Raw genomic sequence first — 124,649 nt, forward strand, 5'->3', positions numbered from 1 at the left:
GAGAAGGTCGCTACCGTGGAATAGCAGCACGACAGAGAGAATCTTTAGACCCCGACGCGGAGCGGAGGGCTCTTGTTCTCTCTGAAGTGCTGCTATTCCACAAAGCGACCGACTCGCCGAATGTTAACCCGCTTATTATATGGATATACTTAAATGATTCACACATGGTGGGGACATTTCTTTATTTAATGTTACGTTTATTATCATTTTTCATGTCAAAAGATTGTTGCTGCGCAAAACAAAACAGTGCCGTTGTGGAACACCGCTAGGCAACAGGTACCCAGGACAACAGGTGTTGTCTTTTACAGCAGCTGATTAGAGTCTTGTTGAAAAGTCGCTTTAGCAGTGAAAAGTCTTGTTGCCATTGACAGCGGTCTGATATAGACCAACCCATCCGTTATCTCAAATATCAGACGTGCGAACGTTGGGGAGCCCCATTGAAATGCATGGAGCATTCGACCGATGACGTCACAACATATAATAAACATAGGTAATGCTTTTATCACAAAACAGAATAAGTGACGTATATTGGTTACTATCTCCACAGCAATACATGGGCTCCAAATTTTGTTTATAACCACGAAACCTGCACGAAACTATCTGCGCACAACTCAACCTCTGATTGTTGCAAACCGCTGTCGGTCAAGGAAATAGCGCATGAGGTTGGTTGCCAGTGTCTTGCCCTTCATAACATTGTGTTTACAAACATTCAGAACCCATTTATTGGAACACCGAAGTCCTGACACAAGGTGGTGAAAGGCACAGTATTTGAACCAAAGGCCTTTTACATTGAAGTCCCATATCTGTTGTACCACACGTATTCATTCTCATGACCATGGAATATCAGTAGCCATGACGTTATCTCGCCAGAAATTCCATTTTCAAAGATGAATGGGATGGAATGGTCTTTATATCAGGTGCAATCAGGTCTGTAGGGGAAACCTGACACTGCAGTGTATGCAACTGGAAAACTTAATCGGTTAAGGACCACATGCTCTAGGCACACATTCAAACAACTTTTGAATACAGATTCAACTGTGGCAGTGCCATTGCAATTAAATAAAACCAATCGGCTCATTGACAAGACACATTTAATTCAGAATATTCATGTCATAACATCAAAGTTCAATGTAAACGTGATGGAACAATTTACCACAGTATTATTCCGGAATTAAATATATCTTGTAAACGTGGCCATTCTCAATAAAACCGTTGCCATTAAAGGCCCATCTCACAATGCCAATGTGTTCCCTCATTAATGTCTACTACACCTGGTATCATGGGGGGCACATCATCAATTACCATCAATCTATCAAGCAGTTATTAGGCCATGCCAGGTGTCTAATGATAACGATGGCATACAGCTGCTAATTGACTGTGATGTCATGCTCTATGAATGTTGTGCCACAATGTGAGGCCACTAAACGTGAAAAACCAAAGAAGAAGTAGAAGAAGAAGAACCCACTGGCTGAACCCAATTAGCCTGACGAGTCAGACGTTGGAAAGAAGTATTAAAGTCTGGCTTCTCGCCAGGCTAGAACCCAATGGCTGCGAGACAAAGAATTCTGTTCTTAAATCACCTGGGGCAACGGCAGCACCGCCGCCGCCGTTCTGCCATCACCTACATGAATGCGTTCATCCGCCAAACTTTCGATCCCCTTGACATATTTCCTGATGAAGTCATCATTAGGAAATACCGTCTTAGTCGAGGACAGATTATGGAGCTGCTGAATGCTGTGCGCTCTCATTTGGTAAGACCCACAGGGCGCAGCTTTGCCCTCACACCAGCAGTACAGTTACTGGCAGCGCTTCGCTTCTATGCCACGGGCAGTTGTTTTGAAGTCCTGGGTGAGGGACTGGGCCTCAGTAAGGCATCCTTAAAGGGGCATTCCACCGGTGGAGACATGAATATGTATTGAAAGTGGGTCATGTGTATATAGTAGAATAGTAGCATCAATTTCTAATTTGGTGCCTTCTTGGCCGGGAAAAGGCAGAAAATTACTTTTTCGTGCTTGCGGATTTCTGACAACAATCCCCATATTGCACTGCAATGTTCAAGTTCCACAGGCCACACCTAAGCAGCTATGCCAGTGAGAATTGGGACTCTACGCATCATCCCTCACTCAGCTTACAGGTGCATCACAGTGGGACAGACCTCACTGGAAAGGAGAATCAGGAGCACACTGCAGCTTAGCTTTCAAGACTTATTTGGTGCACACACGGGACCAACGTTTCGGTGTTGCTACACCTTCTTCAGTGTCAAATGATGGCAAGAGAGAGACACACATTTCAAGACTTGACATTCACAGGTGATCCCACTTGGTTTGGCTAAATTGGTCTCATCTCATTGCAGGTAATTGACTCCACCCCCCAACACCAGGACAAGATTATAGACAATTAGACAGCTTACCAACTTCCTAAAATCAAACAAAAAAGTTAGAAAAAAGTGAAAAAACAATACACAAAGAACATTGTCAATAAAATCACACCTACAATTATTACAAGACCACAGCCATGATGCTGGAGCAATTTGTTACAGAAAGCAAGACATATTGAGTTCCTCATTTATGCCCTGAGGCTCCACTGAATTTAGAGTATGAAAGTAGTATGAAAGTCAAGTGGGTTTTATTGTCAATTTCTTTACATGCACTGGTCATACAAAGAATTTGAAATTACATTTCAAATCTTGTCCTGGTGTTGGGGGGGTGGGGTCAATTACCTGCTATGAAATGAGACCAATTTAGCCAAACCAAGTGGGATCACCTGTGAATGTCAAGGCAGTGTGCTCCAGAGAAAAAGAGAATTTGTGTGTAAAGAAGTTTTATTCTGTACAGTGTGATATATGTTAAAAAGAGAAGCAGTGTGCGGAGAAGGTTTATTCTGTACAGTCAATGATATATGTTAAAAGTGTGTGGAGAAGTTCTGTTATGTACAGTGTTGACTAAAATGACAAAAATGACAAAAAATTGACTGAGACTAAAATTGATTTTCGTCATTTAGACTAAGACTAAGACTAAATTGGCAAGGCAATGACTAAAATATGACTAAGACTAAAATTGATTTTCGTCATTGTGACTAAGACTACGACGAAATCAAAAAAGGCTGACAAAATTAACACTGATCGACAGCAACAAAGTCGTATGTGCCTAATGGCATAGCTGGAAAGGAGAAGCTGGAGCCAGTGTTAATTTCGTCAACCATGACTATGACTAAAATATTTCGTCAATGCCCTTTTTTGATTTTCGTCATTTAGACTAAGACTAAGACTAAATTGGGAAAGCAATGACTAAAATATGACTAAGACTAAAATTGATTTTTGTCATTGTGACAAAGACTAAGACTAAATTTTAAAAAGCTGACAAAATTAACACTGCTGTCGATCAACATTGACGAAGGGCGTGAGCGAGAACTTGTTGTCACGATATGGGTGTTATTAAATACAGCGGATTTACAGTCGTCCACAAATATGAACTAGACGATGAGCTCGCACCGGTTTGCTCTACTAACACACCACGTGTGACATGTCACCTCGTCAACGCAACATCAACAAAATTTCGAAGCTTGACAGGAAATCTAACCGTCATGCACCATTTTCATCCAGGGTGCATTGCTGTCTAAATGCGCATACATGCGTTGACGACAAACTGCACTAAATTCCGCCCAAAATCACCAAATTACATTGGCTTCTATGGGCACAAAACGGCTGAAAAAAACGCCAAATGTCCAATTTTTACCGTTTTTACCCGCAGACGCTCATCCCAAGTAGCCCAATTGGGCGGGCAGCCGCCCAATCTGGCAACACTGAATGCCAGTGATTTCAAATGCATTGGGACACTGATCTGTGATAGGTCCGTTAGAGCATTAGGTTCAACCCCCTATGGGCGGGGTTGAAAGGGTGGGGGAAAAGGCTTGTAGTCTCAACAGTAAGGCTGTAACGATACACCCAACCCACGATTCGGTTTGTATCACGATATATGACCCACGGTTCGATACGCCCCACGATTTTATTTTTTTAAGGGAAAAAAATAAGAAGAAAATAAATTATGGGCTATATTTATATATAGGCCTATGTTTTCTTTTTGCATTTACCTGCCTACATTATTTTTTTGGGTCTACTAAATGGTGTTGCAGATATAGGCCTACCACTGCAACCTGTTCCCCAGGTGTTGACATCAAAGCACAACACAGAGAAATAAGGGATATTATTTCACCAAGGAAAAATAGGCTTATTACTAATAGGCTTAGATCATATCATGCTGAGATGCTGACCATGTGTGAGAGACAGAGATGGAGAGAGAACGGTCAGGGTTCCAGCAAAAATACTGGATAAGAGAAAGATAACGCAAACCACGCCCACTCAATGCAAAAGCGTGGGCTCAAGTTGGGTCTCCTAAGGGGGCGTTGTCCCCTCCTTCTTCTATTTTTGAGGTGTTTGCTCAAGACGTGCGCTACCGCCATCTACAGCGCTAAGGGGGCTTGATTTATTCTCAACCTCAGGACTCCGAAGGTCTCCTAACCGAAGGTCTCCTAACCGAAGGTCTCCTAAGGGGGCGTTCACCCGACATAAAGTGGATACCGGAAAAGAAACAAAATGACGCTTCTTCTTATATCCACTTTCTTTGGTTCCAGTATTAGCCTATAACAACTGTCTCACATTATCAAACATTATCCAATTAATATCCAAACATTAACTGAAAACAGCACTGGTCATATTTCGTCAGGAAACATGTTGTATTAAGTTACTTACAGAAATGCAACACTTAATTTTGATGTTTAATATTTTTGTAACTGTTTTGATCGTGCAGCAGCGCGCACACGCTTATACAAACAAAACTCGAAATGAACCTCAGTTATGTTCTCAGTATGCAACACGCACATTGTCGTTTGTTGGGTTTTGTGATTTGACATTTTGAAATTGAGCATGTTTTCGTTAGGCAGGCTTTCAATGTGGGGAGGATATAATGCTGCCTAATATCCACATCGACCTCAACGTTCACCCGACTTCAGACACTCTCTTATGAGCGTATAGAGCTCTTTCAAAGCTCTTTCAAATTTGGGCAGGCGGAGCATCTCGCTCTCTCGCACTCTTTCTCTCTCTCTCCGCTCAACGTCTATCTCCACTCAACATACATCGGCGCATGCATGAATCAATAAAATCTTCACACGTTTGATAAAGCCTTCTTGGTCTGTTGTTCATTTATGTGCTTTACCTTCCGACGTTTGCCCAAGTTTTTGTCTCGCGGTCGCGGAGGTTGCTCAGGCAATGAATAACAACCAATGCACGTGCTGGTTGGACGGAACATTTTTCAGGAGAGAGGGGTGAATGGGTGAAAGTGGTGAAAGGGTGAAAGTGTTACTCGCTCATGTGCGCCCCATTTCTAATGGTCTTTGAGCGCATATATAAGCATTAAGCACATATGCAAGCATTTACCTGTATCCTGCTGTTTTCTAGACTGAGGGGTAACAACTTTAAAAGGGCGCATCGCGATTCTGCGAGGAAAGTTCGCGACAGGGGTTCGTGGGTCTGCGTACCGCGATCCCTCGGTTCGAATATCGTTACAGCCTTACTCAACAGAAATCCACCGTCGGGTTAATCAGGGGTTTTATAACATCGCTTGGCTGCCAAGGGTCATAGGCCTCGGTGCCATCGATAGGACCAGAGCATGTGAACGGAGCGAGGAGCGAGTGGGGGAGCGGAGCGGGAGAAATATGGTTAGAGCACCGAGCGGTTATAAATTCAAAGACTTGAGCGATGATTTCCCTCCGCTCCAGTTCGCTCCGATGAAAAATAACATTTATTTGATTAAGTGTGCTGTTTTAGCCTTTTTTTTAAATTGAAAACGATTTGCAGGCCAACAGCTTTTAGTCCTTAAAAAATAGGCAACGTAAAGCCAGCCACTGACCCCAGCGCTTTCGCGTCATGTGTGCCCCGCGAGGCAAGGTCTGAAGATGGAGTTTGTGAAATACTTCTAATTGCAAGGTGATAGGTCGTATGAAAGCAAAATTCAGGTCAAAAATCTACAGGAAGATGTCGAGCGCGAGGAAGAATGTGAGTGACATAGTCACTGTGAGCAAATACTCTTATTTTAACCTGGGTATGAGAAAGCACGACAATGCTCCGCAAACACCAGGAGGATGGAACAAAACATTTTGGGGACAGCAGCTCTTCTCGAAGACCTTTTAGTTTTGACTTCTCAATAACCCAACAATTTCCCTTAGACTAGGCCTATTTCTTTGGAGTTAAATTTTTTAATTAAATAGAACACGTTGACAGTAGGCTGCCCGTCGGATTTTCCAACTGCTTTCACTCTTTCAGTAGGCCTAGACGCCCTACATAATTGTTATCAATCATTAATGATTTACTAATATTTTCGTTCAAAACCTTGTCAATGAGATGGCCGTTTCTGCGCGATATGGGCCAGTACATGCAAACGAAAGCATAAATACATATCATGAGTCTTCAGGTGCACGCAAACTGTGTATGAATGCATGGCCGAAAAAGCACAAAGATTAACAAAACGTATGTGGGGTTTACGCCCTGTATGGTCCTTGCAATATCCCTCTGGAACATACGCCATGTGCTTGTAATTAGACTTTTTCCAGGACGACTGACCGACTCTATAGCCTACATGTCCACTCTGCGGTTACAAGTTGTCACTTCAACCAGTCCATAAAACACTCTGCAATATAGGCTAAACAAACCAAAATTATCAGTCCATTAGCAGTAGGCCTAGATGGCTGAGCTGTAGTCTTATCTGTGCATATAGCCCAATCTGCTGTAGCCCATATTTCAACTTTATCACGGAATCACCGAGACGCGTAGCAGACATACAGTCTGACCACCAAAAACCTCAAAAACAACAAAGCTACTCTCGATTTTGTCCCATTTTAAAAGAGGTGAATATGATCCTTTAGACGCTCGTGTGACCAAAAATAGAAAATGTAACACAGACCAAGGTTGAAGTTTGAAAATGTTCAATGTTTAATTTGTAGTTCATTTATGTTACAAATACAAATCAGAGAAGGCCCCTTGCCATTCCACAAAATCTTAAAGGATGTCTGTAGCCTAAATAGCCTATATGTTCTGTGTAACAGCATGAACAGCAAGGTCAAAAGTGTTGCTCTCCCTGCGAAAGTGTTGCGGCCTTTGACCTGTAGGGGACAGACTCACCAAGTGAAAAAAAAACAACAATAGCCCAAATAAAGTAATGGGTGCATCAGGTTTCCTAAATCAACAAGGATAACAGCCCCTGCAATCAGCAGAAACAAACTACTAAAAATCCTCAGACCTTGTCTGTGTTTCACAGCAAAAACTATAGGGCTCACAAAGACATTTGCCAACAGCCTCAATGTGACTATACTAAAAAAGGATAATAAAAAATAGAAACAATACATTACTAAAGAATAAAATATCAATACTACATAATAAATACTAACAAAGAATCCAAATGAATCAAAATGAGGCCTACAAATATGTTCACACAAACTGTGCAGGAATAAACACTGTGTGCTGACGGATGGCCAACACAGCTGCTGTGGAACCATCTTCCACTGTCCTCACATCCAATCTGTAACAAAAAAAAACAGAACAGTCAGAACTATACACTGTTAACAAAGAAAAAATAGATAGCCCACATTAAAAGTAACGGCAAGTTGAAATCAGTGTTACCAGATTGGGCTGCTTCCCGCCCAATTGGGCTGCTTAGGATGGCCTTGTGCGGGTAAAAATGGCATGTAACAGAAAAACCAGCCCAATTTTTGCCATAGAAATCAATAGAATTGGGCGGGATTTGGTGCTTCTAGGCGGGTGTTGAGCATTTTTTGCCTCATCTGGCAACCCTGGTTGAAATGGTCTTAATCATTGCTTGTGTATTTACCCAGGGAATCTCGGTCATATTCAAGCCATCTGTGGGATCCAGCTCCCCACAAAAATGGTAGAGGGAGCTCAAGTCGTCTGGGGACAATTGAAAAAACAAATGTGTTATTGTAGCCATCCACACCCAGCAGGCCACTACTGGTGAAAACACAACGACACAATACATGTTTGATACAGTGTATGTCATACCAGATTCAGACAGCAACATTTCCGATATTGCCATCCTGTAGCAATCAATATCCTCGTTCTTGCTTGGAAAATCAATCTCCTCACAGTGAGGGTTGGCAATTATGGATTCTGCAAACTGTGATATCACAAGGTTAAACATTATGCATTCATGTTAATGCTAAATCACAAGTAAAACAAGAATACTTCACACACCTTCATAGCAAAAATGCTGCAGGGTGTGTAGTCTCGTTGCAGAGGGTGGGGAATTGTGTCGCACCTCCACCTGGTGACATTGTGTGCATCCCAATATGTGACCTTGCCTCCTCCACTTGTGCTTGTCTCCTCGTCCCGCCTCCTGGCCCCTCCTCCGTGGAGAAAACGATAAAGTTTCGCAGCTGTCAGCCTCGCCACAACAACTTTTGAGGGACTGTTTTTCATTCACCATCCCAATTGCAAATGAGAAAAAGACTTAACAATTGAGCATTTGCAAGATATTGAAATATAATGCTGTTGTCAGTGATGTCATCATGACGAGAAGCAAGTGGAGGAGGCAAGGTCACATATTGGGATGCAATCATTTAGTCCCTTCTTGCTCATCAGGGCTCTAGAGAAGACATATTTTTGAGGCTTCCCAAAAAGCACATAGCACACATGTCCAGTGTTGCTAGTGTTGTAATTAAAACACACCTTGTGGTTTGAAGGCACTGTTTGATGGAGGCCTCCCTCTCTCCAAGGGGGTCCATCAGAAGGGTCCTTTTTTGGGCTGGAAAGATTGCCTATGGATTAAACAGATATACGTATATGACCCATGTTGTATGTACAGGTATAACAATATTTTGCCATATGGTTTGTCTTTAACACACACTCACCAAAGTGAACCAGTGGTGGTGTTCATTAACAATCCCCACAATGACATCGTATATAGTGATGATGAAGAAGTATATGAGAAAGGTCTTGCATTACTTCACTGTATTTTATCAGAAAAAGCTATACAGTTACCAGGTTATCCCAACTAATGCTGGGCTTACACTGTGCGACTTTTGCCCCGATTTGGCACTCGCACGTTTTTTTGAGAGTCGGGCCGATTTCTTGCTCAATCGCAGGTCAATGGTGAGTCTCGCATCGTGCAGTGCACATGGGGTAACGACAAGCGATTTCGCCTCACGATCATGCAATTGCAGGGTCACAAGAAAATCTAAATGGTTTGAAATTCTGGTCGTGGCGCGTGCGCAAATCGCACAGTTAAAGCAGTGCTACGACCCGATTTGACACTTCACTTGCACAAATTAATAGGGCCGTGCGATTCGCTGTTGAGCGTGAGCTCATCTCCACCTCAGGTGCGCATGTTCCCTCCTCTGCAGACCGGGGAAACATGCCTGTCGCGTCGTACGGTGGAAGCATTTCGCTCGCATCCGACTGTCGGCTCGTGTAGTGTGAGGACGTGAGTAGTGAGTTGTGAACTTTTAAACAGTGAAATTCCATTGTGCAGTGTGATCAGAAGCTTAAGACCCACGAGTGAAAATATCGCACAGTGTATGACTGGCTTAAATTAGATGAAGCATACTTTCAGGCGCTGGGCTTTCCCCCGCCATATATTGGTCATGGCAAAGCTGTCAATGTGGCACACTTTTGCCCCGGAGTTTTTCATCTTGGCCACCATCAGGGCTAGGTAGGCATTGATGCTCTGCAAGAACATTAAGGGAAAGGTCAATACCTCAGGGCAGATAAGCATGTATGCCTGGGACAGAACATGTATTCAAAAGAATGTGAAGGAAACCATTACCTCACTCTCCACCTCCTGGCCAGGACCAAGCTGGAAGATGTCCTTCTGAAAAAGCTTGTATGGCCCGACCTTGGCGAGGAGGACATGGGTGGTCTGGCCACTCCACGCAGCCTGCACACCTACATTAAATAAAGGAAGCCAGTACGGATCTCAAATACTGCAAACACATCATTGGTCATTGACATCCAATATCTCACATACTTACATCTATGGACTTGGTCCAGTCGGGGTGTATAAGTGTTGGGATCCATTGGGGGTGTGGACACCTCTGGATCCGGTGGGGCTATGGGGGCGATGGGATCCAGTGGGGGTGTGGATGTGATGGGATGCGGTAAGGGTGTGGACCTGGTGGAATCTGTTGGGGTTGTGGAGCTGGTGGGATACACATGAGGGAAGGGGATAGGATGCGCTGGTGGGGAGGGGGTGGTATGCAATGGACGAGGGGAGAGGAATGGATCCAGTGCAGGGCTGATGGATTCTGGTGGGCTTGTGGAGATGGTAGGGTGGTAGCCAAGGGACAAATCAAGGGGTATATCCATGGGGACTGGGGGGGTGATGCACATTCAACGGTTGAGGGATGGGTTGGCGTGGTGGGAGTTTGTGGGGGACACGTGGTGCCTCGACTTTAAAGGGCTTCAGGTGCTCCCTGTTGATACTCGGGATGACCATACCATTCTCATCCTGGAGGTCCACACTTTGTCCCTACTGGCCACTATGATATATGGACCCAGACAGCTGGCGTCCAACTTCACAACCTTCCGCTTCTCACTCCTAATGTTCTTTCTTAGCACAGTTTGTCCTACATGGAAGTCAGAAGGCTTGCCACTTTTCCGCCTCGCCTGTTTTCCCTCCACATTTATTATTACTATGGACTTCAAGCTGTCCCTCAAGGCGATGCCCTGAGAGACGACTTCCTTTGCAAGGTTGTCCTCCACTGTGCTGTCCACCTTTAGATAGTAGGCCAAAAATGAATGATTAATGAAATGTTTATGTAGAATGAGTGTATCACAATAGTAAGAGGAGGGAAAAGAACCTACATCAAACACCTCTGGCACCTCACAAGGGTATCGTGCCTCACGCCCAAACATAAGGAAATAAGGGCTGAAGTTGGTGGTGATTTGTTTTTTTGTCCTCAGGCCGAACATCACCTTTTCCAAGTACTCATCCCATGTGTCCGGTCTGGTCTTTACCAGCTTTCACAATTCCCTACAGTGACAACAAAGCACTTCTCTGAGAAAGGTGCATGTGTATGTGTGTGGTCCCAACAATCTGTACGGTCTTCAACAAACTTGATATACACCAGTCAATCCGGAAAGTATTCACAGCGCTTTTTTTTTTTTTTTTTTTTTAAACATTTTCAAAACTGTCAAGACAACTTGTTTTTCACATGGTCAAAATGTGTAGGATTTTGACAACAGAGATTCATTTGTAGCATTTGGAATAAGGCCAGTGTTTCCCATACATTGAGGAAACTATGGCGGCCCGCCATAGTTTAAATATGGCCGCCATAGTTTCCGAAAATGTAAAAAAATATATATATATATTTTTATTTTTATTTTATTTTTTTTACGATTTCCGTTTTTGTTAAAAACGATTTGAATTACGATTTCCTTCGCATTTTCCTCCTGGAGTAAATACATCCTATAGACCAGTGTTTCCCAACCAGGGGTACGTGTACCACTAGGGGTACATAGGCTCACTACAGGGGGTACGTAGGGAAAGTGCAATGATAACAAATGTATGGGAAATACAGTCACATTGGGATAGAGGATATAGAGTATGAGTTAGGGGGTACTTACTGTATGACAAAAAGGCTCAGGGGGTACGCAATACAGGAAAAGTTGGGAGACACTGCTATAGACCACAAGTGCTTGAAAGACAGGCATCAAAGGCCTAGTCAAGTTGTAGTTAACTTGGATTTGGGAGCAATAAAAAAAAAAACCTTCAGAGAAGGGACAGTTGGGATGAGTTTACTAACACTTTAAACTTAGGCTTTGTTTTACAGTTGGAGGAATTTTGGGAGGAATTTTGAAAAACTGGCCCTGTGACCAGCACCCCTCATGTAGAATGTGTACGCCTATGTGTGTGGGGAAAAGGCATAGCCTACCCTCTTAGACCCTTTTTGTTTATGCGTTAACAATTTCACAGTAGTCTTGAATTCTTATCTCTGCTCCTATTTTGTTTTATTATTTTTTTCATTATGTAGACCCCTGCATGTGTATTATGTAGCCTTATTTCTCAAAATATAAATGGCTGAAATGTAGGCCTAGGCCTATAGCTTCTCCATGCGCCAATGTGTCATACTGTACTCATTGTTTTGCCATTTTGCATTTACACTGCATGAATACAACCCCCCCCAAAAAAAGCCCGCTTGAAAAGACGCCCCCCCCCCCCCCCCAAAAAAAAAACCCGGCTGCCCCCATAGTTTCCAAAATTTCTGTGGGAAACACTGAAGGCTGTAAGATAATAACATGTGAAACAAGTGAAGCGCTGTGAATACTTTCTGAATTGACTGTAGATCACTTGTCCTTACCTTTGGATTGTTCCATTTAACCTTTCCACCAGCCCATTGGTTTGAGGGTGGTAGGGTGCACATAGACTGCGTTGGACACCAAGATACTCACAGAGTTTCTGGTTCAACTGTAGCAAATGGCAGACAATGCATGTTGACAACCCACAGAAACATACCATTGATATGAGTATATTGATATTACAATATACATTGATAAAACAAGGCAGGCCTCTGACCTCATTCACAAACTCCGTGCCGTTGTCCGTCAAAATTCGGTCGGGTGCGCCAAACTTATAAAAAAAAAACTTGAGGATACAATCTGCCACCACATCTGCCCGCTTGTTGGGAATGGGGAAGGCCTCCGCCCACTTCGTGTAATAGTCAACTATCACACAGATGTAATTATTTCCAGACTTTGTGGGGCTGACCTTACCCACAAGGTCCATCCCCAGGAGCTCCAGGGGTTCATTCACCTGGGGGTGAGGTGGGGGGAGGCGGGACATGTTATGCTACTGCACTTTCAAGAAGCAATAAATGAGTGTGAGAAATATCCCAATGGGAAATTATTTTCCTCCACCTACTGTAATGGGCATGTATGACGGCTGGGGCTTTATAGTGGGCCTGCTTTTCTGGCAGCCAGTGCAGTCTGACACCTAGGCCCAATTCGAAACAGGGAAGGCAGCTGTCCTTCCAGTGAGCTAACTGGACATTGAGTCATGAAGTGTGGATCGAAACGAAAAATTGCTTTATTTCCTCTCTCGGCAGTTGACTGCATTTGTGGGCGTAACGAGGATATTTCGAGGATACATCAGATGCTGACTTCGCTGCCTTGGTACCCAACATGCTGTGCGCCACCTCCCTCTCAACCGGAAACCTGAAAAACAAACATGGCTACTACCCAAGCTACTACCTTATCATACTCTTTATTCTGACACTTATGTATGTAGATATTGAAAATCGAATGCATAAATCAACATTGTAGTATCTAAATATGCTGTCGCTAGATCTATTTATAGCCTATTTTACGATTCCGCCGTCTGACGATCATTCACTGTTCAAATGGCATGCGTAAGCTAAGCACTAACGTCATGTACGTAACTCCCGCCATAGAATTGCCGTAACATCAAATGCGCAAGGCGGCGCACTCGTTAGTGCCGTTCGTAACGGCTGCCTCATCAGCTAACTTGACCTATCTGATCAGTGACATGTTTATGTAGGAGGAGAGTCATCGAGTCACTACCTCCCGTTTAGAATTGGGACCTATTGTTGGAAAACAACCAACATTTGAAGATGTGGACAATGAAAGCATTCAGGGGCTTAGCTTGTTGTCACCTGAGATAGTGGAATTAAGTGTTGCTATCCAACATGACTTACACTTATTTTCAATCCAATATAAAATAACAATGAAACCAGAGGGTAGGCCTATACAACCCCAAGTTACTGAAATGACTAATGCAATGTACTGCAAGTACTTATACAATAAGCAACTGTGGAAATCACAAAGTGTTATCTCAAAGAAAGCATTAAATGTGCCTGGAAATAATTGATTATATTTACCCATTTCTCGATATCCACTCCCATGGAGGGCCAGTAAAACCTGCCCATTATGGCAGTTCTTGTCTTATCCCTGCCACAATGGGCACCAATGGGGCTGTCGTGGAACTCTTTAAATATTTGACCTGCCTCCCTGGCGGACAGCACCACTTTTCTGCTGGTCTTCCCCTTTATATAATACAGTTGTCCCGCTGCAAACAGCGCCATTGTTAGGTCAAAGGAGCGCTAATCAAGGTGTTGTGACATTATTTTTGAGTTAGGTGTGAACATATTATATTCAGTAATAATATTAAAATGTATGATTAGTGTTCATATAACAGGAGGATACTGAAGGTGCTTCTAGGCAGATGTGTGGTGGGAGTTGTATGTTTTGTGTTAGTGCACTCACCACTGAGCTGGAATTTCTTTGCTCGTGCTCTGATCACATTCTTTTGCAGTCTCGATGACCCAACCTCTTTATCTTTTATCTTTTTCAAACCAGAATATTTGTTACAGATAAAGAATTATTGCCACATGTGCAATTCTTCAATTCAATTCAATTCAATTCATGTGCAATTCCACATTGCCACAATTACCACAAAACACAACAAATATTCTGGTTCGAAAAAGATAACCATGGCCACCAAACTCTTCAATTGAACCACCAGACCCCAACGAAGGATCCATCTCAAAATATCAAACAGTATATTACGACAGCGCCTCTCTCTCTTCCTTCTGTATAATAACTGGATGAGCGAATGTGCGTTCCTTCCAGGAGTCATGTGACACCGTGACGTCACTAAACTGCGTTCAGTGACAGAGATTGAGAAGTGAATCTGCGAGACAATAACAACACAGGGCATGGAAACGTGTGAATATGTTTCTTGTGGCTCGTCTTTGGTGGACAAAAATAAAATGGATTACTATGAAGTATCACTTTGGCGAACCATTTTGCGGACGTAGTTGGAAGGCGGAAGCTGAGAGAGGTAGGTGCGCCACTTTTGAAAACTCCTGTTGTATCGTACCTGTGCAACCTAATGGAACTGTGAACCACTAGATCGACTTGTATGGACCCACACACCACGGCCAAAGCGTTCAAAAGGGTTTTAATGCACGCTAGGAGCTTTAAAACAGGTCAAATACCTGCCCGACGGGCCAGGGTTTAACCGAAAACAGCGCAATTGAACAACTTTGCGCAGCACGCATGAAAATTTCTCGTGGTTTCCCCTTTCATCCTTTTCCCTGGGTCCACCCAAGATGGGATATGAATCCAAACTGGCCGGAATTGCCCTTTAATTAATGTAGGCCCCTAAACCAAATAGCCTCGGCTATTGATTATAAATGAATAGAGGAAAGAGAAAGAGTTGGCGTGGAACGTTGGTAAACCTCCCTCCGATAGCTTCATACAGTCTCGTGCCGTTGGGCCGATAGACTAGTCTCTCGGCCCAGTGGTATCGTACTGTGTCTCCCATTGCCAGACCGTTGTAGTTGACGAGATCGCACGTTCGATCCCTGAGGGGGGTGAACAGGTGCAAGATGACCTCCGTCACACAAACAAACAAACGGAGACTGTCTGTCACTCCACGACAACACAGCTTTCAGCACCAACTTGCGCTCACGACACAATGCTACACACAGACACGCGGCCCTCTCTCTGTCACACAGTCACCATCATCCATAGCCTACATACTGTAACATAGGCTACCAGTAGTGGGAAAACAACCATTACAAAGCGATAACTCAATTTCCCCAAACAGTGTAAGCGCAGTGCGAACAAGTGAACAGTGCAAGTAAACGTGAATATAATGTCAGCTGGGGAACGGGGGGATCCGAAGCGCAAGCAAGCAGACGGCTCTGAAGCATCCCATTTGACGTGCTAACTGGAGCCATTCACAAGCCTACACAACACAACTTCTCGTTCAAGCCTTGATGACAATCTCGGCAGAAAACTGCACCGAAAGCCATCTAGTCATGCCTTGAACTAGCACTTCATCTCTGCAGTCCAGCGACGACTCAGTTAAACCCGACCAGCAAACTAACAAACTATTATGTTACAAATAAACTGGCTAAGAACTGCTCATTGGGATCAATCTCGAGGAAGTCACAGTGAACTTGTGAAACACAATGGCTGAGAAGAAGGGAAAAAGAAAACTAACACAAATGAGCCATATGACCTGAATCTGCGATTGTTATGGCAGCAGGCAGGCTAGATAGCTAGCGAGCTGCTAGCACATTAATAGACAGTGAACTGAGTTGTTGAGCGTGTCACTCACTTGTTTCTTGTCTTCATTTCTGAAAGTATTTCCATATGGGGGCAGCAATAGTCCAACTGATGTGATGAAAACAAGACTAGCCAGCTTATTTTATTACTGGCTTGGATTTTGAACACGGTCACTGTTTGTTTATCATTCTTCTCATGAGAAGCGCTAGCTGTCAGCTGTCAAGAATCTGAAACTCGGCTATTTTGATTGGTCGACAGGAATCACATTTTTCTTATTCTCCCTTAGCAGCAAAGCCATGATTGGCTGTTTATCAACATTTCGAGGACGTAGCTGTGTGCGCTCAAGAAGAGAAAATAGATTTTAGATAGACGGGATTAGGCTATTATGAATTTTAAACTGACACTTTGACCGGTGAGATTTTTTTTTCCGGACATTCAAATTATTTTCCGGCCAATGACAGGTAATTACCGGACAACGGAATGTCTGAGTAGCAAGTCCTCTGCTGCCATTTATTCAGTGCATCTACTGTACCCTAGGGGTTTATACGAGGCTTTTATATTACTGTACATGGCACACAAAGTGCAATTGTGCTTGGCTGCAGAGGTTATCAGATGTGAGAGTTAACAGAGTTGCTTAAAGGTGGGTAGGAAACCACCATAATATGGACAATAACACCATGATTATAGGAATAGTTCTGAAGACAGGCTATCACATTTTATATGTTAACATATTCTATCTCTCTCTGTATCTCTCTGTATCGCTCTCTCTCACTCTCTCTCTCTCTCTCTCTCTCTCTCTCTCTCTCTCTTTCTCTCTCTAACACTACACACACACTCTATCCCACACACGCACACACACACACACACACACACACACACACACACACACACACACACACACACACAGGCTACAGTATATACTGTACACGTATTGCTGGCAGGCTGGAATTGATGTCGGATCACCACAATTATGGGGCTCATGCTTTGGGGCATTTAATTGGTATTCACCATCAGAGTAGAGTAGAGTAGAGTAGAGTAGAGTAGAGTAGAATAGAGCACAGTAGAGAAGTATAGTAAGTATAGTAAGTATCATGCTTTGGTGCATTTGTCTTGGTATTCACCACTCCAGTAGAGTATAGAGTAGAGTAGAGTAGTAGAGTAAAGTATCATGCTTTGGGGCATTTAATTGGTATTCACCATCATGTTGAAGCGGAAAAGGACAATCATGCGATAGACAAGTGTTCCAGCGTCAACATCGGCCAATCAAGGGCCTATCTGGCTGGAAAACATTCTTTAATTACAATTCCAGATCCATTTCAAATAGCTCCAGTGTCACAGAGCCTAGGGAGCAATGTGAAATAGGCAGGGAAAGTAGAGATGGAACATATTAAATGTCTGACTTCGGGGGTTATTCCCATCTTCATGCCATTTCATTTTTGTACATGCATGAGGGACAAAAATCTGTGGGATATGGGAGACCAACACTTCTCTTCTATTCATAAGATTCTCGCTCTGAAGTCAAACGCATAAACAGTGCTGTAAAACACTCAGATATTTAATCAATGTGCAGGCATCTGCAGTTATTCCCATCCAAAGTAGAAAGGAATAAGCTGCTGTGGTTACATGACGTGATTAAAAATTGGACACGCTCCAGATTATGAATATGAGATGAACTCCTGCAATCTCAGGCAAACAGGCAGAGTCATGGCAAGGTAGCTGGAAATATTGAGTGCTTGGGATAGAAAAGACCCAATGCAGAGCTGTCTGGAAAGTAAGGGTGAGTGTCAGCTACCAGGGGTGCTCAACTAGAAACTGAAAAGGTCCACTCGCCAAATTTCGTATGTTTCCAGGGTCCAAAAAAGCAGATGCAGAAAATAGCCTCACTCGCTGGCCGCACTGGCCTCTTGCTCACTCACTGAGTTGTCATAGTGATGATACTTTCATTTGTCATAAGACTGGCGAAATACACCTATAGATCGCATGGCAGCGAAATCTCATGTATAATTTATACATATTAAATACAGATGGATTTTGTCTTGGTCCGGATGACATCGCGTTTGGGTCCGCATCCGGACCTGGATCCGCCAGTTGATCATCTCTGGCCTATACTCTCAGGGTCGTTGATTTTTGTTTTGGAAAGACACACTTTCCAATGGCTTTAGTTGGTATATTTTCCTTCATATGATTTTACAGCTATTATATACAGTCCCAGGAAAAAGTTTGTACACCCTTTGAAATTTCTTACATTTTTGTCAAAATTGATCATAAAACATGGTCGGATCTTCCCGGAAATCTCAAGATGGAACAATCAGAGTCTGCTTTAATTAATTCCACTCAAACATTTACATGTTATCATATTTTTATTGGTCATAAGGCCATAATATTCACAGGAGAGCAGGGCATAAGTAAGTACACCCTTGCATTAAGTAGGGTTTAACCCTCAGTTAGTTACAATATCATCGACCAGACTTGTCCTGTAGTTGCAGATCAAATTAACAAAACAATCTATTTGTATCTTGTCTCCCTCTTCTTTAGAGAACTGCCTCTCGTCAGCAAGGTTTGTGGGATGTCTGGAGTGCATAGCTTTCTTGACTTCATGCCCTTTAATCTCAATTGTTTTTTGTCAGAGCTTTGGCTGGGCTATTTCAGAATGTGTATTTCATTATTATGAAGCCATTCTAAAGTCGATTTGCTTCTAAAGTATGGGTTGTTGTCACATTTCAGGACCCATACTCTTGTGTGCTTCAACTGTGTGACAGACTTCCTCACGTTTTTTCTGTAAAATATCACAATAAACTTGAGTTCATTGTTCCACTGATAATAGCAAACTGTCAAGGGCCTGAGGCAGCAATGTAGCTGCATATAATGATGCTCCCGCTACCATACTCAGAAGAGGAGATGTAACCAAGAATAGCTAAAAAGGGGATTCATTCTGCCAATCTAAAATTAATGGGGTTTCTGTCTAAAAAAATATTGCTGCACCTTTGAGGTTTGCGAAAAAGCATTTATATGCTTCATAGAATTACTGCAAAATATTCTGTAGACTAACGTTGAAACCAAAGTTGAATTGTTCAGGGGAACACACAATGTCATGTTTGGAGGAGAACTGGAGAACCACACCTTGACCAAAACATCATCTCTGCCTTTGAGTATGGTGGCGGGAGCATCATTATATGCGGCTACCTTGCTGCCTCAGGCCCTTTTCAGTTTGCTATCATCAGTGGAACAATGAACTCAGAAGTTTATCAAGATATTTTACAGAAAAAAAGTGAGGTAGTCTGTCACACAGTTGAAGCAAACAAGAGGATGGGTGCTGAAATGTGACAACAACCCATACTTTAGAAGCAAATCGACTTCAGAATGGCTTCATAATAATGAAATACACATTCTGGAATAGCCACGTCAAAGCCCTGACAAATAAACAATTGAGATTATCAGGCATGAAGTCAAGAAAGCTATGCACTCCAGACATCCCACAAACCTTGCTGACGAGAGGCAGTTTTCTAAAGAAGAGGGAGACCAGATACATCCAGATTGTTTTGTTAATCTGATCTGCAACTACAGGAAGCATCTGGTTGAGGTTATTGCGACTAACTTAGGGTTAAAACCTATTGAATGCAAGGGTGTACTTACTTATGCCTTGCTGTCCTGTGAATGTTTACATCTTATGGCAAATGAAAATATGAAAACTTGTAAATGTTTGGGTTGAATTAATTAAAGCAGACTCTGGTTGTTCCTTCTTGCGATTTCCGGGAAGATCAGACCATGTTTTATGACCAATTTTGACAGAAAGGTAAGAAATTTCAAAGGGTGTACAAACTTTTTCCTGGGACTGTATATAAAGGCACACAACACAACTGTCAGTCAGCATACCACTTTGTAGCGGATAAGCACACAGGAACACAGCAAGGATTGACCTTGTTCAATAGTGGTTTACACAACTGCAACTGCCAACTGCCACCATACTGAATGGGTGGGGAACCTTTTTCATTCAAGGGGCCACTTTAAATTGTATAAAGTCCACCAAGAGCCATACTATGAACATAAAGGATTTCCACCTGCAATGTAGGCCTATATTGAAGGTGATCACCTTCACAACAAACCCCACCTTCATCCCCTGAAAATATATTTTAATTGTATTTCAAATGTAATTTCTAAGGTACACTGTGCAGGAAATGGTCAAAAAAGGTACTGCAACTATACTGCTCATTGAAACTGGGCTGCCTATTGCCAAATTTGATATTTATATGAACGTTTACTAAGTAATAAACAAATATTTTCTAGTATGGTCCAAGTAGTCATTTTTGCAGCTAAAAGTGGCTATTTTGGGAAATTCAAAATAGCGGACCATGGAGAAGAAAGGTAGCATTAGTGAATGGGCAGCATGAATTCTGGAAATGAACAACTAAAAATCTCACACAGTGTCCCTTTAAGGTTTCTTTACAAAACGTGATATTTCATGTGAAACTGCATAACATTAAAATTATATCGGAGTCTGGATAAGACGGTCCCCGGGCCATAGGTTCCCCACCCCTAATCTACTGTACTGTATATGAACATTCCAACAGGTTCTAGGGATGGTATACCAATGATGTATACGTCAGTGTGGTATACTACTTGTATATGAACACTCCAGTAGGTTCTAGAACACTCCAACAGGTTCCAGAATGCTCCAACAGGTTCCAGAATGCTCCAACAGGTTCCAGTGTAGGGATGCAGCCAGAGATTCTTTAAGTATATGAACACTCCAACAGGTTCCAGAACACTCCAGCAGGTTCAAGGACACTCCAACAGGTTCCAGAACACTCCAGCAGGTTCCAGTGTAGGCATGGCCACATAATGGCTAGACTGATGCTCAAATTGCTGCCAAGAGCTCTGCTCTTTTCAGAGTTGAATAAAAATGTCCAAGGTGCGGAATAATAACCCTGACTCTGAAGCATCATTTAAATGCAAATAGAGTTAAAACTGCATGCTGCCCGATAAAACCAACTCCAATATCTAACCCTGACATTTGAAAACTCTCCTTTTTTGCTGAATCAATTTGACCTTCATTTTTAAGAATTATATTGGAGACGAATGTAGAGTAGAATAAAGTGGATTTACCTGATCCCCAAGGTGATGACAAGGTGTCAAGAAGCTTCCACATAATAGGCCTAGTCTACAATAAACATTGCGATCCATAGGCTACAGTACGTATAGAGACAAGAGACTTTAGAACAAGTACAAGCCGAGGGAGGAAAGACACCACACATGAGGAGAGTTGAGTAGTTGACAAAAGAAGCAAGGCAATTTGGCATTGGCTAGTGCCCATGGCAGTAATTTTGACTCTTAAAACCTTTCGTTTACCCCCCCCCCCCCCCCCCCCTCTCTCTCTCTCTCTCTCTCCCCTCCGGGGCCCTGATGTGGACTCTGCTTTGCTACGCAGGTTTGGCGTAACATTTTCAGCGAACGGAGAACACAGCGCAGCATCCAGCCTGCCATAAGGAGGAGAGGTTGTGCACTTGAGCAGGTGGCGCGCACTTGGACCCACTCCGCTTTATTTAATACCGCACAGACAGCAAACAAGTTTGTTTTTGCCTCTGTCCGTGTGTATGGAGAGGTTGAGGAGAGCATATATTATCTTACATTTTCCACACCAGCGCGCGTTTCATCACAGGGTGGTGTTTGGCTTGGCTGCATGGATGAGGCTGTAATGCAACGCAATACTGTGGCAGGCAGTCAAACATACTTGGATGATACCCACTGAGGCTCTCCCGTGAACGCCACGGAGTTCGGAGAGACAGTTGCCTCCAGGTTTATAGCTTTGAATTTCTGTGTCCACGGATGGGGCTCTTTCGCTCGTCATACCAGTCCAGAAGATTGTAAAAAAACGCTTTTGGATATTCCTGAGGACTGGGGGTATTCGGACACTATTTTCATTTGGAATAAGGAATATCATACTTGCTGACAATGGACAACTAAGCATCAAAAGAGGCTATTTGTCCATAAAAGATTTGGGTAAGTTCATTCAATATTGCCCTTTTAATTACATTGGGGCATGATACCGTTTGTTTTTAGTCTAAGTTACAACCCGTACACCATTTGGAATGTTCGCTCAACATGGATGAAGTGGACATTGGGCATTGTTTGTAATCCGTTTTGTCATTACGCCTATGCTGTAGAGTAGATCAGAGCAAAGCAGAAGAGAACCAACTTCATTTACTAAGCATACCCCCAGAGGTGTAATATTGGACACATCCTAACAAAAACAAACAAACAATAAATGGTGACGCGCGCCAAGACCCTATACGCGAATTTGCCGTTTGCCGTTTTTGGTGTATATGCCAAAAGTATTCTTCTACAATTAAAAATATGCATTTGACTGACCATGAACATGCCACGCTTTAGTTGTTGTGTTGATACTTGCATATAGGCTACTTGGCTACTGCCGTGACACTAGAGTATTCTGAACTGTGAACTGCCAGTTGTTTGAAAGCCGTAAAAAAGAGGAGCTCCTTTTCTCGTCCGTGGTGTTTTCAACATGTTGAGTGTGCGCTACCATGGAGGGATGTGCGGGATTGTCTCGCTAGTAAATCCCCCCCCATAAGGCTCGGCAGACACCGTCGTGGGTACACAGTGAAAAGTGAAAGTGCGGTATTAATTTGACACTCGGAGAGTCCCAGCATAGTGTCTTATTGTTGACTTGACACTCCATTTGTGTATGATGTCGGATGTGTGTGATCTACATGTCGGTTGTATGTAGCTTATTATTACCTATTTGTATACTGTGTTGGTGGATATGTGTGCATGTATGTGTAGGGTGCAGCTTATTAATATAATGTTTTATACTGTGTTGGATGTGTGTGTGTATGTGTGCATGTGTGGGCAGGATGTAGCTTATTTTATTTGTATACTGTGTTGGATGTTTGTGTATATGTGTGTAGGGTGTAGCTTATTAATATAATATGTTACACTGTGTTGGATGTTTGTGTGTGTGTGTGTGTGTGTGTGTGTGTGTGTGTGTGTGTGTGTGTGTGTGTGTGTGTGTGTGTGTGTGTGTGTGGGATGTGTGTGTAGGATGTGTGTGTAGGATGTAGGGATGATCCCTGTTCGGCGCTTAAAGGGTCAGCAGCCGCAGCTGTGGCAGATACAGGCGGAGCCGCCTCCGTGGGTACCGGTATGGATGATCTGCGGTACCGGGGGCTCGGGACTGTGCCGCGTGCAGGGTGCTGCCACCGTCCCCGCGCCTCTGCTGCTCTCCACGCGCCCCCCTCCGCTGCAGCAGGGGCTCTCGAGCTGGCAGCTGTCCTCCTGTGATCCACTCTCGGTCCCTTTGATACGAATTCCTCCCGCGGCAGAGCCAGCCGTCAACCAGTTCCCACTCCCAAATGGCCAGGTAATTCTGCTGCTTTAAGTGTGAAATTTGTACTTACATGGTGAATAAGCCAATGTCCACAGTGCACTTACATGGTGAATAAGCCAATGTCCACAGTGCACTTGTCATAAGATTTTTTTTTGCATGTACAGATGTGCATCGTTTTACCATAGAACTACTACATAATCACTCACAATGTGGTCACTTAAATCAAAATGACAACACATTTACAATGGAATGAATGATTAAATTGTATAAAGTTTAAGTTAGTGCATTTGTTACTTGGAGAGGAGGTTGTCCTGTGTTTACATGAAACTTGACATCTTATGCTACACTTGAGCAGAGGTGATGTGGGAGAGAGGGGTGCTGGTGGGTGGGGGTTGTAGGGTCCTGGGGGGCTGGGGGTGGTGGGTGTAGGGCCCTGAGGGGCTGGGGGCTGGTGGGCCCCGGGGGGCTGTGGGTGGGTGGTGCTGGGCCCTGGGGGGCTGGGGGTGGTGGGTGTAGGGCCCTGGAGGTGGTGGGTGTAGGGCCCTGGGGGGTGTAGTAGGGCCCTGGAGGTGGTGGGTGTAGGGCAGTGGGTTTGCAGATTGATTTGTATTCACTGTGTGCTTACAGTGTCTTGCGAGGTCTACAAGACATGCACTTTTTCTCACCGAGAGCTGAGAAGCTCCAATTTCCATGCGAGCACTAGGGCATGGAGAGGGGGCTTGATCAGGACCTCACTGGCATATTGATAATGATGTAGACCTTGACTTTTCATTGCACTAAGCAACATTTACAGGCCTTGGATTTTAAATAACCTAAGTTACAATGCATTACAATGACCTGGAGTATGGCATGGCATATGTTGTACACTTGCATGATACAGTACTGTAGATGCCATGAATTATCTGAGTCCCCTCCATGAGATTACAGCTGTAAAGTGGAGGCTTCCAGAACACTGAAAGAAGAAAAATCCGCACTCACAAACTAAGTCTCATTATTTATTTATAGATTACCACCATGCAGGGCTCTAAATTAACTTTTTCCACCACCAGCCAATTTGGCTAGTGGACATTTTTTCTTACCAGCCAAACAGAAGTTCAACTAGCCATTTTTTTTTTATCTCGCCAAAATAAACTATGCGTTAGGCTAGTTATTTTTTTTTAATTATGGTAATTTTGTTCAACAATTTCTACAACACAGATACACATAGGACTGCATACTATAGGCCTATGCCTACATAATAAGCATAGGCCTATTAAAGGCTATATATTTTTTCATTATTTTTTAACTTCTGCTTTATTTTTTACTTTCATTACTTAGGCCTAATCAATTTGATTAGTTTTTGTTCAATTCCTCTGAAAACAGCTGAATCACATCACACAAGCCACTCACATAACAGACCTTTAACATACAGTAACCAAGCACACAGCCAAACTCTCCAAAACCTCACATACGCACACTCCAAGGAAGGAGAAGAGATGAGAGGAAAAGGAGAGGAGAGAGGAGGAGCTCTTCTCTTATCTACCATGCGCAACAAAATGACAAGAAGCCTGGTTTAACTAAAAGTAAATAATATCACGGGAATCTTCGCTTCCTTTGTTACTTCCACAGCTTCGTCGTTGGTTGTTTTTTTGTTATTTGTTTTCTTTCCGATGGCGTGGGCTTTCCAACTTAGTTGCGTCAGGACTCGGAACATTTCAGAAGACAACTGAACTGACAGCTACGCTCATATTACTCTGACAGTCAGCTCTCCTCCTCTGCCCTTGTCGCTATTTCGTTCCACAACCACTCCTTTTTTAACGTCACTATTATTACGGTTACAATTACTACTAGCATTCACCAACACACAGAACCTTGCTCTAACCCCCGCCACATTATCATCACTCGCACAAAACATAGGCATAATCTGCGTTAGTCATTTATTGAAATGGTCAGGGCCTCGCTGCTTCAAAAAGGCAGCCTGTTACAGCAAGGTTCAGCCTAGTAATAATAGCAGTAGTGACGTTAAAAAGGTTGTAGCGAAATCGACGAGAGCATAGGAGGAGAGCTGCCTGTCAGAATAGTGTGAGCGTAGCTGACAGAAGGCTGGTCGTCTGAAATGTTTTCAATGCTGGCGCGCGCAACAGCATGGAGTTGCCGCTTGCTGCACTGGAAAGCCCACGGTGGGAGGCTACCTCGTGACGCTAGTGTCCATGGGTAATGTAGGAAATCTCGCCTTAAGGGCTCTGCATACTTAACGTGCGCACGTTCGTCATAGCAGCGGTTTACCGTTCATAATTTACTGTACTCGGGCGCTACTGGCCAAATTGGCGGGTAGGTATTTTTTTCTACTAGCCAAAATGAATTTTCACCCGTGTTTGGCGGGTTGGCGTGTGTTAATTTAGAGCCCTGCCACCATGTCCAAAAGCAAACGCGTTTCGGCTATCAAGCCTTCATCAGTGCGTGGTACGCGCACCCAAAGACATTCATTTTTTCCAAGAAGTTGAGCGCGCGTTCTTTGACAACTTGAAGGCTTCCAGAACACTAAACACACATATGGCTGAAAGGTCTTAGAAGCAGCTGATGTGTGGAAGCAACTTAAACCAAAAAAACTCTTTTTATCTGCATTATCTGAACAAATTGTTATTTTAATTTCCCCAGTCATCCCTAGTTATACAAGGTTAAATATGCACTGTTTATTTTTGTTGTTGTTGTTGTTTACACTGGGTATTTCTGTTTTTGTGCCATTGTAGCTTGATCTGCCATCAAGGCCACATGTGTTGGGATTTCAGCCGTCTGCGAGTGTGGAGCTGGTGCCTGTGTTTCCTCGGGTGTACCGCACGGTCCTCCACCCGCACCTCAGGAAGGGCTGGCTCGAGAAGAGGAGGCTACCAGAATACAAGGTGAACCCTCACATCAGGAAGGGCTGGCTCGAGAAGAGAAGACTCCCAGACTACAAGGTGAACCCGCACCTCAAGAAGGGCTGGCTCGAGAAGAGGAGGCTCCCAGAGTACAAGGTGAACCCTCTGAAGGTTGGATGTGGCTGCAAACATCTTCTAGTTGGCTAGAGTAAAATACATCAAGCCTGCATTGTTCCTGGATCCATGTGACGTCAGGTGAACGCCTCTTTAGGAGATCTTATGGTGCATTCCAGTCCCAAATCATCCTAGTAGGAGATCGCATTTATCCAACCTCCTACTACGAAAAACGCTCTGGAACGCCAGTCGAAGTGGGAGCTCCAACTATCGAGGTCGGAGTGACTCGCACTACTCCCACCTCAACAAATTGAAGTCGGATAATAATGGCGGCCCCCATGGAGCCGTTATTTAAAATGTCAATAAATAGTGAAACTCCATTTCTCTTTTGTGCAGCTGTTCTAAACACAGCAATTTTTACTCAGCATAAACTTCGTGTTATTACAAGATATTGTGTCAACATAAATGTAACATATGACAGAGTAATAATTATTGTGGCTTTTTTGGCTCGTATCAAAACACCTCGCTAAAGTCAGCTGAACGGCGGCGGTTGCCATGGATGTAGAACTTCCAATTCAACTGTCAGGAACGGCAGCTGAAATATCCAGGTAGGATAAGTGTGATCTCCTACTAGGATGATTTGGGACTGGAATGCACCATTAGGTTAGGACACCTTTGGGGACTGAAGGTTGAGAATAAATGGAGTTCCCTTAGTGCTGTAGATGGCGGTAGCACACATCTTATGCAAGCCACCACCAAACACCACAGAAAGAGAAGGAGGAGGGGACAACGCCCCCTTAGGAGACCGAACTAAAGCGCACTCCTTTGCATTGGGTAGCCGTGGTTTGGGGGATCTTACTCTACTAGAAGATGTGGTCTGTGGTATCTTAGTCAAAGTTTTAGCTGCAAGCCTTTTGAAGCTTGAAAAATGACGTCTTAACTTCTGAAGTTGTATTTTTTGAAGTGGGATTCAGAGGCTATTAACTTGTGTGGAGTGGGCCTTTAGGCCTGCTAGATCATCTGATTCCCACTTCAGAAGAAATATTATCTCAGATGAAGATACTAAACATTTCCAAGCTCCAAACAGATGGCCAGTTGCCTCTAAGACTGAAAGTCTTTTGACTAAGACTGGACATGTGTACATGCTGCTGTTGTTGGACTATAGCAGGGGTGGGGAACCTTTGGACTATAGCAGGGGTGGGGAACCTTTGGCCTACAGCAGGGGGGAACCTTTGGACTATAGCAGAGGGGGAACCTTTGGACTATAGCAGGAATGGGGAACCTTTGGACTATAGCAGGAATGGGGAACCTTTGGACTATAGCAGGAATGGGGAACCTTTGGACTATAGCAGGAATGGGGAACCTTTGGACTATAGCAGGAATGGGGAACCTTTGGACTATAGCAGGAATGGGGAACCTTTGGACTATAGCAGAGGAGGGAACCTATGACCTAGAGGAGGGGGTGGGAACCTTTGGACTACAGCAGGGGAGGGGAACCTTTGGACTACAGCAGGGGAGGGGAACCTTTGGACTACAGCAGGGGAGGGGAACCTTTGGACTATAGCCGGGGTGGGGAACCTTTGGACTATAGCAGGGGGGGAACCTAAGGCTCGGCCAGGGAACGTTTGCGGCCTCTGAGGCTGTCTTATCCGCCACCCCGATGCCATTTTACTATTATGCAGCTTCACATGAAATATGACAAGTTTTGTTAAGAAATCTTAGAAATCACATTACAATGAAATTATAATTGTCGGGGACCTAGTGAAGGCGAGGTTTATTGTAAAGGTGACCGACCTCAATAAAGCCCTAAAATGCAGGGGGAAATCCTGGTTTGTGTGCACAGTATGGCCCTTGGAGGACTTTATGAAATTTGAAAATTTGAAGTGGCCCCTCGAATGAGAAACGTTCCCGTACAGTGTTGCCAGATTTTCTACGACAAATAAGCGGAAAATAAGCCCAAAAGAAGCGACTGACGGGGCCCAAAAGAAGCGACTGACGGGGCCCAAAAGAAGCGACTGACGGGCGTTGAGAAACAAGCCCAAAAGAAGCGACTGACGGTTATTGGAAAATAAGCCCAAAATAAGCGACTGACGGGCGTCGTGAAAACAAGTGCAAAAGAAGCGACCAAAGGGGTGGGTCGTCAGTCGCGTGCCTATAGGGAAGACCTTGCTCTTTGCGGGGGTCTGCATGGCAGCTAAAATCACCACAGGTGACCACAGAAAAAAGTGGGAGTTAACAATGCTGTAGTAGGGTCACTTGTGAGGATGAGTGATTAAAAAACGAGTTGCCATTGAGAAACATATCCAAATCACCGGCAGAGCAGGAGAAAACAGCAAGCCCAACCCTGAAAAGAACAAGCCCAAAATAACCGCAACCCTCGACTTTACCAAATTTAAAGCAACTGCTCAAAAAAAGAAGGCCAAGGATGCTTATAATAAGCGGACTTGGCAACTCTGGTCCCGGAGGAGCAGAGTGTGTGGCATTTTCTTTATTTTCTTTCACATTTGCATCCAAAAGAAGCACCTCAGCACCTCAAGAGAGACTTCATTGGTGTGTGATACCTTTTTTTACAGGTCTACCTGAACAACACTCTGGCTCTGGAGACCACCTGGTTCGCTCCTGAAGAAATAGGAATTTTCCAGCGGCAAGAGAAGCCCGTGCTGGTGACAAATCAAATGGCCAGGAGGATATCTAGGCCAGCCGCTGCCTCCAGGAACCTCCACACTCTACTGGTGTCACCGCGACGCATAGCAGGTCTGTGTTGGGAATTTATCACCGCCCTTTTCAAACCCCACCACACACACACACACACACACACACACACACACACACGCATGTGCACGCGCACACACACACACACGCACGCACGCACGCATGTGCACGCGCACACACACACACACACGCACGCATGTGCACGCGCACACACACACACACACACACACACACACATGCACACACACGCACGTGCACGCGCACACACACACACACACTCTCTCTCTCTCTCTCTCTCTCTCTCTCTCTCTCTCTCTCTCTCTCTCTCTCTCTCTCTCTCTCTCTCTCACACACACACCCCAACACACACCAGCCACCACCCTCCTATTCGTATTAGCTCTCCACGGGCATCATGCATTTTTAAACAGGAGAGCTATTACACCCACAGACTGTCATCGCTATGAAACAGTAGGAAACGTTAGGAAACGACCGGCGAAACCCTTGGAAGCATTGGAAGTCCTGGTGTGATGATAGGTAGGTCGAGGTGGCGGTCAAGGGGTCACTTGCCACAGGCCCAGGGAGAGTGGGGGCCCAGAATTGGGATCCTCATTACATTGCATGTGTTGGGTGTGGGTGGCCCTTCACGTGACTTTGTTCCGGGCCCTGCCAAAGCGGCCCTGACCTTGTATCTTGAACGTAAGCCATCAGGAGCACACAGTGCAGGAGCAGAGGCGTGAGGGAGTGCGAACACACTGCGTGTTGCAGGTACTTATGCATTCATGGCCAATGAGGACACACGGAGATGCACAGAGAGCGGGCAAACTTTACGTACTTGTCTCTTTAATATTTCATCAAATGGAAATTTATTATGTTTTGCTCGTTGGTTCACAACGTGCAAACACACCACGACACACGGGAGCTGTTTTGTTGCCTGTCCATCTCGAAAATAGAAAATCACGCAACCGTTTTTTCGAAAAAACATGCTCTGGTGGAGCATTTCCCATTTCATTCCAACCTGCATCCATTTCCCTTTGCATGAGAAAATGTATCAGAAAATACTCCAGCTTATGTGAGTCACAGGAGACACAAGCAGCTGTAATTTTCCTTCCTGGGAACCAGGCGTGCATTCAAATCATGTGGAAGGTACTTTCTATCACATAAACATTAAAGGTATAAATATAGTAACAATTCGAGCATATCCTGATGTTCATGAAAAAGGGTCCTCTTTTGGTTGTTCCTGTACTATAGTATATCCGTGCAGTAGTCTTTTCAAGGGACACCTATGGATTTGAATGAACAGTCGAGTCCATTACATGTCTTTTAATGGCTTTGTGTTTTGGTCCTGTGTGGTTGGAGTGAGATTGTTTTATGACGCAGTGAAACCCATCGAGGCATCGACCCTCTGTTTCCCTTCAACCCAGCTACTTAAAAATGAGTTAATTAGATCAAAAACACAATTTATTGAATAGGTCTAACCTTTAATGAATAACAATAGTTAATAGTACGTAGGCCCACAGCAGGCTACTGCACTGAAACACTGAGCTGGGGCCTCATGTACGAAGCTCACTTACGGACAAAAAATCTACTTAAGTTGTTTTCCACGGTCACGGTCAGATGTACTAAAACAGACTAGGCGTGGAAAACTGCGGATCTCCACGCGAATTTCAGGGCTGCTGTGGAAGTTTCCGTAAGCATGGAAGTTGCCGTAAGTGGTGCATTGCGTCTTTTTGGCGGCACACAGAGGTATGCAGCGCAAGTACATGTGTTGTACGCGGTCGGAAATATTGCAGAGATGCAGCCAGTTAAACGTGGATTTTAATTTTGAGGTACGAACCTATTGTTGAGGCAGCTGGTTAAAATGAAGTGGACTCATGAAACTATCGTGGAATTAGGCTACAACGAAATTGGATGCCCATCAGCAGTATTATTTCAAGTAGGCCCTATTTGGCAGCTATTAAACATTGAATATTTTCTGGATCTGCGATGTGTCTTTCTCGCATGTGTTAGGAACGTCCTCACTGCAGTGCTTGTCTTTCTCTTTTAATAAGGCGACTGTAAAATTAGTCCATCAATTAACAGGTGATTTTATAGGCTAACTGAGTAGGCCTATTGGCTGCAAGTTATTCATACATGTGGCGTAGCCTATGTGTACATGTGTCATCTTTCATATTTATAGGCCTACCCGACATAGCCTAAATGTTTATTTCTCGGAAACCTTGGCGACTGCCTCATCGCAATGTGTTTTCATGTAATGCCTTGTAAATATCAATTGTTGGGAAACCTGCATTGTAGTACTGCAGTAGGCTATAATATGACAGTTTTTCTGCAGTCCTCACATTAAGTAGGCTATTACCAATGCCTGATTTTATACACACGCCAAAGTAATTTTGTTTGGCTTCTAAATTGGCTACCTCCGAAACTGCGCCTTCACCTTGCATCATGAAATGTATTTCCCGCGTTCCCCTTCCCGCGTTCCCTTTCCAATTCTTTCAACCAATGAATGCACACGAATGGGTCTGTTCATACTAATTAGAATATTCATATAGAATATTTAAGGGAGGAGACAAGGCGGAGACTTGGGCCCGCGTGTGCTCGTGCATGTGCGCAAGATTTCACGGCAAAACCTGGTTACGCACTTATTGATACATCCAGATTTTTTTGACCGTAAGTCACTTTCAGGATTTTCGCGTCCGCACTTTCTTGGTAGGAAATCCACACACTTCTTTGTACATGAGGCCCCTGGAATGAAAAGTCCCAATCTTAGAAATCTCAACACTGGACGAGTCCTAATGTTATATGCTGACTTTGAATTGTGCCTTTAGTGTATGTTTACTTATCTCTACCTGTATAGTACCCTCAATGTATACATTTAATGAAGTGCTGTGTAATCATCTATGGTAGATCAAGGTACCTCTTAAAAAATATCTGATGTCCGAATGGAACAATGTGGGTTGCATAAAGACAAAAATAATACATTGATCGATACAAATAGTTATCCTCTCCCATTGTTTTCTCATAATTAGATACAGTATACACTGGGCATCACTGCTCTTCAAATTCCATGGCACAGCAAGTGTCAAGGTGACTTCCTGGTGGTTTTGGAGGAAGAACATTATTGATCCTGTCTTTGCACTGTTGCTCCCTTTAGTTTATCATGGACGACAGCACCCCCACCCACTGTAATAATATGTAGCTGTTGCCTCCTTTAGTCAATCATGGACAACACCACCCCCACCACCCACTGTAATAACCTTCAGCTGTTGCCTCCTTTAGTTTATCATGGATGACACCACCACCCCCACCACCCACTGTAATAGTATGCAGCTATTGCTCCCTTTAGTTTATCATGGACGACACCACCACCACCACAGTAATAATGTGCAGCTGTTGCCTCCTTTAGTTTATCATGGACGACAGCACCACCCCCCCCCCCCCCCCTCACCATAATAACCTGCAATGTTTCACTCCAAATTAATCAGGTCCAGTCCCTGTCTGATCCATTCAGCGCGTGCCAGTCTGGCGTTTCATCACTATATTTTAGTAAACAAATATCTGTGTCTTGTGATGACTGCGTGGCCATTTCCAGCTCTGATGGACCATTTTCTCTCAAGGCGGGCCAGCTCATCTGAAATTGGACGCGTTTTAAAGCCATGCTATATCTCATCCACCACAGCGGGCGTGTGGTGGTGGCCTTTCACAAACAATGCTGTGCAAACAATGTGTCCCTCTGAGCAGGAGATAGGCAGTGTTTATTTCAGGCATTATTTCTGTATTTGTTTTTTTTGGTTTTTTTGTATTCCAGCTGATGTGATTGCCCAATGACTCCATGCATAAAGGATGTGTCTTACAAACACAATATGCTAGCAGCAATCAAACCCTATTGTAGTATAATGGAAATAGAACATTCGGCATATGAAAAAAGACTCTGACCACTATAATATAACTCATTATTTATGGATATGAAATTGTTCTTTTTCACACAAAGGCCTTGAATGGAGCTGGATCTGTGGCTAAGCTGTGGCCAAGCAGGAAAACCTGCCAATGGTGTAAAGATGTATAATTAACTTCTCAGTTGTACAAAACGAATGTTAGTCTCATGTAGTTGGAAAGGTCATATTCAGGAAGTGCTATATGCTGTTTGCTATCTGGGTTTCCTATTTCTTATTCCTATTTACTGCTTTAACACAACCAAGATGTTTTAAGTTGTCAGACCCTAAAGCTCTGTGCTGTTAGAAACTCAAAAATGATACTGTCTTCTAAAAGGGCCATCTTCCCACACATGACTACCCTCCAGAACTGTGTCCCCCCCCTCCCCCCACACACTCACCTTGAACCCCATATCTCTCAATGCACCACATTTTCAACCTCTGGATAGTGACGGCACCTAATGAAATGTGAAAAGTCACTTTGAACTGAACCCCCCCACCCTTGTCAAGAAATTGGAGGCAGGTGCTGGAAAATTGAGACGGGCGTTGATTGGTCGATTGGGAATGAACCAGTGAAGCGTTGTGGTACTTGCTGGAATGCCGCCGTGCTTCTCTCTCTCTCCTTAGGAGGCCTTAGGAGACTCTGAGGGCCCATCACCGGGAGCTGGCACTCTAAACGCCCTCTTATGAAGAGCGTTCATGGTCCAGGTCTCTCACTGTGAAAACCCAATATCCAAAATGGGAAAGAGATGGAAAACAGATTGATTGTGTCATGGTGAAAAGGATTCAATAACTGGGTTCAATTTCATTCACCTGTGAAAGAGAAACAAAAGACAAGACACACAGAGAGACATAAATGGGCAATTTCTTAGATGGAGGTTTCTACTATTGGAACGTAATGTTTTAGTAAACATTCTTTTCATGAATATTTACTAAATAATATAAACTAATATTTGCAAGAAGGACATTGAGAAGATCCACCTTTTCATGTATGACAAGACCTACTTTCCTAGTCATAATGAATACTTGATAGAATTTGATGGTGGTGATAAGTATTCATGAAACAGAACAGGTTCAGCATGAATTCTGGAAATATTATTACACAGTGACACCTTAAAAGTGGGATTTCTGCAGTGTATTGTACCATATGTGGGGTAGCACAACGTAACACTGAGCCCCCTCTCAGTCTGCACAACTTGCAGCATCATGAATATTTCTGTGTACTGCTGATCTGAGAATGTTAAGTAGAGCATGTCACCCGTAAGTGATTCTCTGCATCTCAACGAGGGTGTATCGCCTTGCATACAGTTTAGCGCCAGTTCAAAGCCCGTTAGTTTCCGAGCCCACAGAGAAGTGTTAATTAGCAGCTGCCCGGTTTTGAAGCCCATTGTGTGCGCTCATTGATCAGAAGACGTGAATGAGCTCTATTGCCCTACTCCGGAAAACCCATATTTCCTGCGTTGCCAGAGGAAGAGCTGTGTAGTGTGGAGTGGAGTGAGGAGTGTAGTGTAGCGTAGAGTGTGTAGTGTAGCATGTTATGGGTGTAGTTTAGTGTGGAGTGTAGTGTGTGTAGTTTAGTGTGGAGTGGTGTGTAGTGTAGTGTAGTGTAGTGTGTAGTGGTGTGTTTAGTGTGGAGTGTAGTGTGTGTAGTTTAGTGTGGAGTGGAGTGTGGAGGGTGTAGTGTAATGTGGAGTGGAGTGTGTAGTGTAGCATGGAGTGTGTGTAGTTTAGTGTGGAGTGTGTAGTGTGGAGTGTAGTGAGGAGTGGAGTGGAGTGTAGTGTAATGTGGAGTGTGCGTGTTGCAGTGCAAGAGTGTAGTGTGTGGTGGTGTGTAGTATGTAGACTGTACAGTATGTAGTTTGTAGTGTGTAGTGGAGTGTAGTGTGTAGTGTAGTTGTATGTAGTGTGTAGTGTGCAGTGTCTACTGTAGTGTGTAGTGTATAGTGGTGTGTAGTGGGCTGCTTGTGATGAATTGAGAGGAGGCTGTGTAATCTGCTCTCTCTTTGAGGTGGAGCAACTCCTCAACCCCACCACCACCACCCCACCCCAGCCCACCCCATGCCCCCCATGAACACCCCCTCAATACCCCCCACCCACCACCACCACCACCGCACTCCTCCCCTCCCCTCAAACCCCCACCTGTCCAACCTCTCCACCCCACCACCCCCACCCCACCCCTTTTACCTTCGTATCAGCCCCCCCACCCCACCTTTTCAGCCCCCCCACCCCTCCGACCTCTTCCCTTGACCCTCGTACCATCACCCCCACCCCACCTTGTCAGTATTCACCCCCTCAACCCTCTCATCATCAACCCCCAACCCAACCCTTCGACCTGCATATCAACACCCCCCCACCCCCCGCCCCACTTTGTCAGCCGGGGCTCTCAGCTCCTCATAGATTAGTGTGGAAAAACTCATCCAGGAATGGATTTGTGCTGATCCATTTTTTATTTGGTCTTACAGTGAACAAAGGGCCTTCAGTATTAGCATTCAGGCTTTGTTCAGGCAAACACTTTTCATTACTAGCCTGTGGAGGGAAGAGGGGTGGGTTGAGGAGGGGTGGGGGTGCTTTGCAGAGTTGTAAGTGAACATAAAGGTGCTGTGAAAAATAGAATTAAATACATTTTCCCTCGAAGACGACAACACAGCATAGATGCTTTTGCCAGTTCATTATAGGGACTAAAGAAAAGCAGCATGGATCCTTTTGCCAGTCCATTATAGGGACTACATCAACACATCCATCCATATGCTTTTGCCAGTTCATTATAGGGGCGATGCAAGGGGGACCTACCGAAGACACTGCAACAGCACAGAGAGCAGTCACTCTGATGGATATACAGTACAGGAGTATAGAGGGGGAGCAGAGGAAAGAGAGGCCAGCACAATGTATTTACAGTACAGGAGTATAGCTGGGGAGCAGAGGAAAGAGAGGCCAGCATCATGTTCTCATCTGCTTCTTTCAGCACCGTGTTTCAGCACCACACCCGCAATGGACAGCTCTCATTTGTTTCAGCACCACATCCATAATGGACAGCTCCCCTTTGTTACAGCTCCCCTGCATCTCAGCAGTACATACGTAATGGACAGCTCCCCTGCATCTCAGCACTACATACGTAATGGACAGCTCCACTATGTTTCAGTACCAAGTCCGTAATGGACAGCTGTATTTTAGCACCAGCTATGTTATGGACAGCTCTCCTGTATTTCAGCCCCAAATCCGTAATGGACAGCTGTATTTCAGCACTTCACCCGTAACGGACAGCTCCCCTTTGTTTCAGCACCACGCCTGCAATGTACAGCTGTATTTCAGAACCACCTACGGAATGGACAGCTCCCCTGCATTTCAGCACATTTCAGCACTACGTAGTGTAATGGATAGCTTTATTTCAGCACCACCTACGGAATGGACAGCTCCCCTCTGTTTCAGGGTGCTCTGCAGAAATACCAAACAACACAAAAAAGAACACTGAAGGCTACGAGCGGCTTCTGTTCAGACCCTTTTTTTTATTCCACTCTATGTCACAACTGCTTTTACTGATCTATCAGAGACTTTCTAGAGATCTGTTTTCGTTGCCTGACACGGGACCGGGGTACATATTGAGGAACGGTAATTGCAACCCTAGGGATGTAGAGGAAATGCAGAAGTTTCTCATCTCTTTGTAACTCTGAGTAATTTAAAAGGGAGACATGTGCATTGGTGTGGTTTACATGCCTTTTCTCTTTTTGTTGTGTGGCTCATTAATGTTTCACAAAACAAGACGACACATACAGTACACCCAGAAGTAATGAGAGAAAATGTTACAACCTAGAAAATCCTGTGGATTCCTGTGCAGATAAATGCCTGGAATACATTTAGTCTATTCATCTTAAATTATATACATTTAGTCTCTTCATTTTGTATACATTTAGCCTATTCATCTTAAATTGTAGTTAGAGGGTTTGAGTCTATTCATCTTAAATTGTAGCTAGAGGGTTTTAGTCTATTCATCTTAAATTGCACCTGGAGGGTTTTTTGTTTTAATCACACATTTGGAGTGAGGCCTAAACCAACACAACAGCTGTCCCATTTGGCTCTTCTGTCAAAAACATTTTGTTGTGAAATCAGAATTAACAGCATTTCACAGCCTCAGGTTTTGTGGATAGGTGGGTGTGAAACGGATACTATTTTGCTGAAATCTTTTTTTTTTTCAATACATTATTTTGGTCTGACCTGAAGTCTTTTAACACTTGGCAGTTGATTTTTATTGCAGTATATGTGTAGACTGATACCCTATGAGTCCCTATGCTACCTCTGTCTGTGTGGTGACAAGGTCCTCTACTATATCTCCCTCTTAAAACACATCTGTTTCTTAGCACTTGGCCAGGAGGGGTTCACACCACAGTTGAGATTTATAATACAGTATGTGTAGACTAATACCCCTTCAAGTCCCTGTTCTGCCTCTGTGTGTGTGGTATACAGTATGTGTAGACTAATACCCCTTCAAGTCCCTGTTCTGCCTCTGTGTGTGTGGTATACAGTATGTGTAGACTAACACCCTGTGAGTCCCCATTCTGCCTCTGTGTGTGTGGTATACAGTATGTGTAGACTAACACCCTGTGAGTCCCCATTCTGCCTCTGTGTGTGTGGTATACAGTATGTGTAGACTAATACCCTGTGAGTTCCTGTTCTGCCTCTGTGTGTGTGGTATACAGTATGTGTAGACTAATACCCTGTGAGTTCCTGTTCTGCCTCTGTGTGTGTGGTGACGGGGTCTTCTGCTATCTCTCTTAAAGCACCTCTTCTTGTGTCTCGCCTTGTCTTCTTCTTCTTCTTCTTCTTCTTCTTCTTCTTCTTCTTCTTCTTCTTCTTCTTCTTCTTCTTCTTCTTCTTCTTCTTCTTCTTCTTCTTCTTCTTCTTCTACCTCTTCGTCTTCTTCTTCTTCTTCTTCTTCTTCTTCTTCTTCTTCTTCTTCTTCTTCTTCTTCTTCTTCTTCTTCTTCTTCTTCTTCTTCTTCTTCTACATCCTCTTCTTCTTCTTCTTCTACCTCTTCTTCTTCTTCTACCTCTTCTTCTTCTTCTTCTTCTTCTTCTTCTACCTCATCTTCTTCTTCTTCTACCTCTTCTTCTTCTTCTTCTTCTTCTTCTTCTTCTTCTTCTTCTTCTTCTTCTTCTTCTTCTTCTTCTTCTTCTTCTTCTTCTTCTTCTATCACATCTGTCTTTGCAGCAGCTCTGCTCTGCAGTAGCTGTGGAGGCGCTTCTCTGCTCTGCTCCGCGCATCATGAGCTGCGTATCCCTGCCGGCCTCATTCTAGTGGCACGATCTTGCATACCAACCACACACACTCTCTCACATCTACCCCCTCGCCCGCATGCTAACCACACTCTCTCAGATCTACCCACTCGCCCCCATTAGATAAAGTGCTGTTCGTTTTGGGTGGCTGGCTGGCTGGCTGGCTGTGGCTAAGGGGGTAGTGGTGGTAGGGGTGTAGGGTGTTGGTGGTGGTAGGGGTTTAGGGGGTAGGTGCTGGTAGACTGTGTACAGGGTTAGTGTCTAGAAGCCACATTGTGATTGTAATTGTTTTAGGATGTTGTCACTACCACCACAACTCTGTCTCTGTCTCTGTCTCTGTCTCTGTCTCTGTCTCTCTCTCTCTCTCTCTCTCTCTCTCTCTCTCTCTCTCTCTCTCTCTTTCTTTCTTTTTCTCTGTCTGTCTGTCTGTCTCTCGCCCACTTTCTCTGTGTTAGTGTCTGTGTGTGTCTCTCTCTCTCCCCCACCCCCCTCTCTCTGTCTCTCCTTCTATCCCACTCAGTCTCCATCTCCTCCCTTTGTATCTGTTTCTCTCTCTCTCCCTCTCTCTCTCTTTCTCTCTCCCTCTCTCCCACTCCATCTCCATCTCCTCTCTTTGTATCTGTTTCTGTGTCTCTTCCAGAGTGTTTCTTTTCCTCTGGCAGTGGCAGGCATCAAGGGGAATGATTATGATGAGAAGCGCATTAGAGATCTCCCCTGTTTTTGCAGAGGATTTATGTTGCCCAGTCGGCATCAAAAGTCTATCCTTAGGACTAGACCCATTTTCATGGCAGTATGATATTATCCACAATACAGATGCAGCACTTTTTTGCTGCACTCGTTCTATATTTTGGAGATATTCTTTTCAAAGAAACTCTTTGTTTGAGGCTGGATTGTTTCAAAGTCAGTATTGTTGCAGTGAGGGAGTCTAAAAACATAAAGATTCTATTGTCATTTCTTCAGCATTAGCTGTGTGCCCCCAAACCCCCATAGAAGCCTCCAGTTCTTTACTGCTGCTGAAATGATCACAAATGAACTCTTGAGCTACATCCCAAATGTATGTATGAGAAAATGAGCTGTATGGGAAACAAATGTTGAATTGAATTGAAATTGTTTAATTTACAAAATAATTCACATAATCATGTGAATATATCAAGTGCGGTGGTGTCACATTCAGCTTGTCATTTTGGGCAGGGCGCATGTGCACATCCAAAGTCACTTGTTGCAGCTGCCAGACAAAAGCGTCAGACAGTTGAATAAGGTAGGTCTGCACTCTGCGGAATAAGCTCCAAAAATATAAACTTTATTAACCCATTGACGCCTAAAGGGGGATTCATACTTGTCGTGACTGGCGCTACCCTCCTTCATACCTCACTCGCGACCTCACTCGCGCCGTCACGTGACCCAAAATGACGTCACACGCCGTGGCGCGAGCTGCCGTGGCGCGACGTCGTGCACCCCACATTTTTTGTAACTTGTCGTGCGCCACCAGCGACCACGCAGGTAGGCAGACAAAGCAGGAGTTGCGAAGAGAGGCTACAACTACTGGAGGCTACTACAGAATGCATCCTGTATCATTTTGAGGATAATAAAATGTCCTAGAGAGTTATTTTATCTTCTCTCTTAAATGTTGTTCAGTGAAACAATTGTTTACTTTGTTCAGAAGCACGTTGTGTTCGGCGATCTATTTATAAATTCTGCCGCCAGAACAATGCTCTCACATGGTCTTGGAATGATCTGGCAATGTAGGCTACAACAAAAAATATATGTTTCAATGTGGTAAGTCACAAGTCAGACGTTCAGTAGCCCTACAGCAGCCGTGTTTGGCTTTCTATTTTATACATCCGTAGAACTCACGCTGCGAGTTGCGAAAAATACTGCCGTTTCTCTCATGAACAGCAGAGGGCACTTCCGACAATGCGAGCGAAAGCGCTTCTGAAGTATGAATAGTCTGTCGCAAGTGATGACGTCATTAATGGTTCTCGCGCCACTCGCGACAAAGTGCGCACGTGAAGTATGCAGAGCCCTTAAGGCACCTGCAAAAAAGGGTGCTAAATGCCTGAGGCCTTTTTAAGAAAAGCTGCCCGTAGCCTATAAAAACCTAAATATCTCAGTTTCTGAAGCTTATAAAAACATGCAATAAGAAGAGATTTTTAATAAAGTTGTCTCAAATCTAATGAGCCTAATGTTGCGTAATGCAGCTCCGGGTGCCAGGGTCAATGGTTGCACAATGCAGCATCAGGCATCAATGGGTTAAATTAAAGCAGCATTGTTTATGTTTCCGTTCCAATTTAATAAAGTGTATTTTTTGTAGCTTATTCCGTTATTAAGTGTGCACACCTACCTTCTTCAACTGGTACATTGAGCTTGCCCTTATCCACCATTAGTGTGCAGTCTCAACTCCCAGCTCCTGTGGTGAGGCTCTGCTCTGTGATAGATGACTTCACTCTAATAAACCCATCATTGAACTGAGGAAGGCAGATGAAATGGGAGGATACATTCTCTGCAAACCTTGTTGACAGCTATTTAATTGGGAAACAAAAAGGGAGGGGAACACAGGCACTGGAAAGGGAGAAAAAACAAAACAAAACACAAAAACGGTAATTTACAGCAGTTCTGATGATTAAAGGCCAGTTCTGTTTCATGTGATTCTCACGCAGTCACTGTAGCCACTTTCGTTTTTGTGGGCTGCCGATGTTTAAAACGCCTCTCTTTAAACTCGATCCAGTAGTGCCTGTTTGTTTGTTTGATATGCAGGTGCTGCTCGCTAGGCTGCTAGCTCACCCACTACTGATTCATTAGGCCGCGCCAGAGATACTTTAAGCTTATCTCTTATCGCCGTGCGGTGCCTTTTTCTTGTCCTCTTCTGTGCCGGGCTGCTTTTCCATGTGCCAGTGCCATTCCAACTCTTTGCCAAGTCCCGCATATCTCTCTCTCCCTCTCTCTCCCCCTCTCTCTCTCTCTCTCTCTCTCCCTTTCTCTCTCTCTCTCTCTCTCTCTCTCTCTCTCTCGCCACAGATTCTTTAAGTATAGGCCTATCTCTCTCTACTCTCTCTGGTCGCGCGGTGCCTTTTTCTTTTCCTCTTCTGTGCTTATTTTTGATTTTCCATGTGCCAGTGCCATTCCAACTCTTTGCCAAGTCCCACATCTCTCTCTCTCTCTCTCTCTCTCTCTCTCTCTCTCTCTCTCTCTCTCTCTCTCTCTCTCTCTCTCTCTCTCTCTGTCCCTCCTTATCGGCTGCTTTGGCTCCTGTCTTTAAAAGCCTCCTCATTACTGTTCCCCTATTACAGTCGTCCTCCATCAGAAGGACACGCGGTGGGGGTGGGGGTGGGGGTGGTGGGGGGACACTATGGTGCGGTGGAGTGGGGTAGGGTAGTGGAGGCTTTTGGTATGTGGCCGGGAGAGAGAGAGAGGAAGTGTATGTGTACGTGTGTGTGTGTGTGTATGTGTGTGCGTGCGTGCGTGCGTGCGTGCGTGCGTGCGTGTGTGTGTGTGTGTGTGTGCGTGTGCGTGTGCGTGTGCGTGTGCGTGTGTGTGTCTGCGTGTGCATGTGTGTGGGTGTGTGTGTGTGTGTGTGTGTGTCATGGTGGAGGGTACAGTGTTAATGGGAGGGCTGTCAGGCCTAATTGCTACTGAAGAGTTTGGGTTTTAAAAGCGTTTGCTGCAGCTGTGAGGACTGATGTCATTCCAAACTCTCTCCTCTCTTCTCTTCAGGGGCTGACATTGGTTGCTGCTCAGCCAATCATCTCCTCTCTTCTGTTCTCTTCTGCTCTGTTCTGTTCTGTTCTGCTCTGCTCTGCTGTGTTGTGTTGTGTTGTGTTGTGTTGTGTTGTGTTGTGTTGTGCTGTGTTGTGTTGTGTTGTGTTGTGTTGTGTTGTGTTGTGTTGTGTTGTGTTGTGTTGTGTTGTGTTGTGTTGTGTTGTGTTGTGTTCTGTTCTGTTCTGTTCTGTTCTGTTCTGTTCTATTTTGTTCTGCTCTGCTCAGCCAATCATCTCCTCTCTTCTCTTCAGAGTCTGGCTGGCTTTGACTGCTGCTCAGCCAATCATCTGTTCTCCTCTGTTCTGTTCTGTTCTGTTCTGTTCTATTCTATTCTGTTCTGTTCTGTTCTATTCTGTTCTGTTCTGTTCTCTCCCAGCCGTCTGTCCTGAAAGTCATCACCGCTTCCTGTTTGAATAACCCACTGACCGCATACTGCACAGCTACAGTGGTCAATCCCAATCTGGCCCCCCTGGAAGGCTGGGGCCCTTAGGCTGTAGCCATATCTAGCCTGTGGGCCCCCTGGCAGGTGGGGGCCCTTGGCTGCAGCCATATCTATCCTGTGGGGGGCCCTATGCTGCAGCCATATCTAGCATGTGTTTGCGTTGACTGCACAGCACAGCTTCGTGGAGCCACAGCCATGTAGCATAGTGCAGTCATGATTACATTAAAGTGGCTATTGATTCCCACGTCAGAGTGGTTAGCAAGACTGGGGCACCAATGAAACCTTTAATTCGCTCGAGGGCTACGGGTAGTCCAACATAGACATGCTTAATTTGACTGCACATGGGATCTGCTTATTCAAATGAAACTGACTGACGAGACATGCAAGTTGTTATACCCACCAGCGCACAGGTTTTTCTGAGTGATAGAGTGCAACAGCATCAAAAAGGTTAACGTTCGGCGCCGTCAGTAGCCCACATGGACATGGGAATGTAATTTCTACTTGTGAATTAAAAGACTTTCACATCCCCTAGGCACACTCACAGCAAAAAAATAATCCCAACTACCGGTCATTTTTTTTGCCATATACCCACAGAAACCCCCCACTGAATTTTCTATGTGTGTGTCTGTGTGTGTGTGTGTCTGTGTGTGTGTGTGTGTGTGTGTGTGTGTGTCTGTGTGTGTGTGTGTGTGTTTGTGTGTGTGTCTGTGTCTGTGTGTGTGTCTGCATCTCCTCGTGACAGGCTGTCCGGTGGCCATTAAGCGTATGCGGAGCAGCAACAAGAGGATGGCCCTGGCAGCGGCCATGATGGCCATGGACTCAGATGTGGCCCAGCGCCCCTCCGCCTCCTCCGCCCACCCCCTCCACCTCCTCTCAGCCTCCTCCGCCCTCCCCCTCCACTTCCCCTCCTCCTCCTCCGCCCTCCCCCTCCACCTCCTCTCCTCTCCTCTCAAGATCCCCCTCCTGACAGCTCACAGGCCAGGTAAGCACTTCCTCCATCTCCTCCTCCCTCCCCTCCCCATCTCCTCTCCTCCTCGATCCTCTTCTCTTCTCTTCTCTTCTCTTCTCTTCTCTTCTCTTCTCTTCTCTTCTCTTCTCTTCTCTTCTCTTCTCTTCTCTTCTCTTCTCTTCTCTTCTCCTTTCTTCTCTTCTCCTTTCTTCTCTTCTCTTCTCTTCTCTTCTCTTCTCTTCGATACTCTCCTCTTCTCTTCAACACTCTCCTCTCCTCTCCTCGCCTCCCCTCTGCTCCCCTGCCCTCCTCTCCTCTCCTCTCCTCTCCTCTCTTCTCCTGTCCTCTCTTCTCCTCTCCTCTCCTCCTCCTCCTCCTCTCCTCTCCTCTCCTCTCCTCTCCTCTCCTCTCCTCTCCTCTCCTCTCCTCTCCTCTCCTCTCCTCCTCATCTCTCCTCTCCTCTCCTCTCCTCTCCTCTCCTCTCCTGTCCTGTCCTCTCCTCTCCTCCTTCTCTCCTCTCCTCTCCTCTCCTCCTTGTTTGGATGCTACATTGTGACCTGATTGGAGAGATATTGCACCGTCTATTATTAGCATTGGCTTTGGCTTCTGTCTTGTTCTCCCTCACAGGAGAAAGAAAGGTTGTGATATTCTAATTGGTCGATTGTACTTGCAAATGCTTTTGGTTATGCAAATGATGCGCTGAGCCGCTGATGTTTGTCTTTCGTTTCCTTTCCTTCCTTCCTTTTTTTTGGATAGTGGTACAGCTACAGGTTTTTTTTTACCCCTCCAGGATTTACAGATTGAGCTCAGATACGGCAGTGGGAAGGTTTGATGAGAGCTATAGCATCTCCTCAGATATGGCAGTGGGAAGGTTTGATGAGAGCTATAGCATCTCCTGGTCAGCAGTGGGAAGGTTTGATGTGAGCTATAGCATCTCCTGGTCAGCAGTGGGAAGGTTTGATGTGAGCTATAGCATCTCCTCAGATACGGCAGTGGGAAGGTTTGATGTGAGCTATAGCATCTCCTGGTCAGCAGTGGGAAGGTTTGATGAGAGCTATAGCATCTCCTCAGATACGGCAGTGGGAAGGTTTGATGAGAGCTATAGCATCTCCTCAGATACGGCAGTGGGAAGGTTTGATGAGAGCTATAGCATCTCCTGGTCAGCAGTGGGAAGGTTTGATGAGAGCTATAGCATCTCCTGGTGACTACTACAAACTAGATCTGATCTCTGCACAAGGAAAAAATACATTGTTTCTGCCAGACCTCAGAATGAGCAAGCTTTCTCACGGCTTGTTGACTTGCTTTTTCTTGGCAGAACAACCAGACGTTACAGTACAAGTTGACTGAAGCAGGGTGTTTTGTGTGTAGCATTGGTGCCTCCAGGCGGCTGGACATTCTAACCCTGGTGCTTCTTCCGAGTTGAAGCACAAATAGTCATGGGTGAGCGGTTAGGGCGTCAGACTTGCATCCCAGAGGTTGTCGGTTCGACTACCGACCCGCCAGATTGGTGGGGGGAGTAATCAACCAGTGCTCTCCCCCATCTTCCTCCATGACTGAGGTACCCTGAGCATGGTACCGTCCCACCGCACTGCTCCCCATGGGGCGCCACTGAGGGCTGCCCCCTTGCACGGGTGAGGCATGAATGCAATTTCGTTGTGTGCAGTGTGCCGAGTTCACTTGTGTGCTGTGGAGTGCTGTGTCACAATGACAATGGGAGTTGGAGTTTCCCAATGGGCTTTCACTTTCACTTTCACAAGCGATTTTTTTCAGTTCAAGTGGGCATGTTTAAATCAAGGGTCAGTGCATGATAACTGAGTGAATTGACTGATTTTGAGTGGTGGTGTAGTTGCAAAAAGACAGTTCAGGTCATGTCAGGTCATGTCTTAGTGTCTCTCTCTTTTTGATCTTTGCTCCTTCCCTCCTTCCCATTTTACGTCTTCCTCTCGTGCATATGGACAGAAGTGATTTGTTTCTCTTTACTTTCCGACCTCAGCATGTTCCTCATTCACAGCACAAGCAAATGGGCACTGAGCTAAAACAGCAGACTGTACATCTGTGAGAGTAGAATAGAGTACAGTAGATGAAGGTTAGAGTGGCGATGGCAAAGAACGGGAGAGAGAGGATCAGACAGATGGAGAGAGAGCGAAAGAACGAAAGAATGAGCCTCTACGACGACGGCAGGAGATGTAATTACATTTTAGGCTGTTCCCCGTCATGAATCTCAATGGCGACATTGATTGCCCTAATGTTCCCTTGAGTATGGACAGAACGCTGACAAAGCTGCCTGCTCCCACATTATGGTGCCTCCACCTTTTCAGGTTTCTTTTTCTGTATGCAGTCAAAGTGTCAGTGAGGCTTCCCCTTCCTCGCCATCTCCTACAACAGTTTGTTTGAAAACCTAATTCAGGAGAAATGCATTTTCCATCATGTAAACCTGCCTGTTGTGTTATGTGCTGTAATTTATTCTAATTGTAGCGCGAGACGACACATTGCTTTTTGCTTTTCATGCCATCCACTACATTAACCCATTGTGTCCTGGAGACACACATACGGGTTTTTCAAGATTTTGAAATTTTAGCTGCTTTATTAACTATGCTACACATTACAATGCAAGGGGAGAGTCTTGGCTTTTTAATGTAACTCATTTCATGTTTGTATGTGCTTCGGAGGCTGAGAAATTTAGGATTTAATAGGAGGGGGGCACCCTTTCCCAAAAAGGGCTTAGGACAAAATGGGTTAAGCAAGGCTTGGAGAGGCAGGCCTGGCCAGGGCTGAACTGATAATCTGGCATACAGGGCATTTCCCCGCTGGGATGAACTTGTAATCTGGCATACAGGGCACTTTCCCGCTGGCCTGGTAATCTGGCATACAGGGCATTTCCCTGCCAGCCTGACAATCATCAGGGTCTGATGCTGCTCTTGTTTTTTGCTTTTGTTTGTGCGTTTGTTTCCTTAGAGATGGGCCCCCTATCTAGAAAAGTTTACCTTTAATATAGATAGTGGATTGAGCTAATTGCCAGTGTTGCAACTGTACACTGCGCCTAGATGTCTTGCTTATTATCCAATTTGCCTTGTTACCTTCCTATTATTTAATGTTGCTTCTATTACCTTGTGTTTGACAATGTTGTCAGTGTTGCAACTGTACACTGCACCTTGAGGTCTTTTGTTTACTTTTTTGCTACTTTTTAATGCATTGTCCTCTTCTTTACTCTTTGAAGGACAATGCTATCAGTGTTGCAACTGTACACTGTGCCTTACCCTGTTCTTGTTTAAATTGCTCCTTGTAAGTCGCTTTGAACAAAGGTGTCTGCTAAATACTAATGTAATGTAATGTAATGTCATAATATCAGAGAATAACAAGGGGCTGTTTGAGGGGCTGGTCTATGCCAAAATGCCCGGGCTGTTTTTCTGTCTGTTGCTGTGTTCCATTATTCACCCTCTGTACTGTGTACCTTGTTTGAGTGCAGTGAAGTACCCTTTCCACCCTCCGCAATTCACGAGGCGAGTACATTCCGATTCCCGTTCTGTCTGATACACTTAACGGAAATGACGGTTGGTCGCGTGACATTCGAATTACCAACCGCCAATATGCAATTCAACTCGGAAGGCACTGTTCCTTATGCTAACACTTTTTAAAGTTACCCCTGCCTCTAATACACATGGCGATTGTCTTTGGAATCAAAACTATGCTGTTATCACAGAGATTCAACCGTTTGACAGATCTGACACTCAACTACGTCACAAACATGGCGGCCGTTGAGTGCGAAAAGTGTACAGTAACACCACACTTCGAAAAATGGCCGTTTTGGGGGCGTTATCCGGGTAATTTACAGTACACTTTACCCTCGCGATTAGAAATGGAACGCCCTGCGTACCCAAACACAGTGCGGAAAGGGCGTTAAGTACGGGTAATGGAACACAGTGCCAGTCCATCCCTGGGCCTGGCCGACTCTGAGCTGCATTGCAATGCTGTCCAAGTGCCCTCTCGGGCACTGAACCGGGAACCCTTGGGTTGCCAACCCAGTGCTCTAACCACTGAGACACGGCTGTTCAGTACCTCCCTTACAGCCTCCCATGAACAAGTAGAGCCTGCTGAATAGTACATGGACATAGACATAGACATCCACCTGGAGGTGTACTGATTAATTGATGGTCTTGATTAATTGATGTTATTGCATCAGGGGAAGTCCAGTACCTCCCTTACAGCCTTGGAGAGGCAGGCAGGCCTGGCTGACTCTGAGCTGCAATGCAATACTCATGAACGGCGTGACGTTTTCCATGTGCGTTACGCCCATTTGTGGGGGAAAACAACCCATGCAAGTCAATTGGTGATGTTGGGGTTTAATAAACGAAAGATACGGACCCGTAGATAGCGTTGTTCACGCGCAACACACCGAAAACATGTTGTGTTGCCGGATGTTCAAATAATGTAGCCAAAAACAGCCGTGGCTGAAGCATGGAATGTGTTCATTTAGGCTAGCCGATGTAGAATGTAAGTCAATGAGACATTTGGTTTGTTTTCACCCATAAAGGGGCGTGATGCAAATTTAAGAGCAAAGTACCCAGATGGCCGTTCATGAGTATGCTTTCCAAGTGCCCTCTCCAGTACCTCCCTTACAGCCTCCCATGAACACGTAGATCCAGCTGAATAGTACATGGACATAGACATAGACATCCACCTGGAGGTGTACTGATTAATTGATGTTATTGCATCAGGGGAAGTCAATATTTTAAGGTGCCACTTCCATGCTTAGAGTATCAAGTAGAAGTTTGTCAAGAAACTGAAACAGAATAGTCGAGCAGTATTTCTCTATGCTGTGTGTACTCCCAGTCTTTCGGTGTCTTTTTACGCTTCTTTTGTGTTTGGATCTGTGCCGCCACAACAATTGGTGTGGGCTGGCACTTTGGGGTTTTTTTGCCTATCAGTCCCCGCTGACAGGGAGCTGTAAATATTCCATAAGCCCAGCGTGAGATCCTCAATCATGATGAATTTAGAAGTTTTGATGCAGGGCCTTGTAAAAGGATGTGTACACATTTCTGCTGTCATTGTGCAGTTCATCATAATGTCTCATTCCGTTTCATGTCTCCATTGTTCACCAGCGTGGGACTGTCTGCTAATGGTTGTTTTCGCCCGCTCTATATTTCTATGAAATTCTCTAGAAGGTTTTTTTGCCTTTGAAGAAAATAGAACTCATTTCAAACAGGGAGTTGCACTTGTTGATGTGATATGAAACTAACTTTGCAGAGAACTACTGAGGCTGCAGTATTGGAGAGAGAGCAGCTTGTTGAAGCGATCACACATTCCTCTTTTCCTAATCACCCAAAGTTATGATACTCACGGTAATACTTGTGTAATGAAACTCGCAGTGATGATACTCCTGGTTAAGACTTAAGACTTAAGACTTGTCAGACTGTGCAGGAAATGGTCAAAAAAGGTACTGCAACTATGCTGCTCAGTGCTCATTGAAACTGGGCTGCCTATTGCCAGATTTGATCTTTTCATGAAGGTAATTAACAAATATTTTCTAGTATGGTCCAAGTAGAGTCATTTTTGCAGCTAAAAATGGCTATTTTTGGAAATTCAAAATGGCGGACCATGGAGAAGAGCCCCCTTTTCATGTATGAAAAGTGCAAATTTTCCAATCATAATGAATACTTAGAATTTGACGGTGGTGGTAAGTATTCATGAAAAGGGTAGCATTAGTGAATGGGCAGCATCAATTCTGAAAATAAATAATTAAAAATCTCACACAGTGTCCCTTTAAAAAAGACAACTGATTTTGTTTTGCTCCTGTGAGTGAGGCAGTAGAGTAGTGATTAGTTTGGCTTCAATGCTGCAGTGGACTTTTGTCATCCTCAAACGTGGCAGTGAGCACATCCCTCTTTTCCTAATGACCCAAAGTTATGACACTTATGGTAATACTGTGTAATGAAACTGGCAGTGAGGACACTTGTGGTTGTGAAGTCTTGAAGGGGCATTCCACCGGTGGAGACATGAATATGTATTGAAAATAGTAGCAAAAATGTCTAATTTGGTGCCTTTTTGGCCGAGAAAAGGCAGAAAATTACTTTTTAGTGCTGTGGATTTGTGACAACGATTCCCATAATGCATTGCAATGCTCAAGTTCCACAGGCCACACCCAGTCAGCTCTGCCAGTGACTAAGTGCATTCGATTTCACATCAACGCATGCATGCGCATGAAGACAGCAATGCACCCTGGATAAAAATGCTGCATGACGGTTAGATTTCCTGTCAAACTTTGAAATTTCGTCGACGTTGCGTTGACGAGGTGACATGTCACATGGTGTAAAACTATCGCGGGATGAATGCGGCTGCAGTCAGATCTTGCAACCTCTGCAGTTGCTTATCCCCTTCAACGCTTGTCGGCGGACTGCCTCCGAGGTCACGCGCCCATGAACTGGTTGGTCAACAACTCACTCACGTGTGTATATGGGTCTTGTCTCACACCTCTACACAAGTTTGCGCAGGTCCCCACTTCAGCTCCTCCTCACTATCCCCCCACTCCTCACACGTGGTGTGTTAGTAGAGCAAACCGGTGCGAGCTCATCGTCCCGTTCATATTTGTGGCCGACTGCAAATGCGCTGTATTTCATAACACCCACATCGTGACAACAAGTTCTCGCTCACGCCCTTCGTCAATGTTGCTCTACAGCAACGAAGTCGTATGGGGCCAGTGACATACTGGAGCCTCAATGCCAGTGATTTCAAAAGCACTGGGACACTGATCTGTGATCAGTCTGTTAGAGCATTAGGGCCAACCCCCTAATGGCGGGGTTGAAAGGGTGAGGGAAAAAGGCATGTAGTCTCAACGGAAATCCACCTCCTACAATGATGCAAAATGACGATTTTTGCACCATTGTAGGAGGAAGTGTTAAGAAGTGAATACAGATTTCTCCTGTGTCAGGGATAATTGAGAGAGTGTTGCACGACCATTCAAAAGCATGACTGGGTGTCTAGCAATGGAATGCCTAAAGCTGGGCTTACACTGTGCGACTTTTGCCCCGATTTGGCACTTGCACGACTTTCTGAGAGTCGGGCCGATTTCTTGCTCAATCGCAGGTCAATCGTGAGTCTCGCATCGTGCAGTGTACATGGGGTAACGACAAGCGATTTCGCCTCACGATCGAGCAATCGCAGGGTCGCAGGAAAATCAAAACGGTTTGAAATTCTGGTCGTGGCTCGTGCGTAAATCGCACAGTTAAAGCAGCGCTACGTCCCGAATTGACACTTCACATGCACAAATTAACAGGGCCGTGCAATTCGCTGTTGAGCGCGACCTCATCTCCACCTCAGGTGCGCATGTTCCCTCCTCTGCAGATTGGGGAAACATGCCTGTCGCGTCGTACAGTGGAAGCATTTTGCTCGCATCCGACTGTCGGCTCGTGTAGTGTGAGGACGTGAGTCGTGAGCTGTGAACTTTTAAATAGTGAAATTCCATCGTGCAGTGTGAGCAGAAGCTTAAGACCCACAAGTGAAAATATCGCACAGTGTATGCCCGGCTTTAGGCAAATGGGTGGAGTGTCCCTTTAAGTCTTAAAAAAGACAACGGATTTCGTTTTTCTTCTATGAGTGGGGCAGCAGAGTAGTGATTAGTGTGGCTTCAATGCTGCGATGTGGTGCTTTTGTCAGCCTCAAACGTGCCATTATGTCTGAGCACAAGAGAGGCCTCTCTGATGTCTGGAGATGAGGTTTACGGAGGACAGACTCCCGCGGATGCCTTTGTAGTCTCCAGACGGTAGGGAAGAAAGGGGGCTCAAAATTGTGTCCGTATTACATTGTACGTATCGGGCAGGGGCCCCTTTCGGATGAATTTGTCCTGGGTCCAGCCAAAGCTGTCAGTGGCCCTGCTGCCGACACACAGATGATGATGCGGCCGTCCGAGGACGAGGAGATTGATGAAGCACGCCGGCCGCACTCATCACTTTGTCATTATATCGCCGTAATCACAGCTATGAGGATAGCTGTTTTCATATTGGATCAGGAGATGGAGTTTGACTTCCATTACCACTCAGCTCTGCATAGCTAACACCCACCCAAGACATGACGTGCACCCAGGGCCGGATTAAGAGGGCCCGGGGGCCCCTAGGCTACAGTTTGCTGCAGGCCCCCACGGAAGGCAAATGTCCTAATAAAACTACATAGACAGGGTCCTAATTCAAAACCAAGAGGAGTATTAATACGATTTAAAACACTACCTGACACGGCAGACTAAGTTATTAAAACTGCAAATAGTCACATTTCTGGCATTCCTGGCAGGTGGGGGCCCCCTCGGCTGCAGCCATATCTAGCCTATGGGGGGCCCTGGCAGGTGGGGCCCCCCTAGGCTGCAGCCATATCTAGCCTGTGGGGGGCCCTGGCAGGTGGGGGTCCCTAGGCTGCAGCCATATCTAGCCTCTAGGGGGCTCTGTCAGGTGGGGGCCCCTTGGCTGCAGCCATATCTAGCCTGTGGGGGGCCCTGGCAGGTGGGGGCCCCCTAGGTCGCAGCCATGTCTAGCCTGTACATTAATCGGGCCCTGCGTGCACCCTGCTTTACCTTTAGAGACGAGACGCTGTTATGAAGGCGCCCCCCTCCACAGAGAGAGAGATGCCCTTGACATTTCCCCAGGTGAGAAAAGAAGGGGGATGATGATGCCGAGTTTGTCATATAAGCGCCACGGCACATTTTTTTTCCTTCACACATACAAAAAATACATCCATGATTAAGTAGTTGAAAGACTAAGGGGAGGCAAGGTGCATTTTAAATGCAAATTAATTATGCATCGACTTTGGCCTTTTGCTGTCTGAGCTCAAACATTTTAATTAGTGTCTACTCAAGGATGTGCTGCATACGTACACTGGCAGGTGTGAAAACAAATCTGGTTCTCACTTCTCTTCAGTGCGCGGTTAAAATATGTAAATTATTGCACAGCACTGGGCAGATATCCTGTCCCACTGAATGAAATAAACAAATTAAAGTGGAAGGTTCCAAGGAAGAAGAAAAAAAATGACATGCAATGTTGTGTTTAGGTGCCTTTTGGTGGGTGGTTGTTCATTTAGTGGTGGTGTGGCGACACTGAGGCCCTGTCTGGAGGCCTGTGGAGGTCTGTCTGGAGGTCTGTGGAGGTCTGGAGGTGTGTGGGGAGGTGTGTGTGGAGGTATGTGTGGGGAGGTCTGTGTGGAGGTCTGTGTGGAGGTCTGTATGGGGAGGTCTGTGTGGAGGTCTGTGGAGGTCTGTGTCTGTGGAGGTCTGTGTGGAGGTCTGTGTGGAGGTCTGTGGAGGTCTGTGTCTGTGGAGGTCTGTATGGGGAGGTCTGGAGAGGTCTGTGTGGAGGTCTGTATGGGGAGGTCTGTGTGGAGGTCTGTGTGGAGGTCTGTATGGGGAGGTCTGCGTTGGGAGGTCTGTGTGGAGGTCTGTGTGGGGAGGTCTGTGTGGAGGTCTGTGTGGAGGTCTGTGTGGAGGTCTAAGGAAGTCTGGAGGTCTGTGTGGGGAGGTCTGTGTGGGGAGGTCTGTGTGGGGAGGTCTGTGGAGGTCTGTGTGGAGGTCTGTGTGGGGAGGTCTGTGTGGAGGTCTGTGTGGGGAGGTCTGTGTGGAGGTCTGTGTGGGGAGGTCTGTGTGGAGGTCTGGGTGTGGAGGTCTGTGTGGAAGTCTGTGTGGGTGTGTGGAGGTCTGTGTGTGGAGGTCTGGGGAGGTATGTGGAGGCCTGTGGGGGAGGTATGTGTGAAGGTCTGTGTGGAGGTCTGGGGAGGTCTGTGGGGAGGTCTGGGGAGGCCTGTCTGGAGGTCTGTGGGGAGATCTGTGTGGAGGCCTGTCTGTGGAGGTCTGGAGGTCTGAAAATATAAAAACTTCCCGGTTTTCATTTTCGTTCCTTGAACCGGTTCAAAGCCCTGGATAAAAACACAAAAACCTGATCAGTGGAGTCAGAGGATAATGAAATAACCCAGTCAGAAGAACCATGTGTTGCAGACTGGAGTGGAAGGAAATATTTCGGCGACATGAAGGCATCAAGCTCACTCACTCTCTCAAACATGACAATGGTGTTCAGCTCACACACTCTCTCAAACATGACGCAACGTCTCCTCCGCTCCGCTCTGCCACTTACCTTATCGCTGTGACGATGAGGGGGGCTGAGGCGGACCCACCAGAGGTAACCTGAGTGCTCCCCCATTTTGTGTTTCCTGCATATCATCCGATTATCATTAATCCACCTTTTCCACGCTTCGTTTTCTCAGAGGAGATGGTAACCCTGGTCGGTTATTCAGCTCTGGGACCCCCCCTCACCAACACCCCACCCACCCACTCTGGTGCCCCCCCACACACACACTCCCCTCACTCCCCACACTCCTCCAACAGCTGACACTTCCCCTTCGCATGTACACCCGAATCCGTACCAATTTTCAGAGGCGAGCGCAGTCAAGCACCAACTTCTGGAAAGGTCAAGAAGATGCTCTTTACACAAAGTACATCAGTAGGTATAGTGGGAGGAGGAGGAGAGGAAGACAATAATGACATAGAGGTGGAAGAGAAAAAGAGGAGAAATGGAAGGGAAAAAAAGATTGGATCTGAAATATGCCTCTGCCTTCCCTTCCCTATGCTGTTCCATTAATCAAGTAGAATTGAGTTTGGCTGTGACCCATCCGCTGGATCTGTGCAATCTGTCAGTGGTAGGACAGAGACCCAGTGTCAGTGGTAGAACTGAGGCCCAGACGCTGGTGGTGGTGGTAGGGCTGAGACCCAGACACTTGTAGTGGTGGTAGGGCTGAGATCCAGACGCTGGTGGTGGTAGGGCTGAGATCCAGACGTTGTTGGTGGTAGGGCTGAGACCCAGACGCTGCTGGTGGTGTTGTTTTCTGTCAGTGGTAGGGCTGAGATCCACATGCTGGTGGTGGTAGGGCTGAGGCCCAGATGCTGGTGGTGGTAGGGCTGAGGCCCAGACGCTGGTGGTGTTGTTTTCTGAAGAGGGGAGTGAGATGAGTTTGGGCAGCAGTGCTGCTATTGCAAAGTTCTGAGTTGCTTTGCCCTGCACGTATTGATCGCCACAAAAATAGTTTGACAGATGTTGATGCAGTGGGCCAGGATGCTTCCGTGCATGGCTATGCACCCTGACTTACACTATCTAGCTTGCTAAGATTCTCTCTTCCTTTGTCTTTCTCTCACAAACTCTCTCTCTCTCTGTCTCTCTCTCTCTGTCTCTCTAGCTCTCTGTGACAGATGTGCGCGCGCGCACACACACAAACACACACACACACACACACACACACACACACACACACACACACACACACACACACACACACACACACACACACACACACACACACACACACACACACACACACACACACACACACACACACACACAGCCAGTCAGTGAAGTCTGTGTTTCTGCATTGAAACTTGTGTACCGTTACTTCTCAGCATTGCTTTTTTTGTGCCTTTTATTATTCAGACAAATCAATGGCTCTGTGTGCTTTTCCATCTCGCCATCTTTTGATCACCCCTCTGGCATACAGGGCATCGATTAAGCCTGTGGCATGCTTTCACACTCAGGGTTGATGACTGATCTGCAAAGAGAAAAAAAATAGTTTGTTGCTACCCGTTTTTTACATGTTGGGTTCAGTGTGTGTGTGTGTGTGTGTGTGTGTGTGTGTTGTGTGCGTGTGTATGTGTGTTGTGTTTTTGTGTGGGTGTGTCAGTGTATGTTAAATGACACAGGAAGTGGTCTAGAGAAACGGTTGATCTGCCAAAAAAGGCAGACTCTTACAAGAGCAGAGCGAGGCGAAAAGCTCTTTGGAATTACTATATGGCATCAGGACCCAGAGCGTTGTTTTCAGAAAGAGTAAAAAGGAGCCTGACGGCACCCTAAAAGCCATTAAAGACTTTCTGGCAAACTATAGCTGCTGATTGTGACACCGTGACACGGTACCTTTTGAAATTTGTTCCTTCTTTTTTCCCTCTGTCAAGCTTCTTCTCATCTCTGCTAGCTACCTTTCCCTCATGTCATCGTGTTATCTTTCCTTACCTGACAGGGTCTTTATAACTGCTTGCTACTACTACTACTACTGCTACTGCGACTATTACTACTACTACTACTGCTACTGCTGCTACTACTGCTACTGCTACTATTACTACTACTGCTACTGCTACTACTACTACTGCTGCTGTTGCTGTGAGTGTGAATGGAAGCCATAATATGACCTCTATCTATGTCAGACTTCTAGCTCTAACAAACTCAACAAAGTGGTATGATGCCAAAAAACGAGGCCCAAAATAGCCCAACTGACCTCATTATCGTCATCAACTGACACTATATTATTTATGGAACGGTAATTATGCGGGAAATGTGAACTGCGGCGGCCGGCTTGTGTTGTGTGAGGAGTGAGTTGTTTTATTAAAAGTGAGAGGCAGCTAAGAAGTGTGTGCAGAGTAGGGATGCAAATGATTAATCGACTTTAGATTAGTTGTCGAGCAAGAGGTTGCTCGATCAAAATGTATTAATCGCGATTAATCGTTAGAGGGCGCTAGAGACGGTTGAGTGGTTCTAGTTCTAGTCCTATTCAAATCCATGGTGCGCAGATTTTATCTATTAAATCCTCATTGCAACTTCTAGAGTTCTTGTGGGTCTTTTGGAGATGTGTACTTGAATCTGTGATTACGCCAAGCCCAATGGTGTAAGTTGTTACTGTTTGAATTATGAGAAAAACGATCTTTCAAGACAGGCAAATGTCACTGTAAGCAGCATTTCACTGTAGGGTTAAGCCTGCTATGTTATGCTTAACGTGCTAACTAGCGAAATCACAAACGTAGTCATTTCAAATTGTGAGCTGCAATTTTAATCACTAACACCCTGTCAGACATCAAGACTACTATTAGCTGAACTGGGCATGGTATGACCATGCATGAAGAGGAGCACCATCTGTTCAATTTCAGGTGAATCCATGTTAGCTGTAAGTGTTAGCTCCATTCATTCTCAATGGAGCCTGTTAGCTTATTAGCTCCCATTACAGACACAGGAAATAGCTTTTTTTTGTTCAGAAACAAACTTTGTTGACATTACTATGCATTATGGACAACAACACACCACCCGAAAGATAGCATGTCTTTATTTTGAAGCGTATAATATTAAAATGCTTGTGGTTGATCATGCTGGCTGACACACCTATAGGCACCTGCAGACAAGTTCTCTGATGAGATCACGTTTCACTCAACGTTGTCAGTCATCATATCTCAGGCAACTGCAAGGCGACATAGAGGGGGCGTGGGGCTACTAGTTCACTCCTGGGTGAAACCAAGCAATGCCCCCCCAAAGATGGTGTGGAGATGCCATAGAAAACATGTCTGCTTTCTTTTCCTAATGCATAATTACTTGAGGCCTATACTTTTGAACTCAGTGTTTTAAATATTTAGCTGATATTTTAAAAGGCCCTATGAAATTCAGGTGAAAAAAACGCCGCTTATCAATTAATCGAAAGTCGATCGATAACACTATCAACTAATGATTAATGAATTAATCGATAATTTGCATCCCTAGTGCAAAGCATAATACTCATTGGACTCTTTACACACCATCTTTTCCTAATCTTACGACAGGCTTGGTGCCTGAGCATATGGAGACATAGGCTACTGCATTGGTTCCCAAACTTTTTTCCTTGCGCACCCCCTTGTACATGTCAATGTTGTTCGCGCACCCCCTAAGCGAATGTCTTGGTGTACTTATGGCCACTCAAATATGGCTTCACTGCACAAATCATTGCACATTATGCAGAGTCATTTAGGGAATCCTCATTTCCAATAGACTTGACGTTTCTTGAAGCATACAATTCTCCATACAATTAAAAGCTACTTGATTTCCATGAATGCTGTATAAAATTACATAATCTGCCATTGCTCAATTCAGCTTGCGCACCCCCTCTTGGCAGGCCACGCACCCCCAGGGGTGCACGCACCCCAGTTTGGGAAACCCTGGGCTACTGCATTGGTTCCCAAACTTTTTCAACTGGGACCCTGCTTTTGACCTAAGAATATTGTGGCGATCTCACCACCCCCATGTTTTTACAGTTTGTTTGCCCATTAACAGTTTGTCGACTATTATTGCTAGAAATTCACAGGAAAGCAAATACATCATGCAAGTGAATACTGTTACTAATCAATGTATAGATGTTAGGCGTTGTGCCTGAGTATATTGTGACATACGTAGGCTATTTTATGTGGCGAGTGTGTGGACAAGGACAGGACTCGCAGCAGTGGGCTTCTTTTTCGTAGCATTTCAGCATTTCAAAGTGCTTGCCTGTGGAGTGTTCTCCTGCCCTGAAGGTTACCTGTGGAGTGTTCTGCCCTGAAGGTCATCTGACCTGTGGAGTGTTCTGCTTCCCTGAAGTTTACCAGTGGAGTGTTCTGCCCTGAAGGTCACCTGACCTGTGGAGTGTTCTCCTGCCCTGAAGGTTACCTGACCTTTGACCTTTGTTTGCCCCTCGTCTTCATCGTGGTCTGCTGCTGCCTCATATTAATATTCTCTTTCAAATGTTAATCTTCAGAGGAGAACAGATATCCCAGGCCCCCGAACCACTGTCATATCAGATAACGCTGTGGCCCTTTCTGGTAAAATGTAGTTCTCTCTCTTCGATCTCTCTCTCTCTCTCTCTCTCTCTCTCTCTCTCTCTCTCTCTCTCTCCGAGGGTTCTTCTGAAATGCTAGTCCCTCTTTGTCTCTCTCTCTCTCTCTCTCTCTCTCTCTCTCTCTCTCTCTCTCTCTCTCTCTCTCTCTCTCTCTCTCTCTCTCTCTCTCTCTCTCTGTGTCGAGGCTGCCATAACAGTTTCTCTTTTGTCTTTTGTTCACATATTCTCTCTCACAGTAACGTGAGTCAACTTTTTGTGCCAAGCAGCAAACCTGAAAGACACATTTCAAGAGAAATATTGCTCGGATCTATATGTAAATTATTAGTTTAAATTTTTTTTCCATGTTAGGGCAATGTTCCTTAGTTGAATTATTGCTGTGGCTCGTATCACGTTATATGTATCTGAGAAGTCACAGCCACAGAAAACAAGGATTGATCTGGTGATTTTGCAGTTATAGCTAATGAAATATGCAAGCTCTCTACAGTAACTTACACCTTCACGTGTCTCCAACCACCAGCCAGTCTCTCGACGGCCTCTGTTCTCCAGCTTGCTTCCTGGGCATCCCTCTACAAATAGAGGAAGCTGACCCTGCACTGCCACTCAGTCTGATGTGTAATTTAGGGCCGAGTTTAAACTGCTGCCCTAGACGACTACACTACATTACAAACAGGAACTGTAGTATGTCTGGTGTGGGCAGGCAGTACTGTGGGGGATCGTGTGCTGGCACACTCCTAGAGATTTACTCTCGCAATAATGTCAGACTCAGTACAAAGCTGTTTCAGGAGCCAGAGTGATCACATTTGCACTCAGTACAAAGCTCTGTTTTAGGAGCCAGAGTGATCACATTTGCACTCAGTACAAGGCTGTTTCAGGAGCCAGAGTGATCACATTTGCACGTCTTCTCAAGATGTGTATTGGATTAAGGGTTCAGGTGAATTACATTTGCCCATCGTGCCAGAATGAATATTTACTGAGCTCTCATGGTACGCTATATACAGACTGGCTTGATGTTGAGAAATTATGTTTACTGAGCTCTCTTGGTACACTATATACAAACTGGCTTGATGTTGAGAAATGAATATTTACTGAGCGCTCTTGGTACACTATATACAAACTGGCTTGATGTTGAGAAATGAACATGGGTTAGAAGGAGGTTGTAGGCATTAATGGTCACCACACAAGCAGGAGGTAAAATAAATGGGGAGAAAAAAACACAGAGAGTAAACTCTTTGTGACATTTCCTTTCAAACTCCGAACAGAATCCCTTATCCCTTTTAGGGTATGAGCCAGAGGCCAATTTTTCACATATTGGTATGGGTGGCAAAGTCTATCAATGTTTTTTGTAATCCTCCATGCCTGAGTTACATTATTTGGTATGATAGCCCTCTGGAAGTGGTAGCTTTCTTATATTTTTACTCACTTTTATAATGACACCCAGTGCATTTCGCAATACATGCCTGTATATGGATGTAGGCGTATGCAAGTGTCTGTGATGATGGTATATGTTTTTATTGATGTTACATCACATGTAGACACCGTAGAGATTTAAAAAATATACAGGTTTGATGGATAATGTACTTTCCTATGAATTATATAAGTCAAGATGTATCCGGCGTAGACTTTTTCAGCAATATAATGCAAGGTTAGATTGATGCAGAAGCCTGTAGGAGGGTGGGTCAAATCCCAATGATTGCTATATCATATCTGTAGGGTGTGGGAATTCTGAAAATATATGGGTTTTGTGAATAAAATTACTATATCACCTTAACAATTTCACTGTATTACCTTATCAAATTGACCTGAAAGAACACACACAGAAACAGAGGTAGCATTTAAAATCTGCGAGCGACGATGGGTTATCTGCCCTTACAGATGGTACATTGAAAATGGCAGCCCACTCCACCCGAGACGTAGCCATGCTTTTATTTGGTCCTAGCAAACAAAAACTACGTCATCTTTCAAAGTTATCAATCTTCATGTCAACCTGGAAACATCTGGCTATCTGCCAGGACAATTGTAGGAAGAGTCCCCCTGACTTGGAAAGCAGGAAAGGCCAGCATCGCAGGGCCAGGAAACCCACAGACGCAGGGACAGACAGAAATACAGAGAGGAAAAGCAGACAAGACAGAAAACAACTTAAGTAATAGGACCTATATGTATAAATTCAAATGGATATATTTTCATAAAATGTATAAATGCAATGAATTTATTCACAGGTTTGCTAGTTTAATATAAATTATACACCTATTTAGGCCCAAAACCTATAACTGTCCGATGGATTTCAATGGAAATCAATGCATTTCAATGTAATGCAAAGCACATTACATAACTAAGGTATAGTGGAATGTAGGAAGTTGTGAGATGCCTCAATGCACATTATATCACATCTACAGTGTATAGACCTAAGAAAATATATGGATTGGATAGCTTATTAGAAATAACCCACTTATTTTAGACCCACAACTCATGGCCGTCCATTAAAAATCAATGCATTTAAAAGTATGAAATCTTTAGGACTTTACAGAGCTTATGTAGGGATAGAGGAAGTTGGGAGATGTTTCAATGCACATTATGAACCTTTGGAAAATATATGGATTAGATTGCTAAATGCACATAATTCAGGTACTTTAGATGCTGACCATTGAAATGCATTGCAAATGCAAGTTCTGCAATTACATTGTAGAACTAAGGTAGAGGAATGTAGGAAGTTGGGAGATATCACAACACAAATGTCACATCCAGTGGATCTTTAGAAAGCCTACATACATTATGTTAAATAATCTTTTTTCAGTCAGTGGGCCAGGACACATTTAGCCTATATTTCTAATAAATTAAAGTGATGGTAGGCATGTGCTGGAGATGCATGCTAAGATGTCCTAAAATGGGCCAGAGTGCTATCGATACAAACTTGATCACGCTTACTTCTTTTTCATGAAAAGAAATTTTCTTTTGGCAATTTTGTTTTGTTGAACCTCAAACCCATAAGCACTGGTAGTATTGAGTCACCCATGAAGTGAAAAAATGTTGCCTGGTCTCCTTTTATCATATAGCCTACTTGCAGTTATGGAAAAAGTTTCTGACACCCTGTGGATGATTAGTTGATGGGCATGTGGATGTTATTTTGATTGCTGGTTGCTGGCGCAACAAATTGGAGAATGATAGGGGTAAGTTTCACGAACAGTTTCAATTTCTGACTAATGAGTTGATTTCAGAACACATGACACTAAGCGCCTCTGGTTCAGTTCCTCTGGCTTTTGAGGATGTCTTTGAACTTCATACTGTAAACCCTTACTGGGAAGCAGGGACGTGCACAGGAATTTCAAAGGGCAGTTGCTCTAACCTGAAGAAAGGGCAACCCCCCCCCCCCAAAAAAAAAACCATCAACAATGAGCGGCCTTCAGAATTTTTAGGAAACTGCACCATGGGTATTATTATTTTTAGTAGTAGTAGGCCTAGTAGAAGTAGTATATTATTGTCATAATTATTAATATTTTTTATTGTATAGTATCCTGAATATGCGTACCATATGATATAACATGCTAGTTTTTAAACATGTAGGCCTACCTATTAATCATATCAGAGATGATCAGCCTTATGCCCACCTGCCCTAAATGTCTCCTGATCCACATTTCCTCATGTGTGGTATGTGGCTGCCCCTAAATTAAATGAAATTATGAGAAAAAGCCTTGATAGTTTTTAAACCTGTATCAGTCACAGAGATTATCAGTCTTATGCCTACCTGCCCTATGTGCAGAGGTCTGTGGCTCTGAGTCATCCTCATCTTAAATGAAATGAAATGATGAGTAAATTAATAGGCTAAATATGAGGATGCTTAATCAATTAACCCACTGTCATCTTTATAATCCTTGTAGCAGCCAAAGTAGACTTTAAGTTATAATAAATAGAAATAGTTAAAAATTGTTAAAAAGATCATTTAATTTGAATTTGAAATTTAGGCATATTCCATGATTAAAATGATGAATATTATATAGGAAAGCTAAAACAATAAGAATTCACAGGTTTAGGTCATTTGTTGGGTCTTTTGTAGCCTATATTAAAAATGTGTACTGTCGCTTTAAGAATGGACGAGCCGGCTTTCATTTCAGATCGCAAAGAACCGTGGCGTGGGAGCACCAGTTCTTATATGTTGCTCTGAAGCTCCGAGCATCTCGCAGAATTTATAACCTTTTATTTTCATTACAGATATTTTAGTTAGTTCATGCACATTTTGTAGGCCTATGTCTTGAGAAGAACAGTAGGCCTAAACGTCAGTTATCACGTGGAGTGGATTTATTTCAATTAGGCCTACATGGACATTGACAGTGGAAACAGTAGCCTATCTTTGGGTCGGAGAATAGGCTATATCAGCGTAAGAAAACGCACTTTCCTAGCGGTCTCACCAAGATCAAACCTCTACAATCCTGAAAAAGATTATCTGCCTCACCTGCACCTGTTCATTTTTTTCGCAGCCAACTCTGCAGAGATGTGCTTCCTTTAGCTAGCCTACCCCCTTAAGTTATCTCTTGCTTGATAAAACGACATGTCATCTGCATGTTTCTTAGTTGGGTTAGCCTTCCACAAAACAACCTGAGCCATGTAAAACGTTGACTGCAAGCAAGATAGCTGGCTGTCGTATTCCCCCAATATCTGAACGTGGCACACCCCGGCTGTCAGATTATTTAGGATCAAACGTCCTAAACTCGAGATCGGCTTTAAGAGACATTAATTGTGATCATGTAGTTTAATACTGTGTAGTCTGCTGTGTTTCCAGCTCACCTCAGGCCGTCAGGGCAGTCGCTCTACTCCCACGACATCTTCGACATATTTTGCGTCTCTGCCCTGGTCGCATGCTTGTTCCCCCCTCCCTCCCAAGTAGAGCTGCGCGTGCCCCCCGCATCGCGCATGCTGCCCCTCCCTTTGCCTATCTCTCGAGGTGCAGGTGAATCTGAATTTGAAAACTTAATTTAGGAAGCTTCAATCAAAAATACGAATTGCAAAGCAAATCAGTTGAAACATGAAATCTTAGCCAATTTTTCCGAGGCATATCTAGCCTACAGCTGGCTGTCGGTTTTTTTGCTACCTAAACGTGGCGCTGGCTGGCTGTCAGATGTATGATAGCCTAACTAAAAGTTCTAAACTCAACATTGTATCAGAGAGGTTGATTGTGAACATATTTTGTACCCTAATATGTAGACTGTGTGTAGGGCTCTAGCCGACACCCAGGCATCTTCAAAATCTTTCATGTGTCTTATAGAATCTCAAGCGCCTATCGCGTGCCTTCTCCCTCCCCACCGGAGTTGTTGCGTAGCCTACCTACCTCACATCGCTCGTGCCCATTCTCGACGGGTCTGATGAATTTGTATGACTGACTTAAGTCTTTATTGTACAAAACTTCAATCAAAATTATGAATTATAAAGAAATCAAATGATATTGAAATATGAAATTATAATTGCCATATTATTTTCCCCTCCCTTGGAAGGGCAATATCAGCCAATGTGGGCAAAAGGGCCGTTGCTCGGGCACCGTGGGCAACTATGCTCTGCACGTGCCTGCTGGGAAGTGACAGGGTGATCATACCTGTTTTGGTGGCTGTGAGACCCTTGCTTCCCACATCCCTCAGACGTTTTGGTGATGTATATTGCCACAAACCTTCTGCATCTAACCTCTTCAATGCAGACTTCAATTTCCCAGCTGCGATGTACCATTCCATGATATAAAAACAAATAATAAGCTGGTTGTCTGAGGGCATGTGGAGGCAATCTCCAAAGGAAATGGCTGTATGAATAGGAAACTGAAGGATACACCAATATCTCCAGCCTTCTTGGGAGCTGATGCTGCCTCATTCTCATTGCAGGTCTCCTCTTGCACTAAGTAACCACAAGTGATGCCTTTTCCCTTACCACTGATCTCTGGACTCACGATACAGTATGTCTGAATTTAGTGTCATCTGTAGTCATGCCTTGTTGCACTGCAAGTTGTGAGATTGGTAATGGGCATCTTGAAACTTCAAGCCACATCTTGATGTAAGCTGAAAGTCCTCTTTCCAGTTACTGTTCAAATGGGGACTTTCTTAAATGGGGGGCACATCACTGAGCTCATGGGGCATGGCGCCAAAGACATCAGCAAGATCCAGGAAGATTACATGGAGGTTCTTTGTCCCAGCTTTGCTGTTTGGGTAACACACAGTATGACCTGACACTAAATCCAGACATGCTGCCCTTTGAACAGTATCAATGTGCATGATTGGCCATCATTTGTGAAATAACACTGAAAAGGAGATTAATTTCCAAAATAGTAAGTGAGGAAATTGTGTTGAACTGGCAGATGTTCATTTGTATCCTTTTCCTTAGAGATCAGGACCCCACCTGCTCTACGCCCCACTTCACACTACACACTTCACATGCAGTCAATGATTTCAATTCACTTTGTGTGCTTCACTCTATTAGACTCAGAGGCAACAATCAATGCAAGGCACTAGTTTCCCTTGAATATCTTTTCTTCCTTGATGAATCATCAAATCCCTGTGAGATTCCTTCTTCCCTCCAGCATGTTTGTGGAGTTATATTCCCGCTGGTTGGTGTTCTCACAAGTCTGTAGTATAGTTATTGTTCATCATGTACTTACTCATTCTCCAACATCTCAGTCACAACACATATGAAATTAAACAGGACTCACCTGATGCCATTTCTGTCTGTATCATGATGTACCTAGTCTTATGTGTCTTTGACACTAGAGCAGTCAACACACCCAACATACCCAGCAAGTCAGATTGTACGGTATGTTTAAAAAAGACACATTTTCAGAAAAAGTAATGGTCTAGTTTAGTTCCAGACAAAATGAAAATACTGTTATGCAGGATCTCCATGTACTGTTCTTGAAACTGATGTGTGTGCAATTGCAATCGCATCTTCCAGTTTTCTCCGTTACACTTTAGACCTACCTTCATTCTGTAATATAGCCTAGTTTGATTTGATTTTCAATGGCTAGATGAGTTTTGAGTCTAAAATAACTGTACTGCATATCAAGCCCATTTGTTTTCCAAAGGTCTACAGTAGCTATATATTGTGCATTGAGAGATCTGTCATCTTACAATATACAATACCTTAGTTCTGTAATGCACTTTGCATTACCTGGAAATGCTTTGATTTTCAATGGACGGCTATGAGGTTTGGGTCTAAATAACTCTGTAATGTGTATCAAACTGTCTAATCCAGGGGTGCCCAACCTATTCCAACTCGGGGTCCCCTTGAAATGTTCATACTTCTTCAGGGCTCATCACTGACTGAAAAAATAAAACAAAACATACACTACAAACAAATGTGATTTTGATTTTTAGAAAATGATTTCAAGTCCCACTTGGAATACAGTAAGGGCCAACCAGTGGGCCCAGGCCTAAAGTTCGAGAATCATTGATCTAGTCCATATACTTTCTAAAGGTCTACATACTCTAGATGTGATATAATATGCATTGGGACAACTCCCAATTTCCTACATTCCTCTACAACACATTTCTGTAATATACTTTGCATTACATTGCATTACATTGCATTTTCATTCAAATCCATTGGACAATTATGAGTTCTAGGCCTAAAATAGCAACATACCTTATATTCGGCGATCAAACCCATGTATTTTCTGAAAGCACACACTCTCCAGATATGATATAGCAAAAGTTGCAATCCAACCTATCCCCCTGGGGTCTCCCAACTTCCTCTATCCGTACTTCTGTAAAGTACATTGTACTTTGAAATGCATTGATTTTTAATGGACGGCCATGAGGTGTGGGTATAAAATAACTGTGTAATTTCTATTAAGCTATCCAATCCATTTATTTTCCAAGGTCTACACACTCCAGGTGTGATATAATGTGCATTGTGACATCTCCCAACTTCCTACATTCCTCTATACCATAGTTATGTAATGTGTTTGGTATTACATAGCAATGCATTGATTTCCATTGAAATCCATTAGACAGTTATGGGTTTTTGGCCTAAATAGGTGTATAATTTATATTAAACTAGCAAACCCATATATTTTCTGAAAGCCCACACTCTACAGACATGATATAGCAAGTCTTAGGATTTGACCCACCCTCCTACAGGCTTCTGCATCAATCTAACCTGGCATTATATTGCTGAAAAAGTGTATGACGGATATATTTTGACCTATATAATTCATAGGAAAGTGCATTATCCATCAAAATTGTATATTTTTAAAATCCCTAAGGTGTCTACATGTGATGTAACATCAATAAAAATATATTCCATCATCACAGACACTTCCATACGCCTACATCCATATATAGGCATGTATTGCGAAATGCACTGGGTGTCATTATAAAAGTGAGTAAAAATATAAGAAAGCTACCACTTCCAGAGGGCTATCATACCAAATAATGTCCCTCAGGCATGGAGGATTACAAAAAACATTGATAGACTTTGCCACCCCAGGTGATACCAACTTCTGCTCCGGCCCATGGACTATTTGTGTAAACCTCCCTATCCACCCTGCAGGTCTTAACCGCTTGATGAAAATGAAAAAAAAAATCAAGCTGCATGAGCTCTTCTTTTTCTTTACCATAAGCACATGGTATCTAGAGCAGGGAGAATATGGCTGGCAGCCTGTTGTGACATTGTGGACGCGCAAGTGTGGGTGTTTGACATTGTGGACGGGCAAATGTGGGCGTTCGTAAGCTGTGGCATGGCATCCTGCCAAACTGTCAGCATGGTTGAGCTCGGAGGTACAGGGTTGCCAGGGTTGATCATTTACAGTCCAAAACTGCACAAAACCCGCCTGGAAACACTAAATCCCACCCAATTAAAACTAAATTCTAATGATTTCTATGGCCATAAATCTGCAGAAAAACCTGCCCAGATGCCCTTTTTACCTGTTTTCCCCATCAGACGACCATCCCAAACAGCCCAATTGGGCGGGAAACAGCCCCACCTGGCAACACTGCTGGGGTACAGTACGATTCCCCAGATCAGCTTACACCTCATCAGCTCTGCTGGCTGACTGCAACACATACGGATGGATTTCCCATTAAGCTTATTGTAGCGTCTCCATTTGAATGTCTTTTATCTTAATTCTCCATCCATTTACAGTAGGAATCCATCCATCATGATGTTGTTATTTTTTTTACCAGAAATAGCCCTTTAATGCGTGTCGTACCTCCTGTGGAACACTGTAATAGACATTGAAAGTTAACTACTATAGTAGTACACTACTATGACAGTGCATGGGGCCTTTAGTAATACATTATGACTTGGTCATTGCCATTCTGGTAACAGCTAATTTATAATGCCGTGTCTTAAGGGGTTAAGTGAAGCTCTATTTTACTGAGGAGAAAACCCAAAGGTCGATAAGTGATGCGATCATCATCCACTGCTAATTAGTGAAGCAGGTGCAAATGGTTTGATGTGAAACACTAATGGTTAGCTACTTTGTTGATTGCAATGCGATTTCCCATTGGCAACAACCTAAGTTGCTTACTGCTAACAACTACGCTTTACAGAAATGCACACCTGGATTGCCAATACTATAATGAAAACTATAGACATCAATAAAATTGCCCCAAATTTACTTAAAGGAAACAGAAACTGTCTTTTATTGTGCAAGAAAGTGTTTCTGCTGAGAGTTCATTGTGTGAGCCATATCTGATGGAAGGGTTACTCATGAGCCCTGTGTCATGAAAAGCATGCAAGCTGGCGTTTTGTGTATTATAAAGTGTTCTTCACTGTTCATTGCAAGGCAAGCTGGCGTTTTGTGCATTATAAAGTGTTCTTCACTGTTCATTGCAAGGCAAGCTGGCGTTTTGTGCATTATAAGGCTCCCTGGATGCTCCTATTGAATTATTAAAGGTCATGTAAAAATGTTTTCCGATGTCGTGCAACAACAATAGTGGAGTTTTAATAGCGCTGTAGAGCTCAGGGAGGCCATGTATTGCTCAGCATAATAATCCACACAGTGTTTGATTTTCAGATTAATTTTTAATCATACACAAGAGTCTTTTATCACCCCAGTTATGTTATGTGGGGTTCTGCGAGGGAGGCAGTGTGGACTTAGCCTGCTCTCTGGATCTTGTTGTGGAGTTAATCAGTCAATGTTTCCACATGATCTCCGAGTGGGTCGGGGTATTGAATAGGGATGAGGTGCGCTAGTGAGGCACACACACACACACACATGGTGGGACTAAATGATCTCTGAGGAGAGCGGCAGGAGGATGGGGCAGTAAAGGACCTCATGGAGCAGTAAAGGACCTCATGGGGCAGTAAAGGACCTCATGGGGCAGTAAAGGACCTCATGGGGCAGTAAAGGACCTCATGGGGCAGTAAAGGACCTCATGGGGCAGTAAAGGACCTCATGGGGCAGTAAAGGACCTCATGGGGCAGTAAAGGACCTCATGGGGCAGGAGGATGGGGCAGTAAAGGACGTAATTTTTCACCAAATGGTGATGCTCTAATAGATTGTCAAGACTCAGTGAAGTTGGCCATATTGTTTTTTTTGTTTGGTTGGCTTGAGAGGAAGCGAACGAGCCTTTTCACTCTTATTGTCACTCTCTGCTCAACGCATATCACGGCCGTTAACCAGCAGACTTTGACTGAACAACTATTGTGCACTCTGTTGGATAAAAAGTAAAGGGAAGAAAAGGCAACAGCCTGATTTGTTTCATGTCTGTCTGCTTTATTTATATTTGTGTTTTTTGCCTTCTTTCTCTCCTGATACCTATTAAAAATGACAGGATCTCTGCACAGAGCACTCAATCAAATTTCCAGGCTCAAAGACCACAACAAGCAGACCAGAAATAGACTTTGCCATCACAACATCTGATGTGTTTTGAATGTTAAAGCTGAGATGATAGCCAACAGATGTGGGTGTCAACAGCATGCATTGTCAGGTGCATATTTACTGCTTAGCACTAAGCCCTGCTCAGATGAGACATCAAAAGTACGCCATTTTGCCAAAGTATCGACATCGCTCTACCTCAGAAAAAGTGTGTGTGTGTGTGTGTGTGTGTGTGTGTGTGTGTGTGTGTGTGTGTGTGCGTGTGCGTGTGCGCGTGCGTGTGCGCGTGCGCGTGCGTGTGTAGGCAGGTGATGTGAGTTGAAGAAGTTATATAGCTCTATATCTGACTTCCCCTCTCAACTCCCATTACCCAGCAGAGCACAGATAAGCAGAAGACTTCAGATGACAAGCCCCCCCACTCTCCCTCTCCCTGCTGCCAAGACACAGAAAAAAATCCTTTAGGAAGTTAAAGGAATAGAGCGGTGGCTATGTATGAAGTCTATGGATGGATATGAATGATGTTCTAATGAACGCAGTGCTGGAAGTGGAAAGTGACTATAATCAGCACTTGACTAAAGGTATCAGACTATTGTGTCATGAAGACCAAAGCACCTGTCCCTCACCATTTGGTATTTCAATTGGGGTTGACTCTGCTAAAGCCCACATTGACACGGGCCAAATCAGAACTGATTTTTATTTCAATGGCACTTAAATGACATAGGATGGGCCCTCTTAGCCTCTTAAATGACATAGGATGGGGCCCTCTTATGACATAGGATGGGGACTTATTAGCCTCTTAAATGAGGATGGGGCCCTATTAGCCATTTGAATGACATAGGATGGGCCCCCATTAGCCTCTTAAATGACATAGGATGGGGCCTCTTAGCCATAGGATGGGGCCCTAAGCCATAGGATGGGGCCCTCTTAGCCATAGGATGGGGCCCTAAGCCATAGGATGGGGCCCTGTTAGCCTCTTCCTGCCACTGTCCTGTTCCAACCTCCACCGCAGATACTGTATCCTAGTCCCTAGTCAACCAATGGAGTGATTAGATGCCCCTAGTCAACCAATGGAGTGATTAGATGTATCCTTTTCACCCCTGATGGATTATGGCGGTCTCTGTTTATGTATATTCCTGCGGAGCTGCTTTTCAGATGGTAATTTTCAAAAGATCTTCAGTCACCTCTTCCTCTCTTTATCCCTGAGGAGTAACAAAAGCAAATCACTGACAAGTGAAGGAATTATAGCCTACAGTACCTGCAGCAAGACCAAAGAAATTATAGCCTACCAGCAGCAAGACCAAAGGAATATAGCCTACCAGCAGCAAGACCACCTGAACTCTGTCGCGGACCCCGAACCAGACTTTGAGAATCCCTGCTCTAAATGAGTTTTTCCCATTACCAGTCAAAATGGCTAATAGATGTCAATCTACCTAGCCAGATACACTCACTAATTGGTCAAAGTGGCTACTTGTAAGCTTCTTTTAAACTGGCCAAACTAAATTCTCGCCATGCAGCATTTGTCAGCTTGTGCTGATGTTAATGTAGAGCCCTGGCCACAGTATTATAGCCTGGCGACGCCATCCATGTACTCCACCCAAAGATTTTGGCTCCGCACATCGTCTGGCAAAAGCCTCGAGCTCGGTTCTCTCAGTGTTTCGCCAATCTGCAAACAGTTGAGAGTGGTGACGTAGAACTCACCCGCGAGCTCCGTTAAAAAAATTTTTTTTTTCCCAAAAAATTTTTGGGGGGGTTTTTTTTTTAAAAAAAAGGGGGCCCCCCCCAAAAAAATTTTTCTTAAAAAGGGTTTTGGGGGTTTTTTTTAAAAAAAAATTTTTTTAAAAAAAATTTTTTTTTTAAAAGGGGGGGGGAACCTTTTGGGGGTTGGGCCCCCCGGGGGGGGCCCCCGGGGGGGGGCCCTCCCGCCCCGGGGCCCCCAAAAATTTTTTGCCCTTTCCCCCCTGGGTTTAACCCCAAAAAATTTTTAAAATTTTAAACCTTTTTTTGGGGGGCCCCGGGGTTTTTGGGAAAATCCCTTTTTAAGGGTTTTTTTCCTTTTTTTTTTCCCCCTTTTTTTTTGGGAAAAAAAAACCCCTTTTTTTTTTCCCCCCCCAAAACAAAAAAAAAAAAACCAAAAAGCCCAAAAAAAACCCTTCCCCCGGGGGGGGAAAAATTTTTTCCCCCCCCCCAATTTTCCCCCCGCCCCAAAAAGGGGTTTTTAAAAGGTTTTTTTTTTTGGTTTTTTTAACTTTTAAAAACCCCAAAAAAATTTTCCCCGGGGGGGGTTTTTTTTTAATTTTAAAAAATTTTTTTCCCTTTAAAAGGGGGGCCCCTTTTTTTTAAAACCCTTTCCCCCCGAACCCCGGCAAAACCCCCGGGTTTTCCCCCCCCGGGGGGAAAACTTTTGGGGGGGGGGGGGCCCCCCCAAAAGGAAAAAAATTAAAAGGGTTTTTTCCCCCCCTTTTTTTTGGGGGCCCTTTTAATTTCGGTTTTTTTTTTTTTTGGGGGAAAAATTAAAATTTTTTGGGGAAAAAAATTTTTTTTGGGAAAAAAAAGGGGCCCCGGCCTTTTGGGGGGAAAAATTTTCCCCCCCTTTTTTTTGGGGGCGGGAAAACCCCCTTTTTTTTTAGGCCCCCCCCCGGGGGGAACCCTTTTTTGGGGCCCCCCCCTTTTTTAAATTTTTTTTCTTAATTAAAACCCCCAAAAAAAAAATTTTTTTTTTTTTTAAAAAAAATTTAAAATTTTTTAAATTTTTGGGGAAAAGGAAAATTTTTTTTTTTTTAAAACCCCAAAAAAATTTTTTTTTTCCCCCCCAAAAATTTTGGGGGGGTTTTTTCCCCCAAAAAGGGGGTTTTTTAAAATTTAAAAAAGGGGGCTTTTAAAAAAAGGGCCCTTTTTTTTCCCAAAAAAATTTTCCCCCCCTTTTTTCCCCCCCTTTTTTGAAATTTTTTCCCGAAAAAATTTTTTTTTTTTTTAAAAATTTTTTTTTTTTTTTTCCTTTTTTAAAATTTAAAAAAAAAAAATTTTTTCCCAAAATTTTTTTTTAAAAATTTTTTTAAAAAGGGGAAAAATTTTTTAAAAATTTTTTTTGGGGTTTTTGGGGGTTTTCCCCTTTTTTTTTTTTGGGTTTTTTTGGTTTTCCCCGGGGGGGGGGGTTTGTGGGGTTTTTTGTTTTCCCTTTTTTTTTTTGTGGTTTTTGGGGGGTTTTGCCTTTTTCGGTTTTCTCTTTTTTTTGGGCGTTTTTTTTGGGTGGGTTTTTTGGGGGGGGGGTTTTTTTTTCCCGGGGTTTTTTGGGGGGGGGGGGGGGGGGGGGGGTTTTTTTTTTTGGGGGTTTTTGGGTGTGTCTTGGGGGTTTTTTTTTGGGGGGGGGGCCCCCCCGGGGGGGTTTTTTTGCCCTTTTTGGGGGGTTTTTTGGGGGGGGTTTTTTTTTGGGGGGGGGTTTTTGTGTTTTCCCTTTTTTTTTTGTGGTTTTGGGGGTGGTTTGTTTGGGGGGGGGTGTGTTTTCCTTTTTCCGGGGGGGGGGTTTTTTTTTTCCCGGGGGTTTGTGGTTTTTTTTTTGTTTTTTTTTTTTTTTTGTTTTGGGGTTTGGGGGCCCCTTTTTTGGGTTTGGGGGGGGGGTTTTTTTTTCCCCGGGGGGGGGGGTTTGTTTTTAAAAGGGGGTTTTTTGGGGGGTTTTTCATTTTTTTTCCCCCTTTTTTTCCCCCCTTTTTTTGGGGCCCCCGGGGGGGGGGAAAAAAGGGGGGGGGGGGGGGGGAAAAGGGGGGGACGGGAAAGGAAAGAGGGAAAAAAGGGAAAAAAGAAAAGGGGGGGAAAGGAGGAAGGGGGGAAAAAAAGAAAAAAGGGGGAGGAAAAAAAAAAAAAAGAGGGGAGAAAAAAAGGGAAAGGAAAAAAGGGGGGGAGAAAAGAAGAGGGAGGGGAAAAAAGGGGAAGGGGAAGAAAAGAGGGAAGAGGGGGGGAAAGGAAGGGAAAAAGGGGGGGGGAGAAGAAAAAGAGAGGGGAGGAGGAAAGGGGGGGAGGGGGAGTGAGGGAAAAGGGGGGGAAAAAAAGGGGAAAAAGGGAAAAAAAAAGGAAAAAGAAAGGGGATAGGGAAAAGGAGGAAAAGGGGAAAAAAAGGGGAAAAAGAAAGAAGGGGGGGGAGAAAAAAAAAGGAAGGAAGGGGGGAAAAGGGGGGGAGGAAGGGGGGGGAGGGGGGGATAAAGGGGAAAGAAAAAAGGGGGGGGGAAGGAGAAAGGGGGGAGGAAGGAAGAAAAAAGGAAGGAAAGGGGGGGAAAAGAGGGGGGGAAGGAAAAAAAAAAGGAAAAAGGGGGAGGGAAAGAAAGGAAGAGAAGAGGAAGGGGGGGGGAAGGGAAAAGGGGGAGGGGGGGGGGGGGAAAAGAAAGGGGGGGGGGGGGAAAAAGGAAGGGGGGGGGGGAAAAAAAGGGGGAGGGGGGGAAAAGGGAAAAAGGGAAGGGGAGGGGGGGGGGAAAAAAAAAAAAAAGGAAAAAAGGAAAAAAGGGGAGGGGGAGGGGGGAAGAAGGGGGAAGGAAGGGGGGAGAAAAAAAAAAGGGGGGGGGGAAAAAAAGGGGGGGGGAAAGGGGGAGGGGGGGGAAAAAAAGGGGAAAAGAAAAAAAAAGAAAAAAGGGGAAAAAAAAGAAAAGAAAGGGGGGAAGAAGAAGGGGGGGGGGGAAAGGAAGAAAGGAGAAAAAAAAAAAAGAAGGGGGGGGGGGGGGAAAAAAAGGGGGGAAAAGGGGAGGGGGGAAGGGGGGGGGGGGGAAAAAAAAAAGGGGGGGGGGGGGGGGGGGGAAAAAAAAGGGAGGGAAAAAAGGGGAAAAAGGGGGGAAAAAAAAGGGAAAAAAAAAAAAAAAGGGGGGAAAAGAAAAAAGGGGGAGGGGGGGGAAAAAAGGGGGGGAAAAAAAGGGGGGGGGGGGAAAAAAAAAGGGGGGGAAAAGGGGGGGGGGGGGAAAAAGGGGAAAGAGGGGGAAAAAAAAAAAAGGGGGGGGGGGAGGGGGGGGGGGGAGAAAAAAAGGGGGAAAAAAAAAAAAAAAAGGGGGGAGGGAGGGGGAAAGGGGGGGGGGGGGGGAGGGGGGAAAAAAGAGAAAAAAAAAAGAAAAAAAGGGGGAAAAAAAAAAAAAGGGAAAAGAGGGGGAAAAAAGAAAAGGGGGGGGAAAAAGGGGGGAAAAAAAAGGGGAAAGGAGGGAAAAGGGGGGGGGGGAAAAAAAAAGAAAAAAAGAAAAAAAGAAAAAAAAAAGAAAAAAAAAAAAGAAAAACAAAAACCAGAAAAAAAAGAAGGAAAAAAAAAAGGGGGGGGGAAAGGGGAAAGGGGAGAAGAGGGGGGGAAAAAGAAAAAAAAAGAAAAAAAAAGGGGGGGGGGGGAAAAAGGGGAAAAAGGGGGGGGGGGAAAAAAAAAAAAAAAGAAAAAAAGGGGGAAAAGGGGGGGAAAAAGGGAGAAAGGGGGGAAAAAAGGGGGGGGGAAAAAAGGGGGGAGGAGAAAAAAAAAAGGAAGGGGGGGAAAAAAAAGGGGGGGGGGGGAGAAAAAAAAGGGGGGGGGGGGGGAAAAAAAAGAAAAAGAAAAAAAGGGAAAAAAAAAAAAGGGGGGGGGGAAAAAAAAAAAAAGGGGGAGGGGGAAAGGGGGAAAAAGGAAAAAAGGGGGAAAAAAAAAAGGGGGGGGGAAAAAAAGGGGGGGGGGGGAAAGGGGAAAAGGGGGAAAAAAAGAAAAAAAGGGGGGGGGGGGGGAAGGGGGGGGGGGAAAAAAAAAAAGGGGGGGAAAAAAAAAAAAAAGGGGAAAAAAAAAAAAAAGAAAAAAAAAAAAAAAAAGAAAAAAAAAAGGGGGGGAAAAAAAAGGGGGGAAAAAGGGGGGGGGGGGGGAAAAAAAAGGAGGGGGGGGGGGGGGGAAAAAAAAAAAAAGGAAAAGAAAAAAAAAAAAAAAGGGGGGAAAAAAAAAAAAAAAAAGTGGGAAAAAAAGGGGGGGGGAAAAAAAAAAAAGGGGGGAAAAAAAAGGGGGAAAAAAAGGGGGGGGGGGGGGGGAAAAAAAAAAAAGGGGGGGGAAAAGGGGGGGGGGAAAAAGGGGGGGGGGGGGGGAAAGGAGGGAAAAAAAAGGGGGGGGGGAAAAAAAAAAAAGGAGGGGGGGAAAAAAAAAAAAGGGGGGGGGGGGGGGGGGGGGGGGGGAAAAGGGGGAAGGGGGGAGAAAGGGGGGGGAAGAGAGGGAAGGGGAGGAAAAAAAAAGGGGGAAGGGGAAGGGAAAAAGGGGGGGGAAAAAGGAAAAGGGGGAAAAAAAGGGGGGGGGGGGGGGAAAAAAAGGGGGGGGGAAAAAAGGGAAAAAAAAAAAAGGGAAAAAAAAGGGAAAAAAGGGGGGGGAAAAAAAAAAAGGGGGGGGGGAAAAGGGGGGGGGAAAAGGGGGGGGGAGGGAAAAAAAAGGGGGAGAAGGGGAAAGAAAAAAGGGGGGGGGGGGGGAAAGAAAGGGGAAGGAAAAAAAAAAAGGGAAAAAAAGAAGGAAGGGGGAAAAAGGAAAGGGGGGGGGGGGGGAAAAAAAGGGGGGAAAAGGAGGGAAGAAGAGGGGGGGAAAGGGGGGGAAGAGAGAGGGGGGGAGGAAGGGGAAAAAAAAAAAAGGGGGGGGGGGAAAGGAGAAGGAGGAAAAAGGGAAGGGGAAGGAAAAAAAAAAGGAAGGAAGGGGGGGGGGGGGGAAGAAAAAAAAAAAAGGGGGGGGGGGGAAAAAAGGAAAAGGGGAAAAAAGGGGGAAGAGAAAAAAAAAAAAAAGGGAAAAAAAAAAGGGGGGGGGGTGGGGAAAAGGAAGGGGGGGGGGAAGAAAAGGAGAGGGGGGGAAAAAAAGGGGGGAAAAAAAAAAAAAAAGGGGGAGGAGAAAAAAAAGGGAGGAAAAGGGAAGGAAGGGGAAAAGGGAGGAAGGGGGGGAAAAAAAAAGAGAGAAGGGAAAAGGGAAGAAAGGGGAAAAAAGGGAAAGAGAAAAAAAAAAAGAGAAAAGGGGAGAAGGGGGGGGGAAAAAAAGGGGGGGGGGGGGGAAGAAAGAGAGGGAGAAGGGGGAAAGAAAGGGAGGGAAAGAAAAAGGGGGAAAAAGGAGGAAAGGGGGGGGGAAAAAGGAGAAAAAGAAAGGAAAGAAAAAAGGGGAAGGGAGGGAGGAAAAGGGAGAAGAGGGGGGGGAAAGAGAAAAAGGGGGGGGGAAAAAAGGGGGGGGAGGGGAAGAAAAGAAGGGGGAGAAGAAAAAAAAAAAGGGAGAAAAAGAGGGGAAAAAGGAGGGGGAAGGGGGGGGGAGGGGGAAAAGGAGAGGGGGAAAAGGGGGGGGGAGGAGGGGGGAGAGAAAAAAAGGGGGAGGAAAAGGGAAAAAGAGAAGGAGGGAGGGGGGGGGGGAAAAAAAGGGGGGAGAAAAGGGGGGGAGGGGGGGGGGAAGGGGAAGGGGGAAGAAAAGGGAAAAGGGGGAAAAAAGGAAAAAAAGAAGGGGAGGGGAAAGAGGAAAAAGGAAAGGGGGGGGAAAAAGAAGGGGGGGAAGGGGGGAAAAAGGGGGGGAAGAAAAGGAAAGAGAAAAAAAGGGGAGGTAGAAAGAAAAAAGGGGGGGGGGGAAAAAAAAGGGGGGGGGAAAAGAAAAAAGGGAGGGGAAAAGGGGGGAGGGGGGGGAAAAAAAAGGGGGGAAAAAAAAGGGGGGGGAAAAGGAAAAGAAGGGGAGGGGGGGAAAAGGAGGGGAAAAAGGAGGAGAGGGGGGGAAAGGGGGGAAAAGGGGGGGGGGGGAAAAAGGGGGGGGAAAAAAAAGGGGGGGGGGGGGGAAGGGGGGAAAAAAAAAAAAGGAAAAAAAGGGGGGGGGAAGGGGGGGGGGAAAAAAAAAGGGGGGGAAAAAAAAAAAAGGGGGGGGGAAAAGGGGGGGAAAAAAGGGGGGGGAAAAAAAGGGGGGGGGGAAAAAAAAAAAAAGGGGAAAAAAAAAAAAGGGGGGGGGGGGGGGGGGAAAGGGGGAAAGAAAGAGGGGGTGGGGGGGGGGGGAAAGGGGGAAAAAAAAAGGGGGGGGGGGGGAGGGGGGGGGGAGGGGGAAAAAAGGGGGGGGGGGAGGGGAAGGAGGGGAAAGAAAGGAGGGAAAGGGGGGGAAAAAGGGGGGGGGGAAGGGGGGGAGGGGGGGAAGTGGGGGGGGGGGAAGGGGGGAAAAAAAAAAAAAAAGAATGAGAAGGGGGGGGAAAAAGAAAGAGGGAGGGAGGGAGGAAAAAGGGGGGGGGGGAGGAAAGGGGGGGGGAGGGAAAGGGGGAAAAAAAAGGGGGAAGAGGAAAGGGGGAGGGGGGGGGAAAAAGAAAGAAGGGGGAGGGGGGGGAAGGGGAAGGAAAAGGGGGAAAAGGGGGAAAAAAAAAAAGAGGAGAAGGGGGGAAAAAAAAAAGGAAGAGAAAAAGAAAAGGGGAGGGGGGAGAAAAAAAAAAAGGGGAAGAAAAGGGAAAAAGGGGGGAAAAAAGGGGGGGGAAAAAAAGGGAGAGAAAAGGGGGGGGGGGGAAAAAAAAAAAGGGGAAAAAAAACCAAAAAAAAAAAAAAGGGGGAAAAGGGGGGGGGGAAAAAAGAAAGGGGGGGGGGAAAAAAAAAAAAAGGGGGGGGGGGGAAAAAAAAAGGGGGGGGGGGAAAAAAAAGGAAAAGGAGAAAGGGGGGGGGGGGAAAAGGGGGAAAAAAAAAAAAATAAAAAAGGGGGGGGGGGGGGAGGGGGGAAAAAAAGAAAAAAGATAGAAGGGGGGGGGGGAAAAAAGAAAGGGGGGGGGAAAAAAAGGGGAAAAAAAGGGGACAAAAAGAAAAGGGGGGGGGGGGGGGAAAAGGGGGGGAAAAAAAAAAAGGGAAAAAGGGTGGGGAAAGAAAAAGGGGGAAAAGGGGGGGGAAAAGGAAAAAAGGAGAGAAAAGGGGAAAGAGGGAAAGGGAAAAAGGAAGGGAGACGGGAATAAAAAAGGGAAAAAAAAATAAGGGGGGAAGAAAAAAAGTGGGTGGGGAAGGGGAAGAGGAAAATGTGGAAGGGAAAAAAAAAAAGAAAAGGGGGGGGAAGAGAAAAGGGGGGGGGGAAGGGAGAAAGAAGGAAAGGGGGGGGGGGGGTGGAAAAAGGTGGGGGGAAAAAAAAAAAAAAAAAACAAAGGAAAGGAGGGGTGGGAGATAGGAGAGGGGGGAGGGGGGGGGGGGAAAAAAAAAGAAAAGGGAGGGGAAAGAAAGAAAAAAAAAAGGGAAGAGGGAAAAAAGTGGGGGGGGGGGGGGGGGTAAAAAAAAAAAGGGGGAAAAAAAAAAAAAGGGGGGGGGAAAAGAAGAGGGGGTGGGGAAAAAAAAAGGGAAAAAGGAGGGGGGAAAGGAAGAAAGGGAGGAAAAGGAAAAGAGAGAAGTTGAAAAAAAAAAAAAAAAAAGAAGGGGGGGGGGAGGGGGGGGGGGGTGGGAAAGGGGAGGGAATTGGTTGAAAAAAAAGGAAAAAAGGGATGAAGGGGAAAAAAAGGGGAAAGGGGGGGGAAGGGGATAGGGGGAAAAGGAAAAAGGGAAAAAAAAGAGGGGAGAGTGGGGAAAGAGAAAAGGGGGAGGGGGGGGGGGGTTTGGGGGGGGTGGGGGGGGGGGGGGGGGGAAAAAAAGGGGGAAAAAAGAAAGAGAGGGGTTTGAAAGAAAGGGAAAGAAGGGGGTAAATGTTGGAAAAAAAAAAAAGTGGAGAAAATAAAGAAAGTGGGGGGGGAGGGGTTGGTAAAAAAAAGGGGGGGGAAAAGTGGGGGGGGGGAAAGGGGAGAAAAGAAAAAGGAAAAAAAAAAGAAAAGAGGGTGTGGAAAAAAAATAAAAAAAAAAAAAAAAAAAAAAGGGAAAAGGGGGAAAAAAAAAAAAGGGGGGGGGGGGGGGAAAAAAAGAAAGGGAAAAGGGGGGGGAAAAAAGGGGAAGGGAAAGGAGGGGGCCCGGGGGGTAGGAAAAGGGGTGAAAAAAAAAAAAAATAGGGGGGGGAAAAGGGGGGGAAAAGGGGGGGGGAAAAAAGAAGAGGGGAAAAAAAAGGGGGGGGTGGGGGGGGGGGAAAAAAAAAAGGGGGTGGTGTGGGGGAGGGGAAAAAAAGGGGGGAAAAAAGGATAAGGGGGGGGTAAAAAGAAAAAAAACGAAACAAAAGAAATAAGGGGGAAAGAAAAAAAAAAAAGGGGGGGGGGGGAAAAAGGGGCCACGGGGGGGGGGGGAATAGGGGGGGCCCGGGGATAAAAAAAAGGGGGGAAGGGGGGGGCGAAAAGGGGGGAAAAAAAAATAAAAGGGATGACAAGGGGGGGAAAAAAAAGGGGAAGGGGGGGCGGGGGGAAGGGGGGGGGGGGGGAGGGGAAAAACAAAAAAAAAAAAAAAAGGGAAGGTGTGGGGGAAAAAAAAAAAAAAAAAAAAAAAAAAAGGGGAGGGAAAGGGGGGGGGAAAAGGGGAAAAGGGAAAAAGAAATGGGGAGGAAGGGGCCCCCGGGGGGGGGAGGCCCCCCGAGGCGGGGGGGGGAAAAAAAAAATAGGAAAACAAAGGGGGGGGGAAAAAGGAAGGTGGGATAAGGGGGGAAAAACAAAAAAGGGGGAAAAAAGGGGGAAAAAAAAAGGGGAAAAAAAAGGGGGGAAAAAAAGGAAGGGGGAAAGGGGGGGAAAAAAGGCGAAACCCCCGGGGGGGGGAGAGGGGGAAAAAGAAGAGGGGAGGGAAAGGAGGGGGAAAAAAAAAGGGGGGGGAAAAAAAAGGGGGGGAAAGAAAAAAAAAAAACGGGGGAAAGGAAAAAAGGGGGGGGGGGGGGGGGGAAAAAAAACCCGGCCCGGGGGGCCCCGGGGGGGGGCCCCCCAAAAGGGGGGGGGGGGAAAAAAAACCCCCCCAAAAAAAAAAAACCCCCCCAAAAAGGGGGGGGGGGAAAAAAAAGGGGGGGGGGGGGGGGGGGAAAAAAGGGGGGGGGGCCCCCCCCCCCGCCCCCCCCCCCCCCCCCCCGGGGGGGGGGGAGGGGGGGGGGGGGGGGGGGGGCCCCCCCCCCCCGCGGGGGGGGGGGCCCCCGGGGGAAGGAAAAAAAAAAGGGGGGGAAAAAAAAAGGGGGAAAAAAAAACCAAAAAGGGGAAAGAAAAGGGGAAAAAAAATTTGGGGGGGGGAAAAAAAAAAAAAAAAAGGGGGGGAAAAAAGGGGGCCCCCAAAAAAAAAGGGGGAAAAACCCAACCGGGCCCCGGGGGGGGGGGGGGGAAAAAAGGGGCCCCCCGGGGGGCCCCGGGGGAAAAACCCAAAAAAAAGGGGGGGAAAAAAAAAAAAAAAAAGGAAAGGGGGGGGGGGGGATTAAACCAAAAAAAAAAAGGCCCCAAAAGGGGGGAGGGAAAAAAAAAAAAGGGGGGGGGAAGGGGGAAAAAAGGGGAAAAGGGGGGAAATTTTTTTAAAAACCGGGGGTGCCTTGGTTTCTACGAAAAATCCTCAGGTACTGCACGAAACGCCCCATGCCTTCTACGAATGGTCCAACGTTTTGTTCGAATGGTCCCCTCTCAACAATTCATTAGACGAATCGTCTCGAATTCTATCTATCTATCTATCTATCTATCTATCTATCTATCTATCTATCTATCTGCCAGCATCATGCCGGTCTCCCATCTATCTGGTTCTTCTGTTCTTCCTGTGTTTTTCATCTCTTCTCTTCTCGTCTCGTCTCTTCTCGTCTCGTCTCGTCTCGTCTCGTCTCGTCTCCTTTTTTGTCCTCTTCTCTTCTCTTCTCTTCTCTTCTCTTCTCTTCTCTTCTCTTCTCCTCTCTCCTCTCCTCTCCTCTCCTCTCCTCTCCTCTTCTCTTCTCTTCTCTTCTCTTCTCTTCTCTTCTCTTCTCTTCTCGTCTCGTCTCGTCTCTTCTCGTCTCGTCTCTGTGTGTGATTGTCAGTGAAGGTATTCATTATGATCAGTCTCTTGATACCTGGTGGGATCACACGTCGCCACCTTCTAGATAATGTATGCAAATATATGCTGCCAACTAAATATGAACAGAGAGACTAGAGAGGGGATATCATAATCACACTGTGCAAAGGTTCTCCTTTGCAGTAAAAAAGTGTTTGTACTCCAAAAATGTCAAGGAGGGGGTATCATAATCACACCGTGCAAAGGTTCTCCTTTGCTGGAAAAAAAGTGTTTGTACTCCAAAAATGTCAAGGAAGGGGTTCCTAACTGGATGAAAATAGGTCTTTATGAAAATGGTTGGAATAATTGTAGAGAAATAACAAGGGTAGGCCTACTATAAATGTCACATATTTTAGGGGTAGGATCGGATTTGAGCCCAAATCAAATAATTACAGTAAGATCCTCCCTTTGTCATGGGCTGTACTGGAGGGTCTTTCTTATCTCAAATCTTTACTGACCTTATGAAGAGAAGGTGTTCTTCACTCATGGAAAATGGTTTGACATTTAGTGGAATTGACATTCTGAGACCCCTGTCATCTTGTCATCATGCTGGCATGTGACATTAGATGACATGGCAAAAGATGTTTTCATAATTTTAATTAATCTGTTACACTCACTTTATACGGCACCTGGAGAGTGAGTGCGCAGGACATCTAATGATCATTTCTTGAATATTCTTGTTTGATGCGCTAAAATGCTTCACATACTGGTCAGGGAGGTTGCTGCATGTGTTGGTATATTCCTCATGACAACTGGAAAGTATTACGTTCAAACTCTTGTGCTCTTCAATAGAATACAACTATGAATCATTCATGAGTCCTCTTTGGCAGAGTCCTCTTTGTGGCTGAACACCCCGTCTCCTTCTCCTTCTCCTTTTCCTTTTCCTCAAGCCAACCTTCACAACAGCACTTTACACAAACTCCACAAGATAAGAGGAGCGTTTGGACAACAGCACTTTACACAAACTCCACAAGATAAGAGGAGCGTTTGGTTTGGAATCCCTGCTGTGTCCACCAGCGTGTGTTTGTGTGCTTTTGTGCTTGTGTACACCTGCATGTGTGTTAGGGTGACCAATTGTCCGGACTTCGGCCGGACAACCCCGCCCCTTAACTTTCTAACCTAGCGTCCTCGCGCCGTACCCATTGCTTTGACTTGCCGCCTCCCCGCCTCCGTGGAGAAAACAGTCGACATTCTAAACTGTGGGCAGAAATCAGGGAACCATCTTACCATCTTACCTCAGACTAACTCAGCTGCCAACAACAGTTTTACTTGTAAAACAAGATTTTTTTGGGAAGGATTTTCGCATTTCATTAACTCACTCCGATAAAGGAGTCATCAGTAGGCTACCACTAACTTAATGTTGCATCAGAGACGGCAGGTTCAGATAGACAAATCCTTCCGTTGTTGTCTGTAGGGCCTATTATTTCATAAATATTTTTTCATGTATTTTGGGTAGTCATGCATGCGTAGGCCTATAATAGCCAACAATTAATTTGATTTACTTTACTCAAAGTTGGTCAGGAGTGTGTTTATCAGCGGTGTTTTAAGGGAGGCAAGCCGCTTCTGTCAACCTTTTTTTCCCATGCAGACGCTGGATAATCATAGCAACAACATGAGCTCAAAATACAGACAAAGCGCCCGTGCAGAAAGACACTTTCTTTGCCCTGTTTGTAAAGTTGTGAGAGCCCTCGTTGTAAAGGCATTTAGCGGACAAACTTAGTTGCACTACATGCGTTGCCACCAGTGCAAGACAAAATAGGACACGGACAGTAGACAATAATATAGTTAACCTTATTTAACTTTCATACAGTCAGTTAATGCACTTCATGGACCGCAATTAACACTAGGCCTAATTGCACGGAGATTTCCCCGACATAAGGCGACAGCAATACAGTTAATTCGCTGTGCGAAGTCTGGTGTTAAATCTGGAGTAACATGGCGGCCGCAGATATCGGAAACTCGACCGACTGTCAAGGTCTAGTTTGCGTCAATGACGTTGCCTCGCATCTCGAGGCCATAAGCAAAAGGCTAGGAGGAAAGGAAAGACAAAGAGAGGGACACACGGATGTCGTGAACAGGTCGTAAAAACGGACCGATGGCCACCCTAATGCGTGTGTGTGTGTGTGTGTGTGTGTGTGTGTGTGTGTGTGTGCGCGCGTGTGCGTGTGTGTGTGTGTGTGCGTGCCTGATGGCATATGTGCTTGTGTGTGTGTATGTGTCGTGTCATGTGGATGTAGTGTACAAGGGGCCATTAGGCTGGGAGATGAACAGAAACCAATCTCCAGTAATGTCTCAACCTGCAGGCTATTGCATAGGACTGTCAAATGCTCTTGCTGTTAAACGGAGAGGACGGCTGATGAGTGGTCTTCATGGCCCCTCCTTAGGCCTCACTGACATGATTGCAAACACAGAAGACTTTAGCAGCAGCAGCACAACACCTTGCACCTGCAACGCCTCACAGACTTTAGCAGCAACACAACACCTTGCACCTGCAACGCCTCACATACTTCAGCAGCAGCATAACACCTTGCACCTGCAACGCCTCACATACTTCAGCAGCAGCATAACACCTTGCACCTGCAACGCCTCACAGGCAGAGAGAGAGATCTACTGTTGGCATCTCAGGTGTGATGTGCAGAGACTGAGATCTACTGTTGTCATCTCTGGTGTGATGTGAAGAGACTGAGATCTACTGTTGTCATCTCAGGTGTGATGTGCAGAGACTGAGATCTACTGTTGTCATCTCTGGTGTGATGTGAAGAGACTGAGATCTACTGTTGTCATCTCTGGTGTGATGTGAAGCCAGAGAGAGAGGTCTACTGTTGTCATCTCAGGTGTGATGTGAGAGTGAGATCTACTGTTGCCATAAAGGCTTCTTGCCTTTATTTGAGGATAGTGAAGAGGTGACAGGGAGTAAGATAATTTTCAGTGTAGACCTATACCATGAGGGATAATTTTCCTTCACTTTTCTCTCCTTCCGTCGTGCACAATGTTCTTTTCACAAGCTTCTATTCTTTTGTTGTTTGTTGTTATTGGCTCTTTTCTTTTCATCTTGAATTGCGCTGCAGTGTAATTATCTCTGACTGTAGAGGCTCAGCATCATTGTCTCTATTCTTCATCGTGTGTCTGAAATAAAGAATGACATGTCTTACATTTCAATAATAGCATAACTATGTGATGCAAAACAACATAAAAACAGCACTTTGTCCCACTTAACAATGTATGTGTTATTTTACCGTTTGCATTTCCACTTTAGATTACAGATATTATCCTTGATTGCGTATTTTTTTTTTATGTACGTTTAAACTGCTGTCAACAACCTTTCTGTATGTTGCTACTCTTTTCTAGACTTGACATGTTTATTCTATATTTCGTTTTTCTTTGGAATCAACACAACATTTTACATCAAATCTCATCTCCACCACCTGTTCCGTATCACTAAACATTGCATAGATAGATGCACGTAGATTCTTTTATCATATAGGATGCTTTATCTCCAGGCGTTAGTAAGGGACTGGTGGTCAGGCCTTGGCATAGCTTTCTAGTCAGGCCTTGGCATAGCTTTCAACATACATGCAAGAGCATAGTGTCTGTACATATTTAAGACTACGTATGCCAACGCATAACAGCACTGGCTAGTATATGTACAGTACAATAAACCTTCACCCCAGAGGTATGAGCATCTGTTCCTTAACGGATTCCTCCTGCAATTTTGTCTTTAATCTGTCTGGACACCATTGTGATCATGACATATTGTTTAAAGGTGCACTGTGTAGAATTGTGATCATGATGTATTGTTTAACAACAGTGTTTAATTATCGTCCACCTTTTTCTGTGTATTTACCAAGAGGTACAAGCAGCAGGGAGAAGTTTATTTAATGCTGGCATTGGCATATATGCCTATCTATTTAGAATTACAAACACAAAATGTCAGGAGTAATTAATATAGTGAGGTTATTCCATTACTTTATTTATGGGGGGTCCAAGAGGAAGGAGCTCTAATGAATTACGTATGGGGACCATGGTGTCAGAGCTGAGGCATAAGGTTTGGTTGGTGTCAGAGCTGAGGCATCAGGTTTGGTTGGTGTCAGAGCTGAGACATAAGGTTTGGTTGGCCGTGGTGTCATAGCTGAGGCATCAGGTTTGGTTGGTGTCAGAGCTGAGACATAAGGTTTGGTTGGTGTCAGAGCTGAGGCATAAGGTTTGGTTGGCCTCTCAATCTATTTTGCTCATGCATGACACCCCATGATGCGACGTGTAGCCTTGCAATCTGGATGCAGCAGACAGCCCAGCAGCACAGGAGCCAAGATATGAAGAGGAAGGTGTGTGTGCGTGTGCGTGTGCGTGTGCGTGTGCGTGTGCGTGTGCGTGTGTGCACATGTGTGTGTATGCATGCGTGTTGGTAAAAAGATTGCTATCCATATATTTTCCGCCTAAAGGCCAATATATGCATATGATGCATGATATTTACAGAATAATTATGCTTCTGTCCCCAAATGTGTATTGATCTCTGTGTGTGCCCTGCAGAGCCTGAAGAGAATACTGATGTTAAGCACATAGTAGTTAATTGTGCTGCCATCTCCGGGGGAGGATAACCCTCCGGCTATAAAACTGACACGTTGAGGCACAGCTCTGGAGCTCTGCTTTTTAGACACATCTAACTTTCTGTTGTGACTGTGATCTAAACACAAGGCCACTGTTTTAGCTTTTCTGGAAGAGCTACCCCCCTCCCCAACCCCCAGACAGTTGGTGTGCTCAGTGGATGCTCACATTTTCTTAGACTGAAAAGAAAGGTTACTATGCCGACGACCCGGGTTCGATTCCTGCTTGGGTCATTTGCCGGTCCTTCCCCGTCTCTGTCCCCCCACTCATTTCCTGTCCCTCTGTCACTGTCCTATCACGAATAAAGCAGAAAAAAAGGTTTAAAAAACATGTTAAAAAGAAAATGCAGCTTCACCTCAGCAACGTTACAGTAGGTTCTCCTGAAATATAAGATTTGTCATCATTATGAAAGCAATTTCACATTGTGTATCCATGCGTCCTCCCCCTAAAAGAAGCTGCAGTCAAGATCTGGCATTTACCCAAACATGCTCAGGGTCAGCTCAAGGAGTCAGAAAATCGATATCAATTTCATAAAAAAATATCTGGGAGTGTTCAGTCTGTTGAACGAAAGAGCTCAAAATGTTTTAAATGCCCCCTTTTATTTTACAGTACAGGTAACACAAATTATGGCTATATGACTCTTTGGGGACTTAAATGGATTGCCTTGCACTATATAGACAGAGGTCACTATGATTGTCCGAGGTGTCAAACCTTAGCCTGGCTATCACGTCTGTAAAGCTCATGCGCATTACAGGCAAAGTGTATTAACTTCAGTAACTCTTAACTTGACGCCGGCGTCACACATATGACATAAGAGTGTCATAACTGTGTCGTAATGCAGTCATGCACGTGTCATGCAACATTTTATGACTTAATGTTAGCAGGAGTTCATGTTCCTTTGTGTATTCATGGCACGTACTCTATGCCCTCATTGATTCTGATGCGTTGCTCATCTTCTTTTGATGCATCCAGGGACTGAACTAGGTCACATTTTTATGCCTTTGTTTCTCTGATACCCCAACACCCCGACAGAAGTTTCAAAAGAGAGGATTGGCTGCTGCTGCTGTGTGTGTGTGTGTGTTTGTTTGTGTGTGTGTGTGTGTGTGTGTGTGTGCGTGCGTGCGTGCGTGCGTGCGTGCGTGCGTGCGTGCGTGCGTGCGTGCGTGCGTGCGTGCGTGCGTGCGTGCATGCGTGTGTGTGTGCGTAGTCCTCCAAAGATTAAGGTGGAGGGGCAAAACACAGTGCGTTCCGTCTTTTCAGCAATTGATAAATTGTTTGACCACACATATGTTATACAATGTGGTTTAAGGTTATATTCTCAGTTTCACCTCTTTATGATGAGCTTTTTCAGGTTTTCAATGAGGCTAATTACTAGACTATCATTCAAAGTTCAGCTCACGTAAACATGTTCGGTCATAACACAGTGCAACCCACATGTCTACATTCTGCTTACCGTAATGTGTTTTGACTGATACGGAGGCGTTCAGACGAATTTCTAAAGCAATTCCTCCTCCAGCACCAAGTTTGTGTTTGTTTCCAATCTGAGATGAAGTGAGATTGATTGTGCTGCTACATCAAAACAGTGTCATCGTGGGGTGGTGTGCAAACTGTGGATAATGGGCAAGTGTAGGCTATACAGTGTCATCGTGGGGTGGTGTGCAAACTGTGGATAATGGGCAAGTGTATACAGTGTCATCGTGGGGTGGTGTGCAAACTGTGGATAATGTGAATGTGTATACAGTGTCATCGTGGGGTGGTGTGCAAACTGTGGATAATGGGCAAGTATATACAGTGTCATCGTGGGGTGGGGTGCAACTGTGGATAATGGTCAAGTGTATACAGTGTCATTGTGGGATGAGGTGCAAACTGGGGATAATGGAAAAATGCATAGCTCCTTCCCAGACTTAATTGATTGAGATTGAATTCGCAGCAGATAACTGGCGACAGGATGGTGGGCTGTTAAAACGTTGACTTTGCCCGCGGCTGGTTCCATATTGTTTCATCTTCAGGATGACACGTCGTGGCAGATTGTTTGCTGTTCCACCTGAAAAACATCTCTCTCAAAAGTAATTATGTGTGGATGCTTTGTGAAATTGAATGATGGATCACTCTACAAATTGAATGTTAATGTTCTGACAGCCAAACCAGTCAGGAATCTCCACCTTCTGTGATTCTATGTAACGCCACACACCATCCCTAGCGTCACCTGCAATTGTTTTACTTGGTGTTATTACTTGCTGGTGTGACTCAATTCCGTGTGTGTGTGTTGGTGTGTGTGTGTCTGTGTCTGTGTCTGTGTCTGTGTCTGCGGGCGTTCAAGGGGTGGGGGGGGGCTGGGGTTACAAACAACAAGGGGAAAGTTGCAAAATTTTGGGTCTGTCCTGGGATCGCGACAGTATTGGTTTGGGGAGCCCAAAATAATTTTGTTCTGAACAAGATTTAGAAAAAATGAGGCACACAATCACATACTGCAACAAGACAAAGTCTTCTGAGCCTAGCAAGAGGGATCAGGAGCTTATTATTCATTTCACATATCCACATTTAATTCCAGACCATTTTAATTTCAACAGAAAACATTGTGATTTGTTTGTAATGTCAGAATGCATTACATTCATAGATTGTATATAACTAACTGGATTCCAAAATTGGGTTCTAGTTATACGTTCTGTGATTACATTCCAATGAAACGAATGTTCACTCTTTGATAAGAATTTTTAAATGTGTTCTTTAATATTCCAGAATACCTGTAGAAGGCTTCATGCCGAAACGCGTCGAAGTATTTTAAACATGCTATGCCCAACAAAATAAAGGCATTTTAATTACAAAGAAGATGAGCGCCTTGGTATTTCTAAAACTTTTTTGATATCTGGACATATATCTAGATACACAGTCTGCCTTGCCCCATATATCTGGACACACAGTCTGCATTGCCCCATTTCCACTTGTCCATTATTTCCTCTCCTTTTAGGCCGACTGCACTTGCAGTTGCCATTGCACTTGAGACAAATGGGGGGCACAGGTCTAACATGTACACAGTCAGTGTTGCAAGACTACAGTACATGTATAAGTAGCCCTATAGAAATGGAGAACAGCAGGCCTAACATGTACACAGGCAGTGATGCAAGACTACATCTATAACTAGCCCTAGAGAGAGGCTCGAATTGGCATTTACACCATAACATGTTTTGTTTCCATCAGCCCTAGAAATGTTGTGCTCCTGTTTCTATCTAGCCTGATTATCATCGACGTTCAAATCTCTTCGAGACTTGGTCTGACCAAGAGCATAACAATTAACATTTCCCAAACGGCATGGTTGACCCGCCTCCCTTGGTTTTCTTATGGTGGTTTGCTTCCCGACAAAGTGAAACGAGTTCCCGTATTTGCATTTCTCTTGACCTGAGTAGTTACAACACCGAAGGTGTTACCTCACTAGGATGGCGCGGCCTGGCTAGTTTCTATCCACTCTCTCTTGCTCGGAAATCAAAAGACCTTTTAACTCTCTATGACTCAGATTTGTTAATTCTCCCCATGATACAACTTCCTTTGTTTTGGTTTTGAAAAGCCCCCCACCGCCAGAAACCATTAGCCCCTTAAATTGGATGTCTGTCCTTTCACCCACCCTTTCTACAAGCCACAGCACGGGTGGAAAATGTCAACTGTTTCAGCCACAGGTGACCTTTTCAGACTAGCAGGTGTAATTTCTCTAAAGGCTGCAGCCAGTTTTGCTGCATTGGCGCGTGTAGTAACAGGCCACACAACACTGACCTGGTAATGTTTCCCTTTTATGTCATTCAAACGTTGTGACATTGTGACAGACCTCTCTATGGATTACCTGCCACCACTCAGATCAGATGAACACGGCTCTAATCACGGGCCATCAGTCAATGTTTTTTTGTTTTTTTTTACCACAAATGCCTTTCACCGTGGCAACAGGAAAAATCATTTTTCAACCCTCCTTCACTTGGAACAGGTCAAGTCAAGATCAGACACAAATTAACCTGTGAACCATAGAAAACATGAACTAGAACAAGCGTTGAATAAAAATGTCTGAAATTCTATGTATGAAACTTAAATGGATTCCATATCAGCATCATAAGAGTGTGGGAATTCCACATTAACAACAACAACAACAACAGTGTGGGAAATCTCTCATTTGTGTTTGCCGTTTTAAAGACACCCATAATGTTTTTGTTTTGTATTTTATACCATTACCATCTCTGCATAAGACTTAACGTGATGGATGAATGCATATCATATTTTCAGCAATTTTCATAAAATCGCATAATGCATCCAGGAGAATTTCATGAGGCATGAGTCTATGGGACCTTTATTTTGATATGCGTTTGTCATCTCGGCTTCCATATTATACTTATATTATATATAAGATACTTCCGGCGGCGGCGCACGTAGGTTGCAGCAGCCCCTTGCTTTCCCAACTTTCAGTGTTTATTTGTGTTAAAATGTGTCTTTCGGAATGTCTATCGTCGGAAAATATGTCGGAACGCACGTACAGTCGGCAACAGCTGTTGCAGATAAGAATGGACAACTTAAGCAATGTATTGGATGTACCAATGAAGACCCTGGAAGAACTAGGAATTCTCCGGCGGCATAGGACTACATCGGACCCGTCTGCCTTGCTATGCCGACGCCGAAGAATTAGGAAAAGGGGCAAACGAGGTGGCGTCGAGACACGGCTTGCAGCCAACCCAACTCGTCCAGCAATACCATCAATTCTCTTGGCAAACGTCAGATCTCTGGACAATAAGATGGATGACATACGGCTACTAAGATCAGCGAACAAAACCGTGAGGAACTGCTGCGTTACGGTGTTTACCGAATCATGGCTGAACGACGGCATACCCGATTCGGCTTTACATCTGGAACAACTAACGTGCCACCGAGCGGACAGAGCCCTTGCAGAGAAAAAACGAGGAGGAGGAATATGTGTCTACACACATGATGCTTGGTGCAATAATGCTACGGTAGTACAGAGGCACTGCTCTCCACGAGTGGAGTTCATGATTATCAAGTGCCGACCCTTCTATCTACCCAGAGAAATCTCCGCTATCCTATTAGTCGCCGTCTACCTCCCACCCAGCAACAAAAATGGCGTCAAAAGCGAGGCACTGAACGAGCTGCATCGGGGCATCAGTGAACAACAAGATGCACACCCAGATGCCTTCACAGTGGTACTAGGAGATTTCAACCACGGAAATCTCAAAACAGTACTTCCAAAATTTCATCAACATGTCAACTTCCCAACAAGAGGACAAAACACCCTGGACCTCGTTTACACAAATCAGAAGAGAGCATACAAGGCAAAGCCCATCCCCCACATTGGATCATCAGACCACACGACAATTCTGCTACTGCCAGCTTACAGACAAAAGGCAAAACTCACCAAACCAGTTCTGAAGGAGGTGAGAAAATGGCCTGAGGGAGCCATCTCACGACTTCAGGACTGCTTTGAAACCACAGACTGGGACATTTTCAAAACAACTGCCACCCACAGCAATCACATTGACATTGAGGAGTACACAGACACCGTGACCTCCTACATCACAAAATGCATCGATGATGTTACAGAAATAAAACACATCACTACCAGGGCCAACCAGAAGCCATGGTTCACAGGAGACGTTCACCGACTGCTGAGGGCCAGAGACAAAGCCTTCAGAGCAGGAGACGTAGCTGGCCTAAAGACAGCAAGGGCTAACCTGTCCCAGGGCATCAGGAAAGCAAAAAAGGAATACTCAGACAAAATAACAACACACTTCAAAGACAGCAGAGATGCACAGAGCCTGTGGCAGGGCATACAGGCCATCACGGACTATAAGCCTGCACCACGAAGCTGTGACAACAACACACCTCTCTGCTAAACGATCTGAATAGTTTCTTTGCCCGCTTTGAAGCACAAAATGACACTCACCCACAGAAAACTCCCCCTCCCCCCCATGATCAACCCCTTTACCTGTCCTCTGCCAGTGTTAAGAGGACACTGGCCACCATCAACCCACGCAAAGCAGCTGGCCCAGACAACATACCAGGCCGAGTGTTGAAGGATTGTGCAGAAGAGCTGAAGGATGTCTTCACAGACATCTTTAACATCTCTCTGGAGCAAGCAGTCATCCCATCACTTTTCAAAGCTGCTACCATCATACCTGTGCCGAAGAAATCATCACCATCATGCTTCAATGACTACCGTCCTGTAGCACTGACGCCCATAATCATGAAGTGCTTCGAACGGCTAGTCCTGTCACACATCAAAGCCACCCTACCCCCCACCCTAGACCCCTACCAGTTCGCATACCGAGCCAAGCGATCCACGGAGGATGCAATTTGCTCTGCCCTCCATCCAGCCCTCACCCACTTGGACAATAAAGACTCATATGTGAGAATGCTGTTCATTGACTTCAGTTCAGCATTCAATACCATAATACCACAACAACTCATCAGAAAACTGGACAAGCTAGGTTTCAGCACCTCCCTCTGCAACTGGCTGCTGGACTTCCTGATGCAAAGACCACAAGCAGTACGGGTAGGGAACAACACCTCGAGCACCCTGACCCTGAGCACGGGGGCTCCGCAAGGCTGTGTTCTCAGCCCCCTGCTGTTCACGCTGCTGACACACGACTGCACAACGACCCACAGCACTAACCATCTAGTGAAGTTTGCGGATGATACAACACTGGTGGGCCTCATCACCAAGGGCGAGGAGACTCACTACAGAGAAGAAGTAGACCTGCTGGCCAGATGGTGCAAAGACAACAACCTCCTGCTGAATGTCAACAAGACCAAGGAGATTGTTGTCAACTTCCAAAGGGTCCAAAAACAACTGCCACCACTGACCATCGACGGCGATGCTGTGGAGAGAGTGAGCAGCACCAAGTTCCTTGGAGTGCACATCAGCGACGACCTCTCTTGGACCACCAACACTACATCACTGGCGAAGAAGGCCCATCAGCGTCTCTACTTCCTGCGCAAACTAAAGAAGGCAAGTGCTACACCCTCCATCATGACAACATTCTACAGAGGAACCATAGAGAGCGTCGTGTCCAACTGCATCACAGTGTGGGGAGGAAGCTGCACGGAGAAAAACAGGAAGACACTCCAGCGTGTTGTGAACACAGCGAAGAAGATCATTGGAGTACCACTCCCCTCCCTGCAGGACATTTACACACCGCACGCCTCACCCGGAAAGCACTGATGATCATCAAAGACACAAGCCACCCTGCACACAAACTGTTCAGCCTCCTGCCCTCTGGAAAGAGGTACAGGCGCCTCCGTTCCCGTACCACCCGGCTGGCGAGCAGCACAATGCACCAAGCGATCAAGATGCTGAACACTCAACCCACTCTCCCTCCACTGTCAGCCTCTAGCCAGCAAGGCCACTGACAACCCCCCCCCCCCCCCACTGTCAGCCTCTAGCCAGCAAGGCCACTGACAACCCCCCCTCCCCATCCCCCACCACCATATCTGCGACTGAACATTCCACCTGCACTACTATACTTGTGACTGAACTTTCAACCTGCACTAACTCAAAACATGCACACACACACACACACACACACACACACACACACACACACACACACACACACACACACACACACACACACACACACACACACAAGCACACTGCACTTTCTGCACTAAACCCAACATACACACACTGACACACACACACACACACACACACACACACACACACACACACACACACAGACACACGAACACACACACAAGACGCACACCGCACCTTCTACCTGCACTAAACACACACACACACACACACACACACACACACACACACACACACACACACCACACACACACAACACACACACCACACACACACACCACACACACACACACACACACACACACACACACACACACACTGCTGCTGGTGTACTTGACAGACCTTTTTATATTTATTTTCTTCAAAATGCTACTATTACCATGTCAGAACGCTATAAAGGACTTTTTTTAGGAAAAGCACAAAAACACAACAAATACCTCTTAATGTATGTCCTCTACAAGTCTTCTGTTGTCCAGTCTTGCACTTTAAATGTCTGTATGAGCACTGTGTATGTCCATACTGTCTTAAGTCCATGTATAAGTACTGTCTATGTCTATACTGTCTATGTCCTTACCTTAATTAGTCTATGTCTGTATGGGAAAGCAAGAAATGTAATTTCAAATTCTTTGTATGACCAGTGCATGTAAAGAAATTGACAATAAAACCTACTTGACTTGACATATTGATGTACGCTTGGCATGGATACGTGTACACACATGAATTACACGCCTTATGAAACAGCCACAGATGTATGGTGAGGGATCTTCCTTTTTACTCTTTTCATGTTATTTGGTGGCCCCGCTCTTCCACTCAATCCAGTTTAAATGCTGTTATGCATTTCTGTGTGCTGCACATTGCAACTGTGGTCGCCTACAGAGCAGGTCCAGCCTCTGTGTTGTGTTGGCTGGTAGACTGAGCACTGTATCATGCCAAATGAAGAGAACAGCATGCAGCACATATGCCTTCCACAGTTGAACCCAAGAGAACTGAAGAAGAATATATTTGATTGCAGCAAAAGAGTTGGTAGAGCGCTACTAGTGTCCCTCAAAACCAACTGGTGATCTTGGAAGGGGTTCAATGTTCAAAAAGGACAGAAGGAAAAAAAATCCTTGGTCGAGGCACTTCAGTTGGTTAATGTAGTAAAAAAATAAACTTTATTTAAGGGGCAAATGCATTAAAAAAACACCAACGCGTTTCGGCGCTGTGGCCTTCATCAGGGTGTGTAAGAGAAACAAACAGCCATCTAATTATATGAGTGTCCTCAGGTGCAGTATCCTGGGCCATGAGAGCCACTAGGTCTACTCCAAGCCACAAGGGGCAGTGCTGAGACCAACCATTTTGTATAGCAACATGGCAGATTAGTTTGTATAAGTTAAAAACATCAGGATCACCTTATAGCTGTAAACAAGATACATGCACTATCCTGGAACAGAGGATTTACTAGAAAGACATAGATAGATAATTAGCTTGGTGAATAAAAGTCATCAATATTTCACTAAATACTGCATAGGATCACTAGATGTACTCCATATATCAATGTCAACAAATGTTGCATGAAGCAAACATCTCTCATGATTATATTATCAATAACATTTACAACAATCAAAAACATATATAAAAAAGGAGATAGGTCAAAGTCTTCATTTAGACCGGGATAATTTGTGGCCTTCAGTTGATCAATCCAGAACATTTCTCTTTGTTTGAGGCACTTGATTTTGTCTCCACCTCTGGCATCTAGGCACACAGCCTCAATGCCCACTGCGCGTAGACTTGTGTCCCGTCCATGATGTGCTTCTTTATAGTGTCTGGCCATAGGGTAGTTCATATTCCCTACCCTGATTGCATATCTATGCTCAGACACTCGGTCTCTGAATCTCCTTTTAGTGAGTCCCACATAAAAACAGCCACAAGGGCATATTTTATTGCAGGGGCGGATCTAGTCAATTTGGGGCCCTAGGCGAAATATTAACATGGGGCCCTAAAAAGTCATTATACAGACATGAAATTATGCGTTTTGGTGCTATTTAAGTGTTTTGAGTCATATATCTTTGATAACTTCGACTGCATAAGTGGCAAAGCCTACTTTTTTGTGTGTTTACGGCAACTGGTGTGACAGTTGGGGCCCCTATGGAGGACAGATTTGGCCGGGGCCCTAGGCAATTGCCTAGCTTTGCCTAATGGAAAGTCCACCTCTGTGTGATTGCACCTTCAATTGTGTACACCCACATACGGCCACAGTGTTACCATATGATCCAGAACTTTCCTCCCTTTGTGCTGACTTACCTTCACACCATTCACATACAAACACTTAAAGAATTACACACACGCATGCACGCCCGCACATACGCGCCACACACACACACACACACACACACACACACACACACACACACACACACACACACTCGCATACGCACACACACACACACACACACACACACACACACACACACACACACACACACACACACACACACACACACACACACACACACACACACACACACACACCTGTCTTTAGCACTGTTGAGTGCAGAAGTTTGATGGCAAAATGAGCAGCTTCTCTATCAGACATGCCCAGCATAGTGTTTTGCTCTCTGCTATCCTTATTCTGTTTTGAATATTTGATAAGGATAAACTGTTCTGAGGCCCAGGCTATATTCATTTTCTCAATTGCATTCAAAGAAAATGGGCGGCTATAGAGCAAGACACAAAAACACAATTCAGTTGCATTTTGCTTTTGCTTTCAAGCAAAGCAACAAAAAAGGCGAATGTTTCAATGTTATCCAATCTGCACATTGGTGATAATGCTTGGCATCTCTGCCTCCCTCCTTCTCTCCCTCCCTCCTTCTCTGTTCCTCCTTCTCTGCCTCCCTCCTTCTCTGCCTCCCTCCTTCTCCTTCCCCGTAGGGATAGGCAGGGTGTATGTGGATCGTGATGCATCCACAGTCTCCTGATTAAATGATTGCATCACCACTTCACTGCTTTCTTTGGAATGCAAAAGTGGGCTTAACTCTTATCTGCCAGGGACTGATTCTGGATCAGGTCTGATCCCGACACGGCACTGTTCTGATTCTGGATCAGATCTGGTCCCAACATGGGACTGTTCTGATTCTGGATCAGATCTGGTTGTTCTGATTCTGGATCAGTTCTGATCCCGACACGGCACTGTTCTGATTCTGGATCAGGTCTCGTCCCGACACGGCACTGTTCTGATTCTGGATCAGGTCTGATCCCGACACGGCACTGTTCTGATTCTGGATCAGGTCTGATCCCGACACGGCACTGTTCTGATTCTGGATCAGGTCTGGTCCTGACACTGTTCCTGTTCCTGTGTCTGTGTCTGCTTGCCATACACCGCCTGAGTCCATCCTACATCTCTCTGGCTTGTCTGTTGTTCCCTCTATGCTGATTATCATATTGTACGCATTTGAAGAAGGAAAGGAGCGGTCTCAAATCGAACCTGATGTTTGAGATGTTCTCATTTCACATGAAGATGTATTTGTGCCCAACAATAAACCCTTTTAATATGAACTGGGAATGCAACTTTTAATCATCTTGGACATTAACAACAATTGCATTTTTTCCTTAAAGATAACCCCCCCCCCCCCCCTCAAAACAATCATTTGCAACAAATTGAAGGCTTCTTCTTCTTGTACACATTTCAGCGACGAGTTGTTGTGTACACACTAATGCCATTAACAAGACATAATTTGGTTCATTAATGTTTTCATTTCCTGCAAATCACACTGTGCTGGAAACATTTGCATGAATAATATAATGGCAAAAATACACTGTTGCAATAGCAGGCAGCTATTTCCTCAGCAGAGACGTGATCAATGTGAGTCAACTTAATTGGAATGTATTTTAAAGTTATTATTTTGGTTACAGCACTTTAATGATATCCACATTATAATTGTCGGCTAATAGGTTTATGAATTCTGTAATTTCCTCTTCATACGCATCTGTTGGAATGAAAATGCGTGGGGGGGAACTTCACCCTTGTAGGATGCTGAGACTTTTTTTGTGTTCTTGCAGGCATATACACTTCACAGCTGTATAAAACAAGGACTTCCTTTGTGGTGCATTTGAAGTGGCATCTCAAAGCGAAGACTAAATCATATTAGACACATTAAAAACTCAGGGCTTCTGAGGAGAAGAGAAGGGAGGAGGATTGGCAGGTGAAGGTCTCGCATGTCTCTCTGAATCCACAGCACTCAGGCCTAACACCCTCTCACTCCTCACTTCTCTCTCTTCTCCTCTCCTCACTCCTCTCGGAATCCACAGCACTAAGGCCTAACATCCTCTCACTCCTCTCTTCTCTCTCTTCTCCTCCCCTCACTCCTCTCTTCTCCTCTCCTCTCCCCACTCCTCTGAATCCACAGCCCCAAGGCCTAACACCCTCTCACTCCTCTCTTCTCTCACTCCTCTCCTCACTCCTCTCTTCTCCTCTCCTCACTCCTCTCTTCTCTCTCTCTGAATCCACAGCGCCAAGGCTTGACCCTCTCACTCCTCACTTCTCCTCTCTTCACTCCTCTCCTATCTCTGCTCTCTTCTCTCACTCTGTTCCCCAATACCTTTCTCTCTTCTCTCTCTGCTCTCTTCTCTCTCTTCTTTCTCTCTCTGCTCTCTTCTCTCTCTCACTCCTCTCTTCTCTGTCTTCTCGCTCTCATTCCTCTCTTCTCTCTCACTCCTCTCTTCTCTCTCTTCTCTCTCTCACTCCTCTCTTCTCTCTCTCACTCCTCTCTTCTCTATTTTCTTTCTCTCACTCCTCACTTCTCTCTCTTCTCTCTCTCACTCCTCTCTTCTCTCTCACTCCTCTCCTCTCTCTCTTCTCCCACTCCTCTCTCCTCTCACTCCTCTCTTTTCTCTCTTCTCTCTCTGCTCTCTCTGTTTCCCAATCTCTCCTCCACTGCTGGTTACTGGTGCCATAGGCTACATGTGCTGCTGGTTACTGGTGGCTACATGTGCTGCTGGTTACTGGTGGCTACATGTGCTGCTGGTTACTGGTGGCTACATGTGCTGCTGGTTACTGGTGGCTACATGTGCTGCTGGTTACTGGTGGCTACATGTGCTGCTGGTTACTGGTGGCTACATGTGCTGCTGGTTACTGGTGGCTACATGTGCTGCTGGTTACTGGTGGCTACATGTGCTGCTGGTTACTGGTGGCTACATGTGCTGCTGTTATAGACCTCCACTCATCACACCACTAACCCTGCTGCCAAGGACAACATTGCTGTTTTCTCTCCTCTCCTCCGCCACCCTCCATGCATCCCTTCATCTTCCCACCCCTCCTCCCCTCTCCTGCTCTCCTCCTTCCCCCCTCTTATAATGCTCCTGTTTCTCTCCTTTCCTACTCTCCTCTTCTTCTCTTCGCTCCTCCTCTCCTCTCCTCTCCTCTCCTCCTCTCCTCTCATCTCCTCTCCTCTCCTCTCCCCTCCCCTCCTCTCCTCTCTTACTGCTCCTGCTCCTCTCTTCTTGTTATCTTCAACACCCTTCTCTTCTCTTATCACCCACCCCTTCCCCTTCCCCGTCCCCTTCTCCACCCCCAAATTTATACTTTAATCACTTCACTTTTTATCTGACTTTTGAGGGGGTTGTGGGTGGGGGTGTGGGTAATGGGGTAGGTTGGATCTGACATTTTTTTAAGGATGGCAGACAGGACTCAAATCTTGAGGCACTTCTTGAATTTAAATGTATATTCACAAAATGGGGAAAGGGGAAAAATCAGGTTAATCAGATACTCGAACATTTGCACTGTGCTTTCGACTATTTCAAGAGGGAAGCGACCCTTGTGCATTCTTGTGGACACTACCCTCATCAAAGTTGTGCTCTCTGTTTTGGCCAAATGTAATCTTTGTATTTTATTCTGTTCAAGTTTAGTGGGCCTTCTAATATTAGTTTCCATTCAATTTATAATAACGAGTGGTGGCAAATCTGCCTAAAAAGCCTTGCTATGTACAGTATTGTTTCTGTGCACTACCACATAGTTCAGTACAGTAATCAACTCATCTACTGAAGTGTTTACAAAAATAGCCTTAATATTGTGCAGACTTTAACTGGCACCTGATTGACAGTTCAAAAGCACTTTTAAAGGTTTTTAAAGGGACACTGTGTGATATTTTTAGTTGTTTATTTCCAGAATTCATGCTGCCCATTCACTAATGTTACCTTTTTCATGAATACTTACCACCAGCATCAAATTCTAAGTATTCATTATGACATACATGAAAAGGGGGATCTTCTCCATGGTCCGCCATTTTGAATTTCCAGAAATAGCCATTTTAAGCTGCAAAAATGACTGTACTTGGACCATACTAGAAAATATTTGTTTATTACTTAGTAAACTTTCATGTAAAGATCAAATTTGGCAATAGGCAGCCCAGTTTCAACGAGCAACATAGTTGCAGTACCTTTTTTGACCATTTCCTGCACAGTGTCCCTTTAAGGACTTTTGTATTTGCCTTTTTTCCTGACTATGCAAACTAGTGCTTGGAGATATTCATCCTGTCAAGGTGCGGAAAATCCAAGCACTGGTCAGGCAAATAAATCAGCACCCACAGCTAATTTCAAATGCAATTAACCTTTCCAAATAAACCACACTTATCACTCACACACCCTGAAATGAAAATAAAGGTTTTACCATTTGCATGCATGCAGGCAAATTAGCTTCAAGTATTGTCTGCGATTGCAGTGCTTTATTTCACACAGTGCTGTTTGGGGTGACACTCTCCCATTGATGGGCTTGTTATCAAGCTGCTGCGGCACCTGAATAGAGATGTGCTTGATTTGGCCCATTACCTGACGCACTAGCTGAACTAACAGGAGAGATTTTTAGAACAACGTGCAATGATTCACACTGTATGCCATTGTTTTGTAACGCACGTCATAGATTAGGATGTTTTGAGCGATCTGAGGTTTTTGGCTGTTCCATGATGCCATATTTTCACAACACTATAATTAGTATTCATGGACATTTTTCCATATATAGAGACCAGAAAGTGTCGAGGACTATGAATGAACATGCACTTACCCCATTGTTGACATTTTGAACCGCAATGGAATGTACACTGTGTGCAATTTTGAGTGTATAATTGGCAATCTAGAGAATAGTTATTGCTGAAAAATGTTATCAGAATTTTACCCACATCTTCGCATACCCTTGTGAATAGCAAATCATTTCGTGAACAATAGCTGTGTCTGCAATGGCTGGTCTTGAACAACCTCAACTGTGTTTTCTGTGTTCAATAGCTCTGTCTGCAATGGCTGGTCTTGAACAGTCTCAACTGTGTTTTCTGTGTACAATAGCTCTGTCTGCAATGGCTGGTCTTGAACAGTCTCAACTGTGTTTTCTGTCATTGGTTGTATTGAGCGCTGGACTCCAAACACTTCTGTAGAGCACCAGAAGAGCAGAGTGAGCATCAGGAAATCAACATCTCACTTTATATCATCAGTACATCAACATCTCACTTTCATCAGTAAATCAACATCTCACTTTATATCAGCAGTAAATCAACATCTCACTTTCATCAGTAAATCAACATCTCACTTTATATCAGCAGTAAATCAACATCTCACTTTATATCATCAGTACATCAACATCTCACTTTCATCAGTAAATCAACATCTCACTTTATATCAGCAGTAAATCAACATCTCATTTTATATCATCAGTAAATCAACATCTCATTTTATAACACTGCAGACAGATGGGACCAAGCACAGCATTCACCTGCTACAGTAGAATATGGTAGATGTACAGCATTCACCTGGTACAGTAGAATATGATAGATGCACAACAATATACTGTATTCACCTGGTACAGTAGAATATGATAGATGTACAGCATTCACCTGGTACAGTAGAATATGGTAGATGTACAGCATTCACCTGGTACAGTAGAATATGGTAGATGTACAGCATTCACCTGGTACAGTAGAATATGATAGATGTACAAGATTCACCTGCTACAGTACAATATTATACATGCACAGCATCCATCCGGTACAGTAGACTATGATAGATGTACAGCAATGTACTGTATTCAGCACAGCATTCACCTGGTACAGTAGAATATGGTAGATGTAGGCCTACAGCAATATACTGTATTTAGCACATCATTCACCTGCTACATTGTTATGATAGAAGCACAACAATATACTGTATTCACCTGGTACAGTAGACTATGATAGATGTACAGCAATGTACTGTATTCACCTGGTACAGTAGAATATGATAGATGTACAACAATAAATGAAAGAATTTACCTTACAGGCTTTAGTCAATTTTGTGTCATTTTAACTCACATTCATGCATCAATGCTTTCAGTTTATGTTAATGTCGTCTGCTATGTGTGTATGTTTTCTTTTTATTTTTGTGAAGTACATCGAATTGCCTCTGTGTATGTAATGTGCAAACAAACTTACCTTGCCTTGCCTTATGTAATGGAGGCCAACTGCCAGAGTGTGGCATGGAACGTTAGTTGACCTCCTTCCTGAAGCCTCATGCAGAATAGCACTGAGCTGTGGGTTGCTGTGGTGCGGTGGATGTGGCACTCTGACTTTTATGTCGATAGAAGGCCTTATCTTTCCCTCTCTCTTCCTCTTCCTCCCTCTCTCTCTCTCTCTCTCTCTCTCTCTCTCTCTCTCAGGAGTGTGTTCCCCCTGGGAGGGGTTTCTGGGCCCGGTGGTGCCTGCCCATCTCAGCAGGGTGTCGTCCCTGTCGGCCCCCGGCGTTGCCCTCATGGCTGGAGACTGGAGGGAGCGAGGCCCAGCCGCCGGTGAGGGAGCTCCTTTGATTTTCTTTTCACAAGTCGAGTTGTTGAAAGAGCTTCGCCCCCCTGGTCCACTTTTGAAGTGAACCGTATAGGATTATTGTGTTTGGGTTGAACTTCCCCACTGACTTTTATACATTTACGTGTACTGGGTAAATATCTTTAAATACATACAGTGATACGTTGTGTACATTCACATTGCTATTGGTGGTGATGTCTTTCTCGTATTCATATGTGGTGTTTCCTGTGGTCTCAAATAAACAATTAACTAACAAACAAATAAACAATCTAGTATCTACAGGTATCCACCTTATACAGCACTTAGTGACCGTCTGAGAACATTAGCAAGACGTGTAGGCTACACCTGTTTTTGAACACAATTGTCTGATCAGCCAATCGTGTGGCAGCAGTAGCACTTATCAGCCAATCGTGTGGCAGCAGTAGCACTAATCAGCCAATCGTGTGGCAGCTGTAGCGCTTCACAGCCACTCAGCGCCGACATGCTGCATCAAGCCCTGAAATTCAATAAATCTTCACATGAGCCATCAGAATGGGGTACAATGTGATTGCAGTGATTTTGAGGGTGGTGTAAATATCGACTGGTTTCCATTCATGTTTCGTCCTGTGCTCCATTCCACTACAACCCTTTGAGATATTTGGAAGCTCTCAGCTCTCCCAGTTACTCAACCTGGGAGTCCTGAAATACACCTCTCCAAAACTTTAAAATTTGAGTGCCTCAGGTTTTTCAAAGCCTGTTCTCCCCCCCGCTTGCTGCTTGCTCAAAATCAGCGATGTGCATTGTAATGATTCAACCCTCCCAGAAATTGAGCGCCTGGCACACACAAACGTCCATGTGCATGAAGGTAATTGGGTTACAACATTAGAAAAGCAGGCCAGATTTCTCAAGTCCCCCAAGAACTGTTGGCACAAACTGGCCAGAACTGTGCAGGACTGGGGAAAAAACTGGTGGCTATTCCAGAAAACAGGCTCGCTCAATTTGAAAGCATCATTTGTGCAAACTAATTTAGTCTCTTACCAGTTTGTCATTTTTTATGTGTGAAGTTCGCCATGATCGTAGTTTGCCAGCGAGAAAGCTGTACCACTTTTAATTCCAGACAGTACATATTTAATGTATTAAAAAGAAGTAAGGCATAGAAGTATGATGTGTGTAATAAAATATAATTTGCAGTCCCCTATCACCCTGATATTATCCAATTTAATACATCTTAATTCAGGACTTCATTATGCAGTGCATGAAATAGTGTGCTTGCTTAAAAGTTGGGTTTTTCTTATTCTTCTTATACTGGGGAAGCCTTGGCTCAGTGGTTAGGTTGAAATCCCACCCTTACCAGCACCTTCATCCATAGCTGAAGTGCCCTTGAGCAAGGCCCCTAACCCCACATTGCTCCAGGGCCTTTAAGCAATACCCTGAATCTAAATAAGTGTAAATCACTTTGGATACAAGTGTCAGCCAAGTGTAATGTAATGTAATGTAAGGTAACTTCAGACATGTAAAAAAAAATGTCTTTTAATTACCTGACATGCTTCGACGGTATAGCGTCTGTCTTCATCAGAGGTTTACTATAACAGTTAAACATAATGAACATCATACTATTAAATGAAGGTGTGCTTGCTAGCCTGGTGTGTGTGGTCTTGCGTGTGCTTGTTAGCTTGGTGTGTGTGGTCTTGCGTGTGCTTGCTAGCTTGGTGTGTGTGGTCTTGCGTGTGCTTGTTAGCTTGGTGTGTGTGGTCTTGCGTGTGCTTGCTAGCTTGGTGTGTGTGGTCTTGCGTGTGCTTGCTAGCTTGGTGTGTATGGTCTTGCGTGTGCTTGCTAGCTTGGTGTGTGTGGTCTTGCGTGTGCTTGCTAGCTTGGTGTGTGTGGTCTTGCGTGTGCTTGCTAGCCTGGTGTGTGTGGTCTTGCGTGTGCTGGCTAGCCTGGTGTGTGTGGTCTTGTTTGTGCTTGCTAGCCTGGTGTGTGTGGTCTTGTGTGTGCTTGCTAGCTTGGTGTGTGTGGTCTTGCGTGTGCTTGCTAGCTTGGTGTGTGTGGTCTTGCGTGTGCTTGCTAGCTTGGTGTGTGTGGTCTTGTGTGTGCTTGCTAGCTTGGTGTGTGTGGTCTTGTGTGTGCTTGCTAGCTTGGTGTGTGTGGTCTTGTGTGTGCTTGCTAGCTTGGTGTGTGCTGGCTAGCTTGGTGTGTGTGGTCTTGTGTGTGCTGGCTAGCTTGGTGTGTGCTTGCTAGCCTGGTGTGTGTGGTCTTGTGTGTGCTTGCTAGCTTGGTGTGTGTGGTCTTGCGTGTGCTTGCTAGCTTGGGGTGTGCTTGCTAGCTTGGTGTGTGTGGTCTTGCGTGTGCTTGCTAGCTTGGTGTGCGCTTGCTAGCTTGGTGTGTGTGGTCTTGCGTGTGCTTGCTAGCTTGGTGTGTGCTGGCTAGCTTGGTGTGTGTGGTCTTGCGTGTGCTTGTTAGCTTGGTGTGTGCTGGCTAGCCTGGTGTGTGTGGTCTTGTGTGTGCTTGCTAGCCTGGTGTGTGTGGTCTTGTGTGTGCTTGCTAGCTTGGTGTGTGTGGTCTTGCGTGTGCTTGTTAGCTTGGTGTGTGCTGGCTAGCTTGGTGTGTGCTGGCTAGCCTGGTGTGTGTGGTCTTGTTTGTGCTTGCTAGCCTGGTGTGTGTGGTCTTGTGTGTGCTTGCTAGCTTGGTGTGTGTTTGCTAGCTTGGTGTGTGCTTGCTAGCTTGGTGTGTGCTGGCTAGCTTGGTGTGTGTGGTCTTGTGTGTGCTGGCTAGCTTGGTGTGTGTGGTCTTGCGTGTGCTTGCTATCTTGGTGTGTGTTTGCTAGCTTGGTGTGTGTTTGCTAGCTTGGGGTGTGCTTGCTAGCTTGGTGTGTGTGGTCTTGCGTGTGCTTGCTAGCTTGGTGTGCGCTTGCTAGCTTGGTGTGTGCTTGCTAGCTTGGTGTGTGCTGGCTAGCTTGGTGTGTGCTGGCTAGCTTGGTGTGTGTGGTCTTGCGTGTGCTTGCTAGCTTGGTCTGTGCTGGCTAGCTTGGTGTGTGTTTGCTAGCTTGGTGTGTGTGGTCTTGCGTGCCTGTCTGCAGTGCTTACAGTAGGTTTCTGCAGATCATTTACCATTGTCTTTGGCCGCTCCACAGAGAGCTGGTGCTGTTTATTAAAGCCCAAATGCCTCATCCTGTGGTTCACACAGGTCACGCACATCTCAAGACAGAAATATTTTTGTAGGGATACTTTATTGTAGAGATACATCTATTAGCGCTAATACATACAATGTGCCTGTATAAGAAACTTGTAAGGCATGTACAAAGCAAAATCAAACATTTGTTAGGCATGTATTCGCAAATGTCTTGTTCATGCACAATAAGGGATTTATTACCAATTTAACCATAGTAAGGACCTAGTAGGCCTTAGCGTTTGCTTAGTACATGCCTTACAAGTTACTTATGCAGGCATTAACATTGTATGTATTAGTGCTTATAGATATATCCCTAAAATAAAGTGTTACCATATTTTTATAGTGCACCTGCTTCCCCAATGCGCTTAGGGAAGATCTATTGATCTATTTTGTCTTAACAGCAAATTGCTTTATTTAATGCTGAAATGCACAGGTGGGCTTAAATGGCTATTCTGACTGTTTTCATACGCACGGCTTACAGAGGATACACTTTGTACGGTGTCCTCACATCCGTGTACTGACACAATACACAATGAGTGCATGATCACATACAGTATAGTCCTCGTGTTGCATGGAGCATCCTCAGCAAACCAAAGCCACCACAATCTGCAGTCCTTTACAAAGTGCTTCATGTGACACTTAAGTAGCCGGGGCGAGACATCGCTGGATGCCAAGGACTAGTGTGGACTAGATCAGTCATGTTGTAAGTGGAAGTGCTCAGGTGATTTTCCGCCACTCGTGAGGACGAGGAGGGAGTGTGATGTTGCATAATCCTCATCACTGCCCTCATCCCTCATCCCTCACCTCCTCTAATGGCAGACTTCCACCAGGAAAAAACAATCCTTCAAAAACAAAGCAACTTTTTTTCTTTCTTCCCATCAGTACTCCATCTCTCTCTCTCTCTCTCTCTCTCTCTCTCTCTCTCTCTCTCTCTCTCTCTCTCTCTCTCTCTCTCTCTCTCTCTCTCTCTCTCTCTCTCTCTCTCTCTCTCCACAGCATAGTCCTGCTATTTGGATACCATTAGCTGCGTGCTTTGCCACCTAATCCTCCTCTTGTCATCTCCTCTATTCTCTAGTCAAGATTCTCAGCAAAAAAAGCCTTTTGAAATCAATGGCTTTCTCTGGGGATTTCATGGCCCTGTGGAATGGAGTGTTTTTCTCAGACCTCTTAGTTTGGTTTCCAAGGCAGAGTGGAATTTAGATTAGGGTTTCTATTTATTGTACCTTATTTGATTGGAAACAGGAAATCAAGAGATGTTGAGCACCCCCCTGCCCTGTTCATAGGAATAGCTGCATTTTTGTGCTGGAAAATGTTGCTTCTTGCTTGTGTCTGGTAGTGTGGCAGGACAGACAGGGAGGACGTACCGCTGTGAAGATGTGCTTTGTGAAATGATGAATTTACAGCAATGAAACGTGTTGATTTTGCACAGCTGTCTCATAAGGTGTGTATTTAAGTATCTCAGGCCCTCATGCTGATATGATACGTATGTATTGTATATAGTAGGCCTACTGCCTGGCTTGAAATGTACAGTATGTATGTTGTACTGCCTACTGCCTGGAGATTTCCTTCATTCCAGTCCCAGCGACAAGTCCTTTACAAGTTTAGTCCATCGAATGTCACGTAGGCCACCAACCCAATGCTTTCCCCCTCACCTGAGGTCCCAGACCAACCCAATGCTTTCCCCCTCACCTGAGGCGGAGTAAGATGAGTCATGAGATCGTGTCGTGTCTAACCCCTTAATGCACGCCGTACCTCCAGTGGCCCGCTGTAATAGTATTGTAGTGCTATGGTAGTTACATTTCAATGACTATGACACAACACAGGCTCTTTAGTAATGCACCACGACTTGGTCATTACCATACTTGTAAAAACAAATATATAAAGCCGTGTGTCTTAAGGGGCTAATTGTGTCTAATCTAAATGTCCTGACCTATCCCTCACTGCTCCCGTGGTAACATGTGGTTAGATAGGGTTAAAGTTAAATATATCTATGTACAAACACAACTATGATGAAAAATGACAGTGCCATATTGCTGTGTTGACTATGATGTAAGAGTTTTAACAGTGATAATGATAAACCAAAGTAGGGGGAAAACAAGGCCAGACGAAAGGTGTCACTCTTAATTTAAACCTATTTTCATGAGAAAACAACCCCTTAACAAACAGAAGGACTGGTAATTGATTATGTATGCTTCATTACTCAGGGATGTGTCAGTGCATCCTAAAACTGTGCTCTGAAAGCTAACGTTTCAGTTAAGAAGGTGTTATCTGGTTGAATGTGTCTATGTTTATTTATGGTCTTCATACAGTTAGCTGTGATGCTGACGTCAACATTGTCTTCTCAGGTTTACAAAAGAAAAGAGAAAAATGGAAAGAGAGTCTAGCAGTGTTACACATTTACACTTTTACTCCAAGAACTGAAGGGCTGTTGTTTATATTATTTAATATCTGCTGTTCAGCTGATGTACGTACTTCAGCAGAAGGAAACCTGGAGCTGCAGTTTCTAATCGTGTGCTGAGTTTACATTCAAGGTTTACACCTGCAGTACTTATCACATAATGAGCTGCTGATTGGTGGGGCAGCGGAGTGCTGAGAGAGCTGATTGGTGGGGCAGCGGAGTGCTGAGAGAGCTGATTGGTGGGGCAGTGGAGTGCTGAGAGAGCTCCAATTAGACTTGAATGATCCTTCTCCACACCTCGCTAAATGAACGTGTCATTTCTGATGAAGCGCTATGAAAGAAATGCAGACTTGATATACCATATGGGATGCACCCCCTTACCCTCCTCAACACACTCTCTCTCACACACACACACACCACGCGCGCATGCACGCATGTACGCATGCACACACACAAACATGAGCGTGCACACACACACAGAGGGGAAGAGACACAGGCACACACACACCCACCTTATTAGGGAGATGGATTAGTGTTGACTGTTGTCACATTAACAGCATACACACGCATGGTAATGGAATCCCCCAAGTATGTCATAAGTGTGTCTACTCTGCAAGTATGCCATAAGCGTTTTACGTAACATGGTAGCTCGTGTGTGTGTGTGTGTGTGTGTGTGTGTGTGTGTGTGTGTGTGTGTGTGTGTGTGTGTGTGTGTGTGTGTGTGTGTGTGTGTGTGTGTGTGTGTGTGTGTGTGTGTGTGTGTGTGCAAGGTCGGATTAAGATGGCCCGGGGCCCCTAGGCTACAGGCTGGTGTGTGTGTGTGTGTGTGTGTGTGTGTGTGTGTGTGTGTGTGTGTGTGTGTGTGTGTGTGTGTGTGTGTGTGTGTGTGTGTGTGTGTGTACACACATGCCAATGAAATCCCTGTCGTATGTCATGTCATGTCATAAGCGTCTCTTCTGGTTCTTCCTCGTCTCCTTGCAGATAGGAAGCTGCATCTGGATCTGGGGAAGCCTCCGTGTGGCGGGGCGCTGGTACTGCACGCTGACCAGAAGATGGAAGACGAAACAGTGGTGTGTAATCCTCCCTCCTCCCTTTACTTACTTCATCTATGTAAAATGACTAGAAGACGAGCTCTTTTCTTGCTCTCCTAAAGTTGGATAGTGAATCTGATATGAATGTTGATAACGGTCTCCTATCGAACATCTGGAAATCTGCCCGGCGCGGAGAGGTGGACAATCTGCAACCCGCCTTGTGCTGATATTAGACACGTAATCCGCCCATTTTCATTAACAAACAATAGAACACATCCGCCTCCTACTGTAAAATCCGCTGTCTGTGTGATCGCGCCCTTACTTAGCATTTATCTCGACTTCTTAGCCATGACCTAGTGGTTAGAGAGTTGGTCTTTCAATCTAGGGGTTGCAAGTTTGAATCCCCCCTGACCTCCCCCTACATCTCCATCCATGGCTGAAGTGCCCTTGAGCAAGGCACCTAACCCTACATTGCTCCGGGGTCTGTAACCAATACCCTGACAAATAAAAACAGTAAGTCGCTTTGAATAAATGAAAGCGTTAGCTAAGTGCAATGTAAGTAATGTAATGTAATGTCTTATCTAATGTAATGTAATGTCTTATCTAGTCAGCAGCAGAGTGAAAGCAATATAATCATTTTACATGCCCGAGTTGTTCTGATTTCTTATGCTTACTCAGATGGTTGAAGAACAGTATACTCAGTGCTTTCGAAGCAGTAGAAAATCAAACGGGTCTTCATGAAATGATTGTCTGAAGTTTAGTCCAATCTGAATAAAGTAACTGCATTATGTACAGTAGAGAATTGCCAATTAGAATATACGTAGTTCAAAAACCTGTGGTGTAATTCATTACAAGAGAAATGTCAGACTAGCCCCATGGCATAACGTTCTTACCTCCCACACACATACACAATCTCACAGACACAGATACACACACACACACACACACACACACACACACACACACACACACACACACACACACACACACACACACACACACACACACACACACACACACACACACACACACACACACACGCACACACACACACACTGCAGGCTTGCTTAGAGGATTGGAGATAGTGATGGGGGTGGTCATGCATCACAAGAATAATTGCTGCCTCTCTCTCTCACACTTTTTCTGTGTGTGTGTGAGTGTGTGTGTGCGTGCGCACATGCGTGTGTGTGCATGTTTGTGTGTGTGTGTGTGCGTGCGTACATGCGTGTATGTGCATGTTTGTGTGTGTGTGTGTGTGCGTACATGCGTGTGTGTGCATGTTTGTGTGTGTGTGTGTTTGCTTGCATCTGAGTGTGTGGGAGGTGGTGTGAACATGTTTATCAGAGTAATCTCTTTTCTCTCTTTTCTCTCTTTTCTCTTTGGTCTACTTTTTCTATGAGCCGAGTGCGCTGTTTGAAAGTAAAAGATAATTGAATGCCCAGACAGCAAACGTACCGCCCCAGGACACACACACTTAGGGGATATGACACTCACACACACACACACTTAGAGTATATGACACACAACAACACACACTTAGAGGATATAACACACACACACACACACACACACACACACACACACACACACACACACACACACACACACACACACACACACACACACACACACACACACACACACACACACACACACACACACACACACACACACACACACTTACAGGATATGACACACAACAATACACACTTAGAGTATATGACACACACACTTAGAGGATATGACACAACAACACACACACACACACACACTTAGAGAATATGACACACAACACACACACACACTTAGAGAATATGACACACACACACACTTAAAGGATCTGACACACAACAACACACACACAGACACACACACACTTAGAGGATATGACACACAACAATACACACTTAGAGTATATGACACACAACAACACACACACACTTAAAGGATATGACACAACAACACACACTTAGAGGATATGACACACAACAACACACACACTTAGGGGGTATGACACACAACAACACACACTTAGAGTATATGACACACAACAACACACACTTAGAGTATATGACACACAACAATAATGTTAAACTGTCTAATGGGTTTTCAGAACTAGCTGTCTTTTTATGCACACAAATATTGCATGCGGCTGGTTCTTTTAAAAGTGCATGAGTGTAAAACGTCTGCCAAGTGTCCATATTTGTCACGGTATCAGTCATAACAGACGGATGATTTTGTGCACTCTTGTGGATTGTAAAGTCGTTATTATCTTGAGCGTCTGTGTTGTCTCTGTAAATCAATAGCTGCATGTACAGGAGAGTAGAGCTCAATAAACACACACTATATGGGTATCGATCGCAGCACAGTATGATTTGTTAATTTAATTCATTCTGCTGAAACTCCACTTCATCTCACATGGGAATGGCAAGTCATCTTAAAAAAACAAAAAATGTGAAAATAAGTTTGAATACTCACCCTTACGAAAATGGACCATGGTTTATTATGGTATTACTATATTAACCATGACAGGCAGAACCATGATACTCTAAGTACTCTGAACCTACCATAATTGTACTATGGCTTACTATGGTATTACTGTGATTTTTATGTAGTAACATGGTTCTACCATGGTATTTCATGATTACTCTACCCTTACGAAAATCGACCATGGTTGTAATGCAGTAACCATGGTTTTACTACCACATTTCATGGTGATTCCAAGTACTATCAACCAACCATAGTTCTAGTACAGTAGCTGTCATAGTAGTAGCCCTTACAAAGATTAACCATGGTTGTACTATGAAAACTATATATTACCATAGATTTACCAGGGATTATAATTAACCATGGTTTTTAGTGTAACCATGACAACCATGGTTTGTGACTATGGTTTAACTTATGGTTTAACCATAGTATACTCTTTACCATAAACCATGGTAAGCCCCAAACCACGTTTTATTTTAACCATGGTCGCCCACCCAAAAAGCCCTTTTTTAAAACCATGGTTTTAAAAAGCATGGTGGGGGGAAGGGGTGCATGGTTAAACCATAGTCACGAACCATGGTTTTCTTGGTTACCCCTGAATAACTACATGTGAGTAGCCGTGGTGTAATCGCTCAGGAGTTGGACTCTAGATCACAGGATTGCAGTTTCGAATCTTGCCCTCACCATTCCGTAGACCTCCATCCACGGCTGAAGTGCAAGGTAGCCTATCTAACATTGATCCAGGGACTGTAACCAATGTAAGTCGCTTCGGATTAAAAAAAAAAAGCGTCTGCTCACTGTTATGTAATCAATAACTATTAACTGGTTAGTTGTCATAGTAAAACCATGCTTAATTTCTACAAAGTTAAATTATAGTAAATATATAGTTAAACCATGGTTACATCCATAATTAAACCATGGGCAAATTGTAGTCAAACCATAGTTGAATCATATTTAAACCATGGGTTTACCGTGCTCAAAAAAACGTGACTAAAAACCATGGTTCAGTTCTCATAGTAAAACCATGGTCCATTTTCATAGTAAAACCATGGTCCATTTTCATAGTAAAACCATGGTCCATTTTCATAGCAAAACCATGGTCCATTTTCATAAGGGCAGCATGACCATGACCATGACCCAGATATTGTATGATACAGACACTTTGTACCAGATCTGCATATGGCACAGGTTTCGAACGAACACTTTGACCAATTTTAGGTCGTGCTACTTTTGTGAGTTTTTCTTCCCTTAAAGTGAGACCTTACTTTAGAGTGTGTCTTTGAGCGGTCGGTGCCATCTCACCTACCTTGCCTTCGTTTGACTGGTGTGTGCAGGAGCAGCCCTTCAAGCTGGGCCTGGAGCAGCAGCCCTTCAAGCTGGGCCTGGAGCAGCAGCCCTTCAAGCTGGGCCTGGAGGAGCAGCGCGCCCCTAACGTCCAGCGGCCTGTGGCCTCCACACCTGTTCCTGGATCCCCCTGGTCAGTGTGTGTGCGCGTGCGTGTGCGTGTGTGTATGTGTGTGTGTGTGTGTGTGTGTGTGTGTGTGTGTGTGTGTGTGTGTGTGTGTGTGTGTGTGTGGTGTGTGTGTGTGTGTGTGTGTGTGTGTGTGTGTGTGTGTGTGTGCGTGCGTGCGTGTGTGTGTGTGTGGCCTCCACACCTGTTCCTGGATCCCCCTGGTCAGTGGCAATTAGGGGCTCACACCCCGTCTCTCATCTTCATTAACTTCTAACTCTTTCTCTTTCTCTTTCTCTATCTCTCTCTCTGTATGTGTGTTTGTATTTGTATGTGTGTGTCTGACCGTGTGTGTGTGTGTGTGTGTGTGTGTGTGTGTGTGTGTGAGTGCATGTGAGTGCGTGTGTGTGTGTGATCGTGTTTGTGTGTGTGTATGTGCCTGTGTGCGTGCGTGCGCGTGCGTGTGTGTGAGTGTGTGTGTGTGTGCGTGCGTGTGTGCATGCATGCGTGTGAGTGTGTGCTTGGTGACACCCTCTTCCTGTATCTGAAGGGCAAACCTCCACAAGACGCCCAGGAGAAGAGGAGCAGCATTATCAGTCCAGTATAGAGCAGCACAGCACAGCACATGGGGGATAAATAAAGTAGAATAAATATCACATCTGATCTGAGGGGAGTTTTATCTGACTGGCTCAAAGACTCAGCCATCAGTTGTTTAGCAGCTGGACTGGCTGTGGGCAGCAGCTATTTGGGAGATGTGTGAGGCTTGATGCTTCAGTAACTTGTTCTAAGTGGTTTGATGCTTCAGTAACTTGTTCTAAGTGGCTTGACGCTTCAGTAACTTGTTCTAAGTGGCTTGATGCTTCAGCAACTTGTTCTAAGTGGCTTGACGCTTTAGTAACTTGTTCTAAGTGGCTTGATGCTTCAGTAACTTGTTCTAAGAGGCTTGATGCTTCAGTAACTTCTTCTAAGTGGTTTGATGCTTCAGTAACTTGTTCTAAGAGGCTTGATGCTTCAGTAACTTGTTCTAAGTGGCTTGATGCTTCAGTAACTTGTTCTAAGAGGCTTGATGCTTCAGTAACTTGTTCTAAGTGGTTTGATGCTTCTGTAACTTGTTCTAAGTGGCTTGATGCTTCAGTAACTTGTTCTAAGAGGCTTGATGCTTCAGTAACTTGTTCCAAGTGGCTTGATGCTTCAGTAACTTGTTCTAAGTGGCTTGATGCTTCAGTAACTTGTTCTAAGAGGCTTGATGCTTCAGTAACTTGTTCTAAGTGGCTTGATGCTTCAGTAACTTGTTCTAAGTGGCTTGATGCTTCAGTAACTTGTTCTAAGTGGACGAAGCCAGGGCCGGATTATCCATGAGGGCAAGAGCTGGATTAAGGGCCAGTGGTACAGTCTCTGGGGGCACCAACCGTTTACAGCCAGTTAGAGGACACCACAAGATACAAACTTTACAAATATGGTTCATAAAGGGGGCACCTGCAAGGTGTCGTGGCCGGGGGCACAGCAGTGTCGTAATACTGTCCTGGACGAAACAAGAGCTGACCATAGGCCTAGTTGCCTCTTTAACGATGCCTTGGGATGTCCGTAAGTGGAAGATGTCACAAGTCGGTGACGATTTGTTTTTAGACAATTTGGTACCCCATAGTTCTATTGTCAATTGACGTTATATTGTCTCTCTTAAAAGTATTGGTTGCATTGTTTTTCATCAATATAAATGACCGTGTTATTTTGTGCAAACAAGAACAAATAATGAGGTTGATGGCTATTTATTTATTCATAATCCTTGTGCCTAACACGATGTTTACACTGCTATTCCATTTTTCACATCAGTTTAAATCGTATTCATAGTTGTAACCCCATTTAGACTGATGTGGCTGAGGTGCCAATGGTGGTACCCAATGGAAATTGTCACACATGCGTTTTATTTTTTAACAAAACAACAGAAAAGGTACCAATCTGGCAACACATGCAGCTGAAGAGGAGCTTGTGTGGGGAAAGTGTAAATGAAATGTCAACACTGGTTTGTCATGGCAGGTACAGTATGGAGACGTTTAAAACAGGCCTACTCTGAGGTGCTGTGCAGGTATGGAGACGTTTAAAACAGGCCTACTCTGAGGTGCTGTGCAGGTATGGAGACGTTTAAAACAGGCCTCCTCTGATGTGCTGTGCCTGCTCGTATGAAGACGTTTTAAAACAGGCCTCCTCTGATGTGCTGTGCGTGCTCGTATGGAGACGTTTTAAACAGGCCTCCTCTGATGTGCTGTGCAGGTATGAAGACGTTTTAAAACAGGCCTCCTCTGATGTGCTGTGCTGGTATGGAGACGTTTTAAAAGAGGCCTCCTTTGATGCCGAGGATGGAGTGTTGCTCCATGCCAAGAATAAAATGAGGAACAGTAGTGGAATAAACACTCACAGCCAGAGAGAGAGAGAGAGAGACAGAGAGAGACAGAGAGAGAGAGAGAGAGAGTGTGTGTGTGTGTGTGTGTGTGTGTGTGTGTGTGTGTGTGTGTGTGTGTGTGTGTGTGTGTGTGTGTGTGTGTGTGTGTGTGTGTGTGTGTGTGTGTGTGTGTGTGTGTGTGTGTGTGTGTGTATCCTCCCTTCAGTCGTCCTGAGTAATCTCCAAATGAGCTGCTCCAGTTGTCTCGCTCTGCAATGCTGACATGTAACAGTTTTCTCTCGGCTTGATTCGCATTGGAATGACTAATCACATTAAATTCAATCCAGTCCCCTGACATGCATTTTCCCCTTAGACTTGTGCCTTATATATGCATTTTTCCCGTAGTCTTGTGCTTCAAAGATGCATTTTTCCCGTAGTCTTGTGCTTCAAAGATGCATTTTTCCCGTAGTCTTGTGCTTCAAAGATGCATTTTTCCCGTAGTCTTGTGCTTCATAGATGCATTTTCCCGTAGTCTTCTGCCTTATATATGCATTTCCCCATAGTCTTCTGCCTTATATATGCATTTCCCCATAGTCTTCTGCCTTATACATGTATATGTTTGTTGCTGCCCTGCTTGGCTAAATGCATGAGGCTGGAAAGGGGTTGGCTGCCTGAATTCATTGTAATATCAAATTCACTAGGTCTACATGTAGTTTACAGACGTCAGCTTCTCCCATTAGTTTCCAACATTTCCTTCCTTAGCTTTTCATTTATATGCATAGCTGTATCTGTTTGATGGATATACACAAGTCTAGGCTACAGGTTGCTGTGGAAAAGCCACATTTCGAGACAAATTTACATAGATAGTCATAATTACGAGGTAGGAATTAAGAATAACTTGTCTACTAACTGTACTCAACACGGCAGATTAATTTTCCAGCATTGCATCTTGTCACAATTTTGCCATTTTTCACTTTTGGCCAATCAGGGGACCCCTGGCAGGTGGGGGCCCCAGGGCTGCAGCCATATCTAGCCTGTGCATTAATCCGGCCTTGTACACAGTACAGCCTGCTCCTGTGAGATTGGAACATGCCGATAAGGAGACCTTGGCTATTTGCCTTGACATGGTCATCACTCCACAGACCTAGAGTGTTGGGGTTAATACCACCCAACCTGGCAACCGTCTGGAGTTAGTTACCTTCATCCTATAAGACCTAGAGAATCAGGGTTAATTCCACCTAACCTGGCAACCGGCTGTCATTAGAGACGGAGGAAACAGTTAAATATTTTTAGTTCATTTCAGGCCTATGAGGTAAATCACTGCACATGTACCCTTGCAGGTGTGTCGTGTGGACGGGTGATGACCGGGTGTTCTTCTTCAATCCCACAATGCAACTGTCCGTGTGGGAGCAGCCCATGGATCTAAAGGATCGCGGAGACCTGAAGAGGATAATGGAGGATCCGCCACACAAACGCAAGAAAGACTCATTAAGTAAACCTCATCACTAATCTGCATTTTATCGTCACAGTGTCAGGCCACCAGAATTGTATATATACAGTACTGCTCTATATCACATTTGGATACATAAGTACCAATACATTGATTTAGCTGCAGGATTTATGAACCCAATACGTTAATGGAGGCATTTACTTTCATTGAAGTCAACAAAACTAATGCATGAACCTTGCCTGCAGTCGACTAAGTATCCTCACAGATTAGCCAAGCAGCAGAGTTTGTCATGTGCGACTGGCCTTGTAAATATTGAATTAGCGGAGATGTTGATGGGATGTTATTATATGCTTCACTTGATCTCCGTGAAGGTTGTTCATCTCTATCGATTTAGCCTGTTTGCAGTTACAGGCAGATTACACATTGATGACCTTAAGAAGTCAGACCTCACAGATCAAACAATCCATCCCGGCTTTATTGGCTTCTTGGCTGGCTCTATGCAGCACAGGATTTGACTGATGACTTACGATGTGTGCTCAGTCATTTTAGGAAGAAATATGCTTAATACCATGTGCTGCTCTTGGGTCAAGTGATGGTAATTACCTTCAGACTACAATATTTTCAGTAGCAATATAGCAATATTTCAACAGAAAATCACTCCAGTAGTCATATGTTTGCTGCTCTTCGTGTGGGGAAAAAAATATTTTTTCCCACATATTGTCAAAAGGTCTGAAATCATTGAGTTTATACATACTGTAGTTTGACCTTTGGCCTTGTGTATTTATCCACCGTAATGACATTTGGTCCCAAAGAGCCAGCTCTCAAGGGGGTGACATAACACGTATCAGTTAGCGCATAAAAAGTAATCACAATTTGGAATATCTGCATCATTGTTATAACTTATGATTGCACCCAAATGGTGAACTCTTGGGATACTGTGCTTGGTGTATCTTGGTTGGTAAAATGGTTTGTATTCCAACTGAAATCATATCTGTACTCATACTTCTGTAACTACAAATGAACATGTAGGCACCTCCTACATAAGCCCTTGTCTCTGTTTTGTAATAGAAGATGGCTCCACTTCTCTATCTGCCGATGACGACGATGAGCACAACTCCAAAGCCAAAAGGAACAAGTAAGATAATGTATTCTCCTTATTAAGTAACATTAGCTATGTTTACATGGATGTTGGTGATCTGATTACCAATGAAATAACTATAGGCCCTACTATTCTATATTGAAATTAAACCATCATCTTGGTTGAGCTTTGAGGCAGCTCTTTGTTAGCCAGGCCGTGCCCTCCTAGTGACGCAACAGCTTCAGCGTTGCTACTAGTCAGGTCAGGAGTCAATGCAAGTACTTTCTGAGTTCCTGCAAATACGGGAACTCCTCACACTTTGTTGGGAAGGAAACAATCATTAGCAAACTAAGGGAGGCCATTTGGGAAATGCTGTTTGGGAAATGATAATTGTTATGCTCTTGGTCAGGCCAAGTCTCGAAGAGATTTGAAAGTCGATGATAATCAGGCTAGCCCTTTTTAGTACTTGTTCTGTTCAAGACAGAGAGGATGCTGTTATTTGATGTCAGAAGGTTTCCTATAATTTGACAAAAGAATGTAATTCAGCCAAACCCTCTGTCCCGTGGCATCCTGTGATGTGGTCCTCGACATTTGCAGTCTACAGTATCGTGTAAAACAATATTCTGTGAAGCTGTGATTAATGTTTTAAAAGCAAGACCTTTGAAGTGAGTCACTTTCCAGTAAGAAAATCACACTAAATATAGACCAGATATGTGTACAAAAATATCTTTTGCAGGGAATAGAATTGTGATGTATACACAGGTCCCTTGGAATTTGAGAAGATTCACACTTCAGAACGAGTTGGTCCCTGAGCATTAATTTTAAAGCAAGTTATTTACATTATTGATATGGCCTAGCGGTTTCTCTGGTCTTACTCGTTAGGGAATCTGACATTGGTGGACTAACACCGATGACGAAAGGTCTGGTGTACCAAGAGAGAATATTTAGTAATACATGTTTAAGTTCATGGTTGTTGGCAGGTATTTCCTCATAGCAATATGCAGGTTTGTCCAAAGCTACAGGGCACATTTTAAATGCATCGATCTTGGATTGTTGAAGCAATACATAATATCAATGTAAACAAATAACAAGTACAAATATAATGGTTGTTAAGCATTTTGGTATGTAGGTTCATTTCTTTGGACACCAGAAGGTTTTTTGTTATTAAACATTTGGGTAAAGGTTAATTTCTTTGGACTACAGAAGAGAAGCGAAACGGACAGACATGTTTGAAATGTATTATTCTGTCTTTTTGTCTTCGCAGGGTAGAGGGACCTGGGGAGAGTGGATTAAATGGCATTGGAAAGGAGTCGCGGACCCTCAATGGAACATCACAGAGTCACATGATCCTCCCCTTGGAGCTCCGCAAAGCACACTTCAGAGACATGCTGCTGGAGAGAGGGGTACGCGTGCGGAACTTCCTGCTTACTGAAGTCCTGAACTATCAGCAAAAGAGGAAGCTGCAAGTGCTCCTCACCATGCATGTCATGGGTGGAACTTGATGTGTCGATTCTGATACTGCCGTGGCCATCTTGATCGCTAGGCCTATATTTAAAGTGTTGGCCCGCAAAAGCTAATCAGAAAATGTACCCGCTATAGATCGCGAGCACACAAGATTTAGTGAAAATCTGTTCATCTGGTCAAATGATGTAGCGGAATCAAAACACAAATCTGTGATGAGATGTATACGTATAGCTGAATGACTAGGGAACAGTACACAAGTACAGGTGAATGACTAGGGAACAGTACACACATACAGGTGAATGACTAGGGAACAGTACAAATATAGAGGTGAATGACCAGGGAACAGTACACAGGTACAGCCATGTACTGTACACACGTACAGGTGAATGACTAGGGAACAGTACACACGTGCAGCCATATAGTACACACGTACAGGTGAATGGTCAGGGAACAGTACACACGTACAGGTGAATGACCAGGGAACAGTACACACGTACAGCCATGTACAGTACACACGTACAGGTGAATGGTCAGGGAACTGAGGCTCCATCAGCCTTATGAATGGAGGTGATGCTATCATGCTGTTACTGTGGTGCCATGGTGATGCTATCATGGTGTTACTGTGGTGCCATGGTGTTACTGACTAGATACAATACACACTGTTACATAATTCATAGTTGTGTTAGCAATACAGTATGTTGGACCTTGCTGTGTATGATGTGTATGTGCGTATCCCGGGTGACTCGTGTCTGTATGTGCGTATCCTGGGTGACTCGTGTCTGCATGTATGTACATATCCTGGGTGACTCCTGTCTGCATGCATGTACATATCCTGGGTGACTCCTGTCTGTATGTACGTATCCATGGTGACTCGTGTCTGTATGTGCGTATCCTGGGTGACTCCTGTCTGCATGTACGTATCCATGGTGACTCGTGTCTGTATGTATGTATCCTGGGTGACTCGTGTCTGTATGTACGTATCCTGGGTGACTCCTGTCTGTATGTATGTGCGTATCCTGGGTGACTCGTGTCTGTATGTATGTATCCTGGGTGACTCGTGTCTGTATGTACGTATCCTGGGTGACTCGTGTCTGTATGTGCGTATCCTGGGTGACTCGTGTCTGTATGTACGTATCCTGGGTGACTCGTGTCTGTATGTGCGTATCCTGGGTGACTCGTGTCTCTTCTGTGCTGTAGGTTTCAGCCTTCTCAACGTGGGAGAAGGAGCTACACAAAATCGTGTTTGATCCAAGATATCTTCTACTGGGCTCAGAGGAGCGCAAACAGGTACTGGGTTTGGAAATTGGACTATGGGGGTACTAAACCAAACAGGTACTGGGTTTGGGAGTTGGACTATGGGGGATCTAAACCAAACACATACTGGGTTTGGGAGATGGTCTGGGAGGTTTCTAAACTAAAGAGGTACTGGGTTTGGGAATTGGGCTATGGGGGTTCTAAACCAAAGAGGTACTGGGTTTGGGAATTGGGCTATGGGGGTTCTAAACCTGCCCAAAAGAGATAAACCAAATGTTTCCAAAAATGTACCAATGCCGTGATGTTATTTGATGAGAGAGCTGATTTGTGTTTATCTTTGTGTTGCAACAAATAGATTTTCGATCAGTTTGCCAAAGAACGAATGGAGGAGGAATACAAAGAGAGGAAGAGTCGATTGCAGCAGGCTAAAGAAGAGTATCGCAAGCTCCTTGAAGAGTCAAAGATTACCTCAAGGTAAGGGAACGGATCCTCTGACAAATAATGAGGAGAGCGTCACAACGCGGCTCTCTCTCGCCTCTTGACTGGGTGACCTTGAGGATTAATGAGATGGCTTCATTACCTGAGGGGCCGCACAGATAAGATACCATTACCTTGCTTACCCTCAAAAAGAATTATTCAAGAACCCTTTCCTACTTGTGTGATGATTAATGTTTCATAATGTTTAGGTCTAAGTCAACGTTGGCTCTTATCGTCTAAATAAAACATATCCATTTTGCAAAGATAATGCTTTGATATTATGTTTTGGAAGAGTTAACACATCATTTTGCTTCAGTTGGGACTCTTATTTCTGTGGTTTGACCTTTTAAAGGTAATAGACAGTCACAGTGCATTGATCATAAGTGTTCAGTTGTAACCTTTTAAAGGTAATAAAACTTCACAGCACATTGATCATAAGCGTTTAGTTGCTACCTTTTAAAGCTAATATAACTTCACAGTGCATTGATCATAAGTGTTCAGTTGCTACATCACCAATGAGGGATTCAGGACCTGCTGTAAACACCAAATCATTCCAGCAATTTAACAAAAATAAATGTGTACTTCGGAGAAATTTGTTTTTATTTCATATTGTACCTTACTCTCATGACTGGATTCAATTTCATATTGTAGTCCCAAGTGCCTTGACTGCCCAAAGAAAAAAAGGCATTATCACCCATAATATCCAGGTTTCGAGGTTGCCATTCCCACATATCATAAAAGTTTTGTCAACAAACGGGAAAATATTATAACATCTTTCCCATTTTAGAGCTAAAAGAGATCATCTGTTTGTTGTACAACCTCCTTGAGGAGAAACTAACAACAGTAAAGACCATCTGGTTGTGCAGTTCTTTAGAAAATCTATTTGCTTGATGTGTAGAAGTTTAAAATTATTTGATCTACCTTTACCCAATCACTCCCTTCTGCCTGTGGATATCCTCCTGAGTGCCTACACCTGAGCGCTGGAACTCTCTCTTTACACATAATTATACTTGTCTATGGTAGACAATAAACGTGTTGGGTTTGTGTTTTTGTCATCGTAATGCAATAACCTTTTTTTACCATACAGGTCTACCTTCAAAGAGTTTTCCGAGAAATGCAGTCGAGATCAGCGATTCAAGCAGGTGCTGAAGCAGAAAGACCAGGAACACTTGTACAGCCAATTTGTCAACGCGCTGAAGAAACGTGACAAAGAGAACCGGATACGACTGAGGAAGACGAGATGAGAACGAGGGAGCGCAAGAGTGAGGAAGATGAGATGAGAACGAGGGAGCGCGAGTGTGAGGGAGCCATGCCTGACCTTCAACTGAGCCATGCTGATTACTGTGAAGAGAGAGAGAGAGAGAGAGAGAGAGAGAGAGAGAGAGAGAGAGAAAGAGAGAGAGCACTGACTGTGCAGATACATAAAGAGACAGATGACGAAGCCATGGATGATATCAGCCAATATCCGATACAGCATGCTGTGAACAGAAGCGTTTCAAGAAATGCTATATGCTCCAGCTGCTTACCCCGGGACCTCAACCTGACTCTGTCTGTCTGTCTGGACCTCAACCTGATTCTGTCTGTCTGTCTGTCCTTTCAAGAAGTGAATGAACTCTCAGCGATCGCATATGTTTCATATTGAAACCCTAACTTTGGAAGTCACTACACTTGAGTCATTGTAATGACAGACACACTGTAGGTATTTGATCATTTGGTTCATTATGCATTTGTACAAGCCTCATATATGAATATTTGTGTGCTCTTCTTAATTGTGTACTGTACTTGACGTGTGTGTGCACATGATGTGGAGTATCGATGTTGGATTTGTCATTGAAGAAGGAGTCACGTTTTTGGAACTGTACTGTGCATCAACAAGTTTTCCAGATGTTGTTTTAAAAAAAGTGCATTGTTGCCATCATATCGTAAACAAACTGTATTTTGGGATTACTTGCCTAAAAGTAAAAGTACTAAACTAAAAGTTCAGTAAAGGTATAAGTTTGTTTTAAATCAACGTGTGTCATCATGAATCTGTGGTGTGATGGACAACTGTTTTTATTTCATTTATTTGTTCGTGTCTATTTTTAAATTTGAATATGCTGTATTTGAATGTGAGAACATTATTATTCTTCATTGGGGTTGTATACAATATTTCCGATGGTTATACTGCATTATTATTGTGCAAGATGGACATTTGACATGAACATTATGGGACTCCCCATTCGTTTAGCATCTGATTAATTAAGGGATATCACGTGCAGTTCGATTCAATTATTTTTAATTTTACAATTTTTGTTCTATATGTCGGCTGGCAACGGTTGAGGACACTATCCCAATTCCTCTGGCAACGCAAGCAGCGGTTGCCTCAGCAGTGTGGAGGCTGATCACATTTCCTCGCCTATCGAACAATTTATAGGCCTACACATTATTTGTTCCCGGTCACAACCCTATATAAATGAAATGAGATGAAACTTGATGCTAACCAGTTGTTTAACAGTCTCATTCCCCTCTTTATTTAAACAGCAGACAATTTGAACTCCCAGTGAATGTAATTTCGCAAAACAATGGAAGCGTGAAATTCCATACATTTAAATGAGATATGTCTCTGCCCGTCCCTTTGCCAGCCAACAGATCTAGCGGAGTACATCCATCACAAGAAACGAAAATGTCTTATTACTCCATCACAAGACACCAAAATGTTATTACTCTGTCAGTCGCTGCAACTTCTAATAAGCTAACACTCAGGGCCAGATTAATGCATAGGCTAGATATGGCTGCAGCCTAGGGGCCCCCGCCTGCCAGGGGACCCCTGATTGGCCAATAGTGAAAAATTGCAGAATTGTGACAAGATGCAATGCTGAACAAAGTAACCTGTCTGTTGTGTACAGTATTAGTTGGTAGACAGTTTATTCTCAATTCCTAGTTCGCAATTATGACACTGTTTATGTAAAATCTGTCTCTAATCTATGTAAAATGCAAAATTTGCCTCCTAGGGGCCCCGGGCCATCTTAATCCGGCCCTGCTAACACCAATACAAAGATGGCGGTAACTCTGTGACACATTTTCAATTAGTGTTTCAAATAGTGTAAACCCAGCCAGTGTTATGGGCGCTGACATACTATAAAGGGACTTTAAATTGAATTATAGCTGGAGATGCCAAAGACAAGACATAGACGAGCTAAAAGATACTGCACCATATAAAGATGAGGATCTCGACTGTAGATAGATTACAGCATATATCAACAGGGATAATAGTGGCATTAAAGGGACACTGTGTGAGATGTTTAGTTGTTTATTTCCAGAATTCATGCTGCCCATTCACTAATGTTACCTTTTTCATGAATACTTACCACCAGCATCAAATTCTAAGTATTCATTATGACTGGAAAAATTGCGCTTTTCATACAGTACATGAAAAGGGGGATCTTCTCCATGGTCCGCCATTTTGAATTTCCAGAAATAAGACATTTTTAGCTGCAAAAATGACTGTACTTGGGCCATACTAGAAAATATTTGTTTATAACTTTGTAAACTTTCATGAAAAGATCAAATTTGGCAATAGGCAATCCAGTGTCAATGAGCAGCATAGTTGCAGTACCTTTTCTGTCCATTTCCTGCACAGTGTCCCTTTAAGGCAATGGGAATGGCAATGGGAAGGGGAGTGTCATACTACGCTAACTGGTGAGCAGGGTTCACGTTAGCCGGCTGTGGCCGGACATTGGCCGTTTGCATGCATGAATGACCGGCAAAATAAAATGTTCCCGGACAAAATGTCCGACAAAAATGACAGCAATTAGTCAGTAAATAATATTAGCCCATTTTAAATAGGCCTACTTAAAGTTACAAAACACCAGTAGGCCTAATATGAAACTGAACAAAGCTGAAAATATGTGTGAATAGCCTATGTAAATGAACTTGTCATAAACAGCACGCAATATTGCTTGCGCTCTTGTCCCCACCGTCGTTGTCCCCAATCACGTTATAATCACTTGAGTCACACTGGCTGCTGTGCTGTCGAGGAACGATTCTGTTTTTTTGTAGACTATTTTTACCAATATATCAGTGAACACAACAAAGGGCATTGCATTTGCAAAGCTGTTTTATGCCCAGTTGCGAAGTCAAGCCTAACGGTTGGGGACTCGGCATGCGCAGCATCGCCGCATCGAATCACTTTCACTTTTACCTCTGCTGAAAAATGGTGGTGGATCTCCAAGTAGGCTAGGCTACAGAGGGTGAAGTTAAACATTCCAGAGAACGATGGACTCGCGAGAAGTCCCAGTGAAAGTGCATGCAGGGCTTTATAGCCTAACTGTTTTCATCACCGACCAAAACGTGTAGCCCATAGAGCATCGTACAGAACGTGTCAATTCCATTAGGCCTACTTTCGAGAGCGCAGGAACACAACGCAATATAGTTCA

General features: G+C 44.6%; 1 protein-coding gene across 1 annotated transcript; it reads left to right on the top strand.

Annotated features, from left to right (window-relative positions):
• The first annotated feature begins 23,171 nt into the window (after positions 1-23,171).
• On the top strand, positions 23,172-121,587 carry tcerg1l (transcription elongation regulator 1 like). Its single transcript, XM_063220822.1, has 14 exons — positions 23,172-23,468; positions 26,165-26,314; positions 28,960-29,140; positions 43,232-43,471; positions 101,480-101,604; positions 106,856-106,879; positions 108,177-108,233; positions 112,061-112,161; positions 115,852-116,003; positions 116,991-117,096; positions 118,304-118,442; positions 119,701-119,790; positions 120,113-120,231; positions 121,322-121,587. The coding sequence occupies exons 1-14, from the start codon at positions 23,172-23,174 to the stop codon at positions 121,476-121,478; spliced, it is 1,938 nt and encodes a 645-aa protein (XP_063076892.1). The 3' UTR covers positions 121,479-121,587.
• The last annotated feature ends 3,062 nt before the right edge of the window (positions 121,588-124,649 follow it).

Source organism: Engraulis encrasicolus, chromosome 17 (assembly GCF_034702125.1).
Source record: "Engraulis encrasicolus isolate BLACKSEA-1 chromosome 17, IST_EnEncr_1.0, whole genome shotgun sequence".
In the NCBI taxonomy this organism is placed as follows: domain Eukaryota; kingdom Metazoa; phylum Chordata; class Actinopteri; order Clupeiformes; family Engraulidae; genus Engraulis; species Engraulis encrasicolus.

Bases quoted from the DNA above. Each gene is read 5' to 3' on its own strand.
- tcerg1l (XM_063220822.1), top strand. From the start codon at position 23,172: ATGATCCCTGTTCGGCGCTTAAAGGGTCAGCAGCCGCAGCTGTGGCAG. The intron at 29,141-43,231 runs GTCTGTGTTGGG...TCCTCGTGACAG, and splicing joins GTCACCGCGACGCATAGCAG to GCTGTCCGGTGGCCATTAAG. The intron at 119,791-120,112 runs GTACTGGGTTTG...TGCAACAAATAG, and splicing joins GCTCAGAGGAGCGCAAACAG to ATTTTCGATCAGTTTGCCAA.